General features: G+C 37.9%; 5 protein-coding genes, 2 long non-coding RNA genes and 1 pseudogene across 22 annotated transcripts; 4 read left to right on the forward strand and 4 right to left on the reverse strand.

Annotated features, from left to right (window-relative positions):
- The first annotated feature begins 3,121 nt into the window (after positions 1-3,121).
- Positions 3,122-10,465, forward strand: LOC114273989 (low-specificity L-threonine aldolase 1). 2 transcript variants are annotated; one of them, XM_028215822.2, is made up of 11 exons: positions 3,122-3,287; positions 3,414-3,535; positions 4,045-4,491; positions 5,645-5,756; positions 6,993-7,043; positions 7,319-7,390; positions 7,659-7,791; positions 8,532-8,590; positions 9,281-9,381; positions 10,045-10,111; positions 10,201-10,465. In XM_028215822.2, the coding sequence occupies exons 3-11, from the start codon at positions 4,049-4,051 to the stop codon at positions 10,291-10,293; spliced, it is 1,131 nt and encodes a 376-aa protein (XP_028071623.1). In that variant the 5' UTR covers positions 3,122-3,287; positions 3,414-3,535; positions 4,045-4,048; the 3' UTR covers positions 10,294-10,465. The 2 variants fall into 2 exon arrangements, with proteins under 2 accessions (XP_028071623.1, XP_028071624.1); XM_028215823.2 differs by having other exon boundaries at positions 3,129-3,278.
- Positions 10,466-14,981: 4,516 nt separating this feature from the next.
- On the forward strand, positions 14,982-35,368 carry LOC114273990 (Pentatricopeptide repeat (PPR) superfamily protein). Of its 14 annotated transcripts, none has more exons than XM_082883369.1 (9): positions 14,982-17,595; positions 17,711-18,072; positions 19,345-19,401; positions 19,853-20,282; positions 26,921-26,987; positions 27,074-27,117; positions 27,285-27,325; positions 34,750-34,955; positions 35,047-35,368. In XM_082883369.1, exon 1 carries the CDS (start codon positions 15,238-15,240, stop codon positions 17,458-17,460), a length of 2,223 nt encoding a protein of 740 aa, XP_082739495.1. In that variant the 5' UTR covers positions 14,982-15,237; the 3' UTR covers positions 17,461-17,595; positions 17,711-18,072; positions 19,345-19,401; positions 19,853-20,282; positions 26,921-26,987; positions 27,074-27,117; positions 27,285-27,325; positions 34,750-34,955; positions 35,047-35,368. The 14 variants fall into 14 exon arrangements, with proteins under 14 accessions (XP_082739495.1, XP_028071628.2, XP_082739494.1 ...); XM_028215827.2 differs by having other exon boundaries at positions 20,088-20,282; XM_082883368.1 differs by lacking the exon at positions 27,285-27,325.
- Positions 35,369-40,477: 5,109 nt separating this feature from the next.
- Positions 40,478-43,956, reverse strand: LOC114273992 (putative arabinose 5-phosphate isomerase). Its single transcript, XM_028215838.2, has 3 exons — positions 43,144-43,956; positions 41,670-41,893; positions 40,478-40,963 (listed from the first exon to the last, which is right to left on the reverse strand). Exons 1-3 carry the CDS (start codon positions 43,786-43,788, stop codon positions 40,807-40,809), a joined length of 1,026 nt encoding a protein of 341 aa, XP_028071639.1. The 5' UTR covers positions 43,789-43,956; the 3' UTR covers positions 40,478-40,806.
- A 6,769-nt stretch (positions 43,957-50,725) lies between these two features.
- Positions 50,726-94,666, reverse strand: LOC114274011 (putative lysine-specific demethylase JMJ16; annotated as a pseudogene). Its single transcript, XR_014339196.1, has 14 exons — positions 94,534-94,666; positions 80,832-81,123; positions 65,876-65,953; positions 65,246-65,722; positions 61,564-61,610; positions 61,197-61,418; positions 59,799-59,960; positions 59,204-59,572; positions 53,180-53,625; positions 52,916-53,091; positions 52,503-52,796; positions 52,302-52,405; positions 51,846-52,043; positions 50,726-51,318 (listed from the first exon to the last, which is right to left on the reverse strand). The product of XR_014339196.1 is annotated as a putative lysine-specific demethylase JMJ16 (transcript).
- On the forward strand, positions 61,681-63,787 carry LOC145797100 (uncharacterized). Its single transcript, XR_014338180.1, has 2 exons — positions 61,681-61,763; positions 61,806-63,787. It is a non-coding gene; the product is annotated as an uncharacterized LOC145797100 (long non-coding RNA).
- Positions 84,460-91,406, forward strand: LOC145797099 (uncharacterized). Its single transcript, XR_014338179.1, has 2 exons — positions 84,460-87,210; positions 90,758-91,406. It is a non-coding gene; the product is annotated as an uncharacterized LOC145797099 (long non-coding RNA).
- On the reverse strand, positions 94,440-97,847 carry LOC114273993 (octanoyltransferase LIP2p, chloroplastic). Its single transcript, XM_028215839.2, has 2 exons — positions 97,671-97,847; positions 94,440-95,635 (listed from the first exon to the last, which is right to left on the reverse strand). Exon 2 carries the CDS (start codon positions 95,598-95,600, stop codon positions 94,710-94,712), a length of 891 nt encoding a protein of 296 aa, XP_028071640.2. The 5' UTR covers positions 95,601-95,635; positions 97,671-97,847; the 3' UTR covers positions 94,440-94,709.
- A 38,982-nt stretch (positions 97,848-136,829) lies between these two features.
- LOC145798033 (uncharacterized) lies at positions 136,830-137,606 on the reverse strand. Its single transcript, XM_082885482.1, has one exon. It carries the CDS (start codon positions 137,604-137,606, stop codon positions 136,830-136,832), a length of 777 nt encoding a protein of 258 aa, XP_082741608.1.
- Between the last annotated feature and the right edge of the window lie 6,573 nt (positions 137,607-144,179).

Genomic DNA, 144,179 nt, shown 5'->3' on the forward strand with positions numbered 1-144,179 from the left:
CAATTGAGTTTAACCGAGACATACATGATTGAGAATATCTAAAATTTAATGTTGAGATTTTGTTAAATGATAGAGTAATCAATTGTTGTCTAAGGGAAATAAAGTTATGGACTAATTAGCAATAAATCTAAATTAAAATTTTCATGAAACTATATGGTTAAACAAATTCAAATTTATATTTGTGGCCAAACAACCCTCTCTCCCACCCCTCGACCATCATTGCTGCCAACCATAACCACCCATCACGGCAGCAGCAACCATCTCTCTCGTCATCTTTCTTCCTCCTCTCCTCTCCCCTCCCCTCCACAAAGTAATTTCTGCCACTACCATCACTTGAATTTAAATTGTGAAATCATATTTTTTTAAATTTTAAGATAATTTATTGTAATTTATATAATAAAAATAGAACATGAACGACAAAAAAAAGAAGGTTTGTGCCTCAATAAGAGCAATTCAAAATAATTAATTGGAAAAATTATTAAAAAAATCTAAGGATTTGATCATTGTAACAAAATAAATTATGAGATTTTAATTTTATCAATTTAAATTCTAATATTTTGATTTGTTTTTAATTTAAATCATTTGTCTATTTTTATAAGTAAAATCAACAAAAAAAAAAACTTTTAAAAAAAAATTTACTCATTAAACTCAACAAAAATAGTAATATTTTAGATGTTTTATGTATACCGCGACATTGAATTTAATAGCTAAAATACCATTTTTTTTCCATCGATTTCATTAAAAAAAATAGACAAATTATTTAAATTGAAAATAAATCAAAAAATTAGGATTAAATTAATAAAATTAAAATTTCAATATTTATTTTGTTACAAATGTCAAACTTTAGAGATTTTTTTTATTATAATTTTTTGAGATTAATATTTATAAAGGTGCAAATGGATTTGTGCTCTATGCAAGTGCAAGTAAAAGTTACGGTAACTTATACCCACTAGTTAGGGGTGTAAATCTGGCCTAGCCCGGCCCGGTCCAGTCGAGCCTATGTTTGGTCTCGAGTGCTCTCGTCAAAATTCGGATTGGGTCGGGGCCACAGGTCAAAAAATTAGGCCTAGGGGTATTTGGGCTTTGGGTGGGCCGGGCCTTAGATCGGCCCGGTAGGCCTGGGCCGGGCTTGGGCGGGCCTGATCATTTTTTTTGTTTTTATAAATTTTTTCCACTAAAATTTTATTATTATCTACTAAAAAAGGCATTGGGCCTCGGGCGGGCTGAATCTCAGGACACGCTTATGGACTGGGCCACAGGCAGGGCCGAGCTTCAAAATAATGGCCCAGGGGCTCGGGGTTAGGCTTGGACCCGAGCCTAAACAAGCCTAAACGGACCGGGCCTACTTCGGGTTGCCCACGGGCCGCGGGTAATTTTTACACTCCTACCACTAGTACATTCATAATAGGACAATGGAAAATATTACCTATTACTAGGGGCATAAAAATGGTCCGCTGTACGTGGGTAGCTAAAAATCCGCTCGCAACTCCAAGTGAGCTCGACCCCGAGCCCAAGCCTATGCTAGGACTATGGGTCTGGGTTTCAGCCGTCATTTTGAAGCCCGAACTAGCCCAACGGCCCACTCAAGACCCACTCAAAAAACGGCTTGAGGCTCGACCTGCCCAAGACATAGTGTCATTTTCAGTGGAAAAGAATAAAATTTTGATAGAAAAAATTAAAAAAATATATATCCAGGCCCGCCAGCTTATCCAAGGCCTAAATACCCCATAGGTCTGGCCTAATTTTCTGACCCATGAGCCGGCCCAACCTTGACCCAATTTTCACCCCCTACCTATTACGAATGTTTAAAAAATTATTCTAGTGGGGAGTATAGTACATATTTAAAATTTGTGAAAGGTTAACCACGTCCAAAATTTGTGGCTTCTGAATATATTTTTTATGAGTGTTTTTTGAATAATTTTGTTGAGTATGTAATATTATTAAAATATAATTATTTCAAATTATTTTCACACACAAATGTAATTATAAAAAAAAAAATCAAATTTTGGTCTGATTTTTCAAAAGCTGTTTTTAGATCAATTTTTGTTTTTTTTTTAATTATTATTTTTTATATATTTTAGTCATTCTTTATACATTTCACATATACTCAATCAAAATGTAACTAACAAGTAAAATAAATTGATTAAAATATTAAAATTATACAAAAATTCAAACAAAAATTTGTGAATATTTTTATTTGAGTTTTCGTTTATTTTAGTGATTTTTTTTTCATATTTTTGTTAAATTTTTTTACACATCAAAACTTAATGCATCTGTAAAATAAAATAAAAAAAATTAACTAATATATATATATATATATAAAAAGAAGGAAAAATAAAGAAAAATTTGTTTAAAAATAATTCTGAGAGTTATAACCAAACACTAACAAGAATCTTATTTTCTCAATTAAAAAAAAAAAAAAAAAAAAAAAAAAAGGTCAAGAAGAATCTTGCGTTAGGATTAGAAAGGAAAGGTGGATCTTTGGAATGGACCACACACCACGGGCTATGCATGCAAGTATGTGTTTTGTGGTCATTTTAAACTCCGTTTGGGAAGAAAAAAGTCAGATTTTTTTAGTTAAAATAGTTAAAAAAATAAAATAAGTTATTTTAAATACAAAAAATAAAATATCAAATTCAATCCATAATCATTACAATCTTCTCTTATAAAAAAAATCAAAAAAAATCAAAAAAATTCTTCCAAACCAAACTAAAATAGTTTAAATTAAAATAACTAAAAAACGAAAAAAAAAACAAAAAAGCAACCCGCTTCCAAAGGGAGGCAGCTTAAGAGGTTGCCACTCGTAAAATATGTGTGTGCTGTGATGTGATGGGTATATATTTGCATTTATGTGACATGATACGTGTGTATTTTAATTTCAACTTTTTGTCGATTCTGTAACCCGTTGCAAGAGTATTGCTAGGGATCTCAAATATTCTATCAAAAATTTTATCAAAGGTCTCACAGGGGCGTGAGACACACACAATGTGGGTCCCATGTAGGTCTTATCAAAAATTTTACAAAGGTCTCACCTGGGCGTGGGACACACACAATATGGATCCCATGTGGATCCCACACCTATGTGAGACATTTGATAGAATTTTTAGCGCCTCTAGTATTTTTGATGACAATTCATAGGCCCCTTTTCCCTTTCTTGTTGTGATGGTGGGGTTAGGTTTCTGGGTTCTTTCTGGGATTGTTCGTCCACCAACACCACTCATATAAATCCCCCAGATTTGTACACCACCCACAAATCATTTCTATTATCCAAAACTTGGGTTGATCTTGTAATTGATTTTGAGTTTTGTTCATGTTTTCAAAACTCTCTCTTTTGATTTTCTTTTCTTGTTTCTTTGCTTTTGGATGTAATTTGCTCTGATCTTGTTGAAATTTTTTGTGGGTTGTGTGTGCAGTTGTGTGAGATTGGGTTAGTTTCTTGCATTTCTGCGTAAAATTCAGGCAAGAGAAGAGAGCAATTTTGCTTATTTGAAGACTGTGAACAAGAAGTGCTTGTAATTTGTAAAGAGACTCAGAGGTATGTTTATGAATCAGAAATTTAGTTGTGATTGTTTGGTTAACTCTAATGAAATAGAATTGTGCAACATTGATTCCATTTGTAACACACATTTTCATATTTTTTATAAACCAACAGAATATCATTCACGTGAACGAAACAGAGCATTAAGAGTTTACATAATCTATTTTTGGATAATTTTTAACTGTGAATATTATACAAACCCCCCTGTTTTCATTGAATATGCAAACAGATTTTGTATCTCAATGTTATTTTCCAACTCCCAAAACTGACAAACTTTAGTCTGAAATTTTATTTGGCGTTTCACTATTCACTAATTGTTTCACGTGAATATCATCAAAAATGGTTGTGGAAAGACACAATCGTGAGCCTTAATACCTCTGCTTTTTTTTCTTTGGATTTACTATTTGAAATTTATTTTTCTTACATGTTTTAGCAGTTGAAGTTTTGCTTTTAATTGAATAGTTACATTGATGTGTTATTATTATGATTATTTGGTTTATTTTCAGAAAAATGGTGACTAGAACGGTGGATCTCCGCTCGGACACAGTGACCAAACCGAGCGAATCAATGCGGGTTGCAATGGCCAAAGCTGAAGTTGATGATGATGTACTCGGCCATGACCCGACGGCCTTTCGCCTCGAAACAGAGATGGCAAGAATCACGGGCAAGGAAGCCGCCCTATTTGTCCCTTCAGGGACTATGGGTAACCTTATTAGTGTGCTTGTTCATTGTGATGTTAGGGGTAGTGAAGTCATTCTTGGAGACAATTCGCATATCCACATATATGAGAACGGAGGCATTTCCACAATTGGAGGTGTACATCCAAGGACCGTGAAGAATAACAAAGACGGGACAATGGATATTGATCTCATTGAAGCTGCCATCCGAGACCCTAGGATGGCGATTTGTTATCCGATTACTCGGCTTATCTGCTTGGAAAATACACATGCTAAGTACGTACTCATGGTTCGTGAATGCATTTGAAATTCTGATGGAAAATTAGGATTGTCGAATCATTTGATCATATTCACTTCTGATTTGATTCTAGAAAGTACTCATGTTTCGTGAATGCATTTGAAATTATGATGGAAAATTTGATTATTTGAATCATTTGATCATATTCGCTTTGATTCAATTATTTGCAAGGGAAAAAGAAAATACAAGAAATGATAGAATATTCTTCCTCTTGTTTGGATAGTAATGCGAGAAAGAACGGATAAGGATGGTGAGAGATGACAATCTGTCTCATGTATGGAAAATGTTTGGGGGGAAAACAAAAGAAAAGGGTTTTTTAGGCCGACTTATTTTGTTTTTGCTAGCTTTTTTCACTTTTTAAAGAATGCAGATTCCTTTTAACTTACTAGTAAGTAGATCTTTAATGAATCTAATGATATAATAATTGATTATTTGGTAGGATCCCACTTGTATTTGGTTAAATTGTATTTTGCTTGTTCTTGTGGGGTTAGGGGGGTCATTGGCTAAGGAGGGGATATGCCTTTTTAATTTCCTGATGACTACTCTCCCACTTGCTTGTGGGGTCAACTCTGTCCTATCCTTCATTTTTGTTGGGAACCTTCGAGATGGACTGAGCATGCTTGTGGACCTGAAAAGTTTTCTTTCAATTTCCCTTTGAATCTTTGATTGTACAGGAAATGGGGCAGTCATTTCAGGTCACTGTCCTGATTATGCATGGTGATTTGATAACTTCTGTTTTAAAATATATTTAATTTTGCTGGTCTTTGTTTCATAATTGTCCGCTTTTTCGTTGTTGTGCTAGAGACCCAGGATCAAACCTTTCACCATTAGCACGATGTAGAACTTTCATAATAGTCTCGGGGCAATTACTTTGTGTACTATTCCAAATGTTAGGTGTGTACCCAATATTTTTCCTCCCAAACACACATTAATGTGTACTAATTGGGCATTGTTTTGTTTATGTAATGGTCCTCTTTCAGGATGTAGGATTGGAAAATGCATATTCGAGCATAATGAATATCAGTCTAAGTCTAATGATTGCAATTGTTTTTTTAACATTTTGAAGATCAATTTTGCTAATAATTTAAAATTTTCTATGAAAAGTCAGTACTGATATTTTAGTAAATGCAGCACTGGCGGTAGATGCCTTCCAGTAGAGTATATAGACAAAGTTGGAGAGCTAGCAAAGAAGCATGGGCTGAAACTTCACATTGATGGCGCTCGTATATTTAATGCATCTGTGGTGAGTTTTCTTTTGCTTTTTTCCCCATTTTGTCTCTATGCATTTGTATCCTACAATGTTATGGTGTGCAATCTTCTGTAGTGGGAGATAGATATTCAGGAGAATACTTCCTTCGGAATCATTTTTACTGTATTTTGGTTACTGACAGCTAGAGGACCATTTAGTTTGGAGAATTTTATTTGGATTGACTATTGGTGATGAGGAGGTTGAATGGATAACTGTTTTTTTTTTCAGAACAAAAATATTTATTCCATTTTTCCTTTATAAGATAATATACACAGAAGCATTTGAAATGTAGTTTTAGGATTACTTCTTGTCCAGTGCTAGATAGCATGTGATGGCTCACCCTATAATCAAACACACAGACATGCCAACATGGCGATTTTCAAAAAATGTAGCCTGGACATGTAAAAAAATTATATATTTAAAAACTTATTATATGCCAAACATATGAATAGTTTTATTCAAAAGTAAAACAAAATTAAAAAAGCTACACAATACTAATTAAAATTAAAAAGTCATACACCATTATTACAATTACATCTTGTGTCCCAATATTGAAGGGCTTTATCATAGTTACATGGCAAAGGAGGTTGAGATTGGTTGTTGTAAACTTTTAACTGAAAGCCACGATAAAAGACGGGAATGACAGGGTAACCTGAAGTTGATGTCATAGCATCAATGGCGGTGATTGCTTACATGGCAATGATGGCTTATATTTCTATGACCACCTCTTGATGGAATCCCCTTCAAATGATAAGTCAAATAAATTGTTGTCTTTCAATTTTTTCTCGAGTGACGTTTAAGGTTTAGTGTGCTCTAAAACTTGCATATTTTTAAAGTAGTAGTCACGAAACATATGTCGCTCTATTGAACAAGACCGGGAAATGAAGTTATTTCATTCCACTTTCACATGTCTTGTCATTCTAAATAATGATTTGGTGTGAGGTTTCTCTAGGATTCCATAAATGAATTAACATCTTTATTCCACTGCCACATTGGTAATATTGGGTAAGACTCTGTTTCACACAATCCACTTGTATGTGAAAAATACGGTTTGAGTTGAATTTCATTTCCTTCCCATATCTATGCAACTTATAAATTTTTTAGATCCAGAGGAAAGTTAGACCATATCTAGTGCATAATTATTTTAGTTGAAATACCCGATATTTTTATTGTTAAACACATATATGAACAACCACCCAAGTTCTTGACTTGATAAAATTTGTCCTCCAGGCACTTGGAGTTCCTGTTCACAGACTGGTGCAAGCTGCTGATTCTGTTTCGGTAGGTTTACATCGTGTCTGGCATTCTAAGTTATCTCTGCCTTGCTGGTTTTTTGGGTTTTTCTTTTTGTTTATACTTTAGTTCTTTTTTTTTTTTTTTTGAAGAAGAAAGTGTGTAGAATCAATCCTGAAACTTATAAAATTAGCCCAAATAATTGGACACATTAATTTTTATCTAGGTTATTATGATTTTATTATTTCACATAATTTATTCAATGTCTCTTCTGCTTTTTTTTTTCCCCCCATTCTTTTTTCTGTCCAAATTATGTAATCCAGGTATGCCTGTCAAAAGGTCTGGGTGCTCCCGTTGGAACTGCCATTGTTGGTTCAAAAGACTTCATTGCACGGGTATTACGGATAGTTTTGCAACAAGTGAGAATTCCATTTTTCCTTAGGCTGTGTTTGGATCAACGATTTGAGTGAATTTGTGGAGTGAAAGGAAAAGGGAAAGGAAAAGGGAAGGGAAAATTTATAAATATAAAAAAAGAGATCTCTATTTCATTCACTTTTCCTTTTCCTTTTTCTTTTTCTCCACAAATGCTCCTCAAATCCTTAATTCAAACACAACCTAACTGTAAAAACTTGGTACCTAGATCTTTTTTATATGGTATTGTAGGCCAAGAGGCTTAGGAAGACCTTAGGTGGTGGGATGAGACAAGTTGGTGTATTGTGCGCTGCAGCTTTAGTTGCATTGAAAGAGAACGTTGGAAAGCTTGATGGTGATCACAAAAAGGCCAAGACTTTAGCAGGTAAACTACTCTCCTGATTAGTACATAATTGAGTTTTTTTGTGTTTTTGGATACACGACTTCAATTAGTTTATTGTAAAAATTATTAGAATCATGTTTTTAAAATCAACAATGATTCATCCCACTAAAAATATCACCACTAATAGCACTAATGCATTAAAAAAGTAAAAAAAAAAAAAAAAAAAATACAACTCCAAGACCAAAACATCACATCATTAATGGCGGGACCCACTGCCACCTAATTAGTGGGAGCACTAATTAGTGCTCCCAAGCATTTTTCTTTTAAAATAAGATTTTAGACTTTAAGTTGTGTTTTTAAAATAAGACTTCATAAAACAACATGAGTTTTGGGAAATGAGTTCAAAACAACTTGATTTTAGGAAATATGTTTGGGAAAAACATGGGTTTAGTAAAAAACTCGCACATAATTAATTATATTGAACTTCTTTGCTTGGAAAGCAAACCAAACCAAGCCTTGGTGTCGGAATCAAATGGTGTCGGCTTAATTGCACTGCTTCGTGGTTGTGTTAAGTATATGTTACTCTCAATCCACTATATTCCACCATAACTGAAGATTATGTTTCGAAGTATCCATACACAATATGTGAAGGTGGTCCATCAACAAACAATTTGATTGGCCAACTATAGAGACACACACACACACACACACACATATATATATATATGCAGATGTCATGGCTGATGTTTCTCTTTCACAATTTTATGAATCTGGTTTTTCAGAAGGACTGAGTAAAATCAAAGGACTAAAAGCTGATGTCACTTCAGTCGAGACCAACATAGTAAGTAGCCTAGTTATTAACGTATAAAATATAGAATAAGTTGGAGTTTATATTTGCCCCTTTCGTACATGAGTTGCACAGATCAAATCCCATTCAGGTTGCTGCAATGTGTAGCCTATATGTTTAGTTTTTGCTCAATTAGTAAATCATGAAGATTTCCATAGTATCTGTCTGTACCCAAGGAGTTGAGTTTTCAGAACTCATTTTTTGAAAAATTAGAAACTAGTTTGATAAACACCAACAAAAATATTTTTTTGAATTTGCAAAAATTACTTCTGTCCCAAAAAAGAGAGAACCATATGAAAAAAATGGTGTTTTTGATTTTTTCATTATTTTCATCAAACTAGTTCTTGAAAAAAATTCAGAAAACAAATTCTAAGAACTCAACCAAACAAAACTGCCCAAACAATGAGAGAGAGAGAGAGAGAGAAAAAAAGATCTCCAATACCAACCGTTAGCTTTGCTTTTTTGCCTCTCTGAATTATTGACTTTTGAATCATTTCCATACTTTATCTGCACATACATGTGTGAATATGTGAGGATTCTTATTCTCATGGGATCTGTTTTATATTATTTCTATATGTCTTATATACTTAAATTATTCATGCTTTTTCAACTTGTTCAAATTTTAGAGCTCCTTTCTTAGAACATAAACAACTTTTGAATTCACTTTGCTTTTCTTATGACCAGGTATATTTTGATATTTTAGAGGGCGCAAATATTACAACCCAAAAACTCCGCAAGAATTTGGAAGAACACGGCATACTTGTGATGCCCGAGAGCTCGACCAGGTGTGCTTCGGCGCTTGAACATCATTTAAAATCCTAAGTTGTTTATCCAATCTTGTTTCCTCATTGTCATTCTGTAGGAACCACTGCTTATTTTGAGTTTGCATACAACTTAAAGTAGGATGTACAACCTGAAATCATCCATCTTAGTTGGGAGTTTCTATTTGCACATCATCCTTTTTCTCAGTTCACACCATATTTTCCATTCACATATCAACTACCGAACAAAAATTAATTGTTCGGATATCCACTATGAGCAAAACCTAATTGTTTTGATATCAAGTACCAAACTGGGTTTTTGTTTTGGCAGTTGATATCTAAACAAAAAAAAACGTGTGAATTGAGTATTTCTGTGGTGTGCAAATAGAAGCTCCCATCATAGTTACCTAAGATGTTATGTAAATTACACTTCATAGCCGAATGACAATATAGAAATTGACCACACTACTATCAGGTTTCAGTATTGTGTTACATGTTGTCCATGCTTCTTAGTCTGAGATTTTAGAGTCATGGAATCGGAAGTCTTAGTTGGAAATTGGATGTTCAATAGCACAGGACACTTTGGTTGATACAACTTTGTTACTTTAGTTAGGTCTAACATCCATGAATTATCATGAACACTTGGTATGTGTACGAAAATTTAATGTTAGTACTATATGGTTGCAGAGTTAGGCTTGTTGTTCACTACCAAATATCAGCAAGCGATGTGCAATACACCTTGTCATGCATTCAGGTAAGGAATTATGAAACCCATTTCCATCTTTATTCATAATTTTCTTCATTCAAATGAGCACTCAAATTCATGTTATTCAAATATTGCAGCAAGCTGTAACTGGAGTCCCAGCTGAAAATGGTGGCACTAAAATATTTCAGCAAGCTGTAACCGAAGTCCCTGCTGAAAATGGTGGCAAGTGAGATAAATGACCGTTGCATCATTTCCATTCATAGTAAAGATGTTCAAGCTTTAGTATCGACATTAAAATCTTCCATTCATCTTGGAAGTGTTGCATGTGACATGTTAGGTTTAAACCTCATCAATCTTACTGTTCCTGTTTCCGATTACTATTCAATTGTTCCTTTCTTCTTAGGGCTTTTTGTTGTTTCTTGTACCACCTAACGAAAGAAAGGTGAAAAGATGCAGCGGTAACATGTATTCAGGAATTAGTCGGGCAAAATCCATGACACCCTGCATGAAAAAAGAAAAAGAAAAAAGGGCACATTAGATTTAACTTTTTACCCAATGAAAAAATGAGGGTTTGAGGATAACAAATGCAAATTTATTATTATATAAGTATCATTCTTAAGCATGCTACATGTACATGCAATTCATAAGAAAATATGTTGAGATAATTAGAACTCATAGCATAATAATATTGTTGCATGAATGAGTAAAAACCAAAGACACCAACCAGAAACAGATGCATTACAAAACACAATACAAGGGCACAGTTTAAAATGGGAAGAGCTACACTGTCAAGTCAGTTATGTTCTAACATTTGTGCTATAATTATCGGATCAATTTAATTATTTTTTATGGATAACATACAGAGAGAACCCTTCATTTGGATTGATGGTTTAGGAGGAGAAGTGAGGGATTTGAAGGAGTAAAGTTAGTTAAATCATGTTTGGATTCTTTTAAAGGAGGAAAAGTGAAGTGCATCGAGGGATTTTGAGAGGCGAGTGTACAAACATTTTAAACACTTCACTTTCTCTCCAAAATTGGGACGAAACAGGGAAGTGAACTATTTCTTATAGTTAAACACATGTTAAGAGAGTTTAAAAGTATTGTACTTTATTTATTACATTCACTTTTATACATAATATATGACATTCAAATTTTTCAACATATATTTTAAAAATTGTGCAAATGATATATATTCATTTTATAAAATTTATATATTATTTTTTTGTCAAATAATATTACAACTGACTCGAAGCACAAGAATATGGGTCAGTTGACCAGTCAAATTGAAAATATTTAACTAGCTATATATGTGTTTGTAAGTTTGTATTGAGTTAATCTAGTCTTTTTGTGTATTAATAAAAGTCAATTTAGTATGAAATTTAAACAATAGTTTAGGTTATATTCACCTCTCTTAAGAGCGTCCTTATCAAAGTAGCAAAATGTTTAGTCAAATTGTAGCTAAAAACCTACTTTTCTATTTTAGCTAACCTTATTTTTCTTGTCATTCTCCAACAAACTCTCCATTTCTTTCTCCATTCAACTTAAATATTCCTTATCTATTGTTATTATTTTTTCAAAAAAAACATATTTTTCAAATGGACACTTTAAGGGTCACATTTTTTAAATAGAAACTTTTGCAACGGTCATATTCTTTACAATGTATTTTTATTATTTTTTTAATCAACTAAACAAGAGAATGAACATTTTGATTAAAAAAAATAATTATTCTATTATGTTTTATTACAATGAACCAAATACTACCTAAGAACTTCTCAAATTCGCAAATTATTGTGGCCTACCGTTAACTATGTACGACTAATGTTAACAAAGGAAAAAAAAAAAGAAAAAAAAAAACAAAAGCCCCGATCTAGCTTATCAAGGTTTCTCCTTTGACAAGAACATTGTAAAATTCATCATCCCATTTAATTTAAGACCAAATTGTAAATAATTCACGCATGAAGATACCTTTGAAGAATAAATGTAAGAAAATTAATGGAGTACTCTGTTGCTACTTGATGACCTTGATGAAATATAAAAGCTGAGTAGAGAAGTCATTGAGTCTAATATCAAAAAGTGTTCACCAACACAGACAAGCTCCACCTTTGGTCATTGCTATTTTGAAAAACAATGCATTACAATAAATTATCCAAAAATATTTTATAGTGTTGTGCAAAATCTATCCAAAGTAATATGCATAAAGCTTGAAATTCAATCCTACACAACAGCAGATTCATTGCGGCAATTCAACGAACATCATGTAAGCAATTAAGAAAATATTCATAACTCCTCTACATTCGTAGCAACATTGCATAAAGTTTGAAACTCAGTCCTGCATAGCGACATATTCATTGTTGCAATTCAACAAACATCATGCAAGCAATTAAAAAAAATTCATAACTCTTGAAACTCTACATTCAATATTCAGTTTAAACCCTTCAAATGTATCATCTCTCAACATTCAAAATCCAATTCAAACCCTTGATCCAACAATCAAATCATTGAAACATTGATTCAATATTAAGTTAGGAGAACAAAAAAAAAAAAAAGAGGAGGACAAGGAGAGAAATTGTACCGTTGTTCAATAGTTTTTTATTTCAGTCTAGTAGCCGAGTCTTTGTCATTGGTTATTTGTGCCAATGGATTTGGGTTTAATAGAAATTGCCGATTATGTTGCCGAGGATTTTGTGTTTTTTCCTGATTTTTCAGTATAAAATAATTAAGATATGGTTTTGACTAGTTTGATACGAATACTTTACGAAACGTAATAACTTTTATAAATTTGACATAATTATATTGTAATTTGTTAATTTTTAAATTAACATAACATTTTGTTTTCTTACCATCAATCATCCCTTAATCATATGAATGGCAATATATAGTTTTTTTTTCCCTCACTGAAATGTATATATATTTTTTCTTTAATTATCTATGTGCCCATACACTACTTGCCTTGGTCTCATTTGTTATTCTTACTAAAAAAACAAAAATAAGGATACAAACGAGCAAAGGCGACCGAACTTTGGGATGTTTGAATTTCAAGTCAGTTCTCCAAGTATTTGAGAAACTCAAACTAAAATCAAGTCAGCTAAATTTTATAAACAAGCAAAGCTTGACTTAGAAAGGAAAATCAAACTTATATTAATTTACATCTTAAGAGAAATAAAAGAAAATTATAAGCAACATATAAAAAAGTTGCTCATATTAATAATAAATTTTATCAAAAAAAATATGTAAATTTATGAAAATACTAAATATGAATAAATAAAATAATAAAAATATATTTTATATCTCATTAAAAATAAACATGAATTTATATTACCCTGTTCATAAATTTTATCAAGCTGAATTTAAATTTACCTAAGCTTGACTTAATTACTAAATGAGTCTAAAAATTAAATTTAAGTACGTTTATCTAACAAACGAGTTGAGCTCAAATTAGATGAGTTCAGATCATAAATAACTTGGCTTGTTTCTAGCATTAGGCCTTGTTTGGGAATAAGTTAAATTAGTCAAAATATCAAAAAAAAATTAATATAAAAAGTAAATCTATTATTTTTATTTTTTTATCCATTTTTTTATATAAAATTTTAAAAAAATTAATAAAGGGGATTTTTTTTAAGGTCCCTACTATTAAGATTTGATAGCATAAAGGACAACAAATATTTTCATAATGTCTAAGGTCCCTCAAATTAATCTAGAGAAAATTCGACTTTATAGAGAAAATCTCACCAAAGGACTTTCCCGAGAAATTCACTTAAACCCAGTGAAATTTTGTCAAAACCAGAGATATTCCCCTCTTCATTCTAGAGAAGTTCACTTAAAGCCAAAGAAAATCCTCTTCCAATCTAAAGAAATTCACTCGAACTCAGAGAAAATCCCCCTCCAATCCATAGAAATTCACTCAAACTAGAGAAATTCTTCTTATCCAACCCAGAGAAGTTCACTTAAACTCAGAGAAAATCCCCTTCCAACTTAGAGAAATTCACTCAATCTTAGAGAAAATCCCCCTCTCCTACCCAGAGAAATTCCCATCAAAAGATTACTGATTAATCCTTCAAATACATAAAAAGAAAACAATATCAAAATTTGACAAAAACCTAGATTTTGATTTGATGGTGATCAAAATCTGAGGTAGCTCTGTTTGTAAAGAGGAAAATGATCGAATACCTGGTGGGCAGTAACTTAATATGCAAAAGCAAGAACTACCTAGTTGAAATGGCAAAATGAATGCGAGATTTGGACGATTGACTGAGGTTTTTTGCGAGAGAAATTGAATGGGTAAAACTCAGTGGACAGTAAAATAGAAAATATGGAAGCAAAACAACCGAGGAAGATAATGAATGAAATTGGCTGTTGACTTTTCAAATCTAAATATATCATACTCAATATAAACACAGGTATGAAAATGAAATTCTTTCATGGTGTTTTGTTGAGTTGGACCACCAAGTTCTCTCCAGTGACGATCTCTTCAATGGCGGACTTGGTGATGACGACGGTCGGCGGCAGACTGCCTCCTCCGATCCTAAACTCTCATGCATAATCGAGAGGATTTCGCGATTACGGTGCCAGCGACGAAGCTCCAGCCTTCATCTAATCTTCATTTGATCCAGCATTACCGTCGATCTCTCTTTTTCTCTATGTTCGTTGCTTGCAAATATGTCTCTTTCTCTCTCTAGAAAAAACGATGAAGATTTCCTAGTGTGGAGTTAGGAGACCTACATATCATAAAATAAAATATTGTGAATCTCTTCTTTTATTAAAAATGGAAATACTAATTTTCCCAAAAATAAATTCTCAAATGAATCCTAACTAAAACAAGAATTCAATGTAATTAATAATTAAACTAACTCATTAGTTTTTTCTTGAACTTTTTCTAAATTTGAGGAGGTCAGTATAAATAATCTTAAACATTTTCTTGGCCAAATGAATCTCTTTTGTTATGGTTACAAAAGAAAGAAAACCCTAATTGAAAGACCAGTCAGTCACAGTCACTTGAATGTGTTCCACAAGTGACCAACAATGTTGAAGGAAAGCTAATTCCTTTATTTGATCTCTTATATCTCAAACCCCCAAAACCCATCTCTATTGTCTGCCAAAACCTCTATTTTTATGCCAACATATATACAGTAGTAGCACATGTGTATGTGTTACTTGTCATCTCTCATCACAGATCAATGACTCTCTGTGTGAGAGCTTCAAAATCCATAGCCCAATGTAGCAGTAGAAGAAACTTGGACTCTCTCAAGGTACGCCTCATCTTCTCTTCCCCTTGTCCCTCCGATTTCTCCGACTACAACAACAATAACAACAATAACTCCACTACTACTACGATTTCAAAAAAATTCTCAGAGACCCATTTTGGGAACCTAATTTTGAAAACAATCGAAGACAAGCCCTGGGCTTTTGCCAGTAAGTACTGGGTTGTCTCTGAACAATTACGAACTGTGATTCTTGATCCTGAGTTGTTTATACGGATACTCAATTCGGTTCGCGGGCGCCCCAGAGTGGCGCTTCGGTTGTTCCGGTGGGCCGAGGGGCAACCAGGGTTTAAGCGGTCAGAATTCATTTTTTGTACAATTCTTGAAATACTTGTTCAGAATAATTTGATGGGTTCGGCTTATTCGGTGATGGAGAGGGTTATTAGTGTGGATTTGCATGGGATTGTGGATGTTTTGATTGATGGGTATGTGAATGCGGAGGTTTCGATTAAGTTACTTGATCTTTTATTGTGGTTGTATACTAAGGAGTCGATGGTCGAGCAATGCTTGTTGATTTTTGATAAGATGGTGAGGAATGGGTTCTTGCCAGATGTGAAAAACTGCAATAGAATTCTTAGGATGCTTAGGGATAAGGATTTAGTTGGCAAAACAAGGGAAGTGTACCAATTGATGGGCATGTTTGGGATTAAGCCAAGCATCCTTACGTATAATACATTGTTGGATTCGTTTTGTAAAGATGGTGAAGTGCAGCAAGCGCTAGACCTATTATTGGAAATGCAGAGAAGAGGTTGTACTCCGAATGATGTTACATATAATGTGTTGATCAATGGGTTGTCAAAGAAAGGGGAATTTGACCAGGCCAAGGGGTTGATTGTGGAGATGCTGAACTTGGGGTTAAAGGTTTCAGCTTACACTTATAACCCTTTGATTTCTGGGTATTGTACAAAAGGAATGCTTGTTGAAGCATTGGCGCTTGGGGAAGAGATGGTAGTTCGAGGAGTTTCTTTTACTGTCTCGACTTATAATACATTAATGTATGGTCTCTGTAAGTGGGGAAAAGTGACTGATGCTAGACAAAAGTTCTGTGATATGTTGGGAAAGAATTTGACGCCTGATATAGTTTCATACAACACTTTGATATATGGTTACTGTCGGCTAGGGGACGTTACGGAGGCTTTTCTATTGTTATATGAATTAGAATGTACAAACCTCAATCCCACTGTTGTCACCTATAATACTATTGTAGATGGCCTTTGCAGATTGGGGGAGCTGGAGGATGCTAAGCGGCTTAAAGAAGAAATGATCAATCATGGGATTCTTCCTGATGTTTTTACTTATACCATTCTAGTAAATGGTTCTGTCAAGGTAGGAAATTTACAAATGGCTAACGAATTCTTTGATGAAATGTTGCATAAAGGATTGGAGCCGGACCACTTTGCATATACAACTCGAATAGCAGGGGAACTGAAGCTTGGGGATACATCCAAAGCATTTAGACTGCAGGAAGAAATGTTAGCAAAAGGGTTTCCACCTGACTTGATTACCTATAATGTTATTGTGGATGGATTGTGTAAAGTGGGCAATTTGGAAGAAGCATGTGGGTTGTTGCAAAAGATGGTTCGGGATGGTCTCATGCCTGATCATGTAACATATACCAGCATTATTCACACCGTTTTGGAAATTGGGCATCTCAAGAAGGCCAGGGAATTATTCTATGAGATGTTGAGTAAAGGCTTATCCCCTACAGTTGTTACGTACACACTGTTGATTCATGCTCATGTTGGCAAAGGGATGCTAGAACTGGCATTTATGTATTTCTATGAGATGAAAGAGAAGGGTGTTATGCCAAATGTGATCACCTATAATGTGCTGATAAATGGTCTTTGCAAATTGAGAAGAATGGATCAGGCTTACAGATATGTTGATGAGATGGAAGCAAAGGGAATACCCCCTAATAAATATACCTACACTATATTAATAAATGAGAACTGTAACTTGGGTAACTGGCACGAGGCCTTGAGATTGTATAAGGAAATGCTAGATAAAGGGATTCAGCCTGATTTTTGTACACACGGTGCATTGTTTAAGCAACTAGGCAAAGACTATAAATGGCATGCAGTTCAGTACCTTGAATATATATTAATAGATAGTGAAGAAAATGCTGGAACAAAGACTTAATAAGACCTATGACAGTATTCTGGTCATGTCAGAGATTGGTAAGGTAGTGACATATTTACTCTTTGAGAAATTTGTCTCATCCTAGCATTCTTACTCTGGACACTGCTGGGAACATTCCCTTGGATGACTTTTCTGGTAAGATTTAACTGTTAGGAAGCTGCAAATATTTAACTTGTACTTAACACCTTTTTGTTTTCTTTGACTGAATACATTTTGGGTTTTGTTGGACTTCCTCTTCTCCTTTTTATAGGATTGAGCTGCAAATTTATGAATTTTGGCAACTCAGAAGGTCAATAAGCCAATACATACCTCGTTTTTGAATCACTGCATGCCGAATCCAAGTAAAAGGGGAAAGCAGCCTTGGATTGGATTTTTTATTGTATATATGAGCCATATATTGGATTGAGCTGTGAATTTATGAATTTTGGCAACTCAGAAGGTCAATAAGCCAATACGTACCTCATTTTGAATCACTGCATGCCAAATCCAAGTAAAAGGGGAAAGCAGCCTTGGATTGGACCTTTGATGGTTTATATGAACCATATATTGCAAAGATTCAAAGACCGGGATGCAGATGAATTTGTGACTGTACAAGTTGATCCAAATAAATTGGTAACAGGATTATATTGTTATATTTCATTTCTTTGTTTTCTTTTTCATTATTATCCTTATTTTATTTATTTATTTGGGGAGTAGGGGTGGGTACTGGGATTGGGGAAGGTGGTTCTTGATGTATAATTGTAACAGATAATTCCATTAAGATCAGTGATTCCTTAGCAGCTTGGTGTACACTGTGCAATGCCTTAACAAATGAACTATGTTGTGATATTTTAAGCGCAATGTGCCTTTTGTATTTTAGCACTTGTCCCCTAAGCAGTGGCCTAAAAAAGGAAAGAAGAACCTTCTTTTTATGTATCAACTGTGTTTTAAAATGGGCAAAATTCATTTTACCCTCGTGTGGTTTACTCCATGTGCAATTCACCCCCTTGATATTTAGAAATCACATAATCCTCTATGGTTTGTGGACTAAAGTGTACTGCCTATACTGTTGATGACTTAGGTGAAAAGACTAAAATACCATTGTATATATAAGTAACTTAACATTGTGCAAATTAAGGACATTTTTGTCATCTTTTTGGGCAGAAAATGTGTTTTAATGGAGCCATTTATGTTCCAGGTGTGTGTTGACCAAATGTTTGATAGTACACTTTAGTCAACAAACCATAAGGGGTTATGTGCTTATTTATTAAAGTTAGGGGGTGTACCGCACATGGAGTAAAACCACAGGGTAAAGTGAAATTTGTCCTTTTAAAAATACGATGAAACTCCAATTATTGTTTTTTTACTTTTTGTTCTTTTTGGTTTTGGCTTTTTAAACTTTTTCTTAGTTTTCTTTTTCATTTTTTAACATTGTAATCCATACTTCTTTCTCTATTTTGGAACTTTGTCTTGCTTCCCAAACTTCCTCTCGTCTTCAATAGAACCGTAAAACCATCAATTTGTAGCATCTGAAGCTGATGAGGACAGAACCCACAATGACAGGATGATAATGATAAATATAATAAGAAAAAATGGCAGTAATAATTGTAGTAGAAGTGATAAATTGACTTCTTGTGAAAATTTCCATAATGAGTTTGTCTTTTTAATTTTCTGCAAGTTAAATTTTATGCTTTAGTGTTCAATCAATCACTGAGGTTGGTAACAACTCAAGTCCAGCTTCTTGAACCCTATTGTTCCGGAAAAATTGCGGTATATCATGCAATATCTTGACTAATCTGTTTCAGGATTTTAAAACTTAATGTGGGATTTCTTATTTGTGTTTAAGTTGTTACTTCAATGACTTATTTTGTTGCTTATTTCTCATTTGCTTTTTGGTGCTTTTAGGTGTTGGAGCTTGTTCTTGATGACTTGTTGAAAGAATATCATGACATGATGTCGGTGGTATGTTTTATCGCTCAGCTTCTGATTTGTAATTGAAAAAATTATTTCCGTACGTGCAGTTGTAAAGAATTATGTTATAGTAGGTCTCTGAACATTTAATGAATTGGTCACTAAGTATTTAAAATGTACGTCCAATTTTGTTCCCATTGGATGGGGAGTTTGGATGGGTAGATTGGGTACAAACGTAATCTTTGGCGTAATTTGCAATAAGTTGCTGCACTCGGGTTTGAACACACAACCCCAAGGTTTGTAGGCCGAGTTTTAACCACTGAATCAATGGTTCCCTGTAATTGATCACTTAATATTAGGGGTGAAAGATTAACCGCAGAAACCAAACCAACCGGCCGAATTGACCGGTTTTCAGTCTGCTTTTCCTGTCCAGTTTCGGTCTGTTGGCCTTGTTTTTTAATTTCTCAGTTCTTGCCTTCGGTTTTGGTTTTTCAAAATGCAGGGCTGAACTGCACCAAATAACCCTCCTCACCTTAGCCGTCCGTGTGGCACAATCACAGCCATTCATGTGCCTCACTCACTTTAATAATAAAAAAAAAACCCCTATTTTTTTCTCATAGACACCCGGTAAACAAACAGTCACTTTTCTCACCGCTTCAGTCTCTCTCTCTCTCTCTCTCTCTCTCTCTCTCTCTCTCTCTCTCTCTCTCTCTCTCTCCGTCTTCAACTTCTCACAGCCTTAGGGTTTCTCATTCATCACCACTGGATTTCTCATTCATCAACCCTTTCATCCATGACAATCCTGTCGCACTCCTCACTGTTACTCATCTGAAGCAAGGACGCAGTAGAAGAGCACTCCCTCTCACAGAGACTCCTTCACTTTCATTGCAAAGATCTTCTTGTTGGTGTAGCAATTTCAACTCAGAACTAAGGTAACTTTGAAGTCCTAATTTTTTATTTTGAAAACCCTAATCTTTTGAACTTTTTAGAAACCCTAATCTCTTGAACCTTTTTAAAAACCCTTTTGATTTTGCTAAATTCTGAACTGTTGAAGCAAAGCAACCATTGGATTGAATTAATGTTTCAGTTTATTGTTTACTGTTGTATGTCTGTTTTTTTTTTCCTTTCTTGAATTGGATGGATGTCGTGTACAACATAAATAGCTTCCATCACAAATAGCTACATTGCATTTAGCACATTGGGGGCCTTTTTTCAAACTTTTTTTAAATTTGCAAAAGGCCCAAAATTGTAACAACCTCACCAAACTGTATGAACCGGTTTTGCAGTTTATATATTTATCTCGGTCTGTTTGGTTCTCATAGGTACAAAACCGAGTGAACTGATTTGGCCCAAAAATTGAAAAAAAACCCGGCCGAACCACACTGATTTCAACCCTACTAGGTATTGTATAACTACTATGTTTCAAACCAATCCTTCAACGACAATGATGTCTTAATTTCCTCTTTCAATGCTAATCTTTTAAGTGTTACAAAACACATGTTAATCGGAATTAGACATGTTCTATTTTCAATAAGGATTAACTAGTGTTACCAGAAAATGCTAATACCCTAGCAAATTATTACATTTTCGTATACACATTACAAAACATGGTACATTTCCGTTCCAAAACGGTAAATTTAGTGATCCAAAGCATTCCAAAAGGTTTTTTTTTCCCAATATATTTCTTAAGGCTTCCTTAGGAGTTAAAAAAACCAAATATAATGAACTAAATTCGAAGGTGAGTGAAGTTTTGACTTGGCAAAACATAAAAAAATGAGTTATAATACTCATAGAAATGTGTTGCTATATGATTAATTGGGAGAAAGAAAAAAATTTATTGGATGTCTAATTGTTATTTATTTTTTAATCTAGACTAGAAGTACTTTAAATTCTTAAAGGTGTAAACTACACAAGTCTACTCCTATTGTACCACAATTTAGAGCATGTGGCTTTTAAGTTCCCGTTCCCGTGTCACATGCCTAAACGATCCATGTTCAAAGTAACATATTAACATATTCATGCTGTCATCTCATGCATTAAAATGAATCAAATTATATAAAATAAAGTGCAAGTAAAGAACACTAAGATGATCGACCATTCTGACACTGTGATCAACCACGATGACCAAGTTAATCAACCACACTACTAACATGATCTACCAAACTGTTGTTTGTTCTTTTGCTAGATACATGGACTTGGGTACGGGTCTTGTTCATTTAATTACCATATTCAAGGGCATGGGGACACGACAAAATATTCATAATTCTTATTTTTTATAGTGAACTTGAATTATTAAAATGTTTGCTAGGTGAATGTCCAACCACATGTGTTGGACATATGTTCCATACCCTTATTCAAGTGTCAAGTGTCCAACATAGGTACTTTATATATTTAGAAGAGTCCATGTAACATAGATCTCTAGGAGTCAGGGTAAATTAAGGTTTTTTGAACCTTTGCTTAGTCTCTCTACTTGATCCATGCCTTGTCGAGGGCTTTCTTCATGTCAGTGAAGCTTCTTCAACACTTCTCCCATGTGTATTCAAGCTCTCTTAAGACTCCATAGGTATCCATTGTGCTGTGCTCGTGATAGTGTCTTGGGTTTCTTCCTAGGTTGCATGTATAAAAAACAATGCCCAATTAGTACATATTAATGTGTATTTGGGAGGAGAAAGATTGGGTACACACCTAACCTTTGGCATAGTATACAAAGTGGTTGTCCCTAGATTTGAACCCATAACCTCAAGGTTATTAAGCCAAGATTTTACCATTGTCCTAGGTTGCATGTATATGTCATGAAATTGCCAACTACTTTAATGAAACATTACTTGGGTTGTCTGTTAAGGTTATTAGGCCAAGATTTTACCATTGTCCTAGGTTGCATGTATATGTCATGAAATTGCCAACTGCTTTAATGAACATTACTTGGGTTGTCTGTTATTGGGCACAAACCAAACTAGTTGCTCTAGTACGCACACTTGTGATTGATTGTTTTAGAGAGAAAAACTTAGGGAATGATTAGACAATCATCCCCTTTTATCTTGATAATAGGTAACTTACAATGGAAGCTTTGGAGGCACAAATAAGGAAATAACAGCTAATGAAATAATAGTTAATAGAATAATCAATACAGAATAACCAAAGATTATTATTCTAACAAGATATTATTCTGACACTCCCCTTCAAGTTAGGGCGAAGATGTCTCTCATATCCAGTTTGCCAAGCACATCATGGAATGATTTGCTTTCAATTCTCTTGGTGAGAATGTCTGTCAGTTGTTCTGCTGACTTCACAAAAGGAATACATATAGTGTTACTGGTGAGTTTCTCCTTAATGAAGTGTCGATCAATCTCCTCATGTTTTGTTCGCTCATGCTGAACTGGATTGTGAACTATGTTAATAGCAGCCTTATTATCACAGTAAAGTTGCATGGAGTCAGTATGACTAATCCCCAGATCACTTAGCAGCAACTTGATCCACAAGAGTTTATATACATCTTGTGTCATGGCTCTAAACTTGGCCTCTTTACTAGACCGGGTGACGACATTCTGTTTCTTGCTCCTTTAAGTAACCAAATTACCTCCAACAAAGGTACAATAACCAGATGTGGACTTTCTATCAGTTATTGATCCTGCCTAATCTGCATTTGTATAAGCTTCCACCCGAAGATGATCATGTTTGGAGAAATAGAGACCCTTTTCTTGAGAAGATTTCAAGTGCCTAAGGATGCGCATTATTGTAGCCAAGTGTGTCTCATGAGGAGCATGCATGAAGTGGCTAACCACACTAACTGCCATGGCAATCTTAGGACGAGAATGGAATAAGTAAATGAGCTTACCCACTAGTCTCTGATAACTCATCTTGTCAACAATAGCTCCCCCACTATCATCACTAAGCTTCTGGTTTGGCTCCAGTGGTGTGTCACAAGCTTTACTCCTAAACATCCCGATTTCTTTCAATAGGTCAAGAACATATTTCCTTTGATAGATGAAAATTCCATCCTTGGACCGGGCAACTTCAATACCTATTTCGAACTCGTTTGCCAAATATTTCTGTAACCGGGGTATTTCCTCACTATCATCTCCTGCAAGTACTATGTCATCCACATAAACAATGAGAATTGTAGTCTTACCATGTAAGGAATGCTTCGTAAACAAAGTGTGATTAGCCTGACTTTGTTTGAAGCAATATTTGAGCATAGCTTGGGTGAATCTCTTAAACCAAATCCTCGGAGACTGTTTGAGATCATATAATGACTTTTGAAGTCTGCATACTTTACTCTTTGCCTGATGGTCCTCAAAGCCATGAGGGATGTCCATAAACACCACTTTTTCTAGATTACCATGTAAGACAGCATTTTTTACATCAAACTAATGAAGTGGCTAATCTAGATTAGCTGCAAGAGAGAGAAGTATTCTGACTGAATTCATCTTAGCCACTGGTGCAAAGGTTTCTTGTAGTCTACTCCATAGGTTTGCGTAAAGCCCTTTGCCACTAGTCGAGCCTTGTAACACTCAATTGAACCATCTACTTTATGTTTCACAGTATACACTCATTTGCATCCCACAAGTCTTTTGCCCTTAGGTAACTCAGTTAATCTCCAAGCCACTCTTACGGAGTGCTTTCATTTTTCTATCATGGCATGTTTCCACTTAGGGGTAGCAAGAGCATCCTGAAAATGATTAGGTATACTAATAGAAGAAATTTTGGACGCAAAGGCTCTATATAAGGAGACAAATTAGAGTAGGACACAAAATTAGAAATGAGATGTTAAGTACAAGACCTCACACCCTTTCGTTGGGCAATAGGAATATCAAGATCAGTATACTCAGGAGGATAAGGACTTCAGAGTTACCTGGACTCTCATCAGAAGAAGAAGATAGTAGTGGATGAACAAAAGTGGTCTCTTGTATCTAAGTAACTTTCTGTCTGTCTTTGTCCCTCTGACATAGACTTTTCCCTCCTTCAATTCATTAGATTATGTATTTTCGCCACTAGTAATTAGTTCACCTTCTGTGTTTTCAACCACTAGTGATGAGCCAGGAATTGATACAGATCTAGGAATCCCTTCACACCAAGGCTCTCCCTGAAGGGAGAACTGGGACCTCGAGGAGGACTGTGACAAGAAATAAGACTCTGACTCAAAGAATGTTACATTCATGGAGACAAACCACTTACGAGATGGAGGATAATAATACTTATAACCCTTTTGAGTAGGAGAGTAACCCGGAAAGACACTTTAGAGAGCGGGGATCAAATTCTTGACGAGAAGAAGTATGATTGTGGACAAAACAGACACACCCAAAGACTTTGGAGGGAATAGAGAACACAGACTTAAAACTTGAGAAAACTTGGAGAGGAGATTTTTTGTGCAACACTTGGGTTGGGAGATGGTTGATGAGGTAGGCAGCAGTGAGAACTGGGTTCCCCCAATAAGGCTGAGGCACATGCATAGAAAAAGACATGCAACGAGCTATATCAAGAAGATGACGATTCTTGTTTTCCGCAATCCCATTTTGTTGAGGAGTGTTGGTGCAAGAAGTCTGATGAATAATGCCATGGGTGGAAAAATTGCTTGCTAGACCAAAATCAATATATTCACCCCCATTATCAGAACGCAATATTTTGACAATCGCCCCAAATTGAGTACATATCATTTTATGGAAATTACCAAACACAGAAAAGACCTCACTTTTGTCTTTCATATGATACACCAAAGTAGTACGAGAAAAATTATCGATAAAATAACAAACCATCTATGACCTTTTAAAGATATAACATGGGATGAGCCCCAAATGTCAGTGAATCAAGGAAAAAGGTACTAAACTTCTATTAAAGCTTGGAGCAAAAGAAGTTCTGTGTTGTTTTCCAAGTTGACAAGACTCACAATGAAACTCAGAAACATTATTGTTTGTAAAAACATAAAGAAATAAATGCTTAAATAATAGAAATGATAGGTGCCCAAGACGCTGATGCCACAGTCGCAGATCTTCCTTGGTGGTAGGAAATTTGATGGAATGAAGTGCCAACTTGTCTGCCTGATCCAGGATATAGAGACCATGTTTTACTTTACCACTACCAATCGTCTTCCTCGTGATAAGGTCCTGGAACAGACCATGATCAGGAAAGAAAAACACACTACAATTCAGGTCATGAGTAAGACGACTAAATGATAAAAGGTTAACAGAGAAATTGAGAACGTGCAAAACAAAAGATAATGGTAGAGAAGGAGTGGCATGGGTTAAATCTTTCCCAAAAACAGAAGAAACAGTACCATCAACGATCATAACTTTGTTTTGACCTGAAGAAGGTTTATATTCCAAGAACAAATCAGTAGACCTAGACATATGATCCGAGGCACCTAAATCAATAATCCAAGGTAAAGACTTATGAGATAGAAAAGTACTTGGAGAAGTGGCTAAGTTATCTGAGTGGGCAAAAGATGAGGAGGATGTACCAGATGGAGTAATAAAAGAGCAACGATCCAATAGGTGGCACAAAGCATCCTAACTCAGAAAAAGACATTCTAGATATATCACCACCAGGAGGAGCAACTGAAAAGGTGTTGGGAGTATCCATTGCACTGGTATGATGTGCACGTGGTTTAAACCCGCGTCCTCAAAATTGTCCAGAGCGACCCCTACGACTACCAGAACGGTCACCATGACCACCATAAGGAACCCTATGAAGCTTCTAACAAGTCTCACGGGTATGTCTCGGCTGGCGACAATAATCACAGAACAATGTATCATTCTTTGAAGGACTAGAGGAAGTATGAGGCGGACTAGTACTATCTATAGGAGGAGCAAAAAGTAAGTCTGAGCGTGCTGTAGAGGTAGGTGGCAACATAGAAAAACGATAGCTTTCTTCGTTCTGTACATAAGCAAAGGCCTCCTGAAGGGAAGGAAGAACATCCATACCAAGGACATGACTTCGAACAGGATCAGCTCTAAGTTGAGACCTTCCAAAAATTTGAAGACCTGTTCTTGTTCAATAAACTTCTGGTAACCCACTAAATCAGTTGTGCAAACAGACTTATAATCCTATAGATGATCAAGACGTTTCCAGTCATAGTTAAGAAAAGTGAAGTATTGAAGGATAGTCATCTCCCCCTGTACTGAGCGCTCAATAGAATGTCGCAACTCAAAAGTCTGTGAGAAATTCTCCTTTCGGAAATAGGTAGTGGCCACAACATCCCAAATATCTTGGGCAGTATCCATAGACAGTATCCTTCCCCTATATCAGGTACCATGGAATGAATGAGTCATCCCATAATTAAAGAATTACCATGATTGTTTTAGAGAGAAAAACTTAGGAAATGATTGGACAATCATCCCCCTTTATATTGATAATAGGTAACTTGCAATAGAAGCCTTGGAGGTACAAATAAGGAAATAACAGAATAAGAAAATAACAGTTAATAGAATAATCAATACACAATAACTAAAGATATTATTCTAACAGTGATACCACTTATTCTTTGAACTTTTTGTCTGGATGAAGTTCAACTAAAAAAGTTATAAGATTGCATTTCATATCTTCTTCTTCTTCTTCCTTTCTCTTTATTGTACAGTATCATTGATCATTAAGGAAATTGCTAGAGAGTTGTCTGGAGCATCAATTGCTATTCCTCAAAAATGGTAACATGCCTAATCTCAGTCAAATCTCACAATGCATTTTGTACCAAAATGATTGAAAATTTGTTATCGTAAAATGGTTTTTGCAGGAATTATCTGATGATAACTCCCAGTTCATGGTAGCCATGTTAAGGTGTGCGTACATTATGTGGTCAATGTAGTTTTTTGTCCTTCACTAGTTCAATTCAGCTCTTATTCATTTATTTGTGATTTTTATTTAAACATTCTCAGTTTCAAGGAAACATTATTTGGTTATGTCATGCATATACTGATTTGTGAACTGTTATACCTTTTTCCAAGGGAGTGTGGATTAGCATGTGAAACGATTACTTTTGTATTGGGTGAGTTTGACTCTTTGCACGTGTGTGTGTTACTTACATGCATATGATCATATATAATTGGCATAAATGATTGTCCTTGTAAAACTCCCTTCTTAAAGGCATAAGGGCCCAAATTGGGTCTTCAAATTTTATCATTAAACATTTCATGGTTTTTATATATGGCACTTAACAGGGTGAACAACGATTGCTCTAAATTGGGTGCACTTTTTTAGTCATACAATGAAACTTTGGGAGATAGTAGTTGAGCAGAGATTATGATATGAGATGACTTTGTCAAAAAATCAATTTGGTTTCCTACCATGGATGTTATTGTTTTATTAGGAAAAAAAAAATGACTTCCATATGGCGTTTATTGACTTGGAAAAATATATGATAGGGTTTCTAGGGAGATAATGTGGAGAGTTTTAGAGAGAAAAATAGTATCAATTCAAAATTAATGTAATTAAAGACATGCTAGATGGAGCCATGACTAATACTAATAAGTTGACATCTTAGAGCAACACTAAGTCCTTTTCTTTTTTTTTCTTTTTTTTGGGTGAATAAATTTTCTTTTTTTATTTTTATTTTTTAGGGGTGGCCATTGGTTCAATGGTAAAACCTTGGTCTAATAACCTTGAGATTATGGGTTCAAGTCATGGGACAACCAGTTTGTGCACTATGCCGAAGGTTAGGTGTGCACCCAATCTTTTCCCTCTCAAACACACATTGTGGGTGTTTGGGAAGTGGCTATTTTAGAAGCTTTTTGGCTATTTTAGTAGGCTATTTTAGTTTGTGTTTGGGAAGATGGGATGGATTTTTATTTGAGTTGGTGTATTGAAAAATGTGTTGAAATGATGTTTGAAGTTAAAATGACAAATTTGTCCCTAACCTCTCATTTTTCAAAATTAATCTAAAGGGGCAAAATTGTAATTTACCAACCTGTCATTGTGACAGCAGTAGGCTGTGCCTACATTGTCACAGTGACAGCCCACTGCCGGCTATTTTTTTGTTTTTCTTTTTTTTTAAACCATTGGTTTAGAGGCTTTCAGGCTTTTTTTTTTGTTTTTGAGGCTATTTTAGCCTTAAAGTTAGGTTCCCAAACACCCCCATTAATGTGTACCAATTGGGTATTTTTTTTTTTTAATAAATAAATTTCCTTTTTTTCGTTAGTTACAGATGGGACTTAATAGGAACATTCAAGATGATATGTCTTGGTGTATGTTCTTTGTTAGAAAATATTGTTTTAGTTGACAAAACGAGAGAATGATTAAACTATAAGATAGATTGTGGGGGGAGAGGCACTTTGGAATTTAAAGAGTTTAGCTTAAGCAGGGTTAAGATAGAATACGGAGTGTAACTTTGGCAAAAGTAAAAATATGATTGTAAAATTTGATGGATAAAAGATACCTAAGAGTGACTTTTTTGGAAATATTGGGTCAATTATTCACAAAGACGGAGAGATTGAGAAGGATGTGCCCATAAAATTAGAGTGAGATGGATGAAATAGAGGAGTTCATCAAGAGTATTGTATGATCGTAGTATTCCTATAAATTTGATGGGAAAATTTTGTAGGATAGCTATTACTTATAAGACTTGCTACGATCTATGGTATGCAATGTTAAGAAAAAAATATATACAAAAATTAAGTATAATTAAAATGAAAATGAAAATGCTGAAATGCAAAGTGTATATGTGAATTTTAGTGGGACCAAAAATTCTAGAGCGAGAAATTGAAAAACCCAAAGAGAGAATTTGAGAGAGAGAGAGAGCTTCTTTGTATTGCTTTGCTCTGTTTGTTGGTGGCGTTATAAATGCAAAGAGCTTATTTATAGGACAAGCTGCCACCCTTACAACCAATGGAAAGATGCCATGTAGATTATCTATATCTCCTACATCTCTATGTTCATGAACTGAAACAGCAAGTTGGCAACTTGCAACCTATATTACAAATTAATTATTTAATTTTAACATGTACTTGTATGTGTGGCTGAGAATGAGCCAAGATGTGTCTTATTTCCATTGGTTGCAAAGGGTGGCCATTAAGCCTATATAAAGGCATGTTTACTTCCTTTGAGAAATGAGCAAAGCAATACAAAGCACAGGACAACTCTATTTATCTAAGTCCCTCTCTCGGCTCTTTCTCTCTAAAATTCTCGCTATATTTTGGATCTTGCAAATTCTCTCTCTAGAATTTTTGGTCCCACTATAATTCACATATACACTATGCACCCAACATATTTTTGGTATCAGAGCCAAACCCTTTTTTTGTTCATACTCTTTACTCTAAACCTTGTCCATGGCAACAAATTCAAACAACGCCACCTTCAACTATACTTCAAATCAAATACCCATATTTGATGGGAAAAATTATGGTTATTGGAGTATTCAAATGAAGTCCCTCTTTGTTTCTCAACATCTATGGGAGATAGTGGGGGAAGTTTTCCCTGTTAGCATCATGGACACAAGGCAAACAAAAGGAATACAAAGAGAGTAAGAAAAAAGGTGGAAAGGTATCACTCAACATACAACATGGGGTAAGCAAATCTATTTTTCCTAGAATAATTGGTGCAAAATATTATAGAGATGCTTGGGAAATCTTAAAACAAGAATTACATGGTTCTAAAAAAGTTATCTCTATTAAACTTCAGTCTTTATGGCGTGATTTTGATAATCTAGCCATGAAAGAAAATGAGACCGTCCAATTTTTTTCCACAAGAGTGACAAAAATAATAAATTAGTTCAGAAGTTATGGAGATACTATCCAAGAGAGAATATTGTTTTAGTTGACAAAACAAGAGAATGAGTAAACTGTAAGGTAGAATTGTGGAGACACTTTAGAATCTAAAGAGTTTAGCTTAAGTAAGGGTAAGATAGAATATGGAGTGTAACTTTGGCAAAACTAAAAGTATGAATGTAAAATTTGATGGATAAAAGATACCTGAGAGTGACTGTTTTTGATATATTGGGTCAATTATTCACAAAGACGGAGAGAGTGAGAAAGATGTTCCCATAAAATTAGAGTGAGATGGATGAATTGGAGGAGTTCATCAAGAGTATTGTACGATCGTAGGATTCCTATAAATTTGAGGAAAATTTTATAGGATAGCTATAAGACTTTGCTATGATATATGGTACTCAATGTTAGGCAGTAAAGAAAAAAATATGTTCAAAAAATAAGTATAATGAAAATGAGAATGTTGAAAAGGATGAGTGGTGTTACAAGAAAAGAAAAAATAAGAAATGAACCCATTAAAAAGAAGTTAGAACTTAGAAGTGACACTAATTGAAGATAAAATGAGGAAATCCGTTTGAGATGGTATGACCATGTGCATGGTATCTTCTGGTATTTACATTTTGCATGATCATTTTCATTATTTTCTTTTTTAAATATATGTAGTGATCTTAAACATATTGTATTCTTGTTAGATTCTGAAACGATCAATATCCGTCTAATCACCCTTCTAAGTTAAATAGCTAAGGAGCAAAATCACACTGTGACCAAGGGCTACTTGTTTTTAGAGTTTGGACAAAAATTGTTTTTGAATCTTGATGCTCAGTCATCTGTTGTGGTTTTTATCCTATCTGTAGATGCATAGCTTTTAGTGTGAACCTTGTTGCTTTTGTCTTCAGTCCTAAAACTTACTATTGATAGTTGTGGACATCATGTTTTCTGCTGTTTGTTAAATGGATTTGGAATCTGGGTTCTTACTACTTGAGAACTTCAAAACTGCACTTTCAAGTATCCAAAGACAGCCAAAGCTGGGATGCTTAAAAAGTATGGGTATTTTTTTTTGATGACCGGGTGCCAGGGTCAGCTTAAGCACACCTCAACTAATCTCAAGACCCACGCAAACTCCACGTGGATCAGGTAAATCCCGGGCAGAGCCCACGGGTGTGGCCTCAAGGAGTTGATAACACTAGTGGGAGTTGAACCTAAGATTTAGAGGGAGCACACCCTCAGGCCCCAAGTTGCACCTACTAAGCCAACCCCTTCGGGGTAAAAAGTATGGGTATTTTAGTAGTTTATGTTTTCCATTTTGTCATGTGTTTCTTCCTTATGAGGACCTCCTTATTCTAACTACTAGATTTGTTCTCCATATCCATTGTTACTTCCTGTACAAGAACATTATATTCAACCGTTTCAATTCTCTTATATTTTTCCTCGGTTATTTCTTCGGAGTGGTTTGCAGTGGTGTCGTCTTTGCAATTTTCTGGGTCATTTGGTTGGAAAGAAATGTGCGGGTTTTCGAAGGAGTTGTCCGGGACATAGACTATTTATGGGATAGGGTGAGATACTTGGCGTCTTTTTGGGCCTCAGCGAGCTCAGTATTCCGAGGGACTCCGCTTTTTTTGATTGCTACCGATTGGGTGTCAGTTTGTACTGTGTAGTATTAGCTGTTTATCTTTTTATATTTTCTTTTGTCTCTTTTTGGTTCTATTTTTCCATCTTTCTTGTAGAGGATGCCTTATCCTCATTTTTTTTGGCCTTGAGCCTTAGGCCAAGTTTGGCATGATCTAAATAATACAAAAAGTTAAAAAATCACTATCCTATTTAAGTCACATCATCTTATTTAAATCACATCACTTCTCTAACACTTCACATCAAACCCAACTCAAACCTAACCCATATAAGCCAATAAGTCAAAAAGTGCACTTTTTGAGAACATCCCAAACCAACCCTTAATATATCTTTCTTTCTTTGTTGATGATAAAAAAAAAAAATTTCTTGGGAGTGGTTTATACTTTACCATATTTGTTGATACTAGATCCTGCACCTTGCTTTAGGGAGAATATGCAGTCCATTGTTTGTTGCTGTTTTTCCACTGAGTCCTATTTTCTTCAATATTTCGTTCTTCTTTTTGTTAAAATCCACCTACTCTCCACCTACTTCACCCACTTAAACCTACTCCACTAAACCTAACCCACTACACCACTACCACCTCCACCTACTCTCCACCTACTTCACCCACTTAAACCTACTCCACTAAACCTAACCCACTACACCACTACCACCTCACCTACTCCACTAAACCTAACCCACTACACCACTACACCACTACCACCTCCACTTCACCTACTCCTTACCTACTACACACTCACCCTCTTCTATATATAGGAATCATGAATCATTGTAATTTATATCAACAAATCAATAACATTACATCAATCAATAATACATACAATTTATTCTCTCTCTATTTCTCTTTATACATTAAATTTTACACTTTTGTATGTTCAAACTTTTTCTTTTCTTCTCTTCTTGGGGCAGTAAAATTAGTGGAAGGACGACGATAATTGTGAGACAATCAGTCTGGAGCTCAGTAGCATAAATAAAACCCAACACTTGAAGTAAAGAAAAATATCAAAATGCGCATTAATGACAGAAGGGAGTAGAATAGGATGTAGGTTTAAGGGTCATAATATCAATACTCACTTCAAGCTGTCTGCTTGGTTAAAGTGTAGATAGAGGCCGTCATGAAGATGGTTAGCTAATTTTGTCAAATTTTTAATAATTATTTGTGTGTAATTTGCATTCTTTTTTTCTTAGGTTTGCTATTGGCTACATATGACCCAGTAAAAAAAAAATGGTGCTTTAGTCTAAATCTTTTGAGGTACAACTCTCTAAAGTACATTTCCTCAGTTAAAAAAAAAGTGCATTTCCTCTAGAACAAGGTTATGAGATGGCCCTTTGGATTCCACAAAAATGAGAGAACCATTGTGAGCCATCACTTGATAGAGAAATCTCAACACAAATGCTGTCAGCATTGTAGCATAGACACAAATACAGGGCATGGGCAAATCTTAAAAAAAACATGACATGTCATGTCAAGTTTTAATATATTTATGCATCTTACGTAAGAAAAATATTTAATCCAATTTACTATCTATATATTTTTATTGCAAGTTGTTGAGATAGAGCTCTATAAATATCATGTATATAAGGCATAATCCTATTGCATGCTTTCTTTTTAATATTTTTTTTTGTTTCTAAAATCTTTTTCCTATGTTAAAGTTGGTCATGTCATGCACATGATTGAATTCATTTTAGAAATGTTTCAAAACATATTTGGGGTGTGTAAGTTGCGTTCCTAAGAATGCCAAACATTGTTACTATTAGAAGTTCCACCACATAGGCCCATAAGGACACTTTGAAGAAGTATTGGTGTCTGACACATGTTGTGTTCCTAAGGACACTTTGTAAGTTGTGTTGTCCAGGAGGATTTGAAAAGTGAAATTATGAACATTTATTCTTAAACTAGGACACTTTGAAGAAGTATTGGTGTCTGACACATGTTAGACACAGACACTGCTCCTTCTAGAAGTGTCCATGCTACTTAGGCCCGTAAGGCTTCATATGGGATGTGTACTCCTCTAGAATGTTGCTCGTGGAGAATAGTTTATGTATACAGTGGTTTGATAGATGTTTCTAATTCAAAATCATCGAGAGCATCGAGAGCCCTAATTGGCTAACTCATCTTAACAAGTTGACTTTTCTCGTCATAGCATACAGCTAATAAGATACTTAATGAAAGCATTGGCCTCAATTTTATGGGGAACCTGTTTAGCTATTTGGAATTTTCATGCTCATTCACAGTTCTTATGGTCTTAAATAATTTCAAAATATAGTTTCTTGTGTCATCTAGGTAAAATCAGATTTTGAGAACCTTGATCTACAATATCTGTGAAAAGTTCTTTCACAAATTGGCGGTCAGTGTATTATTCATTTTCATCGGTAGGCAATTCTTTAGAAATTAATTGGTGAAAAGTTCTTTCAATGTTGTGTTGTGTGCAGTTATTAATTAGATTTTTCTTTTAGAAACTTACGAAGTCAATTAGGAATCAGATCTTTCATGGCTAATATTCTCAAGTAGATTGAACATCAAATTGGTCAATATTCTTGAATGTGAGATCGTAAAGCAGGTTATATGTATTCGGCAATATGCCACTTTCTAACGAGATAATTCTCTAAGGCGATTCAGGGAAAATCATCTGTATGCATATATATATATGTGTGTGTGTGTGTGCATGCTTAAAGAATAACTGCATGATCTCTACATGTATATGTTTGAATAGATAGATTATCAGAACTATTTTCCAAATCAGGTTTTGTGCCTTTTTATTTTTGAGTTTTTCTTTTTCTAATACCGATGCCTTTGGGAAGCAACAATTGTGACTGTTGGAATGCCAGAGTGAGTTTCTATTATGTTGGATATATTTATGGGAGAAATTGGGTTCAAATTCTATTTTCTCACAATTGTGATTGTTGGAATGCATGATCTCTATCTGTTTTTTTTTCTTCTTTTTCCTTTGAATAACAACAAATTAGATAGCTACGCCTGCTTTGATCTTACTAATGAGAGTGGTTTCCTATGAAAAATTGATCAAATTACTGAGTATTTTGTGTGTTTGATGTGTATGGGCTTTAAAGTTGTTTGTTATTGTAGTGGAATTTGCGAACAGGACGATTTGCTGATGATCTTGGAGGGGAATTCCCAATTAGTTACAAGTTAAAGCCATTGGATCCTCAAATTGTCTCAACTGTTATTCGACAATCAACAATGTCCATGACATGTCAGGGATATAAAGCAAATCATGAAACCAAGAGCAACTATCTTTTGTCACAATTAGCTGAATCTTTGTCAAGGCCTTTGTAAGTTTACTTGTGAGTTCATACTTGTTCTCTTAATGGAGTCAGAGATGGGAATCCTTTTGTTTTCTAAAAACAGTTTGTTCTGTTGCAGATGAGTTTGATAAGAGGCTGTTAAGGATGGATGGGTCATGGGATGATTGTGCTTTGAACATTCTACTGCTGGACCTCAGGTGGCTTTTGTAATTGTTATTATTATTATATACCCTATAGGATGAAGTTGGTTCAAAAATATTAATTAATTAATTGAGTTTATTAAATTGTAAAATATTGATTATAGAAGGGTTAGCTGTAAAGGCCACAATGCTGTAACACTTGGCCACTTGGATATTTTTAGTATTTGTATCGAGGGATGGCTCTATCTCAAGTGCACAAACACATGAACATTTTTAAGATATGAAATTATATTCTTACAATCTTTCTGATTGAGATGGGAATTGATAAAGAATTTTGGACAGAGTAGGGGGGGTATTATTGAGTCCGGATCCTCTGCCAGGTTAGTCTGCCATGCTTCCTGTGGGGCTACCAAAACCACATCGTTTTGGTAGGGCTTTTTTTTTTTTTATATATAAATCTTTTTCCTTTACGCCTCTTTTCTTTTCTCAGTTTGAGAGGCCACAACCACAACCCTAAGCACCTTAGGAACAGAGAGCCTCTTTTCTTTTCTCAGTTTGAGAGGCCACAACCACAACCCTAAGCACCTTAGGAACAGAGAGCGACAGTGGATGGCGAGGCGACGACATTGGCGACTTCATCAAGAGTGTAATGGATCCTCAACCTCCTCCTCCTCTCTCTCCTTGTCGCTGCTGTCGAAGAGGAAAGGCCTGGTTTTGTTTCCACATACTGATTTAGGCCGATTTGTTTTCTGGGTTTCTTCTATTCTTGTTTGCTTAGATTGTTGTTTGTGAAAAACCCTGAGAAATAATGTATAATAGCTGGGAAATTGTGGCTTTTGGAAGAGAATTGTTGTATGTAAGAGAGTTGAAATAGATTAATTTGTTAAATTGGGGGAAAACAAGAAAGGAGAGAACTACGATTTGGTTTCTGCTTTGCTAATCTTTGGGTTGAGATCTGGGTATAGATAAGGTTTGTTTGGACTCCTCCAAAACCTTAGATTCTCAATTGGTTGACCAAACAATCATCTTAGTTTCTTCATGGAGTGTGAATTGGAAGACATGTTTTGGACATGTTGAAGAACCCTCTTTTCTTGATTGGAGTCGCCGCTTCCGTCGCCGCGCCGCTGCCGATCCCTTGCCGTCCAATCGCCTATCTCCTCTTCGCCTCTCTGTTATGGTTTCTCAAACAAATGTTTGAGACCTTTGAGAGAAAGAAAGAAAGAAATAAATAAATAATAAAAACCACCAAAATGACGTCATATCTGGAAGATATCAGCCTCAAGTTCAGACAGATTACCTTCAATTATCTGTCGAGGACAAAGAATCAGTTATTGAATGGTTAGGAACATATCCCTCATCTGATTTATCTGTTGCTGTATCTTATTCGCATTCAAAGGCATCTGTTGTAATGCAGGACTTTCCTTGGGCATCTCGATCAATCCCTTTGCTCCTTATTCTTCGAGAATCAGAAAGATCCTTTTCAAGTTTGAATTTGTTCATTTGAAATCTGGGCTCTTCTACTTCATTTTTATTTACTTATTTTTTTTATTTAATATTTTTCTCTCTTTTTTTATATCATTCCTCAAGTCCCATAGGTTTGATCTTGTAGATTTTGACTCATTTTCTCATTGAGCAAGAGGTACAAAATAAATCAGATTGTTTTTTTGATCAAAAGTATTATGTGAAATCTTCGATTTTTTCTTCTTCCTCTATCCCTATTTCTCGAAGTATTGCATTTGTTGAAAATTTTGAGAATTTGGTTTTTTCGATGATAAGAAAATCGAGCATACTTTCCTTTTTAGAGTAGGAGAGGTCGAATTCCAAACCCCTTTTCTAGACGACTACTAGTTGTAATAGCAAGCTACTCTCTCCCACGTCATCTATTCGCTTTCTCTTCAACCTTTTTGTAGACCATAGGCAGGACTGAGACTGGGTTTGCCCTACTGTTGCTCCAACCAAATGCTGGTGAATGAGCTAGTCTTGGCTTTCTTGGGTTCACTAGAAATGCTAGAGGAAGAAAAAGCACCTTTCTTCATAGGGCTTGCAGGCAAGTAAATAGGACTTAAAATTCTTCCTTGGCTTGTTCCATTTACTATAGAAGTTTCCAAAGAATTCATTAGAAGAATGTTTCCAATAGAAATTGCTTGTTCTTGCATGTCCTACTCGTTTTCCATATTAATCCTGCGGATACAAATAATTCAGAAGAATATGTGAGTGATTCATATAGAGCACCAGTGAGGTACTAAACACTTAAAAGAGCTCACGTGCCTACCTAGGCTACTGGTGAAGAGGGGGTATTTTTACTTAACTAAAGCCATACCTGATTGACTTAGGAAGCGGCTTTGTCTTAGCCTTTCTACCTTTTGCTCGAGCCTTTCATGGAGGAAGGGTTCATACCGTACTCGAGCTTTGGATTAATGTCCCACCCTCTGCCCTTGGGCTTGTAACGAGGCCTCTCGGATTGCCCATTCATAAAATAAGGTGCGGGAGCTCTTTGCATCCGTAGAGGAGGCTCATCCATGAGATTGGAAATCGGAATGCAGGTACTTGACTGGATCCCTCCATAACAACCCATAGTTAAGAGGATACACACCTCTCATAGTCAGTCAAATCAGTCGAGATAGGGATGCACACCTAGCTCAGGAAGATAACCAGCGATATAGGGATGAAACCCGTGACTCGTGCTGCTATATCGCTGGTTATCTTCTCGAGCTAGGATGGATGATGGGCTTACTCATCCACAAGGTGCACATCCCTATCTCTTGACCGATTTGATTGACTATGAGAGGTGTGTATCCTCTTAACTATGGGCTGTTAAATTTTCATGCCGAGCTAGGTTCTCACTCTCAAATTTTCCTATCTCAACTACTGTATTGGTCTGAGTCTTGGTTCAGTTCGTTCCTCTCTCAAACTATCTTCTCATAATAAAAAAGGAGTTGATCCTACATTCCGTCTAGCAATCAATGTTTGAGGACATAGTCAACCTCCTACTACAGCTAATAGAATAGGCGAGGCACACTAAATCGAGCAAGTTCGTGGATTTGCTTGTGTTCCTTTGAGCCCATTTGTGGTTTGAGAGTCCATCAAAGGAAGAAAAAGCAGATGAGGAGAGTGCCTCAATACCCTTGGGCTCTTCGATCAAGATGCAATTTAAGGCCATGTTCTTTACTGATCCTTTGGGGGGGGGGGGGGGACTGTCTATGCTGGATCGATATAGATGAGTGTTATGTAAAAACCGGATGGATGGAATGGCGTTGTAGGAACCGGTTGGATTTGAACCACCGAAGAGAAGTTTTGCAAACTCATGCCACTTGGCTACGGTTCCCTCTATCAATTCCAAGTCAGTTTTGGTAGCCATGCAGGAAGCACAGCAGATAAACGCGGCAGAGGATCTAGACTGGAGTGTTATTTCCATAAGTTTCTTGGATTTGGTAAGTTTCTATTTTATTTTGAGTATTTGTTTGGCTTTGTGTTCGATTACTATTTTCTGAAAAACACAAACAAACTTACTTGGTGAACTATTTTCAACATCTATTTTCGGGTAAATTTCTTGAAAGCCCCTTTTTAAAAGAAACATCAAAAGGTTGTTTTCTAATCTTTGTAATCTGTTTTTACATACAAATGAAAACTTTATGGAAACAATGGTTGTTTTATTTTTAAAAACAAATATATATATATATATGTGTGTGTGTGTGTGGAAACATAAACAAATTTGTGTGTGAAGAAGAGTTTTTCAAAAATTCAAAAACAATTTATGGGTGTTTGTTAAGAAGTGGATTATTTTAAACAATTTTTAAGAACAGTTTGCCAAATAATTTTATGTGTTTTTTTTTCAAAATGAAAATATAAATAGAAAATAGAAAATGAAAACAATATCAAACACGCATTCAACAAGCTGTGATTAAATTATAGGGTCTGTATCTCATCTTGCTGTTTCAACCCAAAAAAAAAAAACCGTGCATGAAAAGATGTTTAGCACTTGTTAAAACACAAGGTATCAGGGAAAATGTGTTTGTATTACGTACTGTAATTTCATACAATCAGTAAAATTTACTTTCTCACAAAAAATGAGAAAGAAAATTAGAGAGAGAGAGAGAGGATTATTAGCACTTGTTAAACTTACGCTGTGTTTGGTTGGAGGATTTGTGAAGAGATTTGGAAAGGGAAAGAGAAAAGGTAGGTGAAATGAAAATAAAATATATCTGTATTTCACGTAATTTCACGCACTTTTTTCCTTTTCCTTTTCCTTTCCATTTCTAAATTCCTTCCTAAATTTTTCAACCAAACACAACATTAAGGTATCAGGGAAAGTGTTAGTTTAATTGTTATATTCAACCTCCAAAAACAAGATTCTTGTGCTTAGAGGGTGTTTAGAACATTTCTTGGGCTGTGATGCCAATTAATGTGGATACATTATTATTACCATGTCTTGTGTACATTCTTTATGTGGAGCCCAAGCTAAAAGCTACACGTAGTAGCTTTTCAAAAAGCAAGAAAAGCTGAAAGGTATCTCGAAATAAAGTTTCTGGGACAGATTTAAATTTTAATATAATCTTGTACATTATACTCAGAATAAATTTAGTTAGTACATTTTATTTTAAAGAGTACTTTCATGGATTCATAGTATTATGGTTTCAAAAACCCTCAACTAGGAACAAAATTATTCAATGTAATGTGCAACAATGCCACAAATAAATGGTGATAAATTCATTTGTAATAAATGGTGATAAATTCATTTGTAACATAACCACGCACTACATTGAATAATTTTTCTTTATCTATGAGAACCAACAATTGTTAATGGATAAATGTAGACAATGCTCAAATAGGAAAAATCAAAATTCACCATTTATTCACCTCTTATGCAAATCTACACAACAAACACCTCCATCCACAATTAACAGAATTGATCTCTTCATGCTTTTTGAGATTGCGTTTGGTTAGAGACTTCGAAGAGAGAAATGAACAGAAAAAAAGAAATGTAATCACATTTTGTTTGATTGTAATAGAAAATACATGAGAAAAGAATGTGAGAGAAAAATACAATCTCACTTTTTATCTTTTAAGTTTACTTAGATTCTTTTCTTTCTTCATTTTCCCAATTCAACAAAACATATAATTTAGAATTCGAATCTTATTAATTCTTTTTCCATTTCTTTTTATTTCTCTTTCCCTTTCTATGTCCCTCATTAAATTCTTCAACTAAATACAACCTAATACAACCTAAATTGGAAAGCAGAGAAGATAAAAAAAAAGCCCAATATAGAGCCTTCATATATTATATCATTGGTGAGCATGTGCTTCCTTATGCTTGTCATAGGACCAAGGAACTGAGAAGCAAAGAACAAATACAATGAATATAAAAAGTATATACACACAAGTTTTCAAGAAAAATATGAGATAGGAAGCTGAAGAAACTCACTGGATTTTACAATAAAGAATACAATAAATACAATGAATATAAAAACTAATATTCAAGTTTTCAAGAAAAATATAAGATAGGAAGCTCATGAAACTCACTAGATTTTATAATAAAGAATACAATATTACCTCTTGACATTCTTGGCAACAACAAAATTAATCATCTAAAGTACAGAAACACCACCTCATTAGAAGAGAAGTCAGAGCGACCTAGTGCACGAGGCTCTCGCTAAGGCAGGGTTGAGGAAAAAACATTACAAAGAATTACTATTGTACAAACAGAAGATAGAATAGAGCGCATGACAACCTTACAAAGTTCACAAGCCAGCAGAGACCAATCCATGCAGTGTAACAATACCAATTAAGATGTTCTGATGATTGATGACTGGCAAGAACTGAACCGGAGATGGAGGAGATTCCATCTTCTCCATTGCTTCAACTGCCATTGCATCTGGACCAACTGTCCTCGGGTTCCTGAAATGCCAGAAAAGTTGTAGAACAAGTGTTATAACACAAAAGAATTGCATTTACCCTAGTGGCATCAACCCCACACTCACCTCCTCTTACAGATGAGGCATTGATGCGACCAGCTTGACAGATCTATATCATACAATTACTACACTCTGTATGTTTTAGCAGAAAATATTTTCCTATGAAAAACAATTTTCAAATTTTTTTGTTTGTAGAAAATGTTTTCCTATGTCTGGTTGCGATCTACCACTAATGTGCTATAATGGTTGTATTAGTGATGGTGCTAGTGGTGAGTGGTAGAGGTGGTGGAGGGGGTAGTGGAGGTGACGGTGGGGTGGTAAAGGTGGTGGTGGCCCAGGGCCATCATGGGTAGTGTGACGGCATGGTAAGACTTTAGTCCGAAAATCATTTTTCACCTTTCAAAATTGAAAAAAAAAAATTGTTTTCCGTTGACCACAAAAAACATTATTTTGTTAACTTCCGTTTTTCTATCTTATTTTTTGAGAAAATGTTTTCGGGCCAAACAAATCGGAACGTTAGAATGATTGGAGAGTTTGAAACATCAGACTTTACCCAGCGGCCAGGCAAGTCCAAACTAGATGGTCTAGAAGCATCCAATCAAGTAAACAATTGCCATAATCGATTACTTTTCACCCAGTTAAGCTTTAAAACCTATATTTCCTCAAAAGATATTGACTCTGACAATTACCTGTTGCACATCTCCCCTACTGTGAGTTTGAAAATCCCCTCCCCACTAGCTTTCAGGGTGCGCCGCAGATCTCCATCAGTAAATGTGCCTATCAGGTGGTACTGATCGTCAATAACAAGAAGGCATCCACATCCTTTACTAGTTAGCTCTACTAGCTGATCCATAATCATATCTCCTTCCCGGCAGACAGGAAGCTCCTCTTGCTTTTTCATGACGTCCTTCACCTGCGAAACACAGAATTCAGTCCAACCAATTCAAACAATCGAAACATGAAATTGGATTTCAAGACAATTATTTCCTTGCAGTTTAATCCAACAGAATCGGAATTCAGCAGCAACTAGAATTTGGTTTTTTAGACAGCATAAGAAAAAACAACACAAAACCAGAATTCTGAGATACATAACATCACATCAAGATCCCATCTCCAAACTTTCTTCTAGTAAAAAGCCACAACGACGAACTAACAAAATTTGCGAAATTTCAGATGGCAAAAACTTTTCAATCACGGTTTTTCAAGTCCCTGAAATCAATCTCTTCCCCCCAAAAAAAATAGTTAAAATATTGAAGATGGAAAAGGACAGTCCATAAAAAAGTTGGAATGGGCAGGGGTTTTGGTTCATTATCAACTAAAAAAAGGCCAATAAATACGATTCCCAGATAGGAAACCCAGATCAGTTATTAGCAAAAAATGCCTAATGTGCGAAAGTTTAGCCCGTGAAACCTTACTCGTTTTAAGAATTTCAAGTCTTTCCATCTTTCCTTTGACCGCAGGCGCACTATCCTGCTTCGAGGAGGCAGATAAGTTCATCAAATAAAAGAGATTTCCAAAGAGATCTTTTTGAGAGCCCAAAAATCAAAGAAATCGGACATGAAGGACGCAAAAGCATCTCCCTTATTGAGTGAGAAGCGCTGGGAAGATCATATTGTCAACAATACGAGAAACAAATATCAACAACAAACCTAACTTATATTGCCCTAGTTTCATATTCAAGGCCTAGATCTAGAAAACAAAAAAGAACAGCTGTAATGCTAATTTCCCCCTCCAAACACAAAAACTTACGTCTGAGTTCTATTTTTAAAAAGATCAAAATAACACATTCCAACAAATCCAATCTCTCTCTCTCTCTCTCTCTCAAACAGAACTGAAAACAGACCCGGTTGGAACACCAGCAAAGGATCAAATAAAGCACATGATTGCAAACTGCATGGCTCTGAAAATGAAACAGAAACCGAATAGCTGCAATATGAAATACTATTACCATCAAAGGATTTCCCACAATAAATAAATAAACAAATAAAATTTATAAAAAAAAAAAACACAGAAATACTATCAAAGGATCATATGAATCATTCGATTAAGAAGATGAAGGCCTAGATCTATCAAATTTTCAAAATATCCAAATCTCCATTCCTACAAATTCCATTAACAAACGCCAAAAAATCTCAAAATGCCAACAAACAAACCAACCCTCACCTTGAAAATCAAGCTTTTCCCAATCCTCCCAGCCGGGTGATTCGCCGCATACTCATCCTTAGTCAAATTCCTGGCACCCATCAGCCCAATAGCCACCGTATCCCCGAAAACCATCTGAATCGCCGTCGAGGTCACAGGCGCCAAATCAAACGGGCACAATTCCCTCTCCAGAGGCAAATGCACATTCAAATCACACAAACCCATCAAGGAATTCGACTCCGAGGACGTCACAGAGATCAAGTACGCCCCTTTCGCCTTCGCACACGGCACAAGCCGCAATAGCTCCTCGGTGTTGCCGCTCTTGCTGAACATCACCAGAATGTCGGAATCGGAGAGAATGCCGATATCGCCATGGAGGGCATCGACAGGGGAGAGAAACCCAGATCGGATTCCGAGGGAAACGAGAGTTTGAGAGATTTTCCGGGCGACGAAGCCTGATTTTCCGACTCCGGAGAAGAAGATTGTGCCCTTGGCGTTCAAGAGGGTCTGAGTGAAGGCTAGGGTTTGGGAGAGATCGAGGTTTTGGAAGAAGAAATTGAGATACTTTTGCTGGGATTTGAAGAGGCTGAGGAGGTCGTTTGGGTCGATTAGGGTTTCTTTGGAAGAGGGGAGTGAGAGGTCTGGACATGGAGGGAGAGACCCCATTGTTGATTGAATGATTGTTTCTCTCTCCTCTGTCTCTGTTGTTTTCGAGAGAGAGAGAGAGAGAGAGGGACGGTGTTTTGAACGGTTGATTCTGTTACACTACGCGGGTGATAGCAAGTGGCAAGGCAGTGTTTGGTTTCCCCATATGAAATATGGTAAATGAACCCAGGGGTGAGCGGCAACCTGGTAAGGGCATAGGGTTTAAGCCCTTAGGTCCTGGGTTCAATTCCCTTCTGGGTCAATCTCTTGGGCGTAACACAGTTAGTTAGGAGGTTGACCTCAAGGATGCCTTATCAGCTACTTGGTGTGGGTTTAATTTTCCCCTGCTGTGCGAGTCCTGACTTAAGCGGAGCTTGCCTTGGGAGGTCGGGACAAGCTTCCAAGCGGAACTTGTCTTGGGAGGTCGGGACAAACTTCCAGATTATAGTCTCTTACTCGAAACGGATAACAGGACACTCGGGTGAGGGACGCTACCTTAAACCTGCAAGAGAGTGGGACGATTTTCTGTAACCAAAAAAAAAAAAAAAAAAAAAACAGAAATATGGTAAATGATTTTTTTTCCCTCTCAATCTACTATTTACGGTTTGATTTATAATTTTATCCTAACAATCACCCCCTACTTGTTAGCGAAACTGTATAATCAAAAAATAATTACACAAAATCATATCTAAAATAATACTAAAAAATATATTTTTTATTTGAAATGACAATGAGGCACACCATTTTCAATCTTACAAAAATTTTGTTTGTAAAATAATTATGATGTAAATATAAGAAAAATTGTGCTAATAAATTGCTAACAAAATATAACTTTTGCACACAAAAATTGTAAAAAAATATACATTTTAAAAATGATAAATCACATTGATCTTCTCTCTCATATTTAAATAATAATAAAAAATAAAGATAAACTATTAATAGATCCTAATAGTTAGACTTAATTTTTATCAAGTACTATTGCAAATAAGTCATAATAAAATCGTCGTTAAAATTAATTTTTTGCGACGATTTTTTGTGTGTGTGCATATGTTGCAAAAAAATTGACAATTTGTTATTTTTTTTGTCACGATTTTTATAAATTATAGTTAAAACTTACAATTAGTAACGCTCGTTGAAAATTGAAAATTAATACCTATGCTTGGTTACTAGTTTTCAAAAACACTTTTCAGAAAATTTTACTTTCTTATTTTTCGTGTTTTTTTGTTTTTATTGAATTTTTTTAATATTTTGAGTAATTTTTTTTTAATTTTTAGACATATCTAACATAAATATACCTAAAAAGTAAAAAAAAAAATGAAAAAAACCTTTTAAATATTCACTAAATACCAAAAATATAAAAAAAAATACGAGAATTTAATACATTTTTTATATTTTTATGTATTTATTAATTTTTAAAAATATTTTTTCACAAATTTTTTATTTTTTAGATACATCTAAGTGAGGTGCATTTAAAAAAGTAAAAAAATATTTAAAATTTTAAAAATCTTCACTAAAAACAAAAAAACCAAAAAACTCAATTTTTAAAAAACTTAACTTAAAAAACTCAAACCAAACACAGTGAATGATATTTTTTTGTGACGATTTTTTAAAATTATCGTTAAAACTTATAATTAATGATATTTTTTGTGACAATTTTCAAGCTGTCACTAAAAATTAACAATTAGTAACATTTTTTAATAATGTTTGATGAAAATAATCATTAATTATCATAGCATCTATTAGAAAATAAGTTTACTTATTAAGATTTACGAGTAAGTCTCCCAAAAAATAATGTAAGATTAAGTTGGAATGACATGAATTTGAGAGGGAATGAGAATGCAATTCTAAATCCATTCTCCTATTTGAAATATATGATTTATTTTTGCAGATGTGGTGAGCGTTTTTACCTCACGCTGATTAATTGAGAAATTAATGAAAAAAATGAATCGAAGAATTCCATAAATACAAAAAATAAACAATTAATGCCCCTCGACAACCAGTTGTCGGCGGAATGACACTCTGGTGATCAAATTAAATAATATATATATATATATATATATATATAATAGGGTGACTATTGTGCTGCTTATAAAGTCTATTTTAATAATTCTAACTGTTTATTTTTTAAATTATATTAAGTAAAAATACTTATAAAAAATTAAATTGATTGAATATCAATAACCCCTTTATCAAATTGGATTTGTATTCAATTTTATATTTTAAGTTTCATTACAAATTATTAATTTAATCTTTTACTTCTTATTCTATCTATATAATGGGTGGTCCACTTCACATGGGTGATTTTTGTCCACCACAGCAGAAATAATTTGATTCCCCCACTTTCCTAAAAATTTATTCATGAAGAAATGTTAATCATTTTAAAGTAAAAATAATAATAATAGAACCCCTAATATCTAAAATTTTATTATTTTTTCATAAAAAAATTAATTCTTAACAAAAACCAAACATATGAATAACATTGACACATAAATTTTACTACTACTAAAGTCTCATTATACCAACATCTTTTTATAGTAAGAGTAACTAATATAGATAATATATTAATACATTCATAATTAAAAATTAAAGATAAAATATATTTCAACTGTAAAAGATGAATGGTATAAGAAAAATATTGTGAGAATTATAATATTAAAAGTAAAGCATATGAAGAATTCTAAAATTTTAAAGGAAGTTCATCATCTTTTTGAAAATTATGAATGGAGTTTTAATTTTCAAGTAAATTTATCAAAATAAACCACATCACTCAGCCTCCGTTTGGAAAGTGGGTTGGTTTTTTGGCTTTTTGATTTTTTTGACTATTTTAGCTTGGGGCTAAAAAACCTGATTTGGGAAGGACTTTTTGACTTTTTTGACTTTTTGGCTTTTTGGTGAGGTGTCTTTATGGTATATTACCAAACTGCCCTTGACACATGATTCTCATGGCAACTCACACTCAAATGGTTCTCCACGTCAGCGCCATGTACAGGACCGAAATTGTTTGATTTTTTTTTTTTTTTTCAATTTGGATTTGGCGTATTTTCCTTTAAAAAAAATTTCATTTTTTTAAATTTATTTTGGCTTTGGATTTGGCGTATTTTGCTTAATTTTTTATTTTTTTTTATTTTGGATTTGGATTTGGCATTTTTTTTTATCTTTTTTATTTTTATTGGTATATAATAACTTTTTTTTATTTTTCAAAAATAAGTTTTCATGTGTTTTATTTATTTTTAAATTACGTCGCAAATGGTAATTTATGTTTTTATGTTTTTTTTAAAATATTTTTTAATGAGGCGTATTTTTCTCGTTATTTTTTTTAATTTACGTTTTTGTCATTTTTTAATTCATACACATTAATTTGTTTTTATATTTCAAAAATGGGTTTTCATGTGTTTTATTTATTTGTAAATTACATGGCAAATGGTAATTTCTATTTTTTTTTTTTTTTATCTTTTTGGATGAGGCGTATTTTTGTCGTTCTTTTTTTTTTTGAATTTACGTTTTTGTAATTTTTTAAATATTTTTGAATGAGGCGTATTTTTTAAAAATAATTTATATATTTTAATTTATTTTTTATTTATTTTTATTTTTTTGCAAATGGTTTTTTCATGTGTTTTTTATTTATTTATTTATTTTTTTTTCATTTTCTGTGAAATGATAAAAAGTGAGGTTTTATTTTATTGTCCTGTGTATTTTAAATAATTTAATTTTAATTTAATTTTAAATATTTAAATAATGTAAATAATGTAAATAATTTAATAAGTAAAAATTTAAAATAAATATTCAAAAAATTTAAATCATAAAAATTTAAATAATTTAAATATTCAAAAATTTTAAATAATTTAAAATGTTAATATTTTAAATTTAAAAACAACTCTACACTCAAATCGTAACCGAACACATAAAATAAAACTCAATTAATAAATTATTTTTATAACTCATAACCAAACACATAACTCGAAATTTCATACTACTTTCACTACTCTACACTCAAATCATAATCAAATACATAACAAAAAAAATTAAAATATTTTAAAAATATTTTTATAAAATAGAGTTTGAATTTATTTTTATAAAATATTTTAACAAAAAACAAAAAAAATGTTTTTAATTTTTTTTTTCAACTTTCTTTGTTTTTTCTGGGAAAATATGTTTTTTGGAAAAAGGTTTTTTTTTTTTTACTTTGAATATTTCTGACGCTGAGGCTAAATTAGCCCCTCTTTCATGTGGGGGTAGTTTCGTAAATTTACTTGTGAAATGGTTGTTGCCAAGTTCCTGCCATGCTTTTGTCTCCATGTGGCTGAATTAGCCACTTTTGTCCGTATGTGGCTAATTTAGCCTCAAACTACCTTCCTAAACACAGGCTCAATTCCCAATTCTCAAGTTGCTTCTTTCCACCACCGACACTAATTTTGAGAAGTGACTTTTTATTATTTATTTATTGGCTTATTATAAAAAAACGTACAAAAAAATTAAATAAATAGAAAGATAATATAATTTAAATAAACCAATAAATCAATAAATTGTCTTTTTTTTTTGCCTTTCCAAAGAGGCCTTATTAAATTGCCTCACTATTAATTATTTGCTTTGGTGTTCACATCCTATTTTTATTTTATTTTATTTTATTTTTAAAAATTGCATTTACAAAAAGATGAAAAGTAATTTAAAATAATTATATTTTTATAAAGGTGTAAATAGATGCTGATAGACAATCTTTATTGTATTTAAAAAATAAATTTTATTTGTGTACTTAACAACAAACGGAATAAAGAAAAAAAGAAAGTTCGTTTGATTACAAAAAGCAAACCAGAAAACAAACTAAAATAAATAAAACAGATTTTTATTTTGTTACAAAAACAAAATCAAAATTTGAAACAGAAAAAATAATAAAACAGAAAACTAAATTAATTACTTACCAAATTAATTTGTTGAACAAAATTTTCTGATCAAGTCCAGTGTTTAACAATGTATCCTTAAGACAGATTCGTCCTCTCCACGGTGTTTTCAGATTGTCGACGTCTATTTCTCAGGATAAAATGATCAACAATGAATAGTAACAGCACTAAACACTATTCACATAACGAATACACTTTGTGTATATACTCTATTTCACAGAAAATTAATTACACTCTTTCTCATAGAAAATTAATATAATTAATGTAGCAAAATGCAGAGATGAATTGCAGCAGAGAAGAACGAAAATTGGAGTCAAAAATCGAAATGAGGGACTGCCTTTATATAGGAAAATTTGTAGCTGTATGGTTTGAATTAAACAGGTGCAAAACCTGTTTGAATAGGTATGTTACCTGTTCAGTTTGAATAAACAGATGCAAATCTGTTGGGTTCAAATTTTAAACAGATAAAAACTGCATTGCACAGGTTTGAATCTGTCCGGATGGGGAAAATAAAACCGGAGCCAATTTTGAAATTAATTTTTGAAATTCAAATTTCAAAAAATTAGAATTTAATTTTAGAAAAATAAAATTCAAATGTTTTTTGCCCAAAAAGATACACGCACCCCTGCCGAATTGACAACAACGTGCGTGTTTATTTTGGGTTTAATAGGTCTAGCCCACTTTGCCTATAACCTCCCTCTCTACAAAACTTGGGTGCTCCTTGGGGCCTACCCCACGTTCCAAACTCAAGCCTTATAAACCCACTCAAAGTATGCCCACCAAATCAATGTGGGACAAGTTTTAAACCACACCTTTAAGAAATTTCCACCAAAACTCCATTTCCATAGAGCTCATTTTGGCTTCAATTTCTCATTCACCTGATAATGGTTTTGAGCAACCAAATATACTACGTGAATCACAACGTGACATAGAACGCATTACCACTTAGACCCGCCAACTTTGACGCATGGATCCCACCTAAAAAATAGACCAAAGTTTAGAAAAATTTTAATTTTCCAAAACTATTTCTAACAGATGTGAATGAGAGTTGTATCTCACATCATAAATTTCACTTACACTAGATACAAACTTATAGGAATAGTCACGAGTCAGGTTTGGACAGGTTTATAGTAATTCGCTCCCATCCTGTATTATATCGTGGGCACCACAAATCAGAGGTGGCAAGGAAGGGGTAGGAGTAGAGCGGGAGATGGGTTAATTTAGTAAGTTGAAGAATAAAATATTAATAAAAATTATAAATAATATGATATATTACAAATAATAATTTATACAAAATGAGAATTATAAGATATAAAATGAGAAATAAATGAGTAATATTTGGGACAATCTAAATAAGTGTACTTTTGATTTTTTATGAAAAAATTGTACAGAAAAGTAGAGAGATAATGTGACCCAAATAAGTGTATTTATCTAAATAAACGTACTTATATAGGTTATGTCAAACACCTTAGTATTTTTTTTTTATCATAATGAAAAATAAATAAATTCTATATATTATATATATAAGAAATACAATCGGAGTGGTTGTCCGGTTAAACGGGACGAGAAATGTAAAATCCGTCCCTATCCCACTTCTTTATCAGGCCATGAAAAACCACATGGGGCTGGGTGAGAGATGCGGGAGCAGAGCAAAGCGAGAAAAAATGACCATTCCTACAAATTTACTTATATTTTCATAAAAAATTATAATTTTTTTGTAAATTATATTGATTAAAATTCAATTAATTGATCTTATTGTACTTTCAAAAGAACTTACTTCTCTTGCTTTAGAGTTCATAAAGTTTCTTACGAGCTAAATTAGATTTAATAAACTAGTTTAGTACCCATTTCATGAGATATGAAACGAATAAATTAAATAGAGACTTAATGTTTAACATAATTTGCACAAAATTGGCACAATATTTGCACAAAATGTGATTACCTCAAATTCAAAACCACAACCCCCATTCAATAATTATGATATAGATACATATTTTGAACTTATGTATCCCTTGAAGTCCAAACCAAGACCACTAAAACCAAGTAGCTGGGAAAAAAATAAATTAAAATAAAAACATATAATAAGCATATATGGCAATCTTTTCATGTAAGAAGCATTGTTGTTTATTGTCGATACTTGCCTGAACTGCATACTTTTTTTTTTTAATCTATAGCTGTTGTACAAAAATAAAAATATATAAAAAAAAATTGAAACTATTTGTTATTCCCCTCTGCTGAAAATGGATGTACAAAAATTTATGCACATTGTGACCATAGAATTGGATGTCAACGTGTACAAAATTCTGGCACGTACGGTAGTCTCAACCCCACGAGACTTAAACATAAATCATCTCCAGCCTTTCTGAATCTCTCTGTTAAGAAGCCGAGTCATTAGGTTTTGATCTGCAGTGGACATGTTATCACTCACAATGCTGTGCAGTGCATGTAGTTCTTCTGGATTTGCCTACTCGAATAAGCCGCTAAGTATTGCATCAACTCCTTGGCTGTTGCTGGCTTCTTGAACATTTGCCACATTGGTTCTCAGAAAGAGTTTTTGGCCATTCTCTTGATATTGGAAATGTTGTGGAATCTGCATTTGGGGATGGGATTTCCAGTACTCTGTACAAACTCGATTTTGGTCCATTGCCTGGATAACCTATGCAAAATTCCCATGAAAAAAAAAATTAAGAAATAAAAGGATTGAAGATCAAATCAGTTGACATGAAAGAATAAGTCGTCATTTATGAAGAACTCGCGTTTTTTGACTACTTCTCAATTGGATGGTCACTAACAAGTTCCAATAAAATAAATAAATAAATATATATATATATATCATTTGGTTAAAATTTCGAACAAATGTCAGACTCAAAAAGGAGAATTGGCTTATAATAATTATGAGGATTCAACTCATAATATTTCTAATTAACTTAATTCAAACTTGCATAAACTTACCAAGGCATTTTTTTCATAACATAATTTTAAGGTCGACAGGGTTTTGAGTGTATCAAAAAGTACCCGGCAGATGGATAAACTAAATACTACAGAACCCAAAACTGGGAAAAAAATATATTTAAGTAAATTGCAAAGTATAATAAAACGTCGGAGCACAGAACTCATACAAGAGGTGATGTTCACACCATTGTTGTAACCAGGAAACAAATTCTAGCATCGAATTGAGTTTACCTGCAAAATTGCTGGAGAAAAAACGCCAAACATTTCAAAGCCATCAAGACTCCCACAAGGCTGCAGAGGAGGAAGCCTCATTCTTCCCAGTTTATGTTGCTTCATGATCTCTTGATCCACTCTCTCTCTAACCATTTCCCAGCATTTAGCAGCTGAAACATGAATGAATACCTCACTTGGACAATGCTCTACAGAAACCTGAAAAAATTAGAATGCAAAGCTTAAAACAGTGCCATTATATCAGCTCTTCTTTGACTGCACCAAATATTATTGAAGCATCAACAATTCATCACATAATCTTTGTGTAAAAAGACCACTAACAAATTCAAGTCAGAACCTTTTTTTTCTTTTTCCTTTTTTTCAAGTGTGCATGTCATTTTATTAAATCGAACTACATAATTGACCATAAGTAAACAAAACGTCTGGACAACTCTGGCATTTGAAAGTTCCAATTACAATAAAAAGTGGTCCATCCCATGCAGCATCCAGAATTTCTGAAACGTAGTAACACGCTTTTGTTGGATCTAAAACACTAATATACCTAACCCGGCTTTTGAATCCTGCATAAACCAAAGAACATGCTTAAGTTAAATCTTTTTGCCCAAGAAAAGTAAATCTAATTGAACTATAGACGTGCAACATACGTGCAACAAGTACCTTTAGGAAAAATGGCCCGACTGTCACACCATAACTTTCCTGAATGCACAATTTCGTATTCCAAAGGCTCAACATTGCAATTGATTCTTCTCACCACCTTTGCAATACGAGGACCCTTCTGGTGAAAATATCTATCCATATTATTACAATCACCAGTCTCTTTGGTATTTGAGAAGTCTTCAACATTTTTATTAAAATCTGTGCTAGACGGAAATTTATTCTTTTCCCTATCAGGTAACAAATTCCGATCCCCTTCACCCATCACTTTCACCTTAGTTACGGGGCTGGTCAAATTTGAACACAATTACTGGCACTCATTGTATTAACAAAACCTGAAAGCCTCTCAAAATGTTTTGTATGCTTTTCCGAAGTCTGTTTTTCTCTTTCTGAAAGTGGCATATTTGACTTCTCACCCTCATCATCACTAAGAAGTATAACATTATCGTTCCCTGAAAATGAAGACTTCTTCTTCTTCACTTCAAGTTTCACTCTAGCCAAGTTGTCAGTGTCGTCTTCTTGAGAAAGCTGACAAACTGAAGTTCTTAAATTATGACCCAAATGAAACGCTTCTTTCTTGATCTTCTGAGAGCTACAATTTGCCACCTTGAATTCATATGAGGACTTCGGTGATGTAGATGATGCCTTCACATCTTTCAAACCACGTGATTTTGGTATTTCATCCAACATTTCTTTCTCTTCTGTCCCCTTTTAAGGAAGTTGCGGATGGTTGTGAAGAACAAGATAAATTCTCAATAAGCCCAGGGAATTGCGGATTGTCTTTTGAGACATAAGGACTCAAAGCCAGCCTAAGATCTTGCTTTCCCCATCTGTATACTGCACCCTGTTTCCCTTCCAAAGCTTTGACCAGAAAATCTAATATATTGATGTCGTACCGAAAGAGAAAAAATTTGGCACTCCAAGAACATGAACACAACTGCTCTGCATGATTCAGCCACGCATATCTCTCCGGTGAACAGTGACATCCCGTGGCAGACAAGTGCAAATCAAAAAGACATACACTGCAGTCCCTCTCAGTGGTGGCATCAAAACTGCTCTCCATCTTCACTGCCTGCGAATGATTGCAAAAACATTTCCTCCTCAACCGCTCCATCTTGACACGACTCTGGGAAGAAGACAATATAGCAACAAATTCAACACCATTACAATAAAAGAAAAGACATCAAGTATGCAAAGCTGGTGTCAGCGCAAATTTTGATGCATCAATGCTAGCATTATTTGTCCATGGCAATAGATTCAAATACTTAGAAACTTTGAGGAAGAAGAACTCCGAAAAATATGAGGAAGAAGGAATATATTTCTGTTATATTCAAAACTTCTTATTTTACAAGACCAAATGACACTCCTTATATAGGAGATATTACAAACATCATTATAACTCATTATATGCCACTTACATATTATATATTACCACTATCTACCACTATCATATTATATACATGCCACTATCTACCACCAACACCACTATCATATTCTATACATGCCACTATCTACCACCAACACCACTATCATATTATATACATGCCACTATCTTGTTATATGCATTCACACAAATTTCCAGCACTCCCCCTCAAGCTGGTTTGAAGATATCTTCCATAGCCAGCTTGCTAGTCAGCTTATCAAATTGCTTCTTGTGTAGTCCCTTCGTTAGCACATCAGCTAATTGTTCACCTGTTGGAAGGTAGGTCATACAGATTATGCCAGCATTGATTTTCTCCTTGATGAAATGTTTATCCACTTTTATATGTTTTGTGCGATCATGTAAAACTGGATTATGAGCTATAGATATAGCTGCTTTGTTGTCACAATAGACCTTCATAGGTGTCGGGTGAGAAAGCTTTAATTCTTCAAGAATTCTTTTAATCCACATTACTTCACAGATTCCATGGGCAACAGCTCTGAACTCTGCTTCTGCACTACTTCTAGCTACCACATTCTGTTTTTTACTCCGCCATGTAACTAGGTTCCCACCTACAAAGGAGCAGTATCTGGATGTTGATCTCCTGTCTGTAACACTTCCTGCCCAGTCTGCATCTGTGTATACTTCAACTTGAAGATGTCCATGTTTCTTGAACAGTAAGCCTCTCCCTGGAGTACCTTTCAAATATCTTAAGATCTTATAAACGGCCTCAAAGTGCTCTGCCCCTGGTGAGTGCATGAACTGACTTACCATGCTGACTGCAAAGGCAATATCAGGCCGCGTATGAGACAAGTAAATCAATTTCCCGACAAGTCGCTGATATTGTTCCCTCTCTTTGACTTCTTCAACCTTAGCAGCTTGTAACTTCAAGTTAGGCTCGGTCGGAGTCTCCACCATCTTACAACCAAGCATACCTGTTTCTCCAAGGAGATCAAGAACATATTTTCTCTGATTAACGAATATACCGTCCTTGGATCTTGCAAATTCCATTCCGAGGAAATACTTGAGGGCTCCCACATCCTTAATGTGAAATTCTTTTGCGAGTTTCTCTTTGAGAGCTGCTAACTCTGCTTCATCATTACCAGTTAAAATGATGTCATCAACATAAACAATCAAAATTGCAATTTTACTGTTTTTTGAATGTTTATAAAATATTGTGTGATCTGCTTGACTCTGCGAGAAGCCACAACTGATAACTGCCTTCCCAAAGCGTTCAAACCACGCTCTTGGTGATTGTTTGAGTCCGTATAATGACTTGTTCAATCTGCATACTCTGTCGCTTCCAAGTCTCTGCTCAAATCCCGGCGGTAGACTCATGAACACCTCCTCTTCAAGATCACCATTGAGAAATGCATTTTTAATGTTAAGTTGATGTAGAGGCCAATCTGAATTTACTGCAAGAGATAACAGTACTCTGTTGGAATTTATTTTAACAACAGGAGCAAACGTCTCCTGATAGTCGATCCCATAAGTTTGAGTGAAGCCTTTAGCCACCAGTCTCGCCTTGTATCTCTCAACGCTTCCATCTGCGTTACATTTTATCGTAAATACCCATTTACACCCAACTGTTTTCTTGTCTTTGGGTAGATCAACTATCTCCCAAGTACCACTTCTCCTTAAAGCATTCATCTCTTCCATGACTGCTAATTTCCAATTCGGATCATCCAATGCTTCCTGTATATTCCTTGGAACAAACAAGTGTGAAATCCTAGATGTGAAAGCTCTATAGTTTTTAGACAGTCTTGGATAGGAGAGGTAATTTGCAATAGGATGTTTAATGCAATTTCGGACACCTTTCCTAATTGCTATAGGAACATCAAGGTCGGAAATAGAAGGAATAGGATTACCTAAAATTTCGATGCCAGAACTCGGGTGGACATTCGGGTCATTAGGATGGACATTCGGGTTATTATTCCTCAGATGAAATCGCTTCCTAGTATAAACCTGAAGCTCAGGATTTAGATCATTTTGTAGTACTTCTCCCCCTAAACAAGAATCTTCTTGACTAGGCACCATAGAACTTGGTTCTCCTAAGTGATCATTATCAGACAGATGTGGTTTTTGTGTAGGATAAATGACATTGGGGAGCGGGATAGAAATATCCCAAAAACGGTCTTCTACTCCACTTGTCTCCCCCTGAAGAGAAGTGTTGGGAAAATAGGATTTTGTTTCCACAAATGACACATCCATACTCACATGAAATTTCTTGGTTTGAGGATCGAAACACTTATACCCCTTTTTGTTTGAGGAATAACCCAAAAAAACACATTTTATAGCACGGGGGTCAAGTTTTGAACGAAATTGACTGGGAACATGAACATAGGCAGTACATCCAAAAACTTTGGCGGGTAAATCAGAAAACAACCTCGTGTCAGGAAAAAAAGTTTTGAGACAATCGAAAGGTGTTTTGTATGTTAACACCTTTGTAGGCATCCTGTTTATCAAATAAGAGGCTGTTAAAATTGCTTCACCCTATAAATATTTAGGAATATGCATGTAAAACATTATAGCACGTGCTACTTCAAGTAGATGTTTATTTTTTCGTTCTGCAATGCCATTTTGTTGAGGGGTATCCCGACATGTAGATTGATGAAAATTTTCCTTTTTTTCCAAAAACTCACCCAACTGCTCATTAAAATATTCTGTTCCATTATCAGAATGTAAAATACCAATTTTGGTTTGAAATTGGTTTTCAATCATATTGTAAAAATTTGTGAATAAATTTTTCACGTCAGATTTTTTATTCATCAAATAAATCCAACATAAGCGGGTATGGTCATCAATAAATGTAACAAACCATCTTTTACCAGAAAGAGTAGTGATTTTAGAAGCGCCCCAAACATCACTATGAATCAAATAAAAAGGTTTGGAAGCCTGGTAAGGTTTTGGCAAATAAGTAGAGCGACGAAATTTTGCAAAAATGCAACTTTCACAATGAAAAGAAGAACAATCAATCCCTTAAAATAATTCTGGAAATAAATGTTTCAGATAAAGAAAACTAGGATGTCCTAGCCTATAGTGCCATAGCATTATTTTTTCTCGAACAGAGATTGAACTAGTACTATTAAAGCTCTGAGCTTTTTTATTACTAACAGGTACTTCATCAAAGTAGTAAAGACCTTCAAGCATCCTAGCACGCCCAATCATCATCCCCGAGTTCTGGTCCTGAAATTCACAATGGGATTCAAAAAATGTAACACGACAATTAGAATCCTTAGATAGTTTACTGACAGACAAAAGGTTACAGGCTAAGTTGGGGACGTGAAGAACAGCATTGAGATTAATTTTCTCAGTTAGTTTAATAAATCCTTTTCCTGCAATAGGTGAAAAACTACCATCGGCTATTCTGATTTTGTCATGACCAGAACAAGGGAAATAGGTACTAAATAAATGGGAAAAACTAGTCATGTGATCGGAGGCACCGGAATCTATGATCCACGGAGAGAAGTTTAGGCAAGAGAAGGCTTTAGGATTTCTACCTGTTTGTGCCAACAAAACACTAGGAGTACCGGATGAGGAGTTGGATTTTATCAGCTTTAAGAGTTGATCAATCTGCTCTTTGTTGAAGGGACCTGAATCGGCTTCATTAGCGGTAGGAAAGCCACGATTCTTCTCTCCTTGTTTGCTGCTTTTCCAGTTGACAGGTTTGCCATGGATCTTCCAACACGTTTCGCGTGTATGGCGAGGCTTGTTGCAAAAATCACACCAGACCCGTGGCTTATCATCAAACCTGCGCTGGTAATTTGCAGCCTTGTTGGCCGCAGCATCGCTAATTAAAGCAGAAATTTCAATTGATTCACCAGTACCTTTTTTCTTAAGCATGACGCTCCTTTGGCTCTCTTCTCTTCTGACTTCGGCAAATACTTCGCCAATGGATGGGAGAGGAGGTCTGCCAATAATTCTTCCTCGCACTTCATCGAACTTAATGTTGAGGCCGGCAAGAAACTTGTAAATACGGCTGTCTTCCACAGTTTTCTTGTAGTGGTTGCAGTCGTCAACCGATTTCCATTCGTATGTGTTAAAGATGTCAAGATCCTGCCACAACCTTTTCAACGAATTGAAATATTTGGTGACAGAATCATCTCCTTGACGAATCTCTCCCAACTTCAAAGTTAATTCGAAAACTTGAGATTGATTTCCTAGGTCAGAATACATCTGACTAACATTATCCCACAATTCTTGTGCAGTAGGATAGCACATGTAATTAGAGCTTATATCCTCCTCCATGGAATTGACCAACCATGTCATAACCATGGAGTTTTCAGCGTCCCAACTGTCGAACAGCGGATCATTAACAGCAGGAGCCTTCTTGTCACCAGTGATGTAACCGATCTTTCCTTGCCCACGGATATACATCCGGACAGATTGTGACCAGCGGAGAAAATTATCACCATTTAGGCGGATGGTGGTGATTTGGACAGAGTGAGAGTTGGACGTTTTCACTGGAATGGCAGCGGCAGGGGTTGAAGTGGTTTCGGACGTGACTTCCGACATGGCTATGACGGTTTTAGGGCTGCTGTGTTTTTTGTTGCTCTGATACCAACTTAGAAACTTTGAGGAAGAAGAACTCCGAAAAATATGAGGAAGAAGGAATATATTTCTGTTATATTCAAAACTTCTTATTTTACAAGACCAAATGACACTCCTTATATAGGAGATATTACAAACATCATTATAACCCATTATATGCCACTTACATAATATATATTACCACTATCTACCACTATCATATTATATACATGCCACTATTTACCACAAACACCACTATCATATTCTATACATGCCACTATCTACCACCAACACCACTATCATATTATATACATGCCACTATCTACCACCAACACCACTATCATATTATATACATGCCACTATCTTATTATATGCATTAACACAAATTTCCAGCACAAATTATACTTTTTTTATTAATCGTGAAATTGACCACATATATTTCAATACTTTGTAGCACGACATTGACACGACAACAAGTTGATTTTGACAAAATGCAGAACACAACACATTTAAGACACATTAAAATTTTACATATTTAAAAATTCATTATATTTCATATAAGAATAATTTATTCAAAAATAATATTTAAAAAAAAAATGTGTAACATTACACTAAATATAATTAAAAATTTACATATTTTTCATAATTTAAACCTAAATATATCATTCACATAAGAGTTACATTCTAAAGGATGCAAATTATCTATATTATCAAAAAGACGTCAAGACAAGTAACGAGCAGTATTTGACCTTACCTTGAGTGCTTTTGTTAAAATCCCATCCTTTCCACATACTTCCTTCCATCTTAAGTTATCTGAAGTATTTTTTCCCAGTAAATCAAGTTCCCAGTGTGCTTTGACAGCTTCTCTTGCTGCCCCAAACAACAGTTTATCATGGGAAATTGTAGTTTTTCTGCCTTGCTCAAGATAGAGCTCAATAGCATCCTGCCCATGAGGCAACCAGTCAACAGGAGCTACATTTACTGCTTCTGCACAGTTGAAGCCACAGTTGAACCCAGAATGATATGCTCGAGGGAACGTTAGAATAAACTCTCCTGAGTTCTGAACACACCGATAGACAGGTACTCCGTCAGATTTTACTACGGAGGGGGACAGTAGCGTGACCTGTTAAAAGAAAAACAAGTTCAGGGAGATTAAGCACTGTAATATATGAGAATAAAGCAAGCATGCTATTTTCTAAATGTAACTAAGAATTCACAGAAGATTTTACGGTTTGGCTAGTTACAAAATCTGGCATGCCCAAACAATGTAAGGGATAGAAATCCCAGACACAATTTTCAAAACAGAAAATAACATAATCGCAAATAGAAGGAATGACACTCACACTTACCAGTTTATGAAGCAAGTCTGGCTGTTCCTCAAAAAGATCAGGCAAATGCTTTTGCATAGCTGCTTCCAGTTTAAGAGCATCTTTTCCTGGGACACCGTACCATATTTTTGGAGCACCCCAATGCATGTAATTCAATGAGTACAAGTGGTGATTTTCAACATGCTGTTCACAAAAATTAAGAAAGAAAGATGAAACAAAACAATCAGAAAATATAAAAAACAATGATATCCCTAGCTAACATTTTACATGATTCAAAGCATCCTACAAATATCACCCTATATGTCTTCTTTTATTATTGTTCACTCTTTTTTTTCTTTTTTTATTGGCAACAAAAGGAATATTATTAAAGATTTAAAAAAAAATGACGTACAAAATGAGGACAAGGAGTCCTCTCGAAATGAAAAACAAACCAAGCCTAACAAAAGAAACAAACTATGCGTCACAAATAGCTCTCCAATCTCTAGGTTCTACTTTTTTTTTTGCTTCGGTAGGGAGAAAAAGTGGGCCAATGCACAAATTACAACGTCTCTCACAAGTTTTCTATGTTATCTGGTACAGCGGTGCATATACAGTGCTTGCCCGTGCAATTTAAGTGGCTAAATCCATTCAACATATCAAGGGGGCAACTTAAATTTTGTCTTCTGCTCTTATTCGAGTAAGACCAAATAGTTCCTTTTAAGTTTCAACCTAAGTTTTGAGTTTTCAAATTCCATGAAGAAATCATGTCATGATAGTCATGACACAAGAAGCCAATGTCAAGTCACCACTAGTTCCAAACACTTATGTTGTAAAAAGATAGGCCCAACAATGTATATCAAGCTATTTAACACCCTCCCTTACATGCAATCCCGTCTTGAACAGGCAGATGCAAACATCCATATATAGAGAAGAAATAATGCAAACGAGAGAATAAAGAATGAAAATGGGGATCAAATGCAAATGTATACCAAACCACCATTCCCAAAAGCTTAAGTTGTTATGAAATGGACCCCAACTATGTATATCAAACCATTCATCACCCAAAACTATGAATATCAACAATAGATTAAACAATTACAATCCCTTCAAAAATGTCTCTCCTAGCGGATTGAATTTATGAAATTGGAAGGGATTGCTCACATAAAAAATGTGTATTTTGAATTGATCAGTAGGGTTTTCCTTATTAATCATAACACTTTATTATTGAATTATCAATTATTATATTTTTCACCATCAATAAAGGAATGCCCAATAGGTTATTCTTCAAGTGTTGGCCAAATGACCACATATGAACATGCACACAAGCCCCGATTACATATGCATTCATGTATTAAATTGCAAAGCACACATAATAATGTCAAGTGAATAGAGATACAATGATCTATTCCATGAAACTGATAAAGAGCCGTTTGGTCATACCCAACAGAATGAGGAAAAGCACATTCCGATATACAACCGTGGCACCAAAACACCTGATATATCACTGCTTTCATATGAAAGGACAGAACCCGAAAGCTGAGGGAAATTGTTCAAGTTCCAGCCTGATTTTGTATACTTCTCTGAAAGAGAGCCACCTTGATTAGAGATTTTTGGAAAACCACTGCCAAAAACCCCAGTTTCCAAATCAGCTCCATACAGCACCTAGAATAGAAGACAACAAAACAATTAAAGTAGGAGAGAGACAGAAAGAAAGCAACAGCAGCATTGAGGCACATAAAAACAGAATGAATTATTTAATATGTAAATGAATAAAATATTTACAAGCCATGAACCTATCGCATCATACCTCAATTTCTTCAGTAGGTTTCTCTACCATCCGCCAATTTTCGCCTTTGATATTTGTTGAAATTTAATGTATAAAGAGAAATAGAGAATTGTATTATTGATTGATATAATGTTATATGTTGATTTTTATTACAATGATTCATGATTCCTATATATAGAAGAGGGTGAGTGTGTAGTAGGTAAGGAGTAGGTGAAGTGGAGGTGGTAGTGGTGTAGTGGGTTAGGTTTAGTGGAGTAGGTGAGGTGGTAGTGGTGTAGTGGGTTAGGTTTAGTGGAGTAGGTTTAAGTGGGTGAAGTAGGTGATAGGTTTTAACAGCCCCCCGCAAACTCAAGGGGGATAGGAACTAGCCAACTTGAGTTTGGAGAGAGTAACAAAACAAGAAAATAGACGAATACATAAAAGAAAAGAGGATAGGAGACACTGTATGGTCGTGTCAGACCGATGGTGAAGACACTGTATGGTGGTGTCATAACGTTGTAGAGGACACTGGATGGTTGTGTCAGACCGATGTAGAAGACAGTTTATGGGGTCATATCGGACCGTTGTAGCAGACAATGTTGTGATAGTTGTTGTGACAGTTTACGGAGTCTTGCTGGACCCTTGTAGAAACTAACCGAAATCAATGTCGGGACAGTTTACAGAGTCTTGTCGGACCCATGAAGGAGCTAACCGGAATCAATGTCGGGACAGTTTACTGAGTCTTGTCGGACCCATAAAGGAGCTAACCGGAATCAATGTCGGGACAGTTTACAGAGTCTTGTCGGACCCTTGAAGGAGCTAACCGGAATCAATGTCGGGACAGTTTACAGAGTCTTGTCGGACCCTTAAAAAATACACTGTATGATGGTGTATATAGGCTGCCCAAATATATATATATATGGATATATATAGTGAGCCCTCAAAAGTCGCGCCCTCAAAAGGTGTGCCCAATCTATCAAAAGGCGTGCCATAAAAAGGCGTGCCCAATCCATAAAAAGGCGTGCCAGATATGATGGCGAGGCACGTGAGTGCCTTGGCTGGCGCGCCCGTTTGTTGTCTGGCGTCAAGTGGCGCGCGATACGCGTGGCTGCCTCGGCTATTTAACCAAGACGGAGGCTGAGGCTGAGGCTGAGGCAGAAGCTGAGACAGAAAAACTGAGAGAAACCTCTGAAAAATTCTTCGTTTTGCTGAGAGAGAAACTCTGTAATACGCTGTAACACTCTGTTGCCCAGAAAATGGCTTCGTCTTCCCGTGGGCTGCTCACTCTCTTTCCCGACCTCAACGAGTCAACAAGAGAGATAACTGGTGCGGTGGCACTGGAACCTCAACCAAGCGCCCCGGAGTTTGCTCCGTTGAACTTTCCTATGCGGTCTGTGGAGCAAAGAATGGCAGTGCAGTCGGATGTGGAGGCCAATCAGTATACATTGAAGTCATGTGTGGAAACCATGACTGCGGTTTCAAATTTGTCGAACCGGCTGTAGAGTAGGACAAATGAGGTGCAGCAGTTAAACGCCCAACTGGCTCTGCTCCAACGCATGTATAAGGATGCGCGAGCAGAGATAAGTGTGCTAAAGGCAGAAAACAAGGAGCTGAAGCGGAAGGCCACCGTGATGTTTCGATTTGGAGGGCCGCCATATGCTGCAGTGGAGGAGCAGGGAGGAGTGAACGTGCTCGGCGGATTAGGAAGCACAGAGGCAGCACCGTCAAGGACCGCCCAGGACGGAGGCAAAAAGAAGAGACCGGCGGCAGAGTAGGTCGGTGGGTGGCCGTCTGCAGAACAGAAAACAAATCTTTTGGTGTTGTGTTGTGGTTTGTTGTGGTTGTTGTTGTTGTTTTTTTTTTTTTTTGTGTAAAATTGTGATCGGGGTTGATCCCTGAGATGAATAAAAATATGGACTGTTGTGCAAATTTGTAAATTTTTTGTTTTTTTTGTTTTTTGTTTTTTTGTTTTTTTGTTTTTTTGTTTTTTTGGAGCATGGGGATGATGAATAGATAAAGATGAATAAAAATAATAAAGGTGAGAGTGGGGAACATCAAGGGCACCAATTAAGCTGGATAATAAAAAATAAAATTATAATAAAAAAATAAAGGTTGGGCGGTGGATGAGAATAAAGTTTGGAAAGAATAATAAGAATAATAAAAAATAATAATAATAAAAATGCATTAATGAGGAAGAGGCAATTCCCGTCGGTGTTTTTTTTTTTTTTTTTTTTAAATAAAAATAATAATAATAATAATAATAATATATTAATGGCAAAAGCATGTGCCTGGCGGGTTGGAAAGTAAAAAAAAATTGAGAGAGAGAGTGTGTGTGTGGATCTCAACAAAGCTAGAGTAGATTATAACAAATCTCAACGGAGGAGATTTGGTATATTAATGGCAGAGATCCTACTACGACCACTAATAGCGGTAGGGAAGGCTGTCGACGGCGGCAGATCAAAGAAGACGGTAGCGATGGAGTCTGTCGGCAGAGATGTGGCAAGCGCCAGCAAGGCCGCGGCGCTGGACAAGGGTCGCGGCTTGAGCTGATGAAGTCGGAGAGGAGAGTCGAGAAACGATTGCGGCTTGACGAGCCGCCTTCGACGCCCAGGAGGAAGCCATAGCTCAGAGCTCGTCGATGGTCGTCTGGTGACTCAGCCGGAACACCACTTGTTTCACTGAGCCACTGTGCGACGAAGCCGAAAGAGTTGAAGAACAAGGCTCCGCCGCCGGAACCGGCACCGGCAAAGAGAGAGATGATGATGGTGAGCAATGACGGACGAGGAGGAGCTATGATTGATTTGTTGCCGGAGGGATGCATAGCGAATGTGTTGTCGCTGACGAGCCCTGGGGATGCGTGCAGGCTTTCTCTGGTGGCGTCGTTGTTGAGGTCGGCGGCTGAATCGGATGGAGTTTGGGAGACATTTCTACCGTCCGATTACATGGACATCATGGGAAGAGCGGTGGATCCTACTCCTTCTGCCCCATGGTCCAAGAAACAGCTTTATCTATGGCTTGATCTATATCAAGACAAAGTGACAGTCGATATCCAAAGGCGAGAGGAGATGGGTGGATGGAGATTCAGTTGGGTGAATACTTCAACAAAGGAAGAAGCTGGCGGCACGGTTTTTGAAAACATCAAGACCCATCTCAGTTGGATCGGTAGCTTGCAACTCCACCTGAATGCCATCAAGCTCTCTCAGGTCAGAGGTTCGAGGCTTTTCAGGTTGCCTACGAGGACTTGACCACTGAAGTCCCCTCCGTCCGAAACGCCGCCTTTTCTGAGATTGCCAAGATGAGCTTCAGCTTCGCTGCCATCACTGTCCAATCGCCCCCTCTTGATTGAAGAGTTAAGGTATGTGTAGGAAACTCCAGCGGATTAGGTTGAGGTCCGGCAGGCGGCTAAGGTGAGGTTGCCGCCCGCCGGGAAGCGAAAATACTAGGTTCTAAATATGCTCTGATACCATGTTGAAATTTAATATATAAAGAGAAATAGAGAATTGTATTATTGATTGATATAATGTTATATGTTGATTTTTATTACAATGATTCATGATTCCTATATATAGAAGAGGGTGAGTGTGTAGTAGGTAAGGAGTAGGTGAAGTGGAGGTGGTAGTGGTGTAGTGGGTTAGGTTTAGTGGAGTAGGTGAGGTGGTAGTGGTGTAGTGGGTTAGGTTTAGTGGAGTAGGTTTAAGTGGGTGAAGTAGGTGATAGGTTTTAACAATATTCTCCACTGAGGGCTCCCACTGCTCTTGGAATGTGGTCATGTTACCTCCTGGATCAGCAATACTTTCATTCTTCCTAAAGTATTGCACCTTAAAAGTGTCGGCATATTGCTGAAAAGTCTCCAGAGTGAACCCAGGACCACGTTCAAACCCAAAACACTCTGCCTCACAAATTCCAGCTTCACCAGAACTCAAATTAATTTTGGTACCAGTACCATAATCCACCCTATTTTTCATGCATCTTCTCCTTTTCCTCTTATTATTATGTGTCTTCAACATCTTTTTCATTGAATCTCGATTCTGAAGTTTGTCAACTCTTTGGATGCGAGTACGAAATTTAGATCTCTCCCATATTTTTTTTCCTTAAGAGGGCAAGGAGGTTTCCATGAAGGAGGAGGCACAATGCGACAAATTCCATATGTTTCTGCTCTAGGGCGTATGCTTGCAATATAGTATAGAGTATCTTTGAACTCCTGGAAATAGTAAATATTACAAAAAAACTATATTTAATTTAATTTAATTTTTAAAACTCACTCCAAATATGACAAGTAACAGGAATAAGGGCAATGAAAAAGTTATGAAACTCGAAGGGTAAAAAATAAAGTATTACAAGTGAAAATATAGACCTCTTCATTTGGGTAAAATACAGGAACCTCCTCAAGATCAGGCCTGCAAGCCTCTTCTGGACCCCATCTTGCAGTGACCTGTTCCAAGAATTCATATTCAAGTACAAGGTATTAGAAGAAGGGGGGGAAAACAAAAAAAGAAGTCATGAAACATTAAATCTGAAATCAAACTATCTTTTTAGGACTGCATTTGGTTAAACTCCCATAAAATTTTTGCAATCACCAGCCTGTCAGCCAACCAAAATGGACAACAGGCCTTCAGTTTACTTTGTTGAGAAGAGAGTTGGTTCACTGAGCTCAGTGATGTGGTGCACCGTGCACCTGAAATTTTTTTTTTAAACAGAATTGCAATTGATTTAGCTGCTGCAATTAATTTAGCTATAAATTTGGTGAAACATTTGTATTTTAAAGTTTACCTCTTGGCAGGCTATATTACATGGACTCAGGTATGGGTTTGGGGTGTTGGTATGTATCTAGATGCCGGACTCATCAAACCATAAATTTAAGAGTATGTAAACTCGGCAAAAAAATGTCATATTTTTATATGTTAATCAAGTATATGAGATAAAATGGTGTTATATGTAATTTACAGTGTCAAAAAAACATTTATAGCAATTATACAACAATATGTACATATAATAATAGTGTTATATACAATATAAGAAGTATCCGACACATATCCCATACCTTTGTCCGAGTATCGAATGTCCGACACATGTATTTAATTTATTTTGAAGAGTCCATGTAACATAGTTGGCAGGTACTGTTAGAATATTTCCTTATTTCCTTATTTAGATTAAATTGTGATTGATTGATTGATTGTGATTCCTACATAATCAATGCCTTATGGCTTCCTTTTGTAACAGTTGATTGATTAATATAAAAGGTGATGATATCATAATCATCACCCAAGCTTTGTGTTCTCTTAAATTACATGGTATCAGAGCCAAAACCCTAAAAGCCGTCACCCACACAACCGTTGCCACCAAGCAGCCATCGCCTATCACCACCCATCTTCCATCGTTGGTCCCTGAGTCTCTGTCAGAACCAACCAAGGTCCTACAGAGCTATTTCGGCTTCAGCCGAAGGCCTCTCTGGCCTAGTCGACCCTTGTAAGGGCTGCCCTAGCCTCTCTTTATATATTTCGGCTCCGGTGGAGGAGTGTTTGAGGGCTGCCCATCTTCTGTTGCCCCAAGTTTCTTTCCCTCTACTTTCTGGAACACAATTCAACGCTTGTTTTGATTGAAGGTTTGTTTTCCCATATTTGATTTATTTTTTAGGTCCATAGATGACCCATTAATCTGATTGTTATGCTCCCATAGTGGTTTGTATGTGATTTTGCTTGTTCCAACCGATTCCATTCCTCTTTCCATTCTTGTGATTCGTGCAAGGTTTTTTGGGTTGAAATTGTAGAGTTCTTAGGCTGACCTAACTAGTGAATCCACAACTACTTCTCACCCATCTAAAGGGGAGAACTCCAGTCCAGTTTTGACTACTACATCTGAGAACCTGAACCCTAGCCTCAAAATCACCACCGCTCTGTTTAATGGTCAGAATTACCTTTCATGGTCTCAATGTCTAACACTTTTTCTGAAGAGTAGGGGGAAGATGAGATATGTTAATGGGAGAGTTCAAGTACCAAGTATTACAGATCATGGCTATGACCAATGGGAGATTACCAATTCTTTAATCATGGGGTAGCTCATTCATTTCATGGTTCCTGAGATTGATGAATGCTACTTATCCATGGATACTGCCCAGCATATTTGGGAAGCAGTCGCTGCTACATATTCTCGAAAAGGGACAAGGGAATTTTTCTCAGTCTTTTGAGCTACGTCAGTCTATTGAGCGCTCAGTACAGGGGGAGCAAACAGTTCTTCAGTATTACACCTTTCTGACTAATGGTTGGAAAAGCCTAGATCATCTCCTGGATTACAAGCCTGTCTATACAGTTGACTCAATTGGTTACCAGAAATTATTTGCACAAGAGAGGGTCTTCAAGTTTTTGAAAGGCCTTAATGTGGAGTTTGATCCGGTCCGGAGTCGTATTTTTGGCATTGATGTCCTTCCATCTCTTCAAGAGGCCTTTGCATATGTACAGAATGAAGAAAGCTATCGTTCTGCTATGTTACCACCAGCTATTAGAGACCGTCCAACATTACTTTCTGCTCCTTCTCAAGATGGCACTGGTTTGTCACTGCCTCTTTCCCATCCTCCAAGGAAGGATACTGGCCTTGTTTGGTTTGTGTTTCTCAAAAAAATTTGGGAAAAATTCTCTACAAATAAGTTTTCAAAAGTAATCAAACCAAACAAATTTTCCCAAATTTTTTTTCCAAAACTTGTTTGGTTTACAAGTTTTCCAAACAAATCTCTCTCTCATACACATCAAATCAATCACTTTTTCCAAAACTCTCTTTCAAAATAATTTTTCAAAACATCTTTTGAAAAAAAACCAAACCAAACAAATTTTCGTACTTTTTATCTCAAAACATGTTTCTCAAATACAAACCAAACAAGCCCAGTGTTCTGTGATTACTGTCACAAGTCGCGGCATACTCGTGAGACATGTTAGAAGCTTCATGGGGCTCTATCAAGGAGTCGTGGTGATCGGTCTGGTACTAGAGGCGATCGATCAGGCCAATCTAGAGGACGTGGCTCTAATCCACGGGCTCATCAGTCTAGTGTTGTTGACACCCTTGATTCTACTTCCGCTTCAATTGGCCCGATTTCTGATAGTTTATCTAGCATGACTTCTCCTAAACTTGAGGATGTTCTGCATCGTTTGCTGGCCCGCCGGTCTTCTACTGCTCCCAGTGCATCTTCCTCATCATTTGTACGCTCAGGTAACTTAGCCTCTTCTCGTAGTGTTTTTCTTTCTCACAAGTCTTTGTCATGGATTATTGATTTTGGTGCCTCAGATCATATGTCTGGGTCTTCTGACCTTTTCTCAGCATGTAAGCCCTCTTCAGGTCAAGACAAAGTTAGGATTGCAGATGGTACTGTTTCTTCTATCTCTGGGAAAGGTTTAATTCATGTCACTCCTACCTTACCTCTATCTTCAGTGCTCTACGTTCTCAATTTTTCTGTTAATCTTCTATCCTTGAGTAGTATTACTAAGGATTTGAATTGCAGTGTAGCATTTTTTTCCTGATCACTGTCTTTTTCAAGACCTTGACACAAGGAGGACGATTGGCAGTGGTAGTGCAAAAAATGGTCTCTATTTCTTGGATCAGCCAAACAAGCTTATTCATCATTCCATCCAGTTCCCAACCACCAAGGAGGATTTATGGCTGTGGCATTGGCGCCTTGGGCATCCTTCTTTTCATTTACTTAGGCATTTATTTCCATCTATTTTTACAAACAATAGTGTGTCTGAGTTTCTTTGTGAGTCTTGTCAACTTGGCAAACAACACCGAGCTTCTTTTGCTCCAAGTCTTAACAAAAGTTTAGCTCATTTTTCTTTAACACATTCTGATGTATGGGGTCCATCTCGTGTTATGTCCTTAAAATGCCATAGATGGTTTGTTACCTTTATCAATGGTTTTTCTCATATTACTTGAGTGTATCTCATGAAAGAAAAAAGTGAAATTTTCTTTGTGTTTCAAAATTTTCAGTAAATGATTTGTACTCAGTTTGGGGCAATTGTCAAAATCTTGCATTCTAATAATGGGGGTGAATACATCAATTCAGGGTTAGAGAGCTATTTTTCCACTCATGGCATTATATATCAGACATCTTGAACCAATACCCCTCAACAAAATGGGGTTGCAGAGTGCAAGAATCATCACCTTCTTGATATGGCTCGCTACATGTGTTTTTTTATAAGTGTGCCTCGGTCCTACTGGGGCGAGGCCGTTCTCACCGCAGCCTATCTCATTAATCGTCTTCCTACCCAAGTTTTGCAAAAACAAGCTCCACTTCAAGTCCTTCTCGGTTTAGAGTTTGTTTTTCATTCCCCCTAAAATATTTGGTTGTGTGTGTTTTGTCCACAATCATTCTCCCACTCGTGGTAAGTTGGACCCTCGCTCTCTCATGTGTGTTTTTCTCGGATACTAGCCTACTCAAAAGGGGGTATAAATGTTATCACCCTCCTTCTGGTAAGTGGTTTGTGTCTATGGATGTCACCTTCTTTGAGTCCCAGTCCTATTTCTTGTCTTCTCCGGTGTCATAGTCATCACTTCAGAGCGTGCCTTGGTGTGAAGAGATTCATATTATCCCTGCTGCTCCTATGGTGGAACTAGTTGTTCTACACCACCTATTACTGGGATTATAGAATCCAATGCCACCAAAGACAAGGAAGGGCAAGTTTATGTCAGGGACAACGACAGACAGAAAGTTATTTGGATACAAAAGACCACTTCTGCTCACCCACTGCTATCTCCTGCTTCTGATAAGAGTCTAGGTAGCTTTGAACCTCTTGTTTCTCTTGAGTCTACTGATATTGCTATTCCTGACACTACTAATCTTGATAGTCCTATTGTCAAGAGAAAGGGTGTGAGATCTTGTACTCAACATCCTATCTCAAACTTTGTATCCTACTCTCCTCTGTCTTCCTCGTATAGAGTCTTTGTGTCAAACATTTCCTCTGTTAATATTCCTAACCATTTTAAGGATGCTCTCGCTACCTCTGAATGGAAACTTACCATGATTGAGGAAATGAAAGCATTCGCAAGAATAGCGCTTGGGAATTAACTGAGTTATCTAAGGGCAAACGACCGGTGGGATGCAAATGGGTGTATATTGTGAAGCATAAAGCAGATGATTCCATTGAGCGTTACAAGGCTCGAATTGTGGCAAAAGGCTTTACTCAGACTTATGGAGTAGATTATCAGGAGATTTTTGCACCAGTGACTAAGATGAATTCAGTCGGAATACTTCTTTTTCTAACAGCTAATTTAGATTGGCCACTTCATTAGTTCGATGTAAAAAATGCTTTCTTACATGGTGATCTAGAAGAAGAGGTATATATGGACATTCCTCCTGGTTTTGAGGATCATCAGACAGAAGGTAAAGTATGCAGGCTTTGGAAGTCGTTATATGATCTCAAACAATCTCCAAGGGCTTGGTTTGACAGATTCACTCAGGCTACACTTAAATATGATTTCAAACAGAGTCAAGCAGATCACACTTTGTTTGTAAAACATTCCTCAAGTGGTAAGACTATAGCTCTTATTGTTCATGTGGATGACATAGTGCTTACAGGCAATGATAGTGAGGAAATACCCCTATTGAAGAAATATTTAGCTAGTGAATTTGAAATCAAAGACTTGGGGAACTTGAAGTATTTTTTGGGAATCGAAGTTGCTCGCTCCAAGGATGGGATTTTCATCTCACAAAGGTCTTGACCTTTTGAAGAAAACAGGGATGCTTAGATGTAAGGCTTGTGATACCCCACTAGAACCTAATCAGAAACTTGGTGATGATGGAAAAGGAGCAGCTGTTGATAGTGTGAGAATATATTGTATATATATATATATGGCATGTTGTGTATATATGGCATGATTGTGTAAATAGGAATTAGCTTGTATTTCCTTTTTCAGTATTTCCTTTTTCAATCATAGATTTAGGGCTATATAAACTGATGAACTCTTTGTAAATTGCAACAATTGAATATACAATATTCTTCAGAAACTTACATGATATCAGAGTCGTGTTCGTAACCTTAGCGCCGTCATCTTTCTCAGTTGTCTCTGATTTGTTTTTTGTATTGCGCTTGAACCATCGCGATCAGTCTATGTGCTCGCGAGCCCTAGCACTGTCGTCTCCCTCAGCCATCTCTACTTCATCTCGTCTCGTCTCGTCTCGTCTCGTCTTGCGTCGTCGTTTCTCTCCTTTGCAACCACTATATATCTCTCTCTCTCAGTAACTTCGTGATCGATTCGCATTAGCGTCGATGTCGTCTCTATTACTGGCTGTTTATATTGATAAGGATTGTTCTGGTTATTATTCTTTGACCCCAAGGTTCTCTAGAAATTATACTCTAACCCCAAAGTTTCTTAGTCTCATCATGTCTGAGGATAAAATTTAGGCTATCAACTGCAGGCTCACTGGTGCCAACTATAGCTATTGGTCCACTGTTATGAAGAATTTTCTTCTTGGTCGAAAAAAATGGGGTTATGTGTCTGGTTCTATACCTCGTCCTTCGAATCCAAAACAGGACAATTATCTGGTTGCTTATGACACTTGGGATTGTGACAATACCCAAATTCTGACTTGGTTTCATAATTCTGTGGAAGATCGCATTGGAATGATGTTCTCCAAATATATTACTACCAAAGAGGTGTGGACCTACTTATTTGTCGTTTATCAATAATCCAACTTTGCCAAACGGTATGAGTTAAAGTCCGCTATTCAGAGTGCTCGTCAGCAAGACAAATCTATTCAGGACTTCTACATTGAGATGACCAGTCTCTGGGATTAGTTGGCTCTCATGGAACCATCTAGCCTCAAGGCACTAGATGCTTATGTTGAGTTTCGGGAGCAAGGTCATTTAGTGCATGTAAGAATTTATATATTATTGATTGTTATTGATTGATTTCTGATTGATGTTTATAGTACAAATGTGAGAGGCTATTATTGATTGTTATTGATTGATTTCTGATTGATGTTTATAGTACAAATGTGAGAGGCTCCTTATATAGGAGATATAGGTGTAGTAGGTGAAGTGGAGGTGGTAGTGGTGTAGGTGAAGTGGAGGTGGTAGTGGTGTAGTGGGTTAGGTTTAGTGGAGTAGGTGAGGTGGTAGTGGTGGTAGGTTTATGGTAAATTCTAACAGCCCCCCGCAAACTCAAGGAGGATAGAAACTAACCAACTTGAGTTTGAAGAGAGGAACAAAACAAGAAAAATACATAAAAATAAAAAAGGATAGGAGACACTGTATGGTCGTGTCAGACCATTGGTGAAGACACTGAAAGGTGGTGTCATAACGTTGTAGAGGACACTATATGGGGGTGTCATAACGGTGTAGAGGACACTGGATGGTGGTGTCAGACCGATGTAGAAGACAGTTTATGGGGTCATGTCGGACCGTTGTAGAAGACAGTTTATAGGGTCATGTCGGACCGTTGTAGAAGACAGTTTATGGGGTCATGTCGGACCGTTGTAGAAGACAGTTTATAGGGTCATGTCGGACCGTTGTAGAAGACAGTTTACGGAGTCTTGTCGGACCCTTGTAGAAACTAACCGGAATCTATGTCGGGACAGTTTACAGAGTCTTGTCGGACCCTTGTAGAAACTAACCGGAATCTATGTCGGGACAGTTTACAGAGTCTTGTCGGACCCATAAAGGAGCTAACCGGAATCAATGTCGGGACAGTTTACAGAGTCTTGTCGGACCCCTTAAAAAATCGCACCCTCAAAAGGTGCGCCCAATTTTTCAAAAGGCGTGCCATCAAAAGGCGTGCCCACTTTATCAAAAGATGTGCCATGAAAAGGCGTGCCAGTTTGTCGGGCGTCAAGAGGCGCGCGATGCGCGTGGCTGGCCTTGGCTATTTAAAACAAGGTTGAGGCGAAGGCTGTGCATACTAGTCTGAAACCTCTGAACGCTCGGAGAGCTTGTCTCTGCAAATCTTGAAACACCCGGAAACCAACCCTTCTCTGAAACACTTAGCAACCCAAAAACATGGCCTCTTCTTCCCGTCCAGCTACCCAGAACCTGCTCACGCTCTTTCCAGAACTGAACGAGCCCACAAGAGAAATAACTGGTGCGGTGGCCAGTGAACCGCAACCAAACACCTCTGGTTTTGCTCCATTGAACTTTCCGATGCGGTCGGTGGAGCAAAAAATGGCGGTGCAAACTGATATTGAGGCTAATCAGTATACTCTGAAGTCATGCGTGGAAACCATGACGGCGGTCACAAACTTGTCGAACCGGCTGCAGAGTAGGACAAATGAAGTGCAACAGTTAAACTCCCAGCTGGCTCTGCTCCAACGCATGTATAAGGATGCGCGAGCAGAGATAAGTGTGCTGAGGGCAGAAAACAAGGAGCTGAAGCGGAAGGCCACCGTGATGTTCCGATTTGGAGGGCCACCATATGCTGTAGTGGAGGAGCAGGGAGGAGGCAACTTGCTTGGTGGTCTAGGAAGCACGGAGGCAACACCGTCAAGGGCCGTCCAAGACGGAGGCAAGAAAAAGAGACCGGCGGCAGAGTAGAGAAGAAAAAAATCCCACTGTGGGTGTGGTTGTTTTGTTGTTTTTGTGTTGGTGTTGGTGTGTTTGTTTGTTTGTTTTTTTTTTTTTTTTTTTGATGTAAAATGGGGATCGGAATGAGCCCCGACGTGAATAAAATGAGTTTGTGGAATGATGAATTTTTTATTTTTATTTTTATTTTTTTTTATTTATTTATTTATTTTTTTTTTTGGAAAAGTAAGGGAAAGTAATAAAAAATAGAAAGGAAAGGGGAGATGATGGGTGTGCTTTGTGTGTCGTGGGCTTGTGCTTGTCAAAAGATGGAGTAAAATAAATATATAAAAAAAAGAAAAAGAAAGTCGAGTGGGGAACAAGAGTGTGTGGAAAGAAGGAAAAAAGAAAAAAGTATGGGTTGGAGACTTGTTCTGTTGTTTTTTTTTTTTTTTTTTTTTTTTTTAATAATAATAAGAATAATAATTTATTAATGGAAAGCATGTGCGCTGTAAAAGGGATGAAAAGAAAAAAAAAATAAAGAAATAAAAGAAGAAAAGTAAAAATGGGTTTAAAAACAAAAAACGAGAGAGAGAGAAAGAGAGAGAAAGAGAGCAATCTGTGTTGCTTGCAACAACGAAGACCAAGAAGCAGGCCAAACCATCCACTTTACTCCACAAGTCTGTTATGAAGAAGGAGTTCCGTCGCATGGCAAAGGCAGTGACAAACCAGGTGGGAAATAACTATTACAGTCCAGATTCTGATAGCGTAGATCTTAATTAGAGGAAAATTTGTATTTGTTGTTGCATCATCGCCGGAGATGGCTTCAGCTTGCGTGAACAAGATTGGAATGTCGCCGGATAATTTTCTGGAACTTCCGCCTACTTATCCTTCGTACGGTTGGTTGAGTCCTCGAATCTCATTCAGCCGAGAGATTCCTGACGACGAAGCATCGAAGATCACCGGAGGAAAGCTGGAAAAGGAGGACGTTGCTCCAGAATCGTCAGATCCGGAAGTTTCTGGGAAGGATTTTGGTGATTTCGAGTTGAAGAGGAAACTATGTGTAAAAGCAAAGATTTGAAAACAGAGAGAGGTTTGAATTGGTTGAGACCCGGCGGGCGGTCAAGGCAAGGTTGCCGCCCGCCGGAAGGCGAAGAACACTAAGATCTTTAACCTGGCGCTGATACCATGTAAGAATTTATATATTATTGATTGTTATTGATTGATTTCTGATTGATGTTTATAGTACAAATGTGAGAGGCTCCTTATATAGGAGATGTAGGTGTAGTAGGTGAAGTGGAGGTGGTAGTGGTGTAGGTGAAGTGGAGGTGGTAGTGGTGTAGTGGGTTAGGTTTAGTGGAGTAGGTGAGGTGGTAGTGGTGGTAGGTTTATGGTAAATTCTAACAGTGCAGTTCTTAACAACTCTTTCTCCTCAGTATGAGGCTATCCGTGGTGGCATCCTTCATCGTCTCCTCTCTCCACTGTAGATACTATTGTTTGTGAGCTCCTCTCTGAGGAAACCCGTCTTAAGACGACCAGTCAGACTCTGTCTCCATCTGTCTTCTTGGCTCCTACTCAGCTTCCTCTGCTGTCGAACCACCCTCATCAGCTTCAGGCCACTGCAAAGCCCAAGAAGGGGCCACTAGCCTCTGATGAGTGTGTTTTTTGCCATCAAAAAGGCCATTGGAAGTACAATTATCCCAAGAAAGGCGTCTGCTCAGTCTTCTCAACCGTCTCAGCCATAGTTTCGAGGTCCTGCTTCAAGTACTTTTCGCCCTCCTGCTGCTTATACTGCATCTGCTCCGGCTTTTGATCCTGACTTGGCTTCTTTGAGTGCCCAGATTGCCCAACTTCAGCATCTCTAGTCCACCTCTCAATCATCTTCATCTGCCTCTGCTCTCACCTCTCTTCATTCAGGTTTTGCTTAGGTCCTCTTCAGGTATTCTTTCCTTTGTCTGGCTTTTTGATTCTGATGCCTCTCATCATATGACTCCTCATATTTCCTTACTCCTAAACTGTATCCCCCCTCCCTTTCCTATTACTATTAATATTGCTAATATGTCTGGTATGTCTGTCATATCTATTGGGTCTGTCTTATTCTCTGCCATATCTGCTATTACTATTCCCTCTGTTCTTTATGTTCCTCAACTGTCTGTTAGCTTGCTTTCTATTAGTCAGCTTGATGCTTCTAGTTTTGACATTATTTTTTCTTCTTTTGTCTGCTGTGTGTAGGATCGGGTGTCCAAGAAACAAATTAGGACCGGCCGTAGAGTTGGAGATCTCTATGTGGTGGAAAGCCTGCATCTTCCTTTGTCTACCTCCCCCCGTTGCACTTTCATCTTTTCAGTTAGATTCTCAGTCAAGTCAGTTTTATTTATGACATTCTCACTTAGGTCATTTTTCTGTTGACCGCTTGCGGTCGTTAGCTCAGTCAGGATTGTTAGGTAAAGTTTCTCCTAATCAAATTAACGAGTGTTGATGATGTAAACTTGCTAAAATGACATCTTTACTTTTTAATAATAGTACTTCTATTTTTGCTTCCCCTTTTTCTCTTGTACATACCGATGCCTGGGGACCTTCTCCTGTTCTCACTAAAGGGAGTTCTGCGTACTATGTGTCCTTTGTTGATGATTGTACCCGCTATACCTGGATTTATCTTATGGCTCATAAATCTGACTTCTACCAGATATATCGTACCTTTCAATCTATGATCATCACACAATTTGGGGCCACAATTAAAATACTCCGGTCTGACTTGGGAAGGAAATACTTTAAAACTGAATTCTGTGAGTATTTGGCTACATTGGGCACCAATCACCAAACCTCATGTACTGATACCCCTATCCAAAATGGTCGTGCTAAGCGTAAACACTGTCATCTCCTTGAGACAGCTCAATCTCTCATTCTCTCTGCCTCTGTTCCAATACCATTCTGGGGTGAGGCAGTTCTTACCACTACTTTCCTCCTTAATCGCATGCCGACTCCCCTACTCTCCAGTCAATCCCTTTATAAGGCTCTATATTCCCAACCTCCTAATTATTCCCTCTTGCGTGTCGTTGGGTCTGCTTGTGTGTCTTTTTGGGTTACAATATTACTCAGAAAGGCTACCGCTGTTATGACTCTGTCGCTCGTCGCCTTTATGTCTCCTGTCATGTTGCCTTTCTCGAACGTCTGTCTTACTTTCAGCTTTCCCCTCTCACTGCTCCTGTTTCCAAAGAGGATTTGCTTCACCTTGACCTATTTCCTTCTGAGGTCCCATCTGATGAGTACATCTCTACTATTCTTCTTGAGGTCATTCCTCCTTCTCCGTCTGCATCACCCATGGCTCCTTCTCCTCCTTCGGCTTCTTCCCCTCCGTTGTTGGTCTATTCTCGTTGCAAGGCTCCCTCACCACTAATTCTTTCTACTCCTGCTGCAGCTCTTTTTGCTTCTGATGACTCCAATCCTGCCGCACACCGATATCCTCCTTGTGCACGTCGTCCTCCAAACAGGTTGAGTTGGTCTAATACATGTTTTTCTACTTCCTATCGTACTTTTTTGTCTGTTATTCATTCTTTTTCAGAACCTCAATCTTACACGGAGGCCTGTCAGGATCCTCATTGGGTTCAAGCTATGGAGGATGAGTTGTTGGCTTGCAGAAGACTAATACTTGGGAATTGGTTCCTTTGCATGCTAGCAAGAATCTGATTGGTTGCAAATGGGTCTATAAAGTCAAGACTCATTCTGATGGGTCTCTCGAGCGCTACAAAGCTCGCATAGTTGCCAAGGGTTTCTCGCAGAAGTATGGTATTGATCATGAGGAGACATTTGTCTTTGTTGCCAAAATGACTACTGTTCGTACCTTGATTTCTGTTGCTGCTATTCGACATTGGCCTCTCTATTAGATGGACGTTAAGAATGCTTTTCTTAACGGTCATCTCACTGAGGAGGTTTACATGCGTTCTCTCCCTGGTCTTCTCCACTCCTTTGGGCAAGTTTGTCATCTTCAGCGTACTCTATATGGTTTGAAGCAGTCTCCTCATGCTTGGTATTTCAGACTACTGTTACCGAACTTGGGTTTCATCCTTCTACTTCTGACTCTACTTTGTTTCTGAGACATACCTCAGCTAGTTTTATTGCTCTCCTACTCTATGTGAATGATATGATCATCACTGGTTCTGACTCTTCTGCTATCTCTGAGGTCAAGCAACATCTTTTCCGCACCTTTGAAATGAAGGATCTAGGTACATTGTAGTATTTTCTTGGTATTGAGGTTGCCTCTTCTCCAAAGGGCTATTTTCTGTCTCAGGCCAAGTATGCTAATGAGGTTATTCACCGTGCCGGTCTTACTAATACTAAGGTTTCTGATACCCCTATTAAGCTTAATGTGAAGCTCAACTCTACTGATGGTGTCCCTCTGGATGATCCCACTTTCTATCGCGAGCTTGTGGGTTGTTTAGTTTATTTGACTGTCACTCGCCTTGATCTTGCTTATGCTGTTCATGTGGTTAGTCAGTTCGTTTCTACTCTTCGCTCTACCCATCGGGCTGCTTTGGTTTGCATTCTTCACTATCTCCGGGGTAACCATCTTTCAAGGCTTACTGTTGTCCTCTACTTCCTCTTTAGACTTGGTAGCCTATAATGATTCCGATTGGGCTGGTGATGTTAATGATCGCAAGTCCACTTCTGGTTTTTGTATATTTTTTGGCGATTCCTTGATTTCTTGAAAAAGCAAGAAACAAACTGTTGTTGCTCGCTCTACTGCTGAAGCTGAATATTGTGCTATGACTCATGCTATTGCTGAGATTGTTTGGCTTCGTTGTCTTCTCTCTGATTTGGGTGTCCCTCAGTCTTCTTTGACCTCTCTCTATTGTGACAACCGTAGTGCTACTCAGATTGCCCACAATACTATCTACCATGAACGGACGAAACACATTGAGATTGATTGTCACTTTGTCCGCCAGCATCTGCAGTCTAGCTCTATCTCGCTTCCTTTCGTCTCCTTAGCTTTGCAACTTGCGGACTTCTTCACCAAGACTCACACTACCGCTCTCGGTCTCAATTTCTTCATAGCAAATTCTCAGTGTTTTCTGTTAAAACACCTTGAGTTTGAGCAGGGGTGTGAGAATATATTGTGTATATATATAGCATGTTGTGTATATATAGCATAATTGTGTAAATAGGAATTAGCTTGTATTTCTTTTTTTAGTCATAGATTTAGGGTTATATAAACTGATGAACTCTTTGTAAATTGCAATAATTGAATATACAATTCTTCAGAAACTTACAGATAGGGGGAGTTATCAGCAACTAGTGGGTAAGCTCATTTACTTATCTCACTCTCGTCCTGATATTGCTATTGTTGTCAGTATGGTTAGCCAGTTTATGCATGCTCCTCATCAAATTCACTTAGAGGCTGTTATGAGAATTTTGAGATACTTGAAATCTTCTCCTGGAAAGGGTCTTTACTTTTCCAAACATGATCACCTCAGAGTGGAAGCCTATACAGATGCTGATTGGTCAGGGTCAATAGCTGATAAAAAATTTACATCAGGATATTGTACCTTTTGGGCGGCAATCTTGGTATTTGGAGGAGTAAGAAACAGAATGTGATGGTTAGATCGAGTGCAGAAGATGAGTTTAGAGCTATAGCACAAGGTGTATGTGAACTCTTGTGGATCAGATTGTTGTTCAGTGATCTGGGGATGGACCAGGCAAACTCTATGCGGCTATATTGTGATAATAAGGCTGTCATCAACATAGCTCACAATCCTGTTCAACATGACAGGACAAAGCATGTTGAGATTGATCGTCACTTCATCAAGGAAAAACTCACAAGCAGCATGATATGTACTCATTTTGTGAAGTCAGGCAAACAACTTGCAGACATCCTCACCAAAGGAGTTGGGAGTAAACCATTTCATGACATTCTAGGCAAGCTGAGCATACGAGATATCTTCGCACCAGCTTGAGGAATGTTAGAATATTTCCTTATTTCCTTATTTAGATTAGATTGTGATTGATTGATTGATTGATTGTGATTCCTCAATCAGTGCCTTAGGGGGTGATGATATCATAATCATCACCCAAGCTTTGTATTTTCTTAAATTACAGGTACCACACTCTATACACCCATGAACAACCCTTTTGGAAGGAAGGGTCTAAGAGAGATTCTACAAATGCAAATTAATGCTCCGTTTGTTTCGGTGGAAAACTTTTTTCAACGGAAAACATTTTCTACAAAAAACTTTTGCCCGAAAATATTTTCTATAAAAAATGATTTCCTATGTTTGGTTACATTCTTGAAACTAATGTACTAATAGTTGCATTAGTAGTGGTAGTAGTGGCAACGGTGGGGTAGAGGTGGAGGTGGAGGTGGAGGTGGAGGTGGAGATGGAGGCAACAGCAGTGGTAGTGGTGGTGGTAGTGATGGGGTGGAGGTGATAGTGGTGGTGGTGGTGGTGGTGGTGGTGTGGTGGAGGCAACAACGGTGATGGTAGTTGTGGCCGGGGTGGTATGGTGGAGGATATGGCAGTGCTGCCAGTAATGTGGTGGCATGGGTGAAACTTTGGTTCAGAAAACGTTTTCAGCCTTTTAAAAGTGAAAAATATTTTCTGCCCAAATAGTTTGTTTTCCATTGACCATGGAAAATGTTTTCCATTTACTTTTGTTTTCCAACGTACCAAACACCAGAAAATGCAAAAAACAATTTCTGGAAAACGTTTTCCACCCAAACAAATAGAGTGTAAGGATACAATGTAAGACACTACAGGATATAACTAAGTAGAGATCTTTTTAAAATAATAAGCATAAAAAAGAACCAAAAGAGAGAGGGGGCAAAAGGGTAAGCAAATCAACCTGTTCAGAGTCGGACTCATGGCCATAATTGTCGTCATATTGACTGGAATTTTTCCGTAGTCTAGGCCTAAGGGACCTTGTAATCTTTGCATCTTCTCTAGAGTTGTACTCAGTTTCCATCTGGACTGTCCATGGTTCAGAAGAACTTCCAGAGGTCGAGCAAGTAGCCATTTTTTTATTTTCTACCCTCTTTCGAGTGAAGGATGTAAATGACTCAAAACCAGGTGGAACTGATGAAATTTCCATATTCTCTTCTTTGATGCGAGGTCTAACAAGTTCTTTCGCCATATAACTGTGAAATGGAGGGGAAATAGTTAATTGTAGTTCATTCATTGGTAAAGATATTACTGTTTTCAATTATATTCTATATACTAATGCCTTACCTCAGGCCATGTTATCCTAAGAAGAAGAGTAAATTGAACAATGGATGCACCCTCACAAGGGTTATAAAACTTCACACACAAGCTAAAATTATCATTACTCAACTCTCCTTGAAAAGAAAGATAATAATCTACATCCTTAGTAACATAGTCCAACAACAACAAATGCCATGGTGGGGAATTAATCACATAATTTCCATTTGTCCATTTATTGTTATTACTTATTTGTTCTTGTTACAAGTATGAACTATCACAATGTTTAAAACCCTCAGTGAAATTAAAAGCTAGGGCTAAAAAATTTTCTTCAGTGCAAGACCTTAATGTGCTGATAAAGAAGAAAAATGACCAAATCAGAGGGAGAAGATAACACTATTTTGTGATGCACATAGCAAAATAAATAACTTTTAAAAATCCAACATTTAGACTATAAGAAACTTCATATATGCAACAACCCCTTTCTAGAAAAGGTTCGAAAAAATCAGAGGTGCATTAATCTTTCCCCCCCTTTCCTGGTATGAAAGCATTACAATGCCAGCAAAAAATTATCCCCACTTTTTTTAAGATGGAAATGTGTAATCTACTTCTAAGCCCTCTAGGCAAACATGTGAAGGGCCAACTCTGTCAACTCAATTCAAAGAAAAAAGAACATGCTACTCAACCACCAAAAATTTGTTTCCAGGTTTTTATACCAACAAACTACATGTGGCAGAGATTTACCTGAAACCAAACTGAAGGCAAAAATTCACCATCCAGTTTAACTGTAAATTTTTATAATTAAAATGTAAATTTTAACTGGGGCTAGCTCAGTTCCCAGAATCCCTACACCTCAGTAGGAGGTCAAGGGTTCAAGGGTTCAAGTTTTGCCATAGGCAAACTCCCCCCTCTCCAAACTACGGCCTCCGATGAACCAAAAAAAATGTAAATTCCAACTTCAGTGATCACATGACATTGCAGTGGATACAAAACCCAACACAAGATGTGATCAAATAGTAATTAGATTCTTTAAGACAAAAACTGCACAGAAGGATTTATTAACACTAATGCCCAATGATTTATACCATGTGGTCCATTTAATCAAGAATTTCTCGAGCCAAGCCAAACCAATCTATTACTTCACATGATACCATTAGAGACCTATACTACTGTAATTGATGTTTAGAACAAGAAAAATCATCCTACAAGTATAGATGATACGAAATGCCTCATTTGGCACACTGCTTGGTCCGATAATATTTCTGGCAATATAAGATTATTTTTCTTCTTTTTCTTTTTTCACTTTTTGGTTCCCCCTTTGTCTAAGCAAGAAGATAGAAGTTGATTTCCCTCAAGTAGGACCCCAGCTTTAACTCAGTAAGACCCAAAAGAAGCCATGAAATAATTGATGAAATGACCTTCTGCCAAATATCTCTCAGCACCTACTATATTGTGAATTTCAAGCCATGACAAAATACTACAAAACCAGTAATAAGTAAAAATATTAGACCCCTGAAAAGCCTTGAAAAGAATATAGACTAGACTAAGTAGAGTCTGCAATGAAATCACAAACTTTCAGGACCCTGGGTTCTTGTTGGAACAACTAAGTTGGATATAACATTTCAATCAAAAGATTTTTTTATAAGGATTTATATATCCAACTGAATAATGAAGCTAGAGCAGCATATAGCTTTCACTGTGGATAATGAAGCAAAAATACCCTCAAAATACTGGTTTAAGCCTAAAGATGTACTTTTCTATTATTTGTTCCCAGCAAGTATTAGTGCAATCTTTATTCAAACAAAAGATTCATTGCAAAATAATCCAAATGAAACTAACTTTTCCTCCGAAGTTGCATTGTCTGACTGATGAAAAATTCCTTTCTTATTATGTATTGGATTGATACACAGCCTAGAAGGCATCAAAAACGTTCTGCTACAAGAAAGAGTTGTGGAATCAGAACCCGTATCACTAAGATCATGATAATTACTCAAAGTCTCAGACCAATACCAATGCTGTCCTAGTCTTTCAGAAATTTACATGATTCTTATTGCTAAGAACATGAAATCAGACTACTTGCTTTAAACAAGCTTTGGAAATGCAAATAAACTCAATTGATATGCCTTAATTTTATAAAAATCTAAAGATGAACTTTTTGGTCCACTCCAGATCTTATTTGATCTAAACTGTGAACTGTCATATAAATGGGACAAAGTTTCAAAACCTTAAAAAGTCCATACATTGTTTCCAAATTCTATGTCACTGATTTAAAAAATAAAAAAAGAACTAGGCTTAATAAAATATTCTAGAGTTTCATAGCCCATTGCCTAAAAGGATTGCAAAAGGTACTTTGAGGAATGACATCCAAGCCATTTGAACATTGTCTACTAACAGGATATAAGGAAATAACAGTTTGTATAGTTATGCGATGGTGTCATTAGAAATTATTCTAGCTGTAGTAGTGGAAGCCTCATGCAATGGCCTGTCCTTTTCAGGAATCTTCAGCATTTAATCAGATTCAACATCAGCCTGGGACCATTGAAAATGTCTAGAGTGACAAATTCCATAGAATCTGAATTGCCACATGAAAAGTATGTCTCTTTGCTCCCATCGTGAAGTAACAAATCAAAGGCAACAATCTCCATACATGTTAGTACAACACGTATTATTCCCAAATTGGAGAGGTGCAAGATTGGAAGGAAGAATAAAACTTGAAGTTAACCATAAGCGTTGTAGAAATTTAATGTATAAAGAGAAATAAAGAATTGTATTATTGATTCATGTATTGATATATATTACAATGATTCATGATTCCTATATATAGAAGAGGGTGAGTGTGTAGTAGGTAAGGAGTAGGTGAAGTGGAGGTGGTAGTGGTGTAGTGGGTTAGGTTTAGTGGAGTAGGTGAGGTGGTAGTGGTGTAGTGGGTTAGGTTTAGTGGAGTAGGTTTAAGTGGGTTAGGTAAGGAGTAGGTGAAGTGGAGGTGGTAGTGGTGTAGTGGGTTAGGTTTAGTGGAGTAGGTGAGGTGGAGGTGATAGTGGGTTAGGTGAAGTGGAGTGTGTGGTGAAGTGGAGGTAGGTTAAGGTAAAGATGGGAAATTCTAACAGCCCCCCGCAAACTCAAGGAGGAGAGAAACTAACCAACTTGAGTTTGGAGAGAGTAACAAAACAAGAAAATACATAAAAATAAAAAAGGATAGGAGACACTGTATGGTCGTGTCAGACCGTTGGTGAAGACACTGTATGGGGTGTCATAACGTTGTAGAGGTCACTGTATGGTGGTGTCAGACCGATGTAGAAGACAGTTTATGGGGTCATGTCGGACCGTTGTAGAAGACAGTTTATGGGGTCATGTCGGACCGTTGTAGAAGACAGTTTATGGGGTCATGTCGGACCGTTTGGAGAAGACAGTTTATGGGGTCATGTCGGACCGTTGTAGAAGACAGTTTATGGGGTCATGTCGGACCGTTGTAGAAGACAATGTTGTGACAGTTTACGGAGTCTTGCTGGACCCTTGTAGAAACTAACCGGAATCAATGTCGGGACAGTTTACAGAGTCTTGTCGGACCCATGAAGGAGCTAACCGGAATCAATGTCGGGACAGTTTACAGAGTCTTGTCGGACCCTTGTAGAAACTAACCGGAATCAATGTCGGGACAGTTTACAGAGTCTTGTCGGACCCTTGTAGAAACTAACCGGAATCAATGTCGGGACAGTTTACAGAGTCTTGTCGGACCCATAAAGGAGCTAACCGGAATCAATGTCGGGACAGTTTACAGAGTCTTGTCGGACCCATGAAGGAGCTAACCGGAATCAATGTCGGGACAGTTTACAGAGTCTTGTCGGACCCTTAAAAAGTCGCACCCTCAAAAGGTGTGCCCAATCTTTCAAAAGGTGTGCCATCAAAAGGCGTGCCCAATCCATAAAAAGACGTGCCATCAAAAGTTGAGCCCTCAAAAGGCGCACCCACTTCATCAAAAGTCGTGCCCGACAGAAAGCGTCGAGCCATCAAAAGGGGCGCCTGACACGTGGCGATGCACGTGATTGACAGAGCGCGTGTCGGCCTCGTCGTCTCTGTCTTTATAAACCAAAGCGAAGTCTGAGGCTTGGAAGCATAACAAACCAGTTGAAACCTCTTCGTTCTCTGTAACATTCTGTAACCAACCCTTCTCTGAAACACTCAGCAACCCAAAAAACATGGCCTCTTCTTCCCGTTCAGCTACCCAGAATATGGCCTCTTCATCCCGTGGTCTACTCACTCTCTTTCCCGACCTCAATGAGTCAACAAGAGAGAGAACTGGTGCGGTGGCCAGTGAACCTCAACCAAACACCTCTGTGTTTGCTCCGTTGAACTTTCCGATGCGGTCGGTGGAGCAAAAAATGGCGGTGCAAACTGATATTGAGGCCAATCAGTATACTTTGAAGGCATGTGTGGAAAGCATGACGGCGGTCACAAATTTGTCGAACCGGCTGCAGAGTAGGACAAATGAGGTGCAGCATTTAAACTCCCAGCTGGCTCTGCTCCAACGCATGTATAAGGATGCGCGAGCAGAGATAAGCGTGCTAAGGGCAGAAAACAAGGAGCTGAAGCGGAAGGCCACCGTGATGTTCCGATTTGGAGGGCCGCCATATGCTGTAGTGGAGGAGCAGGGAGGAGGCAACTTGCTTGGTGGTCTAGGAAGCATGGAGGCTGGGCAGTCACGGGACAATCAAGAGAAAAGCAAGAAGAAGAGACCCGCAGTAGAGTAGAGAAGAAAAATCCCACTGGGGGTGTGGGTGTTTTGTTTTTTGTTGGTTTGTTTGTTGTTTTTTTTTTTTTTTTTTTTTTTTTTTTTTTTTTGGATGTAAAATGGTGATCGGGGTGAGTCCCGATATGAATAAAGCAAGTGTGTTTGGCAAACTCGAATGGTAGGTGTGGTAATGCAGAAAAATTAACTGGAATGAAATTTTTTTTTTTGTTTTTTTGTTTTTTTTGATATTGGTATCATGGAGTGGGCGGTGGTACAAAAATATTGTGTAGAAAAAGAGGGAGATGGTGGAAAATTATTGTTTAGACAGAGAGAAGGCATGTGAGGTGTAAAGTGAAGGACAAAATAAAAGAAAAAAAGGTGAGAAATGTGATGATTTCTGTCCCTTCGCACAAAAACAGTACCACTAAAAGATGTTGTGGCTGCAAAGCCTGAAAAACTCAATGCATCAGTGGTTGATGGCGGAGACAATTGGAGTGTGGGACAGAGACAGCTTCTGTGCTTGGGGAGAGTCATGCTAAAACACAGCAAGATTCTGTTTATGGACGAAGCAACGGCTTCTGTCGACTCCCAGACCGATGCTGTCATTCAGAAAACCATTCGCGAGGACTTTGTGTCGTTTACAATAATCAGCATAGCTCACAGAATACCCACAGTTATGGACTGTGACAAAGTGATGGTTATGGATGCTGGATGGGCAAGGGAATATGAAGCCCCATCTCAGTTGCTCGAGAGGCCTTCGTTATTAGCCCAGCAATACTCAGATTACTATGCATTTAGAGGCCATGAGGTGTACCAAACACCATTCAAGGAGGGGAAGAAAAGAGGGTCTGAGAAGCTTGATCAGAAGCAGGTTGTCCATAGGAAGTCCATTGATGCATTTGGACAGAGGACTTCACAGTATAGAGGTGTCACAAGGCATAGATGGACCGGTAGATATGAAGCCCATCTATGGGACAACAGTTGTAAGAAAGTTGGAAGAGGCAGGAAAGTGAAGGTATGTGTACAAAATTCCAGCGGGCAGCGAAGGCAAGGTTGCCGGCCGGCTGCCCGCCGGTGAGAAAACAAAATACGGGCCTAAATCTTATGGCTCTGATACCATGTAGAAATTTAATGTATAAAGAGAAATAAAGAATTGTATTATTGATTCATGTATTGATATATATTACAATGATTCATGATTCCTATATATAGAAGAGGGTGAGTGTGTAGTAGGTAAGGAGTAGGTGAAGTGGAGGTGGTAGTGGTGTAGTGGGTTAGGTTTAGTGGAGTAGGTGAGGTGGTAGTGGTGTAGTGGGTTAGGTTTAGTGGAGTAGGTTTAAGTGGGTTAGGTAAGGAGTAGGTGAAGTGGAGGTGGTAGTGGTGTAGTGGGTTAGGTTTAGTGGAGTAGGTGAGGTGGAGGTGATAGTGGGTTAGGTGAAGTGGAGTGTGTGGTGAAGTGGAGGTAGGTTAAGGTAAAGATGGGAAATTCTAACAAGCGTTGTGTTAACTTCTAAATAAGCATCTAATCATTTTGAGTAGCTAACTCATACATTAATATAATATTTTCAAGTAGTTTTAAAGAAAAAATCTCCATCACTAAACGGTATAGCCAAATTAAGATGGCAAACCCCTTAGCAAATCTAAGTTTCATCCAAAACACCTAAAAGGAACACCTCCAGATTGGCAAGATGCCAGCAAAACACCCGAAGCATTACACCACCAATAACACCCACACACAAAAACAAAAACAACAAAGCCACAAAACCCCCACCAGCAAAACTAAAAGACAACCCAATCAAATAAAAAGAACCCACAAAACAGAAATACACTTAAAACTAGAAGCAGATCAATCAGCCACAAAATGGAATTAATAGCAGCAGATTAATCAATTTCAGCAAAACCCCTTTGCCTAATTTCCATTCATTCATAACCTATATAGTGGTTTTTCTAGTGGTGAAACTAATCAAGTTCCATTCATCTTTCTGTTTCTGAAATGAAATTCTGTGAAGCGACAGTTATTGAGAATCCTTATTTAATACCAAATGCTCTAAAACATAGTGTTTTCAATTATTGTACTATTTCTAACTTGGAAACAAAAAACAAAGAACAAAATATTAGCATTCTATGCTTCCTAAGATTTTGTTTTTTTAATTTAAACTCAGCATTTAAAAAAATGATAACCATATGTGCACTTATTGCATCCAATAGACAAAATTACTAGATGATAACCAGGGCAGAGAATGTAAAAATGTTATCAATTTTTGACGAGTTCATTGCATGGTTCAAAACCTGAAAATTTTATGAAGCTTTCTGCTGAATGATAGGTTGGGGCTTTTAGATTAGGGACATCAAACCTTGGATTAAGAAATCTGAGTTTACACTGGATAGTAAAAGGAACAATTTTCAAACTTCACCTCAAGCAATTTTCAACTTCAACTCATTTACGCGTAACCAACATATATATATATATATATTTATTTATATATAGATCAATATAAGAGAAAGGCCACAAAAATTAATGAATCAAAACAGATCGACGAACAGATCTGAGGGGGAAAAAAAAAAGTGAACAGAAATCTATATCTATCAAACAGATCTGAAAAAATAGCAAGAAGCAGCAGATTGACAAACAATGATATTTAATATAAAACCAGAAAATCATAAACGATAGATTGAGGAACAACTAGATCTAATAAAAACAGAAAATCAAAAGAGAGAAGCGCGATCTGAGTTATAATGTTTATAATCTAAAAAAAAGGGTGAACAAATTGAAACACTCACAAAATCAGGAGAGAGAAGAACAGATCTGATAGAATACCTTCAAATCCGTACTTGAGAGCCACAACAGCCTTCAAAATAAATCTGATGGAGAGAGTGTAGCGAGAGAGAATTCAAGTGAGAAATGGAACGCACATTCAAAAGAGAGACAGAGTTCGAATTTGAGTTAGGGTTAGGGTTAGGTTGAGGGTGAGGGTGAGGGTGAGGGTGAGGGTTCAACAGAGAGACAGAGACATTTGGAAAGGGATGAGACCTGACAAGTGTAGAGAGCAACGGAGGTCTGAGGACCGTAAGAGAGACAGAGTTTTGGATAACTACCAGTTTCAGCAATCTATACTAAACCAACATCGTTTAAATTCACTCGAAGACAACGTTTCAAGAATGTGGTGATTGGTTGACCAATAAAGGCGTTTCCATTAACACCATAATAAAAACTCTGCAATAGCTATAATTTCTTGTAGTGAGTTGTCTCCTAATCTAGCTTAAAAAGATTCCTAAAAGAGGGGATATTGGTTTGTCGCACAAAATTAAGAAGTACACCAAAAACCCACAAAATAATGAGAATCCTCTGTCAGTTCTCTCTTAAGTCCACCATAAACACTTTCTACGAGAATCACCAAAAAAAACAGTTCACTTATTTCAAGGTTTCTATTTTACACATGTTGCGTCCATATTGAATGCTGACATCTGTATCAATGTAGTTACGCAGCCAGCATGCTATATAAGGTCAGAGTCTCAGAGAATGCAGCCACCACACTGCACAAGGTCAGAATCTCAGAGACAATAAGAGAGAGAGAGAGAGAGAGAGAGAGAGAGAGAGAGAGAGAGAAGAGAAGAAGAAGAAGAAGAAGACAGGTTAATATGTGACCATTTACCCATGTACTGTATATTTAAAATATAATTATGTTCTCCTCTCCTTACCTATAAAATAAAAACATATATTCTCCTCCTCCAATTGATACAATATTAGTATTCCACAAATTGACCCAAGGATTTAAAAATTCTTATGCTAACAACTACAATGATGACAACAAAGGCTTTGATCCTAATTTCTGGGATGGCTGCATCAGTAGTTTTCATGAGGCTCTATCTATAGCCATATCCATCTCTAAATTATAAGCCAAAGCCACCATCATTTTAAAATTCCCAACTCATAATCTTTCTTGCCTTCCTCTGATCTGCATTGATCATCATCACATGGCTACACCATTTCAGGTAACTTTCACTAATATTATCCTGAGTTGGATACATCAATAGACTTTTCTATGCACAAACATCTTATTTACATGTCCTTTTGTAGCGACTAATCCATCCAATATCCTCATTTTGGCTAAACTCGTTTTTCATGCATGAAATTTTCTTAGAACTCAGCATTTTGTACTGCACAGCATATCAAGTTCTCGGCAGAGTGCCAAGGTGCACCCCTCCAAGGGTCAACACCTTGATGCCACACACATTTGTGCCCTTTGGGAAGTCCAAAATATGCCTGAGGAGTTGTTGGTGCAAGTGCAAGCAAAGGCCCCAAGGCAGCCAGGCCCAGCACCTGTGCAGCAGCAGCTTTTAGCCAATATTTGAGGGACCAAATTATCTTTTTTTGCCTTTGTGATTTTTTATGTAAATACCTTAGTATGAAAGGTGTTTTGGACCAAGTCTTGTAATTTTTCTCATTGTGTAGACCTTTTGGAAATTCATTATGATTCCTCGAACATAGAGGATGTTTCCTCTTGCCACTTTGTAAATGGCCTAAAATGCTATATGAAGGTGGGGGTACCTCAAGTGTTGAACCAAACCACTTGTGCCTTTAAAGTACCCTAAGCTAGACCATTGGTAAGGCATCTCTGGTAACACTTTTGTGCATTGTTCAACTTATGTAATGCCATCTTTTGATTAATTAAAGAGCTCATTTTGTTGAAGTCTTGTGCATAGTTGTGCCTAGTGTAGAAAATTTAATGTATAAAGAGAAATAGAGAATTGTATTATTGATTGATATTAATGTTATGGTTACAATGATTCCTATATATAGGAGAGGGTGAGTGTGTAATAGGTGAGGAGTAGGTGAAGTGGAGGTGGTAGTGGTGTAGTGGGTTAGGTTTAGTGGAGTAGGTGAGGTGGTAGTGGTGTAGTGGGTTAGGTTTAGTGGAGTAGGTTTAAGTGGGTGAAGGTTTAGTGGAGTAGGTGAGGTGGTAGTGGTGTAGTGGGTTAGGTTTAGTGGAGTAGGTTTAAGTGGGTGAAGTAGGTGGAGAGTAGGTGGATTTTAACAGCCCCCCGCAAACTCAAGGGGGATAGGAACTAACCAACTTGAGTTTGGAGAGAGTAACAAAACAAGAAAATACATAAAAATAAAAGAGGATAAGAGACACTGTATGGTCGTGTCAGACCATTGGTGAAGACACTGGATGGTGGTGTCATAACGTTGTAGAGGACACTGTATGGGGGTGTCATAACGGTGTAGAGGACACTGGATGGCGGTGTCAGACCGATGTAGAAGACAGTTTATGGGGTCATGTCGGACCGTTGTAGCAGACAATGTTGTGACAGTTGTTGTGACAGTTTACGGAGTCTTGCTGGACCCTTGTAGAAACTAACCGGAATCAATGTCGGGACAGTTTACAGAGTCTTGTCGGACCCATAAAGGAGCTAACCGGAATCAATGTCGGGACAGTTTACAGAGTCTTGTCGGACCCTTATAAAGTCGCACCCTCAAAAGGTGTGCCCAATCTTTCAAAAGGCGTGCCATCAAAAGGCGTGCCCAATCCATAAAAAGGCATGCCATCAAAAGGCGTGCCCATGTTTTCAAAAGGCATGCCATCAAAAGGCGTGCCCAATCCATAAAAAGGCGTGCCATCAAAAGGTGCGCCAGACACGCGGCGATGCACGTGATCGACAGAACGCGTGTCGGCCTCTTTGTCATGGTCTTTATAAACCGAAGCGGAGGCTGAGGCTTGGAAGCAGAGACAAAAACCTGCTAGAAAAACTCTGAAAAACTCTTCGTTTTTTGAGAGAGATTTCTGAGAGAGATACTCTGTAACACTCTGTTTTCTGAGAGAGATTTCTGAGAGAGATACTCTGTAACACTCTGTTGTCTGAGAGAGATTTCTGAGAGAGATACTCTGTAACACTCTGTTTTCTGAGAGAGATTTCTGAGAGAGACACTCTGTAACACTCTGTTGTCCAGAAAATGGCTTCGTCTTCCCGTGGTCTGCTCACTCTCTTTCCAGACCTTAACGAGTCAACAAGAGAGATAACTGGTGCGGGGGCCAGTGAACCTCAACCAAGCGCCCCAGGGTTTGCTCCGTTGAACTTTCCTATGCGGTCTGTGGAGCAAAAAATGGCAGTGCAAACTGACATTGAAGCCAATCAGTATACTTTGAAGTCCTGTGTGGAGACGATGACGGCAGTCACAAACTTGTCGCACCGGCTGCAAAGTAGGACAAATGAGGTGCAGCATTTAAACGGCCAATTGGCTCTGCTCCAGCGCATGTATAAGGATGCGCGAGCAGAGATAAGTGTGCTGAAGGCGGAAAACAAGGAGCTGAAGCGGAAGGCTACCGTGATGTTCCGATTTGGAGGTCCACCATATGCTGTAGTGGAGGAGCAGGGTGGAGTGAACGTGCTCGGTGGAGTGGGTAGTATGGAGGCAGCGCCGGTAAGGGACACCCAAGAGAAAAGCAAGAAGAAGAGACCTGCAGCAGAGTAGAGAAGAAAAATCCCACTGTGGGTGCGGGTGTGTTGTGGTGGTTTGTTTGTTTGTTGGTTTTTTTTTTTTTTTTTTTTTTTTTTTTGTGTGTGTGTAAAATTGTGATCGGGGTTGATCCCTGAGATGAATAAAATATGATTTGGTGTGCAAAGCTATATGGTATGAAGGGAATTGGAAAAAGATTAAAAAGAATGTGAAAGAAAAATAAAGAAAAAAATAATAAAAATATATTTGAAATCAAAAAATGAAAGATGGAGGAAATAAGGAAAGTGGTTTGGAGAAAATAAATAAAAATAAAAATAATGGAGTTGGAAATCAAACGGAGGAGAGATGAAGATTTTTTTTTTTTTTTTTTATTATTATTTTTTTTAATATAATATAATAAAAAGAGATATATATATATATATATAATAAAGAAAGTGGGGAACAAGAGTGTAAAGAAAAGAAAAAGTATAGGTTGCATCGTGGGTCACATGGGTGAGTAAAAGAAAACAATAAAGAAATGAGTGGGTGCCCCCCATGTGCAAGGATAGTGCTGGCACTTCAATAGGTGGTACAGCCTGCTGAGCATCAGCTTTGACAGGAGCTGCCTTTGGACCTTTTCTCAAATAAATGCGTCAAACTGTTGCTGTTGGTGTTATCAAGAATGTGGAGAAGAGGAGACTTGTCTGATGGCCTCTTGGGCTGTGTAATCATATCGAGGTTGGTGGACCTCTCAATCATGTTGTCACCCTCAAAACCAGAGATGGGGACAAAAGGAATTTTGTCAGGGTTGTAACCAACCTTCTTCAGATAGGAAGAGACTTCCTGCACAATTTCATCATACCTTGCTTTTGAGTACTTAGGAGTGGTAGCATCCATCTTGTTACAGCAGCAAATCATCTGCCTCACTCCAAGAGTAAAAGGAAGGAGAGCATGTTCACGGAAGAACTTGGGCTCCTTCTCAATCTCCTTGCCAGATCGACGATCAATCTCAGCAAACTTGACAGCAATGTGGGAGGTGTGGCAGTCAAGAACTGGAGCATACCCATTACCAATCTGACCCGGGTGATTCATAATAATAACCTGGGAGGTGAAATTTGCAGCTTCCTTGGCTGGATCATCCTTTGAGTTGGATGCAACAAAACCACGCTTGAGATCCTTCACTGCAACATTGTAGATGAAGACGATCGAGACGGTGGTGTATGGGAGGACAACAGTGAGAGGAGAGGCAGTGGTGGTGGACTCGAAGAAATTTCAAGGTATGTGTAGAAAATTCTAGCAGATTAGGTTGAGGTCCGGCGGGCGGCCAAGGCGAGGTTGCCGCCCGCCGGTGAAGCGAAAAATACTAAGTGCTTAACCTTGCTCTGATACCATGTAGAAAATTTAATGTATAAAGAGAAATAGAGAATTGTATTATTGATTGATATTAATGTTATGGTTACAATGATTCCTATATATAGGAGAGGGTGAGTGTGTAATAGGTGAGGAGTAGGTGGTAGTGGTGTAGTGGGTTAGGTTTAGTGGAGTAGGTGAGGTGGTAGTGGTGTAGTGGGTTAGGTTTAGTGGAGTAGGTTTAAGTGGGTGAAGGTTTAGTGGAGTAGGTGAGGTGGTAGTGGTGTAGTGGGTTAGGTTTAGTGGAGTAGGTTTAAGTGGGTGAAGTAGGTGGAGAGTAGGTGGATTTTAACACCTAGTGTTGCCTATTTTAAATTTAGCTTATTGCTTGCTATATTGTAGTTTGTCTCCAACTTTTGTGGTTCATCAACTAACTTAATGTGTTTGCTTGCCTTTGCAAACACCATTGTGCTATCTTGGCGAGCTAGTAAGGAGAGCAAACTAGCGCCACACACACCTTCAACCCTTTGCCAAGGCTTCCGCTTAGCCGGTGTGTGACACATAGTCAGTTCTCTTAATTTATTTACTTTTTGCAAACAAGGATAGCCTTGCTATGACTTTCCTACAAGATACACCTTTTAATTTGATTGTTTTTCTATGATCAGACAAACTCGAAAAGCACTACTTTACCTAATTCAACCGGCCGTAATTCTAAGAGCAACAACTTCTTTAATCTCTTTCGGAAAACATTTTTGAATCAGAGTAATTAAATTCTGAAAGTACACAATAAAAAGAAATTACATATTCAGGATAAATATAAGAAATACAAACCAGGTGGGTTGTTTTGCAATGCAGACCACTAGAAGTTTATGGATACATAAGGCCATGGAAAAATTTAACAGTATCATCAGACAATCATTTCTCTGCCTGAAATTATTCAAACAAACTGTGATTGGTTTCTCACTAAGTAAGTTTGCATTAAGCAAAGTTGATGATGGTTCCCCCTTTCACAACTCCAATGATGGGATTGGTTTGTGGTGGATTTCAACTTGAAAAACTTCAGAAAACTCTTTGACCAAAGATTTGCAAGTGATATCAATCATTTTGCAATCATCAGCATGCTGTATTCCCGATTGATTGGACAACAAATATTCTATCAGCAGTTCTTTTATGCTTCCAACCCGACGATCCCGTATCCCACATGGAACTATCTGTTGAAAGGGAGTGAGATCAGTGGTGACATTCAGTGCTAAGCCATGATATGCTATCCACTGCGATACTCGTATCCCAATTGCTGCTAATTTCTGATTGCCAACCCAAACACCCGTCAGACCCTCAATCCGGGAAGCATTGATAGAAAACATTGAGGAAAGAACACGAATTACCACCTCTTCAAGTCGACTGAGGTACCAATGTAGATCCATCTTGTGATAGCGTAGATTGATGATAGGGTACATTACTAGCTGACCAGGACCATGGTATGTAACTTCACCACCACGTTCAGTTCGATAAATATCAAAAGGGGCATCATTTATGTCAAAATTCAAGTACTCTTTTGAACTACCAGTGCCCAAGGTATAAACAGGGTGGTGTTGTAAAACAATCAATGTGTCTGAAAAATCTTGATTCAATTCAATCAATGCCTTCCTCTCCTTAACAATTGACTTTTGCCAAGACCATGCCTCCCGATATGGTACTAGCTCTTTGGAGAGATCAAAACACTTGCACCTTCTTTTGTGTTGACAGGTTATCAATATGGCCTCCGTTGTGTTGAAGTTTGAGACTCGACTCGACTTGGACAAGATATGGTAAGAGCGAAATCGGTACACTCTTTTTGACAGGTTGTCAATTGGGCATGCTTGGATCAAGCAGAAACTGAGATTTTCCACCACAATCATGGTCTTCTGATTGCCACTTACAATATCAAGGATCACTGGTGAAAAGGATCAAATCTTTAGAAGCAGAATAGATGTGAATATGAAAAGAGAAGAAGATGCTGTCAAACTCTTCTGGTAACAAACTCAAATAATGAAACAAAACGCTTTAGGGTAATATTTGATGACTCTAGACCAAAGGCATATACAACAATTTCTGCATGCAAGTCTTAGAATAATCCTCTTGCATCTTAAAATGTACCAGTTATGTTCACGAGATAATCTCCCACAAAAATTCAATCTTGATACCTCTATACTACTTTACATCCTTAATAAGCTTCAAAACTCACCCCAACATTCACCAAAAGGTTTTGAGATTAATTTTTTTACATAGAGCCCTAAAGCTCAACTATTCTGTCAAGACCTCAAATAAATATAAGAAGAAACAGCATCAAATGAATTCACAAAATGTAACATCATAAAACTAAGGTACTTGGGCACCCTTGAAAACCATAACAGTTTTTCATTACAGACTCCAAATTTTTTTCCAAAACAATTCATGTTTTTTGCAGATTCTATATATCAATTTTTAATTGAAACTTTTCATAGCTCTGCAACAGATGAAATCAGTATAAGTAAAAAAAAAAAATATCAAAACAGATAGTGATCCAAAAAAGCCATTAAAATTGTTAATTTCACTGCCAAGCTCATAACTATGAGAAATACAAAGTAACAACCAACCAGATTTGGTGAAAAAAAAAATTATGGACTAACATTTTCTCTATCCAAGAATCTAAAATGTCTATTAACCTAAAGCGGCTCAAAACTCCATTTGAAATCCACCCTGATGTTGAAAAAAAAAAAAACAAAAGAAAAGAAAAAAAAAATCAATAAACCAGGAAAATAAGTTTAGAATTCTAAAGTTGAAAATCAGATTCAGAACATCAAACCCTAACCCAGATATCTGATTACAGTAAAACTGGCTTTGTGGCTGCCCCTGAAATCACCTATTACAGACCAAACCTACCAGTCCTTGGACCCCCAAAAACACTTTCCCCTATGAGTAAAACAATCTATCAACAACCTCAACAGACAAAGTGGCCAAGAAACCCTAAAATTGGAATGAAATTTGGGAAAAGTAAAAACCCAGAAAACCTATTCACATGAACTTTGGAAAAGGATGCATCTGTGACAAAATTTCAGGGATTTCAAAGAAAATAAATTGACTAAATTTTTTTTTTTTAAAATCTAAAAATAGTTCTTGAAAACCCTAACCCACCTTTCTGTCAAAGATTATGTAACTAATTTGTGATGTTTTATGTTTCTTCACTATTATCAAAGTGGTTTTGGTCTGGTTAGGCTTCTATTGATTGAAACAACAATCTTTTTTGGAATATTACTCATCATTCATCATTGTTGCCAATAGGAAAATAGGATTAGCCTGACAAGCCCTTTCGGAAAAATGCGTTCGGATCCTCTAGAGTGGCCATGGAGTGGTTCAAAACGGCATCATTTTGATCCAAATGACGTTGTTTTGAACAAGACCCAAGAGAAAGATAAAAGATAAAAGACATGCGTCCCATCACCGACTCGCTGCCGGATCCATCTCCGGCAGGCGCCCCTCTCCACCTCTCTTCCTCTTCCTCCTTCTCCTTCCCTTCTTGCCCCATCCGCCGCCCCCTCTTCTCTCCTCTACCTCTTCTTCTTCTTCTTCTTCTTCTTTTTCTTTTTCTTTTTCTTCTTCCTCCCCCAAAACCCTAACCCTAGATCTACAATCAAAGTAAAGATCAATACTATCGATATACATACATAAATCACAAATTTTCTGTGTGTGTTCTTCATTTTACTAGAAATCAAAAGGTAAATAACACACACACACACATATATATATATATTCTGCAAAGTATGAAGGCACAATGCTTGATAGGTATACACAGACTATAGATAGATGCAAGTGTATCTATATGTACTGTATGTGAAGTGAGGGATTTGGTTAAAGAAATTTTTAATGGTGAAAGCAATGTAATGAGTAATCAAAATGCACAAACCATAATACAAGCAGAGAAAGTGATTTTTTAGAGAGAGACAGATAACCTGCAATCTGGAGAGAGAGAGAGAGAGAGAGAGAGAGAGAGAGAGAGAGAGAGGAGAAGGAGGAGGAGGAGGAGGAGGAGGAGAGGAGGGGGGCGGCGGATGGCTTGGCTGGAGTGGCGCCGGCCGGCGATGGGAAAAGAAGAGGAAGGGGCGGCTGCTGATCTGTTCGTTCTTTTTTTCCTGTTTATTTTTTCATTTAACTGAAACGACGTAGTTTTGTTTAACTCTAATATCGGTTTTTCTAAAAATATAATGCGTTTGGTTTGAGTTTTTTAGATTAAGTTTTTTAAAAATTAAATTTTTTGATTTTCGTGTTTTTTTTTTGTTTTTAGTGAATATTTTTAAAATTTTAAACATTTTTTTATTTTTTTAGATGCACCTTACTTAGATGTATCTAAAAAGTAAAAAATTTGTGAAAAAATATTTTTAAAAAATTAGTAAATACATAAAAATACAAAATATGTATGGAATTCTCGTATTTTTTTTTATATTTTTAGTATTTACTGAATTTTTAAAAGGTTTCTTTCACAATTTTTTTACTTTTTAGGTATATTTATGTTACGTAGGTCTAAAAAGTAAAAAAAAATTGCTTAAAATATTAAAAAAATTCAATAAAAATAAAAAAACACAGAAAACAAGAAAGTAGAATTTTTTTAAAAAGAGTTTTTGGAAAACTCTAACCAAGCATGCATTTTTTTTAATTTTACTGATTTTTTTAATAGTTTATATAATTTTTTTATATTAAGTACACATAATCTAGATACACTTAAAAAATATAATATTTATAAATAAAAAAATAAAAAAATTTATTAAATACAAAAATTCAATACATTTTTATATTTTGTTATATTCAATAATTTTATAAAAAAAAATTTGTACAAATTTTATACTTTCTAAATATATCAAGATGTAGTTAATCTAAAAAGTTTTTAAAAAATTGATTAAAATAGCTAAAAAATACTAAAAATTAAAAAATACAAATTAAAAAACTCATAAAACTATTTTTTAAAATTTCGATTTTTATTTCTTGGGACAACAATAATCTTTTTGGAATACATTTTTTATAAATGAACCAAGAGGAAAATAATGCTATATTGGTAATTCACTAAAATTTAATGGTGTAATAAGATTTAGAGCTTGTTTGGTGAGAGGGTAATTTATGTGGAAATTGGGCCGAGTTAGGTAATGGGCCGTTTTATGGGCTACAGTGAGAAGGACTAAGTAAAAGGGCCTGATAGTTAGCCCGGTCCCAGAGAGTCTTACAGTTAGCTCGGTCCCAGAGAACCTTGCAGTTAGCTCGGTCACCACGGTCGGCACAGTGGCAGTTAGCTCGGTCAAACCATCTTGAGCCGAGGTATCGTTGGCTTCTGCTTAGGACCTTGCTGTTAGATAGCTCGGTCCAAGCTCATTGTGGATAGCACAGTTTCAGACAACCCAGTTGGAATATGTCAACCGAGGTACACGCGTAGTGAAAGGAATAACCGAGCTAGTTGGAGCTTGGTCTAGTCTGCGGCTTTAGCGTGGCCATGTTATCTCGGTCGTATTGACATCCAACCATGGTAAAACCATCTCACTTGGTTTAAGCAGCGAGGGAGGTGTTGAAGGATAAGTATTATCTTTTAAGAATGTGATTCTTAGGAGGACTCTACATAGAGGAGTAAGAGTCCTACTAGGATTGTGCCACACGGAACCTATAAAAGCTCATAACATCACCTATGGAGAGGTAACACAACTTTGATTCTCGACTATACAGAGCTTATCTATTTGTCTATTTTGCTGACTTAAGCATCGGAGAGGTATCCGGCACACACCCGTCGGCTAGCTCACGTTTGTGTTTCAGGGAGTAAAGCGACGACGTTTGAAGGAGCGCGGACTTGATCAACAGGATTATACAAGAAGATTATTTCTTGCTCTTACAATTGGCGCCGTTTGTGGGAATATCAGACAAAGAACAAAACCTCTTGATCAAGTTTCCCTCGCTAGTTGAATGGTGCACAACGAAGATTTGCCGCAGTCCGCCATTAACGGACAAACCCCAGAGGGGGGTGGAAGGCGCGAAGGTTTGCCCCTCTATCCCTCCCATGGCAGACTTAGAGCCCCAGCGACAGAATCCCCGGAGGGATGCAAGGGGGAGGCGGAACAACAGCCCCCGTCGCTCTCACTCACAAAGTCCTGAAAGGCAAAGGCGAAGAATCGACCCTCAAGCTCTAGAGGATCGCGTAAAAGAACAAGATGAACTAATAAGGAAGATGGCGACAGACATGGAGGCCATGAAGTGCCAGATCAAGAGAAAAGGGGTGGCGACAGGAGAGGGGCGCAAAGGCAACACGCCCCCTCGCCACTCGGAGGATCGTGGTAGGTATACTATGCTGTCTCAAGCAGAGAGTAAAAGCCTCAGGACAGGCGACACTCAATCGAGGTCTTCCAGGACTCGTTACTCCAGGTCTGAGAGGACGAGAACATTAAGGTCTTACACTGAGGGAAGCACCTATCGGCCCTCACGCACCCACCAGACTGCGTCCAGGCAAATGGAGTTGCCTAGATCGTCCGACCTACGGACTGTGCTTGAAGAAAAGGCACGATGGAAAGAGGATACCAGGGCACGCGACCCGCGTAGAGTCTCAGCCCTTCAGCGGTTGGCCCCTCAGACGCATGGAAACGTCGAGGTAGGAATGCCAATAGCGCGCCTTGCTTACGAACCAACAGACAAAGCCTTAGCAAGACTGCAGATCTCGCCGTTCGTTCCGGCAATTGAGAACGCGCCCCTACTTTCCGGCTTCCTTCAGCCCAAATTTACCACGTATGAGGGGAAGACAGACCCCTACTCGCATTTAAGCCACTTTTGCCAGGTCATGGCAGTATACCGGCGAAACGAGGCTTTGATGTGCATCCTATTCCTATCAAGCCTTGGCGACTTAGGTTTAACCTGGTTCGAAAGGCCACCAGAAGGCAGCATAGCCTCCTGGGCACAATTGGCAGAGGCGTTCGTGACAAGGTTTAGAATGAACACCAAGACCCTAGTGGAGATCGATCAGCTACTCTCCATTGACATGGGCGACAAGGAAACATTGAGATCCTACAACAGTCGTTACTGGGAGACGTTTAACCAAATTGGGGACTGCCCCACCAATCTTGCCATCGCATAATACAAAAAAGGACTTCCAGTCGGAAACAAGTTGAGGGATTCAACTACTATGACGCCACCCCTCACGATGGAAGCCTTGATGGAGAGAGTGCACCAACATATTCGGGTGGAGGAGGATTGCGCCCGTGCTAAAGCAAAATCTGGTGCAACAGCAGTGCCAGATAAGAAGACTACGGCAAAAGTAAACACAGTAGAACGTTCAAGCAAGAATGGACGAGGCAGGCGAGACAACGAAGAGGACCGAGATAAAAGATGGTTGAGAGTCCGCATCGCCATTACCACGATATTCAAGAAACCAATCTACCGAGTTCTTAGTGAGATACGTGATGAACCTTTCGTCAGATGGGCAGCTAAGCTGGGAGAAGCGCAAAAGGATTACGACAAAAGATCCCGGTACACCTTCCATAAGAAAAAGGGGCACCGCACTGAAAATTGCACGCCGTTGAGACAACATCTGGAGGAGTTAGTGGCAGCTGGGCACCTGGACCAATACATAGAAGGAGGGACACAGCCAGCCCCTCAGAACCACGGTCGCCCAGACGGAATGCCGATCGACGCCCCACCTCAAGGCGTGATTAATGTAATACATGGGGCATTCGAAACTGAGCGAGTATGTGAGCTCAGGGGAACGATCAAGAAGGCTGAAACACTTAAGGGAGGTATTGAGTGCCCAACCTACCATCAAAAAGGGGAAAACAAAAGCCACAAACGTCATATCCTTCTCAGACAGAGACTTGGCAAGGATATATTGCCCTCACAATGATGCACTAGTCGTCACACTCCGCGTCATAGATTACGACATCAAACGGATTTTGATCGACCAAGGAAGCTCGTGCGAGATAACGTATTACGAAACCTTCAAACAACTGAAACTGAAGGACAAAGACTTGACACCTGCCGTATCTCCCCTGATCGGGTTCAACTCAATGCCAGAGTGGCCAGTCGGCAAGATAATCCTCCCAGTCAGAGCAGGAAACATGACTAAACAAATGGAATTCTGGGTATTGAAAGTGCCCTCCACTTACAACATAATCTTGGGAAGGACATGGCTGCATGCCATGAGAGCGGTAGCGTCAACCTACTATCAAGTAATGTGGTTCCCCAACGAAGCCGAAGTAATTGAAGAGGTCTATGGAGACCAAATTATGTCCAAGCAATGCTTTGTCACAGTAAATGGCAGCCGAGCTGCCAAGGGGTTTGTTCAGAAGGTGGAAGAGCCCGAGAGTAATGAATTGTTTGCGGATGTTGGCAAAGCCGCTGAACAGAAGGCAGTAGAAGACTTGGTACAGGTAAGAATAGATGAAAAGAACCCGGATAAGTTCTTTTTTGCTTGGCTCATCTATGTCCAGCACTGAGCGAAATAGAGGTCATGGAATTCTTGACCTCTAACATCGAAGTGTTTGCCTGGACGCCGTATGACATGCCTGGCATCGACCCAAACTTCATCTATCACCAATTGAATGTCCACCCAACTGCCAGACCAATCATACAGCGCACTCGCAGATCAACACTCCACCATGCCGAGATAGTGGCGAAAGAAGTGAGAAACCTTCTAGAGGTAGGAGCTATCAGAGAGGTGCACTATCCCAAGTGGATATCCAACACAGTAGTGGTGCCAAAGAAGAATGGAAAATGGCGTGTCTGTGTGGACTACAAAACAGTCAACAAGGCATGCCCAAAGGACAGCTTTCCTTTACTACGGATAGACCAACTGGTAGATCTGACGGCAGGACACAACCGTCTTAGCTTTCTTGATGCGTACAGAGGTTACCATTAGATCGCTATGTATGAGCCAGACTAGGAGGTCACATCTTTTACAACGCCAAGAGGTTTGTATTGCTGCAAGGTCATGCCCTTTGGCCTAAAGAACGCAGGGGCAACATTCCATCGGATGATCACCAAAATGTTTGAGCCATTGTTAGGTAGAACAATGGAGGCTTACATCGATGACATGGTGGTCAAGAGCAAGGATGAGAATAACCATCTCAGGGACCTAGGTGAGATGTTTCATATCCTCAAGAAACACAAGTTGCACCTTAATGTATCTAAGTGTGCGTTCGGCGTAGGATCAAGCAAATTCCTAAGCTTCTTGGTAACCAACCGAGGTATAGAGGCAGACCCTTCTCAGATCAAAACAATCTAGGATCTAGAGAGGCCCAACTCAATAAAAAAGTACAACATCTCACTGGTATGGCAGCCGCGCTAAACCGGTTCAGAAGTCGGTCGTCAGACAGATGTCGACCATTTTTTCAAGCATTAAAGGCCAAGTTTGAGTAGGATAAAGAATGCAACCGCGCCCTGAAAAGTTTGAAAGAATACATATCTTCTCCACTGCTGCTAGTGACCCCAATACCTGGAGAAGAACTATTTTTGTACCTGGCAGTTTCACAGCACGCAATTAGCGCAGTGTTGGTCCGAGCGGAAGAAATCCAACATCTGCCCATCTTTTATGTCAGCAAGACATTACTGGGTGCAGAAACCAGGTACTTACCATTGGAAAAACTGGCCTTAGCCTTAATGATGGCCTCAAGGAAGTTGTCGCACTACTTTCACGCCCATACCATAATCGTCCTCACAACTTTTCCATTAAAAGCCTTGTTTGAGAGGGCGAACTTTTCTGGGCGAATCTTGAAGTGGGCAATAAAGTTGGGACAGTTTGACATCAAGTTTTAATCCAGAACCGCGATAAAAGCCCAAGCTTTGACAGACTTTGTCGCAGAATTCACACCAAGAAGTCATCATGTCTGCGCAGTTGACTTAACAGGTACAACCGAAATAAGGATGGAAAGTGGTGCCGGAATAGCGCAACCCTTAATACAGAATACCCAGCCACATCCCAGGACAGACCAGAATGAACAAAGGGAGGAAGAAACAAACTATGTTGCACCAAGCAAAGACCCATCAACAAATAAAGACTTGGTATAATCAGATAGCGAGAGACAAACAGTAAGTGTGGACTTTGAAGAAAATACCAGCAACAATCAGGATCCCAAGGCATCATCCAATCCCTCTACCTGCTGGAAGCTATTCGTTGGAGAGATGTGGAAGTTCTTTGTGGATGGAGCGTCCAACAGGCACGGAGCAGGACTCGGCATAGTCCTCATCTCACCAGATGGCCTAGTAGTGGAGCAGACAGTCAACCTGGGCTTCCCAGCATCAAACAACGAAACAGAGTATGAAGCACTTCTGGCAGGACTAAAGTCAGCACTCTACATGAAGGCCATCGAGCTAATGGTTTACAGTGACTCACAACTGGTGGTAAACCAAATTTCAGGTGACTGCGAGGCAAAGGATGAAAGGATGGCTAAGTACCAAGAGTTAGTCAGAAAAGAGATCATGAAGTTCGAAGTAGTGCGGATAGAGCAGATTGGCAGAGAAGAAAATAGCAGAGCAGATGAACTAGCAAGCTTTGCCTCAATGGCAGATACATCCATCCCACATCCACTACTGATCGACTTCCTACCCAGACCAAGCATTGAAGAACCCGAAGTAGAAGAAGTATGCTGTGCCGAATTAGGCCCTTCATGGATAGATCCCATTATAATGTTCCTAAAAGACGGCATTTTACTCGAAGAGAAGAAGGAGGCCAACAAGATAAGAGCAAAATCACAGCGATTTTGGCTTTCCCCATCAATGGCCTTGTACAAGAAATCCTTCACATGACCTTACCTGAAGTGTGTTCATCCCAGCAAGGTCGAAGCATTCCTGTTCAAAATTCACGAAGACGTATGCGGAAGCCACCAAGGGGGGAGATCATTGGCTTACAGAACAATTTCGCAGGGATATTGGTGGCCTTACATGCAAGCAGATTCAGAGAAGTATGTCAAGAAGTGCGAAAAATGTCAGAAGTTCGCACACCAAATACATCAGCTAGCTAGAGAGCTTCTACCTTTAACTAGCGCATGACCATTCGCAATGTGGGGCTTGGACATAGTAGGACCACTTCCAATAGCACCCGGCAACAGAAAGTTCTTCCTTGCAGCAACAGACTACTTCACAAAGTGGGTAGAAGCAGAAGCACTAGCGTTAATAAAGGAGAAAGATGTGAAGAAGTTCGTCTGGTAGAATATCATCACTCGATTTGGCATACCCAAGGCGCTTATATCAGACAACGGCACCCAGTTCGACGGCAAAATTTTTAGAGACTTTTGTGAGGAGTACGAGATAGAATTCTACAACTCCACACCGGCATACCCCCAAGCAAATGGCCAGGCAAAAGCATCAAACAAAGTTGTCTTGATGGATTGAAGAAAAGGTTAGAAAAAGCAAAAGGAAAGTGGGTTGAGGAGCTTCCTCATGTTTTATGGGCTTACCGTACCACACCTCGACGATCAACAAGAGAAACACCATTCTCCTTAGTCTACGGCATGGAAGCAGTAATCCCATTGGAAGTTGGCCTCCCCACCATTTGAAGCGAAAATTTCAATCCAGACTTAAATGGGGACGCCATAGCCTTGGAACTCGACCTTGCCGAAGAAAGAAGAGAACGAGCGCTGGTTCACATCGCCTCATACCAACAGGAGTTATCTAGAAAATAAAACAAGACAGTACATCCAAGGCAATTCAAAGTTGGGGATTGGGTACTGCGCAAAGTAATGGGAAACACCCTGGTACCCGGAGACGGCAAGTTAGGACCCAATTAGGAAGGACCTTACAAAGTGGTTGGGTTAGCAGGAAAAGGGGCATACCACTTGGAAGACAAGGACAACAAAGCCATTCCCAAGCCATGGAACACTATCAATCTCAAACTATTTTATTTTTAGCCTTTCTTTAAAGTACTTGTAATTTTTCTTTTTCTCAATAAAACAAGTAGTTTTCTTTTCGGTATAATTATTTTATTTTGTAAAAGTTGTTTTAGTGAACTAGGGGAACCAAAAGCAGAGTTGGCCGGAATAACCAACTCAAAGGTTGGCTGGAAAAACTAACACCCTTCCTAAGCCCAGGATTAGGATCCAGGCTGCAGGACATTTGGCAGGAATAACCAAACACTTTACTCTAGATTGGCAGGAATAACCAACTTAGAGGTTGGCCGAAAAAACCAACACCCCTCCTAAGCCCAGGATAAGGATCCAGGCTGTAGGATGTTTGGTCGGAATAACCAAACACTTTACTTTAGGTTGGCAGGAATAACCAACTTAGAGGTTGGCTAGAATAACCAACACCCCACCTAAGTCCAGGATAAGGATCCAGGCTGCAGGACGTTTGGTCAAAATAACCAAACACTCTACTCTAGGTTGGCAGGAATAACCAACTTAGAGGTTGGCTGGAAAAACCAACACCCCTCCTAAGCCTAGGATAAGGATCCAGGCTGCAGGACGTTTGGTCAGAATAACCAAATACTTTACTCTAGGTTGGCAGGAATAACCAACTTAGAGGTTGGCTGGAAAAACCAACACCCCTCCTAAGCCCAGGATAAGGATCAAAGCTGCAGGACGTTTTGCAGAAATAACCAAACACTTCACCCAGGGTTGGCAGGAAAAACCAACTTTTAGCTCTCTTAAGCCGAGATAAGGATCTAGGCTGAAGACGTTGGCAGGAAAAACCAACACTTCTTGTTCTTCAGCCAAGATAAGGATCTAGGCTGAAGAGGTTGGCTGGAAAAACCAACACTTATTGTTCTTCAACCGAGATAAGGATCTAAGCTGAAGAGGTTGGCTAGAAAAAACCAACACTTAGTACTCCTCACCCGAAATAAGGATCAAGGTTGAAGAGTGGTTGACCGAAGTACAACTTTTTGAGATCTTCAGCCGAGGTCAAAACCTAGGCTGAAGAGGTTAGCAGGTATGGCCAGATTAGATTGCAAAACCAAGACCGGGATAAAAGTATCTCGGCCAGAGAATGTTACACTACATTCAGATTACATTTGAAAGGTAAATACAAGCATGGAAAGATACCGAACAAACAATTGGCACAAAAGAAGACTTCATTGATAAGCGCAAATAAGAAGTACAGAAGGTAAGGCCTTAGCCCGGTTACAAATTCTTTTACTAGACAAAAAAGGAAAATCAGGAGAAAAGGTCGTCTAGGTCGGCGTCCAAAACAACCCGGTCGTCACACAAGGGTAGCTCGGTTATTGCAAGCACTTCTTGATTCAGCTTGGTAGGAGGCACCACATCAGACACAACAGGCAAAGGGGGGATGGAGACCACTGGAGTTGGGGAGATATACTAGCTACTGGGCTGGGTGTTGTCATCTGGAGCAGCGTCTTCATCCTCCTTCTCCTCCTCAAGAAATTGTTGCTGAATGGCAGCAGCATACTCCACCATCGAGCTCGGTATGAAATACAAAGGAGGGTTGAAGACCTCGGTCTCGGGGCCATGACCGAGCTGCGCCATGACCGCCTTCCATCCACATTTAAAGAACAGGTCCTTCGCAGCTTCACACTGCTTGATGTACAGGGCTTCGCCTTCTTTGAAACCGCAGTTCCCCGCATCCTTCAGCTTCTTCTCAAGCTTTGTTATTTCGACATTCTTTTTTCCTTCAAGCTTGGCCAGCTCGCGCAGATATTTATCTTTTATCATGGCTACAGCCTTTTGCTTGTCTGCTTCAGCCGAGCTAACAAGACCGGTCAGATGACCATTCTCGGTTTGTAGCTCGGCTATCTGTTTCCTGGCCTGTTCTAGCTCAGCGGTTTTTTCAGTTACCTCTGCCATTGCCTGCCTTGTTGTTTTGCGAAGTTTCAATACACGCTTGTGAGCGATGTGGTTCTTCTGTATGGCCTGTAAAAAAATGGAAAGAGACTTGTAGTAAAACCGAGCAGAAAGTTGTGCAAATTAGAAAGATAAGCAAAGGAGGTTACTTACAAGCACCATTGACTTTGTGGCCGAGCGAAGGGCCTTCAGCTCGGTGAGATGGTTGTGGTGCTCCATGTCGGATGGAAGGCAAACGCTCTTGGCCAGATTGAATGCCATTAGGTGGTCTTTTTTAGCGACCACTGAATCAGTATCTCGTATAGCACGGTTCTGAAAAGTGATCTTTGGAGCCCACTTGGAAGAGCTAGCTCGGTCAGAGCCTTCCGGTTGTGGGCTTAGTGGAGGGCTTGGCAGAAGGATGGTATCTTCTTTATCAACAAGGCGTGGCTCGGTTGTGGAAGTTCGAGCACGCTTATTTGGACGTGATGATGAGGGTTGATGGGATGGAAGGGCCACCACGGTCTCCTGAGTCTGACCGGCTGGTGGTACCTCGGGCTGGTTTGTTTCGGTTAGGAGGGCCCTTACAGTTCGTTTCTTGGCCATCTCTTACTTAGTGGTTAGAGGGATCAAATTGATTTGGGGTAAGGTTGGGTCCGGTTCAGGAGAGGCTTCCCACAAAAAGTCAGTTACCTCAGTCTTTCGTTTACCGCTATATCGGTAGGTCAGCTCAAAATTCAGTAGCTCGGTCTAACTTCGATTTGGATATCGCAGCACAGCGTGAAGAACATTCAAGTTGGAGTAGCTGTATTGGGACTTAAGAAAGTTCAAATCTACATGAAGGAAGACGACAGTTAGTTTGGTTCAAGAAGTGAAAATCGAAGTAAAGAAAAGCATGCAATGAAGCCGAGGTAACCCTACCTGCTACACCCTTGTTCCAATTTATTCTGTGGCCAGGGATTTAGGTTTTTTGGTCCTCAAAATTCCCAGATACCCAGAAGAAATCTTCATCATTCACGTCTTTATCCAGGGTATTCTGTATTATTTTTTCACGCCGGCGCCTTATTCTTAAATAGTAAACCGAGCCATCTTCGGCCGATCCTATGGAGTATTGATGGAAGAGCTCGGCTAGACCAAGATTAAGGCCAGTCCGGCGGTTTAGCTCGGCAATGCCGTTTATTATGCGATAAGAATTGGTGGAAAGTTGGGTAGGGCAGAGCTTGGTTTGTCTAAGAAATTCACAAAGAAGGGGTTGTACAGGGAATCACAGATCGCACTCTACGATGGAAATAACGTTAAAAGGGACAAAGCCTTGTTTTCCCCAGGGGACGGTGTCTAGTTCGGCTAGTGAAAGGTGGACATCATCCGAAATTTGGTAGTCCTTACGGAATTCGGCTATGGCCCCTGGTGAGTTTAGTAAAAACCTATATTTACCCATTGATTATTAAATTATCAATAAATTAGCTGAAGGATTAGCTTGGTCAAAAAAAGACGCCTAGTAGCTCGGTTGAGCAATCAGAGGAGTGCTTGGCCAACCTAAATCTGCAAAGTAAAAAAGAAAGGTGTTAAGCATTGATCATTGGACCGTGCTACAAAAAACGAAGGGCAAGATAAATGAAGTTCTAGCTCGGCTACGTAAGATGCTATCAATTTTTAGCTCGGTTTGAGCAAGGGGCTTTTTAGCCCGGTTGCGCCTTTGGGGCAGCATTCCTAGTTCGATTTGTACTAAGGAAGCTGGTTTAGCCCCAAGTTGTAGCTCGGTCGGAGGTTAAGACTTTCTAAGTACGGTATTGCGCAAACCTAGTACGGTTCGATTGCTCGGTTAGATGAAGCTAAATGTACCTAACCTATGGAAACTACAAGTATAGTGTGGAGTTATAGTTCGATTGTTAGGTGTAGCAAGGCATGCAACTGAGGCAAACAAATTTTTTGTTCGGTTGAAATGTAATTTTGGATCAAAATCAGTGTTTCTCAGATTATTCGAGGTTCTACTACATGAATTTTTCCCAGAAAAATAGAAGCAAAGATGGAATATGTGTTTTGCAAAAAACATACAAATACGCATATTATGTGTTGCAAACAAGTATGAAATCAACAAAAAGGAAATCAGTTTGAGCAAACATACCAGTGCAAGGCGAGGGTACTAAAGATGAAAGTAATGGTAGCAGAAAACACGAACTCAGCAAAATGCAGGGTCAAGCAAGAATAGAGACTCAGAGAGAGAGAGAATAAGGTGAATAGTACGAGTAAATGATTCAAAAAGTAGGGTTTTGGTGAAAAGCCCAAGTTTTGGGCGGGACTGTTCAAATATCGCGAGGTACGAGGGTGGCGTGACAGCCACACTGGGCCAATAAGGGTGTGCCACGTGTCCTTGGAATAAGAAGCGGTTCAGTTACAAAGATTGAAGAGACATTTTTTGACCGGGCATATTAAAGTAGCCCGGTGTGAGTTTAGCTTGGTTGGAAGGCTAAAGTTTCTAGCTCGATTGGAAGGCTAAGGTTTTTTAGCTTGGCTGGTGATAGGTAATCCCTATCATGCTGCGCAGATGGTATTAAGGGGCAATTGAGAGGGTAATTTATGTGGAAATTGGGCCGAGCTAGGTGATGGGCCGTTTTATGGGCTACAGTGAGAAGGACTGAGTAAAAGGGCCTGATAGTTAGCCCTGTCCCAGAGAGCCTTACAGTTAGCCCTATCCCAGAGAACCTTGCAGTTAGCTCGCTCACCACGGTCGGCACAGTGGCTGTTAGCTCGGTCAAACCATCTTGAGCTGAGGTATCGTTGGCTTCTTCTTAGGACCTTGCTGTTAGATAGCTCGGTCCAAGCTTATTGTGGATAGTACGGTTTTAGACAACCTAGTTGGAATATGTCAACCGAGGTGCACGCGTAGTGAAAGGAAGAACCAAGCTAGTTGGAGCTCGGTCTAGTCTGCGGCTTTAGCGTGGCCATGTTATCTCGGTCGTATTGACATCCAACCATGGTAAAACCATCTCACTTGGTTTAAGCAGTGAGGGAGGTGTTGAAGGATAAGCATTATCTTTCAGGAATGTGATTCCTAGGAAGACTCTACATGGAGGAGTAATAGTCCTACTAGGATTATGCCACACGGAACCTATAAAAGCTCATAACATCACCTATGGAGAGGTAACACAACTTTGATTCTCGAATACACAGAGCTTGTCTATTTGTCTATTTTGCTGACTTAGGCATCGAAGAGGTATCCGGCACACACCCGCCGGCTAGCTCACGTTTGTGTTTCAGGGAGTAAAGCGATGACGTTTGAAAGAGCGCGGACTTGATCAATAGGATTATACGAGAAGATTATTTCTTGCTCATACATTTGGTATATACTATATATGCTATTTTAATATATTATCTTATCAATAATGATACATTTCCCTATTTTTGGACCCTTAAAATCAATCCCTAATGACATGGAAAACTATTATTGGATATATTTTATATTTTTGTGGGGTTTTCAACGTGTCATAAGACACATCATTAGGAGTTAGTTTAGGGATCCAAAACTGGGGGCTCAAAATATTTTTCTCATTTTATTTGAGTTACAATCATCTTATTTAAGTCACACCACTTCTTACTTAAATCATATTATCTCTCTACCACATCACTTTAATTTCAATTCACATTTCATATTTTTTCATAAAAAATCAAAAAGTATACTAATCTATCACTTCCCAAACAACTCCTTAGAAAGAAATATTCAAAAAAAAGAAAAAGAAATTGAGCCAGTCTTCTTGGGTGATTATTCGGTAGTCCGAGAATACGACTACATTGTGTTTCATGATAGTATGATTGCTAGAGAAAGTGAGGCATTAATTATTTGTGTTGGATGATTGAGAAACATAAGAAGGGTTGAGAAGAGTGAGAGAAAGATGGCTAGAGATGGAGAAAAAGGGATGGTGACTACACACACTTAAAGTTTATGTGTCTTGATCACCGTCTGATCAATCAAGACAAATAATTTTTCTTGATTAATCAACAATTTAGATGGTCAAAATTTTCAAATGGATGTGGGTCCGACTAAAATTATGGATCTTTATCCATTTTAAATTATGGTTCACACCAAAAGAAAAGTGAACCTATTTTAACAATTGGATCAACCCAAAAGTGTGGGGTTCATAAAGATATTTTGTCAAAAATTGGTGGAATAATTCAAATTCAAATTCAAATTCAAATTTCAATGCAAATCATTTCTATAAAGTAATAAATAAATTGCTATTTTTCTTGAAAATTAGAGTCAATTTTGGAGTTTTCAAAATTAACCCTTCTCTCCTAAGCCTACAAATAGAGACTCTCATTATGGGGAAAGTGAGACACATTTTTTGTGGCTAATAGTCTTGCAAACTCCTAAGCATTCTCAAGACTCTGCCAAATTCTCTTCTTAAAATTTTCTCTAAAGTTTCTCAAACTTAAAAGAGAAGATTATCAAGCACTCTAAACTTGTGCGAATCCTTTCAAGTTACAAATACAAATTTGGTCTCTTGATGGTTCGTTGAACTCACCAAATATAAATCACTAAATTACACCAAATTCTTTTAAAAATAATGGCAAGTCCAGGTATCGATCCACAGGGACAATTGTGAAATTAAACTAATTTAATTTTTAAATTCCTAAATCAATTTTGGTTAAAAAGATTTGAGGATGCTATTACTAAACAAGAATTAAATGAACTTGAATAATTAAATTGAATATTAAAATTAGGGTTTGAGATATTAATTTTTGAGAAAAATCCTAGGATAAAGAATTCGCCACTAACCGCATGAACGAGATTTAACATCGGCCATCAATTGCAATCCGGTTTGAAATACCCAATATTTCACAACTACAAGTTCGAAATATTAATCAAGAGGGTTGTCACATTCAACGTACAGGCTTGAATCATCTCAAGTAGTACGAGTCGTTTGCTCTAAACTATGGTAGAAACACGACCCGTCTCTCATAACATGACTCGTCTCGTACTTTGAATACAAACACAAAGAAAACTAATGTATGGAAAGCATTAAACAATCATAGAGAGTAAAATGCTTAAAGAGATGAAAGAAACAATTATTAAAAACTTCTAAATCATCCATACATCTATTCAAACCAATTCATAATTAAAGCTTATGAAAAATTCTATTACATGGCTAGAGTTTCATCAAACCCTAGAAAAGACGACTAGCCACTCATGGTGGAGTAGGAAGAGGAAGAATATGAGGAAGAAACCCTCATGGAAGTGCCCTTCAAGTTTTAAGAGAAAATCCTCTCTTTAGAACCCTAGCCTCCCTTTTCTCTGAATTAATTTTCGAACCCTAGGTTTGGCTATTTTTCTTTCTTTTATTCTCAGCAAAACAAATTAAAAATTTTGTGCACGCGTCCCTAAGTGCGCCGCTTGAGCGCCCATGTAGGCCGCACGTGCGGTGAAGCTTGGCCACACGTGCGGTGGTCTAGCTGACTCGGATTCTTCACTTCTCGCACGGAGGATCCGCTTTCGCGCCCTTTTTGATTGAATTTTCATATTACCTGCCAAATCTGTACAAGTGCACGAAACACATCATCTCCACCAAATAAACAAAATTGAAAGACTAAAAATATAACTTAAGTGGCCTCAATGTGGTACCTTTCGGCCTACACCACACCCCCCAACTTACATTTTGCTAGTCCTCAAGCAAAACAAAAGAAATAAGAAAAGTAAAATACTCTCAGCCACTTTCGTCGGGATCACGATTGCATTTAGCATATGCAACAAGCCTTTAAACCACAAGGTTACCCCAAGTGGACAGGTATAGTCTTGTGAGGGTTTTCAGAAATGATACCCACAAACATCAACATATTCATATCCGCTCAACAATAATTTACCACACTACTCCACACAACAACCAACTTTTGTGCCACTACAGTGTGATATTAAAACATAATGAGTCATTGAAGGCACAGTGGACAAGTATGAAGGAATCTATTTAGCTAAAACCACAATTTAGTTAATACAAAAGTAAAGTCACCTGTACTTGTAAATGCTAGTAGACACATCATTAGTACCATCGGTGTAAAGTGCAACTCCATATTAGTTAACTGTCCACTATAATAACCCAGTATAACTCATAATAATACTCAACATATACAGAAAAACTAAACTGTTGCAACCAAGATTCTCAATTTTTTTTTTTTTTTTGAAAGACTGTGCAATGTCCTGATCCATTAAGCTTTCTAGTCAGCCCATGTAACAAGCATTGGGCCAATGACTCCCAAACCAGACGGTTTTAGGGCAGCAGGTGTAGAGGCACCCCTATGGGCTTAATAACTAGAGCTGAACAGGTTACGAATCCGAACAAGTCATTCTCCTTATTTTTCCTTAACTGTGCAATGTCTAGGTCCCTTAAGCTTTCTAATTAACCCATGTAGCAAGTATTGGGCCAATGACTTCCAAACCAAACGGTTTTAGGCCACTAGGTGTAGAGACACCCCTACGGGCTTAGTAACTTGAGTTAAAGAGGCTATGAACCTAAACAAGTCAAATGTTTTTTTATTTTTTATTTTTTTAAGAATCTTGGCTACTCATTTATTCTTTTCTGCAATCGTAGCCATTATGGCAGGGATTATAATAAAGAGGTCACCGCTATGATAGTGTGTTCATGTGAATTAAGGCATACTCATGACAAGTGTACTAATACCACAAATACAAACAACTATCATAGTGCAAACATCGCATATGAGTATTACCCAATAAACCCTTTTCATACAAGCCCACTATATTCCCTAATTAACAGATGCTCATATCATTACCACACTGGCACAAAGTAAACATTAAGTGAAGTAGTGCAATCAAGTGTAGTAAGTACAAACATGAATGGTTATTGCAAATACTCTTACCCCCGAACTGGAATATACATTGTCTTCAATGTAAGCAATTGTACATTAGATAGTAAAATGAGAGAGAGGATCTTACCAAACAACATGGGCGCACATCCAGCGAGGCAAGGACACCCAAACACACACACTTTGATTTTTTTTTCTTCAGTACAGTATAAAAGAAAAAGAAAAATAAAATAAAACAAAACAAAATGAATAAGGAAAGAAAATAAAGGAAATATACAGAAATCATTGATGTGGATCCGGCGGTGGTGGGAAATGCTGCTTAAATAGGGCATACATCAGTGTTCGAGTCTCGAATGCCTCATCATGAACCCTATCGCCAAGTTAATCAAACCGCTGCTCACTCGAATCCCGGTATGCATAGAAGTCAGTTTGCAGAGAGGCAACTGACTGCTGATACCCATCAAATGCCGCCTGTGAGTAATCTTGATAAGCCTGGTAGTCGGTCTGGAGATCAATCATAGATTGCTGAATGGCGGCTTGATTATCCAAAAGAGCCTGATATTGCGCCCTCTTCATACGGAATGGCGATGGTGCTGGTGCTAATACGGCGGCGGGCTCGACTGGGGCATCATTAGGATTGGTCGGGGCTTCGAAGAGGAGAAGTGGAGGCGGCAGGTGAGCAGTGGTTTGGCGCCAGTGGGTTTTACCATAAAATGTGGGCAGCGAAAGTTGAACCTCATTGGCCTAAAGTGGGTATGAGGTTGGCAAAAGGGAGGGCCCATGTAGAACTGCCTCGGCTATTGCGTATTTTGACTTCATTAAAGATTCGGTGCATCTGGTTGTAGATCAAAGTAGGGATGTCAATCCAAAACCTAAAGTCAAATCGATACAAGGCACGGAGGAAGTCCCCGCGCCGCTCTTCCTTGTGGCCAAGAGAAACGACATTCTTTTCAGTACCACATCGAGGAAGAGAAGGCGGCGTGGTAAATTAGCTCGCCGGATGCTAGTACGGTTGTCATCATCCTGACGCTCCTCATAAAACTCAGTTACCAGTGCCGGGATGGTGAGTTCTCGAGTGAATACCGAGAACTGTTCAGCATTGATAGGGTCCATAGAACAGTGAAGGACCTCGGCAATTGAAGCTGGAGTGACCACTAACTCCACTCCGTCAACAAGGAAGCAAAGAGCTCCCGGGGCCTCGTCGCTGATGTATATATGCTGATAAAAGAGTCGCACAATGCGAGGATATGCCGGTTTAGTGACGGTGCAGATGCCTAGGAGGCCCCGATTTTCAAGTTGTTGAATACTCCACGCAGTGGTTTGATGGCGACGGAAGAAGTCCACATCAAAGGATGTATCACATGCAATTGGTTTGGTGGCCCAAGCATCGGTTGGCACATCCCTAAATGCAATGTTGGCATTGCGAGGCCGTTTGAGTGCTCGGCGGGATGATGAAGACATATTTGTACAAAATAATTCAACCAACACAACTAAAAATGTGGAACCATTATATCATCACTCATCAAATACAACATATATGCATAAATCACTCAAAACCGCATCATCCTCACACCACCGAATTGATTGTTATTTATTTATTTAGAAACACACAGTGGAACTACAAAGATGTTAAATTAAACAAATAAGAAAATTAAATTAATTAAACAATCTAAGTTAGTAAAAGAGAAGAAAATAAAATAAAAATTTAGAAAATAAAATAAAATAAAATAAAAACTAAACTACTTAACAATTAAATGAACAATTACATCATAAAATAAAAATAAAAATAAAATCACTAACTAAACAAGTAAAATAAAATTAAAAATAACAACAATCCACTAACTAATTAAACTAACGAGAATCACTAACGAAACCATTTAAACTAAACAAATATAGTAAATAAAAATAAGCCAAATTATTATTATTATTAGCACCTTTATTTTTGAGGGTTTTTTTTTTTTTTGGCTTGGACCGCATGTGCGTCGGAGAGGGCCGCACGTGCGGCGATCGTCTTCTTGCCCAGTTTTTTTTTTTTTTTAAAGGATGAACACTAGATCTATGATAAACTAACTCTATTATCTCACTACAATGCAAGATTGAGAGAAGAAATATAAAGTTTGAAACAAAAATGGATGATTTACCTTTAAGTAGTGAAGAAAAAGAGAAAGAAGGATGATTCGCTAGAAAAAATGGTGGTCGCCGGAGATTCGATAGACGGAGAGGAAATAGGGCGCCGGAAGTGAGATAGTGGTGAAGAGGAAGAAGGGTGAAGGTTGGTGATGGTGGGGTTTGATGGAGTTTGTGGGTGTGTGGGGTTTAGAGAGAGAAGAAGAAATTGAAGAGGAAGAAAAAGATGAGAGAGGTAGAGTGAGAGAGATGGTTGGGAAAGTGATAGTCAACAAGTGTGGTAGGGTTTAGTTAAAGGTTTTTTTATTTATTTATTTATTTATTTATATTTTTTTTAAACAAAATAAAGACAAATATATAAATATATATATACACAATTTTTTTTTTTAATTTTATTTTAATGAAATATAAAATAGATAAATAAACATAAATAAATAAACAAACTGTAGATATATATATATATATTTTTTAGAAGAAGAAGAAATAGAAATAGAAATAGAAATAAAATGAAATCAGATAAAATAAATAATAAAAAATAAAATAAATCTGCAGGTTCTGTTTGTTTTTTTTTTTGCTGGACCGCTCGTGCGCCCATTTGGGTTGCACGAGCGCCTATTTTTGGCCGCATCAGCGGCTGGATTGGGCCGCTCCTGCGGCTTGAAAGCAATAGGCTTTTTGGGTTGGGACGCTCGTGTGCCCAACCCATCCGCTCGTGCGGTCTCTTTTTTTTTTTTTTTTGGTTAAAAATTTGGACCGCTTATGCGCCAAATGGGGCGGCACGAGCGCTTAAGTTAGGCCGCTCTTGCGGCAAAAGTGGGCCGCTCCTGCGACGTGAAAACAGTACCTAATTGGGCTTGGGCCGCTCGTGCGCCCAGCCCATCCGCTCGTGCAGTCTGGTTAAAGGTTCCGCTTGTGTGCCCATATGGGCTGCATGTGCGGTCTGGGGCTTTTTTTTTAATTAACCAAGTACAACACACATTTTTTTTTAGTATAAATATATATATATATATATATATATATATTCTTTAAAAGATTAAAGAAAAGAAATTAAGAACCAAGTATAACCCAATTCATGCTAAACCATTTCTACCTTCATTTGACATCCGAAATAAATATAGCACTTTAGAAAATATTGGAATGCCTAACAAGGGTATAATCTTCACGCGAAAAACACGGGCACTACTTTTCTCCCTAACAGTGTGTGTAACTTTCCCTATTCTCCAACAGGGTGACAAACTAGGTTGATTCGGTATCCAGAATCAAGGCGCATAAAGCTAACTCGACCTAGGGGCTGCCATACAGAGTTCAAGCCGGGGTAGTTTTGAAGCAATCTCCACACCCCTGGGTATTTAAACTAGACTCTAGTCTCAGAAATTCCAAACCTTTGTGTTCTGGGCTTTGCCATTTGAACTCTAGTTTCCACCGTCTCAGTTAGTCTCCTAGGAACTTATTACAAACACAGTTAGGTGGCTATACTAGACCGTCATATGCCGTTCGGGCATGGCTAACATTAAAGGAATTACACCTTTAAAGGAATTAACGTCTCCTAGGCTCAAAGTAATCACTATGGAAGATATATTAGGTCCGTCAAATGGACAACCTCAATCATCTCCCCTTTCTCAATACCATCCACATAATGTTTCAATTTTTGGCCATTGACCTTGAAGGTCGTACCATCTTGTGGATTTTTAATTTCAACTGCCCCATGCGAAAAGACTTCTATAAACTCATATGGGCTATCCCATCGAGATCGGAGTTTACCCAGGAACAACCGCAATTTGGCATTGAATAGCCACACTTTTTGGTGAGGCTCGAAGGACTTATGAGAAATATGTTTATCATGAAATGCCTTAGTTCTAGCCTTGTAAATTTTAGAACTCTCATACGCATCATTGTGGAGCTCCTTTAACTCGTTGAGTTGGAGTTTTCGATGGTCACCGGCTTTGGCCATATCAAAATTGAATTTCCTAATGGCCTACAAAGCCCAGTGTTCTAACTCAACAGGGAGATGACACAGTTTTCCAAACACAATCCTATATGGAGACATCCCGATGGGTGTCTTATATGCAGTGCAATAGGCCCAAAGAGCATCTACCAACCTAGTGGACCAATCTCTCCTATCGGGCCTCACAGTTTTCTTGAGGATGTGTTTAACCTCCATATTAGAAACCTCTACCTGACCACTAGTCTGGGGATGGTAGGGAGTGCCAACTTTGTGAGTGATCATACATTTGCGCACCAAAGCCTCGAAGAATTGGTTACAAAAATGTTTGCCACCGTCACTAATTATGGTACGTGGGAACCCAAAACGACAAAAAATGGTCTCATGGAGGAATTTAACCACAACCTTATGATCATTCGTTCTGGTTGTCACTACCTCCATCCACTTGGAAACATAGTCCACAGCCACCAAAATGTATTCAAAGTCAAAAGATGGTGGAAAGGGACCCATAAAGCCAATGCACCAAACATCAAAAATCTCAACAATTAAAATAGGGGTCATTGGCATCATATCTCGCCGTGACATAGAGCCCATGCGTTGACAATGCTCGCAAGCTTTACAAAAGTTATGGGCATCCTTGAAGATAGAGGGCCAGTAGAACTCACATTGTAAAACCTTGGCGGTCGTTTTCTGCCCATTGAAATGACCGCTACATGCATGAGAGTGACAAAATGTGAGAATGCTATGGGTTTCACTCTCACGCACATAACGCCGAATCACTTGATCCGGACGATACTTAAACAATTCCGGGTCTTCCCAGAAATGCTGCTTGGCTTGTGAAAAAAATCGGTCTTTGTCTTGCTTAGACCAAGTTTTCGGAATTTGACCAATTGCCAAGTAATTTACTATATGACCAAACCATGGGAGGGTCACGTGTGAAACCGCAGGAAGTTGCTCGTCCAGAAACGAGTCGTGCAAGGCTAAGGGATCACTCGTGTGCTCAATAAAGATGCAGGATAGATGATCCGCAACTACATTCTCGGATCCCTTCTTGTTCCGGATTTCTAGGTCGAACTCCTGAAGGAATAAAATCCACCTAATCAATCTAGGTTTGATCTTTTTCTTTGATAGTAAATACCGTAAAGCAGCATGATCAGTGAAGACGATGACCTTGGAACCTAGGAGATAGGACTAAAATTTATCTAGGGCAAAGACCACAGCTAGCAACTTTTTCTCGGTGGTAATGTAATTCAATTGAGCATCAGAAAGAGTACGACTAGCATAGGATATGACATGGGCACTTTATTCACCATTTGGCCCAAGACAACGCTGATGGCATAACCAGATGCATCGCACATGATTTCGAAAGGAAGGGACTACTCAGGAGATTGCATGATAGGGGCAGTAGAAAGGGCCGCTCACAATGTTTCAAAGGCTTTAAGACAAGCCTCATCAAAGACAAAAGGTGCGTCCTTAGCAAGTAAACTACACAAAGGACGAGATATTTTACTAAAATCTTTGATGAATCGACAGTAAAAACCTGCGTGCCCTAGAAAAGACCTAACTTGACGTACAAAGTTGGGTGGAGGAAGACCTACAATGAGGTCAACCTTAGCTTTGTCAACCTCTATACCGCGAGGAGACACAATATGTCCTAACACTATCCCCTCGCGAACCATAAAATGACTCTTCTCCCAACTCAAAATCAGATTTGTCTCCACACAACGAATAAGGACTTCAGTTAAGTTTTGGAGACATTCCTCAAAAAAAGGCCCAAATACGGAGAAGTCATCCATGAAGATCTCTAAAAATTTCTCTACCATGTCAGAGAAAATAGCCATTATACACCGTTGAAAAGTCGCCGGTGCATTACATAGCCCAAAAGGCATGTGCCTATAAGCAAAAGTGCCAAAAGGGCAAGTGAATGTGGTCTTTTCCTGGTCAGCAGGGTACACCGGGACTTGATTATACACCGAGTAGCCATCAAGAAAATAATAGAACCCCTGCCCCGCTAACCTCTCAAGAATTTGATCAATAAATGGCAAAGGAAAATGGTCCTTCCTAGTCATGGAATTCAATCTTCTATAATCAATGCACCCTCGCCACCCAGTAGTGGTTCGTGTGGGGACCAACTCTCCTCGCTCATTCTCAACAACAATGATGCCCGATTTCTTGGGCACCACTTGTGTGGGACTCACCCACTTGCTATCCGAGGTAGGGTATATAATACCCGCATCTAACAGTTTCAATACTTCATTTTTCACCACCTCTTTTTCATATTAGGATTAAGCCTCCGTTGCATTTCACGAGAAAGTTTGGTGTCCTCCTCAAGATGTATATAATGCATGCACACAGAGGAATCTATCCCTCTCAAATCAGCCACCGACCACCCTTTAGCACTTCGATGTGCCACAAGAACACTCATTAACTGACTCTCTTGCTCTATAGTTAAGTCAGATGCAATGACGACTGGTACAGTATTTTGGGGGCCTAAAAATGCATACTTAAGTGTGGCCGAGAGTGGCTTCAACTCAAGTGTAGGTGGTGTGACTAAAGATGATATGGCGGGCTCTCTCGACAGAGGAGGAAGTGACTCAAACCGGGCTTTCCACGAAGGAAAATTCGGTGTAGAAGAGGCATTGAGTAAAGCCTTTACCTCCTCAACTGACCCGTCAATATCTAAATTCTTAAACCCAAAATTAGCTAGACAAGCCTCTAGAGGGTCCTCTACAAGAATGAAGGGTAAAGCTTCCTCCACAATCTCGGCCACAACATCCACAAATAAGCACTCCTCTCTCTCATGGGATTGTTGGGATGCTTGGAAAACATTAAGTTTCACTTGCACGTTACCAAATGAAACTTCCATAACCCTAGTCCGACAATTAATGCATGCATCGGCCGTGGCCAAGAAAGGTCGACCTAAGATCACCGGGATTTGTTTCCTAGAACTGGCTACCGGTTCCATATCTAAAACCAAAAAATCATCAGGAAAGTAAAACCTATCGACCTTCACTAGCACATCCTCAATCATGCCATATGGCATTTTGAGGGACCGGTCAGCCAACTAGAGAGTGACAGTAGTGGGCTTCAACTCGCCAAGCCCAAATTCCTTGTACACAGAGTACGGCAACAAATTGATACTAGCCTCTAAATCTAATAAGGCCCTATCAATGAAATGGTCCCCTATAATGCATGCAATGGTTGGGGCACCCGGGTCTTTAAGTTTATGGGGTGTGTCATTCAACAAGATGGAGCTTACTTGCTCCGTGAGTATGACCTTTTGGGACACGTGTGTCCTAGATTTACGCTTTTGCGTACAAGGTCCTTCAGAAATTTAGCATAGGAGGGTACTTGCTTAATCGCCTCCAACAGCGGGAGGTTGATTTTTACCTGTTTAAAGACCTCCATCATCGCTTCTATGGATGTCGCCTTCTTATTAAAAGGGGACGGTGTATCAAGGCATTAGGGAAAGGGTGCCTTAGGCACATATGGTGCCTCAGGCTCATGTGAAGTGCTAGGGACTAAATCATCCCTCTTAGGTGTTTCTCCCTTACCCTTGCTCTCATTGGGTGTACCACTGTAGTCACCCTTCTTAGCCCTAGTTACATCAGATGCAACTGGCTAAGACTCTAACCCCCTCCCACTTCTCAAGGTAATCACCGCTTGCACCTGCTCATGGTGCTTTCCATTCCCACCCGAACTCTTTGCCCCGTATTGTCCCTTAGAGTTGGCCACAATTTGACTTGGTAATTTTCCCTCATCTCTCATATTCATGTTGTTAGCCATTTGACCCAATTGGTTCTCTAGCTTGGCAATGGAGTGAGTATGGGAGTGAACTACTGGTGCTAACCCCTTAAGTTCTGAGAGAACTTCTAACACCTTAGTCTCAAAGGCCGAGTTGCCTTGAGGAACAGGCGGGGGTTGTGGTTGCCGGTACGGTTGTGGGGGTCGATAAGGTTGCGGTGGTCGGTAGGATGATTGGTTGGCAAAATTATTAAAATTCTGCCTTGGTGGTGGAGGATTGTAAGAAGTGCCTTGTGAAGGAGGTCTCCATGAAAAATTGGGGTGATTTCTCCATCTCGGATTATATGTATTGGAATATGGGTCATTACCTGGGTTGGAGAATCCTTTAGCGAAATTCACATGCTCTTGGACTAACTCCGAAAATTGTGATGTCGAAAGGCACTCACTCAAGTCATGAGCAGGGCTCGCACAAATAACACATGCCTTGTGAAATTGAGGCTGATCTTGCTGGGTAGGGGCATGTCTAGCAACTAATAATTGGTCTATTTTGTGGGACAGTGCCTCTACTTGTTGGGCTAACTCTAGGTTTTGCCCGACCTCATAAATGCCTCCTCTTTCCGGGGCTCCAACTACTGGTTGCCGGGCTGCGAAGGCATGGTGAAGGAAATTATCACTTAGGTTCTCAAACAATTGCCATGCCTCAGCATCATTTTTGGACATGAATGTCCCACCACAGAATGAATCCACCATTTGGCGGTGCAGCTCAGTTAAGCCATAATAAAATGTTTGAACAAGTTGCCAATCAGGCACTTGGTGGTGGGGACACTGTTGAAGAAGGTCTCAAAGTCTTTCCCACGTCTCATGGAATTACTCGCCATCCATTTGAGCAAAATTAGTGATGGCTCGCCTAAGTTGGTTGGTTTTACCTATAGGAAAGGACTTCTCCAAGAACCGTTGCTGTAATTGGTCCCAAGTTGTGATTGAATTAGCAGGTAAGGAATTCAGCCAGTGTTTGGCTTTATCCTTTAATGAGAATGGAAACAATCGTAACATTAAGGCCTCATTTGTGAAATTCTGGATCCTCACTGTCGAGCAAATTTCCAGAAATTCATTCAAATGTTTGTAAGGATCATCATGAGCTAGTCCATGGAATGATGGGAGCATTTGTATGGTGTTGGACTTAATCTCATAATGAACAGCAGTGGTGTTGGGTAATTGGATGCATGATGGTGATGTATATGCAGTCAGTGTGAAATAATCTTTAAGGGTCCGGTTGGGCACATTCAGGACATTTGGATTCTCCATCTCTAATGGCTCAATGTATGAATATGAATATTCAAGCCTAGGAACACGGGCAGAGACTCTAAGTCTGCTAAGAGTCCTTTCTAGTTCAAGGTCCAAACTCCATAATTCAGGGCGACAAGAACGGCGCCCGTGCATACACTACCCACACACACACAAAAAGTTCTGACTCTATGCACTAAGTTACGAATGAAAAATACCAAAGGGAGAAATACTCACAGCGGTTTAACGAAAATGCTTTACTCGTCTTGCGGGTGCTTGACGTGTAGACGTTGTCTCCAACTAATCGAGCTTTGTCTTTCTTTTTAGCACTTTGGTGCTTTGCTTGCGAGTGTTTGCTTCTGTTTAAGTTCTTTAGTGCTGCGGTTTTTTTTATTTTTAAAGCTCGGTTGTGCTCCGCTTGCATTTCGGTGATAGTTCCACTTTCAAACGTTTTGCACACTTAGCAACACGAACACATAAAATCCTAAACTAAAAATTAAAATAAGAATGTAACTTTAAATCAACTAATTTCGCCAGAGGTCCTCGGCAACGGCACCAAAATTTGATGGTTCGTTGAACTCATCAAATATAAATCACTAAACTACACCAAATTCTTTTAGAATAATGGCAAGTCCAGGTATCGATTCACGGGGACAATTGTGAAATTAAACTAATTTAATTTTTAAATTCCTAAATCAATTTTGGTTAAAAAGTTTTGAGGATGCTATGACTAAACAAGAATTAAATGAACTTGAATAATTAAATTGAATATTAAAATTAGGGTTTGAGATATTAATTTTTGGAAAAAATCCTAGGGTAAAGAGTTCACCACTAACCACATGAACGAGATTTAACATCGGCCATCAATTGCAATCCGGTTTGAAATACCCAATATTTCATAACTACAAGTTTGAAATATTGATCAAGAGGGTTGTTGCATTCAACATACAGGCTCGAATCATCCCGAGTAGTACGAGTCGTTTGCTCTAAACTATGGTAGCAACACGACCTGTCTCTCATCGCATGACTCATCTCGTACTTTGTATACAAACACAAAGAAAACTAATGTATGGAAAGCGTTAAACAATCACAGAGAGTAAAATGCTTGAAGAGATGAAAGAAATAATTATTAAAAACTTCTAAATTATTCATACATCCATTCAAACCAATTCACAATTAAAGCTTATTAAAAATTCTATTACATGGCTAGGGTTTCATCAAACCCTAGAAAAGACGACTAACCACCATGGAGGAGTGGGAAGAGGAAGAAGATGAGGACGAAACCCCCATGGAAGTGTCCTTCAAGCTTTAAGAGAAAATCCTCTCTTTAGAACCCTAGCCTCCCTTTTCTCTGAATTAATTTTCGAACCCTAGGTTTGGCTATTTTTCTTTCTTTTATTCTCAGCAAAACAAATTAAAAATTCTGTGCACGCATCCCTAGGTGGGCCGCACGTACGGTGAAGCTTGGCCACACGTGCGGTGGTCTGGCTAGCTCGGATTCTTCACTTCTTGCACAGAGGATCTGATTTCGCGCCCTTTTTGATTGAATTTTCATATTTCCTGCCAAATCTGTATAAGTGCACGAAACACATCATCTCCACCAAATAAACAAAATTGAAAGACTAAAAATGTAACTTAAGTGGCCTCAATGTGGTACCTTTCGGCCTACATCATCTCTCCTTTCAAAGAGATCATTTTAAGACCCGTTTGAGATCAAACCGTTTAAGCCCTCGATTAAGCCTCTTTTCTCTAAGTTTCTCCTTTAGAAGACTTGAAGAAATTCATTAACTTGCCTAGTTCAACAAGAAGCTTCTACAGCCGTTGGATTACAACCCATTTCGGAGATCAAATCAGAGAATCCACTCTTTTGTAATAGAGCAAACTACAGAGGATTATACCTATTTATTATAATCAAATAAAATTAATTATTTGTACATTTATTTCGTGTCTTAATTGCAGGATACGATATTTGTGTTTACAAATTTTGGCACGCCCAATGGGATCTCTCTGCCTCTTATCCTTTTCTTCTAAAGCATCTTCCGAAAGCCTTGTTTAATCAAGCATAATGGTTTTAAAGAAAGTTCAAACTGCTCCAATCAATAAGAACGCCTGCAAGAATGCCGTTATCACAATCGACAACAACAACACTTCTACGGGACCGATCACCCATAGCAAGACCAAGACTACTATTGCTCTCGCCACTTACAGGGTTATGCTGACCGCCAATGCAACAAAGCAAGCGCAAGACAAGTCTTACAAATCTATCACGGTATCCATGTTTAGGGCTAAGCAAAAGGAAGTAATGAAATGGAAGAAGCCCACTGCTGTCTCAAAGGATTCTTTGCCAGAAGGTTTCTTCCCACACCCAACGCCCGTAGCTTCTGATGCAAACTCAAGTACAGGCTTACACTTGGGATCATCTTTTAGTAGTCCTCAATGTTCAATTTCATCGAATCACTCAGATTTGTCTCACTCGGTGGCTATGCAAGTCATGACCACTGGCACCACTTCAGTGGAAGAACGATTAGTGACCATGGCTCGTGCTATTGACAAGCTTACCAAAACCATGGAAAAGAAAGATCTTCAGATTGCCACCTTGATTGAACAAGTTAGAAGCATGAAATGCTAATGAAACAAGTCAAGACAATTCTCATCTACTTGGCTTTACACCACAAGCCATGTTTATTGAGAAAGTGAACCCTCCATCTAAATCCAAGCAAGTCGTTGGTGAGGAAACTTGCCATACATCAGTTGCGAGACAAGCAATTGGCACAAGTACTCAACCAATATCTATTGCTTCTTTGTCTGTTTAACAACTCCAATATATGATTGCAAATACCATTTGAGCACAATACGGTAGGGCCCCACAAAGCGCTTTCATGTACTCTAAGCCTTACACGAAGAGGATAAACATTCTTAGAATGCCTAATGGATACCAACCTCCTAAATTCCAACAGTTCGAAGGAAAAGGTAATCCTAAACAACATGTCGTTCACTTTGTTGAAACTTGCAACAATGTTGGGACAAACAGAGATCTACTTGTCAAACAATTTGTTCAGTCACTCAAAGGAAATGCCTTTGATTATTAGTACACTGATTTGGAGGCGAAGTCAATCGACAGTTGGGAGCAACTAGATCGTGAATTCCTTAATCGTTTCTATAGCACCCGTTGTATAGTAAGCATGATGGAAATAACTAGTACCAAGCAATGGAAGGACGAGCCTGTGGTAGACTACATCAGCCGTTGGCATGCTCTAAGTCTAGATTGCAAAGACTAACTCTTTGAGATCTCAACTATAGAGATGCATATGCAAGGCATGCACTGGAGACTCCTTTATATCCTTCAAGGGATAAAACCACGAACATTTGAGGAGTTAGCTACGCGTTTACATGACATGGAAATTAAAATAGCCAACCATGGTGGGAAAGATCTTGTCATTCCTGAACAAAAGAAAGATAATAAAGAAGTGAAAAATGAGGCAAGCCTTCCAAACGTACCACCAAAGAAGCAATGGCAGTAACCATAGCTCCAATCAAGATTTCAATGGAAGACAAGAAGAAAGAAAAAAGAAAAGAAACACATCCATCTCTAAAAGAACTACAAGAAAAGAAATATCCCTTTCCTAACTCTGACGTACCAAGGATGTTAGAAGATTTACTTGAAAAGAAAGTCATTCAACTCCCTGAGTGCAAACACCTTGAAGAAATAGGTCGTGTGAAGGATCCGAAGTGCTGCCACTATCATCCGAAGTGCTGCCACTGAAAAAATGTTTCATGTCAAAGGAAGTGCTCGTGGACTTGGCTAGGAAGAACAAAATCCTCTTGGACCTTGACGCATCGACAGAATCCAACCATGCCATGGTTATTGTAGGACCACCAAATTCTCCATCCTCAAAATCCAAGACAGAAATGTCACAATCTGTAATCCTAACAGTGAAAGTAATTCCCAAAGTCATCCAGTTTGGTTCACTTGAACCTAGCATTATTCAAGTTTCAAATCAAGATAGGCATGTCCATGATGGTTTTGAAGAAGTCTTAACTGTTAGAGAAAATAAAAGTTGGACTCTTGTGACACGATGGAAGTCACGAAGAAGTAAGTCCACGACTCAACATTTTTCACTCAAGAAAGTAGAAAGAAAGAAGAACTCCCAACGACATTCCAAGAAGGAGGTAATGGACAAAAGGAAGAATAAAAAGAAAATACAACAAGTAGACAAATTTCCTGGAGAAAACTTACATACCCCAATCATCTTGCGAGATTTTTTCCCCATCGGGTATTTTGGAGATGACTTGGTCAAGGTGGTCTACATGGTTTCAACCATTAAAGCAGATGTGGAACAAGTTCATGCCATTAAGGCAATGCCAGATAAGGAGAAAATTGATGTCCTGACAACCTTGAAAGAGCTACCCCCATGCTTCAGTTTGCGTAAAGTGCCTAAACTCTCTCGATTTGTACAACTTGCACTTGTTCGAGTATTAGAAGATCCTGGAAAATATGAGTTTGTTGTTAATGAACTAGACTATCCCAAGGTGAACTCCATCATTTATGTTCCTTGTTGCACAACAATCACCTTCACTAATGAAGATCTTTAACTAGGTTCAAAGCCACACAATCGCCCATTGTTTGTCTCTGGCTTTATTAGTGAACAAAAAGTTAACCGCATTCTTGTTGATGGAGGCTCAGCAGTAAACATCATGCCAAAGTTCACCATGAAGAAACTTGGAATCCAATTGACGATTTAGCTCAAAGTCGTCTAGTTATTCAAGGTTTCAACCAAGAAGGGCAATGTGCGATTGGAATGATTCGTTTGAACCTCACCATTGGAGAACTCACATCCAGTACTTTGTTTCACGCCATCGATGCAAGAACGTCCTACAATTTTTTGCTTGGGCGACCTTGGGGGTGTAGTTGCGTCAACTCTCCATCAATGTTTTAAATTTGACCAAGGTGGAATAAAGACGGTGATAGCAGATGACAAGCCATTTATAGAAACTGAGGCTCACTTCGCTGATGAAAAATTTTATTTGGATTCCAATGGGATACCTGAAGTTATCTCAGCTGAAATTCCTTCTGCAAGAAAAGAGAAAATGAATGAAGAATAGGTTGTGTTTGACTTCTCAAAGGAAGACCCATCAAGTGGCAAAAAAGCACCTCAGGTTGCGTCACCACAAAAATAGTCTTCATCCCCAAAAGGCCATGAATGACAAAAGTCTTCAGGTATGTGCCGAAGTCTCAACGAAAAGAAGGACAGTCATTGTATGAAGAAGCCACGGCGTCCACAAAAGTTAAAGGAGACCTTGCTCACCCTACGATAAAAGATGATCTGCAGATATTAAAAGCAGATGCAACAATACCAATTCCACAGGTGGGATTGTGAAGCCTAATTAAACCTCCACTAAAGGGATTTGTTAGGCCTGCGTAAAATTCTTTTGAACACGACTCCTTACCTGAAAGACGAATGGAAATGTTTGATTTACAAGCTTACAAGCTTCTAGCCGAGTCAAGTTATGACTTTGCTGATCCCTCATCACTAGGAGAGTTAAGTCCTGAACTTACAAGTGAGAAAGTTCATGGTCTCAATGAAACTCAGAAAAAGTTAAGGTAACAGGGGTACAGGGTGAGCCCTCCAAAGACCAGAGTTGGATTCATGCCAACTGAACCCAATTGTATCTATGCCAAGAGAAAAGGAAAGAAATAAAACGTACTACATATCATTGTAGAAGAAATGAAGAAAGACAAAAGTCTGAGCCCAACTCTTCGAGTCTCAATGTTTGACCGCATTCGAACCTCGATTTTCAATAGGTTGAGCACCGTTGACAAGATAGATGAAGGTACAACTTCTCAACCTTCAATTTTAGCAAATTGGACACTATTAAGGAAAGGGGATGAAAAACAAACTTTCTAGTCACGAATGTCCATTTTTCTCGACTTGGCGATATGAATACATCACTTAGAGAAGGCAAGAACAAGAGAAGCACATCAACAATTTAGTTGAATTTTACAAAGGAAGATGATGAGACTCGAAGTTTGATTCTTTCTCGCATGAAACACATAATGTCACTTGAAGTTAGTATTGAAGTTCCTTTAAGGTCAAAAGGCACACTATCATATTAATTGGAAAAATTAAGACTCAAGCAAAAAGTAAAAGAGAAGAAGAAATTGAACATGTTGCTTCTCACCATGTAACAGTTGAAGAAGATTCTAGCTCATATTCAAAGGATGATGATCTCTAAGAAGCTCCTCCAAAACTTGAAGATGGAGGGCAATCAACTGTTGACAATTTGAGAGAACTCAACTTAAAAACTCCTGATGAACCTCGACCAATCTTTGTAAGAACACTCTTAACGCTTGAAGAAGAAAAAACATTTTTTGAATTACTCCTCGAATATAAAGATGTCTTCATATGGCTATACAAAGAGATGCCCGGTTTAAGTCCAAAAGTTGTTGTCCATCACCTTGGGATCAAACATGGTATGCGACCAATAAAGCAGGCTCATCGATACATCAGATCTAAGCACATCCTCAAAGTGGAAGAAGAAGTCAACAAGTTAATCGAAACTGGGTTCATACGTGAAGCAAAATATCTGTCATGGATATCAAGCATGGTCCTAGTAATCAAAAAGAATGGACAAATTAGAATATGTGTCGACTTTCAAAATTTGAACGAAACATGTCCCAAGAATGACTTTTCATTTCCCATTATGGAATTAATGATAAGCGCCACTACTGGACACGATGTGTTATCCATCATGGATGGGTGTTCAGGATACAACCAAATACGAATGGCACCTGAGGATGAAGAGTTAAATGCATTTCAAACCACAAAAGGCATATATTGTTATAAAGTGATGCCTTTCGGACTCAAGAATGCCGGTGCTACCTATCAACGTGCCATGCAAAAGATCTTCAATGACATGCTCTATAAATTTGTTAAGTGCTATGTTAATGATTTGGTGGTCAAAACTAAGGAAAGGGAAGATCACCTAGAGGACCTTCATGCAGTCTTCAACCGGCTGAGAAAGTATGACTTGAAGATGAATCCACTCAAATGCGCATTTGGAGTCACGTTTGGAAAGTTCCTTGGCTTTATTGTTCGATACATAGTCATTAAGGTTTGATCAGTATAAAATCGATGCTATACAAAAGATGCCACCACCAAAAAACCTAAAGGAATTTAGAAGCCTTCAAGGTCACTTGGCATATATCCGCAGACTCATTTCAAACTTGGCAGGTCATTGTCAACCTTTCAGTCAACTGATGAAAAAGAAGGCTCCATTTGTTTGTTATCAAGCATGTCAAAATGCTTTCAATAGTATTAAGAGATATTTATTTCATTCACCAGTATTATGAGCTCCTATTCTGGGGAAACCATTGATACTTACATTGCTGCTCAAGAAGAGTCTCTCGGAGTGAAAATGAACTCAAGTATTCACCTATTGAGAAGAGTCTATTACTTGAGTAGCAGATTAACTGAAAATGAACTCAAGTATTCATCCATTGAGAAGATGTGTTTGGCACTTGTTTTTGCTTCTCAAGAATTGAGACATTATTTCCAAGCCCATATAGTGCATCTTATTGCAAGAGTCAACCCAATAAGGTATGTCATGTCTTAGCCTATCCTCTCAGGACGCTTAGGGAGATGGTCCCTCCTCTTTAATGAATTTGAGATAATTTATGTGCCAAGAAAAACAGTGAAAGGGCAAGCCCTTGCAGACATCTTGGCTGACCATCCCATCCTTGCTGATTGGGAAATTTCTGAAGAATTCCCTGATGAAGATGTATTGTTCATAGAAGTTCTACAACCTTGGATGATGTTCTTTGATGGGGCTACAAGAAAGGAAGGGACAGGAACATGTGTCATTTTTGTTTCACCATAGAGGCATATTTTGCCTTACTCATTAATTCTTGGCGAAAAGTGCTCAAACAATGTTTCTGAATACCAAGCCTTAGTCATTGGTTTACAAATGGCAACAGAGCTAAAAATTGTTGACCTGGATGTCTATGGGGATTCTAAGTTAATAATTAATTAGCTACAGGGGGATTATGAAGTCAAGAAAGACAACTTAGTCCCATATTTCCAGTACGCAACTCATCTCATAAAAAAATTTGAGTGGGTGGTACTCGAACATGTTCCAAGGAAAGAGAATCACATGGCTGATGCACTTGCCAATCTAGCAACTACATTGGCATTGTTAGAAGGTGAACAAGTTAGCGTCCCTATATGCCAACGATGGGTATTGCCACAATTGTTGGAATGTTGCCTAGTAGAAACAAAGGTAATTTCAGTACTAGTCATTGAAGAAGATGATTAGAGAATGCCAATTATAGACTACCTTGAACACGAGAAACTCCCTAATGATCCTCGCTATAGAACTGAAATAAGACGTTGAGCTCCTCGATTTATCTACTACAAGGGAACTTTATTTCGACGATCATTTGAAGGAATTTTTCTTTGTTGCCTAAGGGATGATGAAGCTCAACAAGCCATAGAAGAAGCCCATTCCAGGATATGTGGAGCACATCAGTCTGGTCTTAAACTTCACTTTCAAGTAAAAAAGATTGGTTACTATTGGCTTACGATGGTTAAAAATTGCTTGGACTACTCAAGAAAGCGTCAACCTTGCCAATTTCATGCAAACTTTATCCATCAAGCACCAGAACCTTTACACCTGACAATTGTTTCTTGGCTATTCGATGCATGGGGTTTAGATGTAGTTGGCCTATTGACCAAGTGTTCTGCATGCCACCTATACATCTTGGCCGCCACAGACACTTAAAAAAGTCAAGAAAGAAACTGTTGTTGATTTCATTAAATCCCACATTATTTATCAGTATGGTATGCCTCGCTACATCATCACTGATAACGGAAAGCCTTTCTACAACAGTCTAATGGGCAAACTTTGTGAAAGGTTTGGATTTAAACAACGCAATTCTTCAATGTACAATGCACCTACCAACGAACTGGCAGAGGCATTTAACAAAACTTTGGGCAACTTATTGAAAAAGGTAGTTACTAAATCAAAGCAAGATTGGCATGAAAGAATTTGAGAAGCTTTCTGGACATACCGTACGACACATCGTACCCCAACACAAGCCACCCCATACTCCCTTGTGTATGGTGTTGAAGCATTGGATGAGAAGAGATTGGAAGCACAACAAAAACTTAAGTGTTACCAAGCTCGACTCTTTAGCGCTTTCAATAAGAATATTAGACCCCGGTCTTTTCAAGTTGGAGAATTGGTGTTGGCTGTTCGAATCACTACCCACCAAATCGGTAACAAGTTCTTGTCTAAGTGGGATGTTCCATACGTAGTGACTGAAGTCTACACTATCGGAGCATACAAGATTGTCAATGATGAAGGTATAAGAGTTGGCCCAATCAATGGCAAGCTCCTAAAGCGCTACTATCCTTGAGAATGTAACACTCTTAATCGCATGAGCATAAACTACATGATGCTCTTAGCCCATATGAAATAAAGTTATTAATATATATATATATGGTGATTGACATGAGTGCTATTACATGGTTACGAATATTAAATATGTATGCAGGCTATCAAGTCATGGTGCATGGATTGATGGTGCAGTGTAGACAATAAAACAAGTAAAAAAAAGTATTTAAGACATGTGGAATTTATGGTGACATCACACCAGGGTGACATCATGCACATTTAAAAAAAAAAAATTGTTTGTGTTGTTAAATTATGCTTACATCAATAAGTGTTGTACATAATGCATATTATATACATAGATATATGAAAGTCTTACCTTGTTGTCAAGCACAAGGCAACAGTTCATAGTCTACAACTTATCAATGTGGCTTGAAGGTCAATGAACAGAATAGCAACACAGATTTAGCTAGGCGTAAAGCAACCATTCATCAATCATTTATAAAGAGAAATAATGCACATTGGGCGACGGAAGGAAAAACTAAAACCCTAGCTGTGCTTCCTAAACATTACATTCCATATAAGGGAGAAGACAATCACGCTGTGCAAAAAAAAAAAATTTGCATGGCAAACTTTTGCAATTAAATCCTTATATCGTAAACATGACTAAGCTACTTCAAACCTCGCCTTTGATGCTAGCAAGCATGCATCAAACCAAGATCTTGAAGTAGGGGCAATTTGTAGACACTTAAATTTTATGTGTCTTGATCACCAAGGACAGAACTAGGAATTCATTTGCGGAGCGGGCCAAGACATAAATAAATTTTTTTATATGAATTGATATAAATTACTATTTTTTTGAATTCAAAAGATAAAGTAAAATTTAATATTAAATTAGCACGTAAAAAATAAAACAACCATATATTTAGTGAATTTCATATTTGAATAAAAGTAAAGTCATGTATTAAATAATTATTTATACAAATCAACTCAATCATCCATCAAAGTGGAACTTGACGTTCTTTCATATCTTAAAAGTCTTCAATGATTGATTTTGTGGTAAAATTTTCAGCAACTTCCTTTTCTATGTACACAAGCACAGAGTCTATAAGAAATTCATCTTCCATTTTGTTGCGAAGTCTAGTTTTGACAATTTTCATGGTTGAAAATGATCACTCTGTAGTTGCAGTAGAAACTGGAAGAATAAGAACAAGTGTAATCACTCTATGTTTAGGAAGAAAAAAGTTCGGCTTGTTTGGCTAAAATAGCCAGAAAAAACAAAATAGGCTTTTTAGCCCAATAAGACAAAACATCACATCCAACCCATAATCATTATATTCTTTCTTTCACAAAAAGTCAAAAAAGACCAAAAGCCCTTCCCAAATGAGGTTTTTTAGCCCCAGGTTAAAATAGCCAAAAAAAGCCAAAAAGCCAACCTATTTCCCAAACGAACGTAAACAAGTTAATAGACCGTAGATTTGTTTGTCCTTACCAACCACTGACACAATTCAGAAATAGTAGACAACTTTTTGTAGTCCACATGCTGAACTACATTATGCTCATAATGGTGAAGTTGCATTCTCAACTGTATTTTCTCTTGATCTGTGAAGTCTTACAGATAAAATTTTTCGACTAACTAACAAATATCATCGATTTTAAAAGTTTCAAACACATCTCGAGGATCTAGAGCTGAGCTAAGATTAAGTAACTCTATTGTATGTTCATTTAACCGCCCATTTAATTCTTGTAGTTGAGATTCTATTGCACCATAAAAAATATCTACTCAATATTAATGCTCAACTGTAAAGTCATCTTGATGATCACGAATGTAACGCCCCAACCTTTCACATGTCATCGATATTGTCCGCTTTGGGCCACACTCGCACGGATTTGTTCTTCCCAATGGATCACCCATCCCAGAACTACTCCAGTCTAAGCATGCTTAACTAGGGAGTCCTAATAGAGATTTCACTACCCGGGAAAATGCCTTGATGCTATATAAAGGTCTAGATTTTTACTTTTATAGCCCAAGAACTCCCCCTTCATTCTCGATGTGGGGCACCGGGACCTTACAATCCACCTCCCTTAAGGTTGTACCTCCCCGTGCAGTAGCCTGCCAGCTTACAAGCTCGCCCACATGCACCGAGAGATGCCAGGGGCCTACACTCGGTACTCTGGAGAGTCGGCTTTGATACCAAATTATCACACCCCAAAATTTGGACAATTAAATAGTAAATTAGGACTAAACCCCAATTAATATTTCATCATCCAAATCTTAGGGGTGAAACAAAATCTAAACGTTCACATCTCCAAAGGGTTTAAGCAAATTTCTATCCTCAAAAGATTACAAGGGTTAAAAAAAAAAAAAAAAAAAAAAACTAACAAAACGCCAACCAAACCATCCACCATAATTTCATAACTAACCAATACCTCCAACATTAAAGTAATAATAAATAGTCAAAATAACTTAAATAATGTAAAGTTATAAACCATGCCAAATTATCAAAATACTAAGGTCATAAAAAAATAATAAATACATAAACTAATATCAACCCTAAGCTCAAGAAAACAAAAAAAGTCCAAACGACATGTCTAACAACTATAGTTATTTCTCTTCACCACCGTATTCCCAACTAATACTGTAAAGGAAGCTCGGCTGCGCTTAAACAGAACGCACCGGAGTTGCTAAGAGACAAAACGGGTCAGTATACAGGTATATTGGTATGAGTACAAGATTTAACACCCGCGTGTCCACCAGACACAAACAAAAATATATGTAATTCTTGTTACGGGACAAGACAAGTAGTTTCATCCGCACCGAGACAAATGGGTAGTTTCCTGAGATACGGTGGCATTTAGTTTCTTACCCCGTACACAACGAAATATAAATTGACTATAAAATAAACAAAATAGCAATAAAAATATGGTGGGTCAGCCCTGCATGAAAAGTTAGTAAGACCCACGATTCTGCAAAAAATAAAGTTAGTATAATTTAATATTTAATTGTCCAAATTTTGGGATAACGCCCCAATTAATTTGATATTTAATTGTGCCACATTGGGAATGAAGGGGGAGTTCCTAGGCTATAACAGTAAAAATCAAGACCCTTATATAGCATCGAGGCTTTTCCCGGGTAGTGAAATCCCTATTAGAACTCCCTAATTAAGCGTGCTTAGGCTGGTGTAGTTCTGGGATGGGTGACCCACTAGGAAGAACAAATTCGTGCGAGTGTGGCCCAAAGCGGACAATATCGATGACATGTGAAGGGTTGGGGCGTTACAAATGGTATCAGAGCCGACTCTCCGGAGTACCGAGTGTGGGCCCCTGGCGTCTCTCAGTACATGTGGGCGAGCTTGTGAGCTGGCAGGCTACTGCACGGGGATGTGCAACCTTAAGGAGGGTGGATTGTAAGGTTCCGGTGTCCCACATCTGGAATGGAGGGGGAGTTCCTAGGCTATAAAAGTAAAAACTTAGACCCTTATATAATATTGAGGCCTTTTCCCGAGTAGTGAAATCCCTATTTGAACTCCCCAATTAAGTGTGCTTAGGCTGGAGTAGTTCTGGGATGGGTGACCCACTGGAAAGAACTAATCCTTGCGAGCGTGGCCCAAAGCGGACAATATTGATGACATGTGAAAGGTTAGGGCGTTACAACAAGCTCGACCTCTTATCCCAATATAACGTGCATTCATATTCGGGACATCTATGTTATGTACCTCACAAAATGATTTCACATTGGCTACTACAGCATCCCATTTGTCATCTCTAAACTTTTGTAGAAGTGCCTTCGTAGATGAAACTAGATTCATAGCATTTAAGATGTCCTGAGATCGGTATTGCAAAGCTTGACAAAGTAAATCAGTGATCTCCAACATGTCTTTCATGAGATGCAAAATAAAGACAAATTCAAAAGAAGTCGATGTTTCATAAGCTGAGTCTGCATCTCTTTGTTGGGCAGAAGTCGTTCATTCATTAATGATGTTGAGAAGAACTTCACATGTTGGACTGAACATTTTTTTTAAGCTTGAAACTACCTTGAAGTGAGAACTCCAACGAGTATCTCCAGCTCGTTGTAAAGTGCCAATCTAGTTAAGTTTCTTTCCAGTTTCGAGCTCATTAACATTAATCATATGTTCAATTTCAGCAACTTGCGCAACTTTCAATTTATCATTGTGCTTGCATGAAGCACCAACAATATTGACAACAAAAGTCAATTTAGGAAAAAATTTATGAATTGGGATAACATCTTTTGATGCTGCCACTAAAGCCAATTGCAAGCGATGTGCAAAACAACGAACATAATAAGCATGTGGCCAATCATTCAAAACTAATGCTTGTAATCCTTTCCACTCATCTCGCATATTGCTTGCACCATCGTATCCTTGCCCTCGAATATTCTGAATATCTAAATTGTGATAAGACAATACAGAATATATTTCATTTTTTAGGGTTGATGCAGCAGTGTTAGAGACATAAATAAGCCCAAAAAAAAAATGCTCTTGCACAAAACCATCTTTGTCAATGAATCTCAAAACTATAGCCATTTGCTCATTCTTTAACTCATCACAAGCTTCATCAACAATTATGCAATACTTTGCATCACCAATTTCTTCACAAATTACATTGTTCACTTTGGTTGAAAAAATATGTAAAATTTCTTTTTGAATCTTTGGTGATGTGTAAGAGGCATTTTTTGGAGCTTTATCCAATACTTTAGCCACATTGTCATTATATGAACCCAACAAATTTACTATTTGAAGAAAATTTCCGTAATTGATTGAATCTGACCTAGGGATGGCAACGGGGCGGGGCCGGGGATCACACTCCCCTTCCCCAATCCCCGATGGTAGAAATTTCCCCATCCTCGGCCCTTATCCCCGACGGGAAGCCTATCACCAGCCTCGCTTCCGCCCCCTAACGGGGATCGGGTTTCCCTGACCCCGAAGATTCCCCGGTCAAAAAAAAAAAAAAAAAAAAAAACAACATAAATATTCAACAACAACAGATCTAAGCATATTTGTTCATCATCATCAACAACAACACACCCATACATCAAATTTAACATATATATACAACAAATCGAACAGATCAGAGCTCAAATGTAAAAAATAAAACTAAAAAATCTAAAACATTCACACACACACACACACACACACACACACAGAGGTCAAGAACAAGCACGAGTTGTCAAGAATGGCAACCGAATCATCATCTTCCTCATCAGCCCCAGTTCTAAAAAATTAATACCCAACAGACATACCCAAAAACATGAGAATGGGGGGTCTCAATCGATCATACAGAGTCGTCGTGGCCACTGGCCAGCCTCTTAGGGTTGTGGTTGCGGCAGAGTTTGGAGAGGATGGGGGTCTCGATCGGTGGTCGAACTGAGAAAGAGGAGGAGGGAGATTGGCGGAGAGGGAGAGGAGCTGCGATTCTACGAAGAGAGTCGAACTGAGGAAGAGGAGAAACGAGATCAGCGAGGAGAGGAGCTGCGATTTTACGAAGAGGAAGAGAGAGAGAGAGAGGAGATGAGAGGTGGTGTGACTCACCGTGGGAGAGGTAATGTGTGTTTTAGGGTTTGGTTTATATATATATATAGGGGTATAATAGTAATTTCATATCGGGAAAATGGGACGGGCTGGGGCCGGGCCGGGTACGGGGCTGAGACATTAATCCCCCTCCCCGGCCCGAAACTGATTGGGGATTGATTTTTGAATTCCATCCCCGCCCCCACGGGGATATTTTTTGGGAAAAAATCGCTCAAATCGGAGTCGGGGAGTCGGGTCCCTGTCGGGCCGGGTTTAAATTGCCATCCCTAATCTGATCTTTCATCATGACCACTAAAAGAACAACCTTGGAATGCAAGCAATCGGATTGTATCAATTAAGACCTTCAATCTTAGTCGATTATCTACAATTTGTTCAGAAGGGAAATTGTCCAATACCTTTTGTATATGTTGAAATTGATTCATCAAGTCTTCACATGATCTCATGGAAATATTGTGAAAAGAGTTAGGATCTTTTCCAATATGATTTAAAAAAGCACATTTTGCTCCATCCCTAACTTTCTTCCAATTCTTAAATCCATCAACAGTGAATGTTTGCTGCCCATTATATCCAGATCCACATGGTTTATAAAAAAAAGAAAGCATGCTAAACAAAATGTTGCATCTTTTGTAGGTAAATATTCCAACCATGACGGAAATAGTTTGAACCATGACAGTTGAAAGCTACAAAGATGAGTTGTTGATCCAAATTTTGGATACTTTGAAAGTATAGGTTGGTATGGACCGGCCTTAATATAAGCTCGCCGGATCTTATCGCGTTGATTAACATGATAATCCCAAATCTGTATACGTAATCCAAGATCTCACTCCAATGAACCAATATCAATTTCTTTAACATCAGTTTTTTGAAATTTTGTTGGATGATTTTCAGGGATATCAACATTGGAAGTTAGCAATGATGCATTGTCAGCATTGACTTATGAGGAACTTGCATTTTTTCTTTTAAAAAATCTATCCATTGTACATGTCTTTCCCATAATATTCTACAAATCAAAATAGAATTCATTACATACATGTTTAATATTCTACTTAGAAGTTAGAACCAATTGCTAATGTAAAATATATATCTATATAACAAAAGAAGGGTGTTTTTGAATTAGGATGGGACATTTGTCTAGGTATCAAAATGTGGACCATCAGATTGATTGAATCTAAGGGTTAAAAATATAAATTGAATCAAAGGCTACGATTATTTTTACACCAGATCAAATGGTCCTTCTTACCATCCACCCTCATGTAGATGTTGTTTTCAAATTTTGAAATAGCATCGTCCTCTCCAAATTCTTTTACGAAATAACATTGTCATCTCCAATTGTACTTTCTCTCGATCAGTTGTCTACTCCTCTTCCGCCTCGGCGCCTGTTTTTGAACCCTAATCTGAGCCTCAATTCTCCGCAACCCTCTCTCATTGCAGAGGCTCAAGTTCCGACTTCGTCTTTTTCTGGTATAGCAAACAATCCCAAAATATCTCTTTTTTCTATGGTTATATATATGTTTAATCTTGTAAGTTATTGTTTTAATCAAATTTGGTTAAGAGCTCGATATGATATAAAACACTAACATCATTGTTTGTTAGCTCTTTGTTACAACCAATGGTTATTCATGGGTTATGTGTATGCATTTTTTACTAGATTTTGAGCTTAGTTTATATTTTATTAGTTATTTTTTTTCACGGACATTGATTGGCATTAGGATTCAAAGTGGTTATTCAAAACTTTTTTTTTCCCTTGGTGTTGCTTATTATGATGGTAAATTACTTTAGTGTTTGTTATTTCAGTGGTCAAAGGTTGTTAAGGCTTGAGTAAATCTTATGGACATTTGATTCTCTCTTAGATTATGGTATTATCGATGCTCTTTCACTATGTTCCATATCAAATAATGTGTGGTTTATTTGGTTACTTCACAGTTATATTCCCTTGATTCTCTCCTGGATTGTGGTATTATTGATGCAAATTTAATTCGAATCATATGGTTCTTTCATTATAGTTGTTTATGTATACAATTTACTCTATGTTCAATATCAAATAATGTGTGTGTGTGTTTTTTTTTTTTTTTTTTTGAACTCAATAGTGTGTGGTTTGTTAGGTTATTTGACAATATTATTCTTTATTCCCTGGTTTGTGAATTACCTTCTGGATATTGTTCATATGGAGAACGCAGATTAAGAGAATGACACCTAATGGCTGCATCATACAAATCGAAGTAACAATGATTAATAAAATTTGATTTGTTTTCCATCTTCAACCTCATATTCAGATATTAATCCGTTCATTGGAGGGACAACACAGCCAACCATGATAAAGGTTACACAAAATCCGTTGGTGAATGAAACTTCCTTGAGAGTCAAAGATAGTAAGACAAAGGTCAAAAAAATTTGATTTTTTACAACCATTTTGTCTTGATCAAGTAATTTGCATCAGAATTTTTACATGGCAATACTTCATCGTTCTTAAGTTTGGAGGCCACTTTATATGAGCCTTTGTTGTCTTAGCCTTTCCATTTATAGATTACCCAACAACAGAGAAAAAATATTTGTGGGTAAGCTGTTTACATTTGTGTTACATAGATTCTTCAGAATAAATCAAATACCCGTGTTGGACACTCGACAATTGGACAAGGGAGTGTGGGACATGTATTGGACACTTTCCATCAAACACTTCATATATATTTATATTTAACACTATTGTTATATGTATATTACGTTGTATAATTACTATCATTATATGTATTTGTTGTATAATTATTATAAAATGAGTGAAAATACCTTTTTGATACTATATGTCACAACTTACATGTAATATCATTTTATCTCTCATAATAGATTAAAAATATTACACATTTTTGATGAGTCTGCATACTTTTTAATTTGAGGTTTGATGGCTCCGACTTCTAGATACATACCTATACCCGACAAAATTTACCCAAGTCTATGTATCATTATATGACCCCAACAAATTCACTATTTGAAGAAAATTTCCGCGATTGATTGAATATGGCCTTTTATCACGACCTCTGAAAGCACAATCTTGGAATGCAAGCAATCGGATTGTATCAATTAAGACCTTCAATCTTAGTCAATTATCTACAATTTGTTCAGAAGTGAAATTGTCCAATACCTTTTGTATATGTTGAAATTGATTCATCAAGTTTTCACATGATTTCTCGACAACATTGTGAAAAGAGTTAGAATCTTTCCGTATATGATTTAAAAAAGCACATTTTGCTCCATCCCTAACTTTATTCCAATTCTTAAATCCATCAACAGTGAATGTTTGTTTCCCATAATATCCAGATCCATATGGTTTATGAAAAAGAAAGCATGGTAAACAAAAAGCTATATCTTTTACAAGTGAATATTCCAACCATGACGGAAATAGTTTGAACCATGATAGTTGAAAGCTACAAAGATGAGTTGCTTATCTAGATTTCAGATACTTTGAAAGTATAGGTTGGTATAATATAAGCTCGTCGGATCTCATCACGTTGATTAACATGATAATCCCAAATCTATATATGTAATCCAAGATCTCGCCCTAGTGAACCAATATCAATTTCTTTAACATCAATTTTTTGAGATTTTGTTGGAGGATTTTCAGGGATATCAATATTGGAAGTTGGCAATGATGCATTGTTAGTATTGACTTCTGAGGAACTTGCATTTTTTCTTTTAAAAAATCTATCAATTGTACATGGCTTTCCCATAATAATCTACAAATCAAAATAGAATTCAGTACATACATGGTTAATATTCTACTTAGAAGTTAGAACCAATTGCTAATGTACAATATATATCTATATAACAAAAGGAGGGTGTTTTTGAATTAGGATGAGACATTTGTCTATGTGTCAAAATGTGGACCGTCAGATTGATTCAATCTAAGGGTTAGAAATATAAATTGAATCAAAGGCTACGATTATTTTTACACCAGATCCAATGGCCCTTCTTACCATCCACCCTCATGTAGATATTGTGTTTCGAATTTTGAAATAGCATTGTCCTCTCCAAATTCTTTTACGATATAACATCGTCCTCTCCAATTGTACCTTCTCTCAATCAGTTATCTGTTTCTCCTCCGCCTCGTCACCTATTTTTGAACCCTAATCTGTGCCTCAATTCTCTGCAATTGCAAAGGCTTAAGTTCCGGCTTCGTCTTCTTCTGGTATAACAAACAATCCCAAAATGTCTCTTTTTCTATGCTTATATATATGTTTAATCTTGTAAGTTATTGTTTTAATCAAATTTGGTTAAGAGTTCGATATAATATAAAACACTAGCATCACTGTTTGTTAGTTCTTTGTTATGGCCAATGGTTATTCATGGATTGTGTGTGTGCATTTTTAACCAAATTTTGAGCTTAGTTTATATTTTATTAATTATTTTTTTCCCGGACATTGATTGGCATTAGGATTCAGAGTGGTTATTCAAAGCTTTTTTTCCCTTGGTGTTGCTTATTATGATGGTAAATTACTTTAGTGTTTGTTATTCCGGTGGTCAAAGGCTGTTAAGGCTTGAGTAAATCTTATGGACACTTGATTCTCTCTTGGGTTATGGTATTATTGATGCTCTTTCACCATGTTCCATATCAAATATTGTGTGGTTTATTAGGTTACTTCACAGTTATATTCCCTTGATTCTCCCCTAAATTGGGGTATTATTGATGCAAATTTAATTGGAATCATATGGTTTTTTCTTTATAGTTGCTTATGTATACAATTTACTCTATGTTCAATATAAATAATGTGTGGTTTTTTAGGTTATTTGACAATGTTATTCTTTATTCCCTGGTTTTTTAATTATCTTCTCGATACTGTTATAATGGAGAATACAGACTAAGACAATAACACATAATGGCTACATCATATAAATCCAAGTCACAATGATTAATAAAATTTGATTTGTTTTCCATTTTCAACCTCATATTCAAATATTAATCTATGCATTGGAGGGACAACACAGCCAACCATGACAAAGGTTACACAAACTCCGCTAGTGAATGAAACTTCCTTGAGAGTCAAAGATGATAAGACATAGGTCAGAAAATTTTGATTTTTTACAACCATTTTCTTTTGATCAAGTAATTTGCATCAGAATTTTTACATGGCAATGCTTCATCGTTCTTAGGTTTGGAGGCCACTTTATATGAGCCTTTGTTGTCTTAGCCTTTCCATTTATAAATTACCCAACAACTGAGAAAAAATATTTATGGGTAAGCTGTTTACATTTGTGTTACATAGATTCTTCAAAATAAATCAAATTCCCGTGTTGGACACCCGACAATTGGACAAGGGTGTGTGAGATATGTATTAGACACTTTCCATCAAACACTCCATATATATTTATATTTAACACTATTGTTATATATATATTATGTTGTATAATTACTATCATTATATGTATTTGTTGTACAATTACTATGAAATGAATGAAAATACCTTTTTGATACTATATGTTATAGCTTACATATAATACCATTTTATCTCTTATAATAGATTAAAAATATAAAAATTAATCTAAAAATATTACACCTTTTTGATAAGTCTGCATACCTTTAATTTGAGGTTTGATGGGTTCGACCTTTAGATGCATACCTGCACCCGACAAAATTTACTCGAGTTTATGTATCATAGGTTTGATGGGTCCGACCTCTAGCCTCCTCAACTTCATTGAGCGACAATGGCTCTCAAGCAACTTTCGCAGTTGCATGTTCAGCTTATTTGATAGTGAGGAAAAATTTAGGACTCTCATAGATTTTCCCATCAATTGTAACCTTAGACCTAAAGTGACTGATACGAGGAGGGCCTTTATGTTTAGATGAATACTCAGGCAGAGGGAGATTTCTCTTTTGAGCATAATTTTGCAGCCTACTTT

The sequence above is a fragment of the Camellia sinensis genome, chromosome 8 (assembly GCF_055761805.1).
Source record: "Camellia sinensis isolate YWXY chromosome 8, ASM5576180v1, whole genome shotgun sequence".
Lineage (NCBI taxonomy): Eukaryota > Viridiplantae > Streptophyta > Magnoliopsida > Ericales > Theaceae > Camellia > Camellia sinensis.

What these genes read in the sequence shown, in the direction of transcription:
- LOC114273989 (XM_028215822.2), top strand. Translation starts at nt 4,049, where the DNA reads ATGGTGACTAGAACGGTGGATCTCCGCTCGGACACAGTGACCAAACCG. An exon ending in TTGGAAAATACACATGCTAA is followed by an intron (nt 4,492 to 5,644) that starts GTACGTACTCAT and finishes TAGTAAATGCAG; the next exon opens with CACTGGCGGTAGATGCCTTC. An exon ending in GTATATTTAATGCATCTGTG is followed by an intron (nt 5,757 to 6,992) that starts GTGAGTTTTCTT and finishes TTTGTCCTCCAG; the next exon opens with GCACTTGGAGTTCCTGTTCA.
- LOC114273990 (XM_082883369.1), top strand. Translation starts at nt 15,238, where the DNA reads ATGACTCTCTGTGTGAGAGCTTCAAAATCCATAGCCCAATGTAGCAGT.
- LOC114273992 (XM_028215838.2), bottom strand. Translation starts at nt 43,788, where the DNA reads ATGGGGTCTCTCCCTCCATGTCCAGACCTCTCACTCCCCTCTTCCAAA. An exon ending in GGAAAAGCTTGATTTTCAAG is followed by an intron (nt 41,894 to 43,143) that starts GTGAGGGTTGGT and finishes TGTGTTTCGCAG; the next exon opens with GTGAAGGACGTCATGAAAAA. An exon ending in GTAGGGGAGATGTGCAACAG is followed by an intron (nt 40,964 to 41,669) that starts GTAATTGTCAGA and finishes CTGGCATTTCAG; the next exon opens with GAACCCGAGGACAGTTGGTC.
- LOC114273993 (XM_028215839.2), bottom strand. Translation starts at nt 95,600, where the DNA reads ATGATTGTGGTGGAAAATCTCAGTTTCTGCTTGATCCAAGCATGCCCA.
- LOC145798033 (XM_082885482.1), bottom strand. Translation starts at nt 137,606, where the DNA reads ATGGGGAAATTTCTACCATCGGGGATTGGGGAAGGGGAGTGTGATCCC.